The sequence below is a fragment of the Zosterops lateralis genome, assembly GCF_965231275.1.
Source record: "Zosterops lateralis genome assembly, chromosome: 7".
Lineage (NCBI taxonomy): Eukaryota > Metazoa > Chordata > Aves > Passeriformes > Zosteropidae > Zosterops > Zosterops lateralis.
In genome coordinates this window covers 16580031-16719289 of record NC_139767.1, presented here as the reverse complement: position 1 = coordinate 16719289, position 139259 = coordinate 16580031, and the positions used below count along the sequence as shown (strand labels likewise).

General features: G+C 47.9%; 10 protein-coding genes across 23 annotated transcripts; 9 read left to right on the top strand and 1 right to left on the bottom strand.

Moving 5' to 3' along the window:
• Window positions 1–591: 591 nt before the first annotated feature.
• Window positions 592–3621, bottom strand: EVX2 (even-skipped homeobox 2; the record flags this gene model as incomplete). The annotated part of the gene is made up of 3 exons (XM_083865835.1): window positions 592–1242; window positions 1764–1999; window positions 3198–3621. The coding sequence occupies 3 exons, from the start codon at window positions 3619–3621 to the stop codon at window positions 592–594; spliced, it is 1311 nt and encodes a 436-aa protein (XP_083721961.1).
• An 8684-nt stretch (window positions 3622–12305) lies between these two features.
• Window positions 12306–13981, top strand: HOXD13 (homeobox D13; the record flags this gene model as incomplete). The annotated part of the gene is made up of 2 exons (XM_083865695.1): window positions 12306–12975; window positions 13731–13981. 2 exons carry the CDS (start codon window positions 12306–12308, stop codon window positions 13979–13981), a joined length of 921 nt encoding a protein of 306 aa, XP_083721821.1.
• A 5068-nt stretch (window positions 13982–19049) lies between these two features.
• HOXD12 (homeobox D12) lies at window positions 19050–20526 on the top strand (the record flags this gene model as incomplete). Its single annotated transcript, XM_083865479.1, has 2 exons — window positions 19050–19960; window positions 20288–20526. Exons 1-2 carry the CDS (start codon window positions 19399–19401, stop codon window positions 20524–20526), a joined length of 801 nt encoding a protein of 266 aa, XP_083721605.1. The 5' UTR covers window positions 19050–19398.
• A 6168-nt stretch (window positions 20527–26694) lies between these two features.
• HOXD11 (homeobox D11) lies at window positions 26695–28260 on the top strand. Its single transcript, XM_083865639.1, has 2 exons — window positions 26695–27332; window positions 27905–28260. Exons 1-2 carry the CDS (start codon window positions 26726–26728, stop codon window positions 28138–28140), a joined length of 843 nt encoding a protein of 280 aa, XP_083721765.1. The 5' UTR covers window positions 26695–26725; the 3' UTR covers window positions 28141–28260.
• A 7644-nt stretch (window positions 28261–35904) lies between these two features.
• HOXD10 (homeobox D10) lies at window positions 35905–39543 on the top strand. The gene is made up of 2 exons (XM_083865637.1): window positions 35905–36791; window positions 38222–39543. The coding sequence occupies exons 1-2, from the start codon at window positions 36050–36052 to the stop codon at window positions 38497–38499; spliced, it is 1020 nt and encodes a 339-aa protein (XP_083721763.1). The 5' UTR covers window positions 35905–36049; the 3' UTR covers window positions 38500–39543.
• A 2513-nt stretch (window positions 39544–42056) lies between these two features.
• On the top strand, window positions 42057–44759 carry HOXD9 (homeobox D9). The gene is made up of 3 exons (XM_083865638.1): window positions 42057–42165; window positions 42478–43304; window positions 43896–44759. Exons 2-3 carry the CDS (start codon window positions 42650–42652, stop codon window positions 44135–44137), a joined length of 897 nt encoding a protein of 298 aa, XP_083721764.1. The 5' UTR covers window positions 42057–42165; window positions 42478–42649; the 3' UTR covers window positions 44138–44759.
• A 3945-nt stretch (window positions 44760–48704) lies between these two features.
• HOXD8 (homeobox D8) lies at window positions 48705–50945 on the top strand. 2 transcript variants are annotated; one of them, XM_083865802.1, is made up of 2 exons: window positions 48705–49534; window positions 50106–50945. In XM_083865802.1, exons 1-2 carry the CDS (start codon window positions 48742–48744, stop codon window positions 50396–50398), a joined length of 1086 nt encoding a protein of 361 aa, XP_083721928.1. In that variant the 5' UTR covers window positions 48705–48741; the 3' UTR covers window positions 50399–50945. The 2 variants fall into 2 exon arrangements, with proteins under 2 accessions (XP_083721928.1, XP_083721927.1); XM_083865801.1 differs by having other exon boundaries at window positions 48713–49534; window positions 50103–50945.
• A 3661-nt stretch (window positions 50946–54606) lies between these two features.
• HOXD3 (homeobox D3) lies at window positions 54607–85701 on the top strand. Of its 13 annotated transcripts, none has more exons than XM_083864642.1 (5): window positions 54638–54704; window positions 62729–62755; window positions 78648–78731; window positions 81864–82409; window positions 82844–85701. In XM_083864642.1, exons 4-5 carry the CDS (start codon window positions 81914–81916, stop codon window positions 83593–83595), a joined length of 1248 nt encoding a protein of 415 aa, XP_083720768.1. In that variant the 5' UTR covers window positions 54638–54704; window positions 62729–62755; window positions 78648–78731; window positions 81864–81913; the 3' UTR covers window positions 83596–85701. The 13 variants fall into 13 exon arrangements, with proteins under 13 accessions (XP_083720769.1, XP_083720777.1, XP_083720768.1 ...); XM_083864650.1 differs by lacking the exon at window positions 54638–54704 and adding an exon at window positions 60742–61418; XM_083864643.1 differs by lacking the exon at window positions 62729–62755 and having other exon boundaries at window positions 54607–54704; window positions 78648–78722.
• On the top strand, window positions 65548–69282 carry HOXD4 (homeobox D4). Its single transcript, XM_083864653.1, has 2 exons — window positions 65548–67232; window positions 67640–69282. The coding sequence occupies exons 1-2, from the start codon at window positions 66824–66826 to the stop codon at window positions 67942–67944; spliced, it is 714 nt and encodes a 237-aa protein (XP_083720779.1). The 5' UTR covers window positions 65548–66823; the 3' UTR covers window positions 67945–69282.
• Window positions 85702–106172: 20471 nt separating the features above from the next.
• MTX2 (metaxin 2) lies at window positions 106173–137921 on the top strand. Its single transcript, XM_083865108.1, has 10 exons — window positions 106173–106293; window positions 119166–119213; window positions 120204–120250; window positions 131296–131368; window positions 132667–132743; window positions 133487–133579; window positions 134280–134318; window positions 134720–134845; window positions 135443–135519; window positions 137433–137921. Exons 1-10 carry the CDS (start codon window positions 106254–106256, stop codon window positions 137638–137640), a joined length of 828 nt encoding a protein of 275 aa, XP_083721234.1. The 5' UTR covers window positions 106173–106253; the 3' UTR covers window positions 137641–137921.
• Window positions 137922–139259: the final 1338 nt, after the last annotated feature.

Here is a 139259-nt window from a genome sequence, read left to right as displayed (position 1 = left end):
AAATTTAGAAAAGTGTCTGGAAGGTAAATGCTTCAGGACAACAGCCTACACCTAGAGAGATTCAAGTATTTCCCAGACAGCGTGGAACATGGTACTTAGAAAGCGTGATGTTAAAAACGCCTCTCCCCGCCCTGACAATGTCACACTTCCCTTCCCGTTACCGGCCCGGGCGCGGCTCCTCATCAGCTCCCGCTCGTCGTGCGGAAACACTCGAGACATTTCCCATTTACTCCAACTCAAACCGAAATAATAATAATAATAATAATAATAATTTTTTAAAAATTAAATAAGGCCAGAAACACATTCCCTTCCGCCGGCTGCCCCTTCCCTACCCCAGGCCCGGTGGCCCGCACCCCGCGCATCCCGGCAGCGAGCAGAGCAGAGCAGAGCAGAGCACGGCGGGGCCGCCTCCGCGGGGGCGCAGGAGCCGCGGAGCGCCCTCCCCGCCGGTCCCGCGCCCCACCGCGGCGGGGCGGGCAGCGATAAAAAAATAGACACAACTTTTTGGCCGGGCGCGGGGGCGCCCCCCGCCCCGACCCCCCCGACCCCCCCGTGCCCCCGTACAAAGCAGCCCCGGGCCGGGCGGGGTAGTTATCTGGTGAGCGGCGCCTCCTCCCGCTGGTCCGGCGAGGCCACGGCGGCCTTGCTGAGCACGGCGGCCGAGTAGGGCAGGAAGCCGCTCTCGGAGCGCTGCCCCGCCGCCGTGCACGGGAACTCGGCGGCCGCGCCGCCCCGCGAGCCCAGCGCCGAGGCCGCCGCCGCCGCCGCCGCCGCCGTCTGGCTGCTGTGGCAGCTGAGGCAGGAGCAGGGCGCCGATCCCCCCGGCGGCCCCGAGCCCGCCGCCGCCGCCGCCGCTGCCGCCGCCGCCGCCGCCGAGGCGGCCGCGCTGCTGTTGAGGCCGGCGGCGGCCGGCGCCTGGTAGAGGCCGGGGTGTCGGAAACCGCAGAGCAGCTCCGGGCGGGAGTAGGGGTGCGACAGGGCGCGGAAAGTGTCCAGCGGGCGGATGGAGGTGGCGAAGGGCGCGGCGGCGGCCCCCGAGGCGGCGGCGGCGGCGGCGGCGGCCGTGACCCCGACGTGCGGGTAATAGTGCAGCGGGACGTGGGAGTGGAAAGGGTAGGGCAGGCTGCCCGTGGCCGCCGCGTGGGTCATCATGTAGGTGTAGAAGCTGGGGTCGGCCGGGTGGGGCCAGGACATGGCCAGGCGCTGCCGCTTGTCCTTCATCCGCCGGTTCTGGAACCACACCTGCGGGGACACAAGCACAGCGCGGCCTCAGCTCCGCCGCACTCCGCGCCCCGCCGCGCCCGTTCCCGCGGCCACCGGCGGGCAGCCGGTGACACACACTGCCAGCGCTTCCAGGCGACCCCTCTCCCTCCCGCGGCCATCTCCCGTGGCCCTGCCCGAGAGAGGGGATGGGTACGGCCCTCCCTCTGCTCGAGAGGGACCCCTTCGATCCAAATAAATGTTTTCCCTTCCAATCGTCCCCTCCTCCCTACTCAGGGCTCTGTCTTCACCGTACTGACGCTCGTTCATTCCCCCTACGTCTATTCTCTCCCCTCTTCACTTTAGGAAACAGGCTAACGCGATAAAAACAGACGAGGAAAATAAAAACAACAGTAATAACAACTTTTCAAAAAGCGAATGAAAAGTGTGGGATGCAGAGAAGCAAAGGAGCCCGAGTGGCGCTCACGGCTGCGGCCCTGCGAGCCCTGCAGCCGGAGATCCCGGGCGGGCCGGGGCTCGGCGGGGCGCGGAGCGCGGCGTACCTTGATGGTGGTCTCGGGGAGGTTGAGGGCGGCGGCCAGCTCGCAGCGCCGCGGCCGCGACACGTAGTTCTCGCGGTAGAACTCCTTCTCCAGGCGGGCGATCTGCTCGCGGGTGAAGGCGGTGCGGTAGCGGCGCACCTGGTCGGCCCCCGCCGCCGAGCCGTGCAGGCTGCCCATGCCCGCGGGGGCGGCGGCGGCGGCGGGGGCGCTGGGCGTGGGGCTGCTCTCCGCGTAGCCTGCGGGCCGAGGGCACGGGGGTCAGTGCCGGGGACTCGCTGGCCCCCCAATCCTCCCGGCCAGGCCGGACCGGGCCCGCTACACCCGCGCCCAAGGCCAGCTGTCATCCTTACAAATCCCTGCCGCTAACGGAATCGAGAAATTTGGATCTGGGGGTTGTTTGTTGGTTATTGTTTGTTTGGTCGGTGGGGTTGGGGTTTTTTATTCCTTCGTTACAGGTTTATTTTCAGATAGGGCGGGCTTGAAGGCTGCGGGGCAGCCGAGCTCGGGGGAGAGCGGGCGAGGGCGCCGGCCGTGCCTCGGGGCCCGGGCTCGGGCCAGCCTGCTCCCCTGCCACTGCCGTTCTTTGCTTTCGTTTGAGACATACAAAATAAAAGCAGCCATAAAGCCCCCCTTTTCTCTCTCTCTCTCTTTTTTTTTTTTTTTTTTTTTTTTTTTTTTTTTTTTCCTCTCTCTCTCTCTCTAGGGTTACGTCGAGCATCCCTTCCTTTCTCTGGCACATTTGACGAAAAAGGCATGCACTGTGGCCCCCAGGAAATCCACCGTTCAGCTGCCTCCACCTCCCCAATAATAGCAACCTCCACCTCCAGCAATAGCAACAACCACCGTCCGTCACCGTGCCCCGCGCAGAACGGGGAAGGAGAGGCTTTTTTAAAACGCCTCTCACAAGCAGAGGAAAAGTGAACAATGCCAAATTAGCCCGAGGTGGACACAGACAGCACGTTGCATATACACAGAGAAGGACACACACAGTCAATTGCGGGCAATTTCCTCGCATTCCCCCCTCTCTCTCCCTGTCTCTAATTTAATCTATGTATATACACTCATATAGAGCTCAGGAGGCGCCGGGAGCTCCAAGAGCGCGGGGAAATACACGGAGAAAGCTTTGCCTAAATATAGGTGGGTGGATATTTGTGCCCACATATATTCTGGATATATATCTACATATCAATGGCTTTGGGCATGCACACACACACCGAAGGCACGGGCACAGGAGCTGCCCGGACAGTGTATCGGCTGTTGGGGTAGCGCGGTAATTGCAATAATATTTTACAGCCTGGAGCTCTGTCTTCGCAGAAGAGAGAGCGCCGATGCAGAGGCCAGAAACTTTGGCGCTGGCGGTGGGTTTTTCCTCTGGTTTTTAAAGCCGGTTGGCAAAGTGCGGGGCTTAGATGAAGATGATAAAGGAAGAGTTACCTTTGTTACTGTTTTCCTTCAGCTGGGAGGAAGTCAGGCTGGCCGGGGAGCGGAGCGCGGAGCAGCCCACCTCCACATCACTGTTCATATCTGCCTCTTGAGCAACTTCGGAATAAAGGCTGATTTTCTTCCTGCTTTCCGACGGCGGGATTTCGGAGGAGACGGTGCTTTCGCTGCTCGGATGCTGGAGGTTGAATAAAGTGTCTATTTCAAATTTGCCTTTGGCGGAGATGTCCCCTATAGCGCTGTGCAGGGAGGCGGCAGTCAGTCTCGGGCTGAGGCGACCACTGTGCGGAGAATTTTCAAGGGCCTCCAACACCGCATTTCCAGCTGAGTCTGACAAATTCGAGAGCCTTTTGCCAGCTGTAGGGCTGTGCAGCCCTCTCTCCATCAGGATCATCTCTTTTCTTATTCTTTCCATCATCTCAGCTTTATAAAAAATGTCAAAGTTGCAGGGCTGGTCCTGTACTAATGATGAGCTGCAGCAGGGGCTAATTCACATTCAGCCCGGCAAGTGTCTCTAAATATTATTATCTGTTTTTGAGGGAGGTGTAAAAATTGTGGGATGCCAAAGCGAGGGAATGACTGGTCAAAATGACCCATACATCCTTTCTAGCCCGAAATGTCATTCATCAAAAAGTGGTGCTCGTCATTAAGGTACGAATGACGCTGTTCGAATAATCATTTATTGTAACAGGTTTATAAGCAAATAAATACAAGCTCCTGTCAGTGGATAATGAAGGCGGCTTCAGAGCAGACAAATATATCCAGGTGGAAAGAAAGAAAGACAAGAAGTGAGGAGTAAAGCTCCTGTCCTTAGCTTGATCAGATCCTGCTTGAATTGCTCTGGGGTTTGGCCTCTGGGGTGGAATTGACAGTCTGATTAATAAAATGAGCTGTGCAACATTTCCCCCTTCATTTAGGTGCATCATTATGCTCTGATTTTTGTTTTGTTGCCTTTTAGGTCCTAATGATGCAGCTTCTTTCTCATTTGTCCTCGGACAAAACTACATGCTAAATATTAGATAATGCTTTTCTTTATTATTATTTCTGAGGCGAATTTTAGATCACAACGCAAGAAAATGCTGGAAGAGGACCAGACGATCCAGAACCTCCTGCCGCTGATATCTCTTTACTTTTCCCTCCCATTTCCAGACCACATTAGTACTTTTATTTAGGAATTTACAGTGACACCCCCGCACACCCCCTCACAGGCGCCAACCTTATGCCCAGATTTTATAACTCTGCTGCCCAGGTTCAAATGCACCTACAGTAGTTACCTGGAGACTAAAATATTTGCTACAATATAGTTTATTACAACTCTGTTATCTTTGTCTTCGTTGCATCCTAAATATGATCTCATTTTTACTTTCTATAATCCTGTTTATCGACGAAGCTACCCCGGGATTTTTCTTCCCTCTGGGAAAACACTGACTGTTGTACGGTGTGCTAGGGGAAGGAAATAACTGGAGAACATTAAACGCATTCGTGATTTAAAACACTCCGTGGGCGTCCATTTCATTCTCCCGGCAGGTTTCACTCCAACCCTCTGCTCCTTTCCTCCCCATCACCAATAAAACCTAAGCATTTGAAAATTTAAAAATAATCATAGAATTAAATGATGGACGGGGGGTTATTGCCTACAGGCTCCGACCTATCAGGAACATCACGTTAAAGCCTCTCTCCGAAGTTACCTGTGGCTCAGTTGTGCCATCCCTCCGCTGTGTGCCGGTGCCGGGCCCTCCGGCGCTGCTGGAGACACGGGCTGCGCGCCCGGCACTGACAGCCGGAAAGTCTCCCTTCAGCGGCAACTTTGCTACTAATAATGACGCTGATGGCAACCATTTAAACGAAGATAAATCCTTTGTCGTTAGCATCTCTGGAGTGCGCTCTGGTAGCTGCCCAACCTTTTTTTACTCCCCGTGATTTTTTTTTTCACCCACATCATCTAGTGTTTAGACCCTGGGAATACGAGTTTCATCTCCCGGAGAAACACCCGAATGTTTCCTGTGATTAAACGGGGGTTTGATTTTTTTTTTTTTTTTTTTTTTTTTTTTAAATGAGGAGAGCTGTTTCCTGCTAATCTTGGTCACACGCATCTCCTAAGTTCTTGTGCTCTTGCGCATGATTCATAGTTCAAAAATGGGATACTTGTCAGATTTTTTTCAATAACACGTTAAAGTCTCCCTAAACATTACACCAAACATTTAAGAAACATTCTAGGCGTCGTTTGCAAAATCCAGCCGTCTGTTAATAAGAGTTTTATACCAGCCCTTTGAAATGTGAATTTAGCCTGCAGTGTGGTGTCCTGCGTTTTACAGCCCCCAAACCAGACAAGAGTAAATATCAACTTTTCCCTGCCCGCGGGCGCGGCGGAGGAGCGGCCCAGGGAGAGGGGAGAGGAGCGGGCCCTGGAGAGGGGAGAGGAGCGGGCCATGGAGAGGGGAGAGGAGCGGGCCCTGGAGAGGGGAGAGGAGCGGGCCATGGACAGGGGAGAGGAGCGGGCCCTGGAGAGGGGAGAGGAGCGGGCCCATGGACAGGGGAGAGGAGCGGGCCATGGAGAGGAGCGGCCCATGGAGAGGGGAGAGGAGCGGGCCCATGGACAGGGGAGAGGAGCGGGCCATGGAGAGGAGCGGCCCATGGAGAGGGGAGAGGAGCGGGCCCATGGACAGGGGAGAGGAGCGGGCCCTGGAGAGGAGCGGCCCATGGAGAGGGGAGAGGAGCGGGCCCTGGAGAGGGGAGAGGAGCGGCCCAGGGAGAGGGGAGAGGAGCGGCCCATGGAGAGGGGAGAGGAGCGGCCCATGGAGAGGGGAGAGGAGCGGGCCATGGACAAGGGAGAGGAGCGGGCCCATGGAGAGGAGCGGGCCCATGGAGAGGAGCGGGCCCGTGGACAGGGGAGAGGAGCGGGCCATGGACAAGGGAGAGGAGCGGGCCCGTGGACAGGGGAGAGGAGCGGGCCCTGGAGAGGGGAGAGGAGCGGGCCATGGACAGGGGAGAGGAGCGGGCCCGTGGACAGGGGAGAGGAGCGGGCCCGTGGACAGGGGAGAGGAGCGGGCCCGTGGACAGGGGAGAGGAGCGCTGCGCTCGCCCCGGGGCCGCAGATACCCCGCGGGGTCCCCGGCCGGGCCGGAGGTGCGGGGCGCTCCCGGGGGCCGGAGCGTGTTCCCGGGCTGCCCCCGCGGAGCCCGGCCGAGCAGGCGCCCTGGCGGCCGCAGCTGCAGCGCCCCGCCCGGGGGATGCGGCCCCGCGCTCCCCGCCGTGCCCGCTCCGCAGCCGCCGACGGCCCGGCCGGCGCTCCCCGCGGGGCGGAGGAGGAGCGGAAGCCTGCGGCCGGGTTTATTGCTGTCGTTTGGCGCCCTCGTCTGTTTTCTTACACGCTGTAACGCGGCGAGCATCTTTCCCCCCGCTCTCTGGAAAACCGCAGCCGAGATACCACGTCTCGGAGGCGATCCTGTGTGCACACCACCAGAACCGGCACAGAGTTAGACTCAAAAAATGTTACTGCACCACTAAAAAGGAGAGAACGGGTTTTATGTTATTTGGAGCGGATGAAAAAGACTATGTGAAAAGCCCCAATGTGAGAAAAATAAGTTACACTCAAGCGCGGCTGTGAATGATCTTTACTAGGGTCGTATTTTGCACCTTTTAAATAATACTGATACCTTAGGTTATGTGTAGAGTATCTTAAAATACAGCTAGATTCCTATGCAAGGGTTATAAAATGTTATACAAGACGTTAATAATCTTTCACTAGGTAGAGGTGAGGTTGCAAAACTGTTCCCTGCAATGCAGTTAATCAGTTCACCCCAAACCGTCAACCCCCAATAAACTAGTTGTCTGTTGTTTATATTCCCAGAAAACTGGAGATATTTACTGCACTGATGTTTATCTCTTGGGGCGTTGTTTGTGTGCGTCTGTTGCTATGGAGTTTGTATTATGGGGTTGTTGTTTTATTTATCTAATTTTTTTAATTGTTGCTTTTCTTTTGTGGTTGGGGTTTTTGGTTTTCTTTTTCCGTTGGGGTTTTTGTTGAGTTGGGATTTTTTCCAAAAAAGAGTCTCACGGTCTACAAAATCTTCCCGAATATGTTTGTAGTTGTTCAAAACCACCAGCTAAGCCTGAAGAACCACGGACACTGAGGCCGCATTAGTGGGCCAAGAGGGAGGAAGTTACAGAGACCGCCGAGGAACTGCCGAAATACGTGAGCTTTTGTTGGACTCTGTTTACTCAGTTGTTCTTGTAAGTTTAAATAGCTGCTTAGGCCTTTGGCCAGATTTTTACCTTGAAAGTTATTGCTAGAGGCATCAAAGAATATTTCGGTACTCATTTATTAAATCTTACCGGGGGAAAAGGGTCACGTAGGTTAATTGAAATGAAGTTCGTATTAAATGAGATAAACATCTCGGGCAGCTTTTCGCCAGTCAAGAGCCTTCCTGGGGAGACGGGCGGAATATGCCTCCTATCCCGCAGCGGGGCAGGCCGCCAGCAGGCCCAGGGCGGCGCGCAGAGACACCCGCGGGAGCGCAGGAGGAGGCGGGGGGTGCGGGGGCCGGGGGGTGCGGTGGGGGTGGGGAGTGCGGGACGCGGGGAGTGCGGGCAATGCGGGACACGGGCATTGCGGGGCGCGGGGGCCGGGCCCGGCGGGGCCGCTCCGGGGACCGGCGGCGCGGGGGGCGCGCTCCGCTCGCGGCGGCACCGGCGGCAGGCACGGCGGCGCCACCTGGCGGCGCTTCGGCGGCACTGCCCGTCCTGCCCCCAACTCTGCCCTGCCCGTTCTGACCCCAGCCCCGCCAGTCCTTCCAGCCCTGCCCTCCCCGTCCTGTCCGTCCTGCCCCCAGCCCTGCCAGCCCTGCCAGCACTGCCAGCCCCGCCCTACCAGTTCTGCTCCCAGCCCTGCCCATCCTGCCAGTCCTGCCCTGCCCGTCCTGCCTCCAGTCCTGCCAGCCCTGCCAGCCTCGCCCTGCCCCGTCCTGCCCGTCCTGCCAGCCCTGCCTTCCCCGTCCTGCCCATCCTGCTCCCGGCTCTGCCAGCCCTGCCCTGTCCGTCCTGCCCCCAGCCCTGCTCGTCCTGCCAGCCCTGCCCTGCCCGTCCTGCCCGTCCTGCCCTGCCCATCCTGCCATTCCTGTCCTGCCCTGCCCATCCTGCCATTCCTGTCCTGTCCTGGCCATGCCGGCCTCTCCTGCCTGTCGCACCCGCCGGCCCTCCCCGCCAGCCCTACCTGATCTGCCCGCCGGCCCTGCCCTCCCTGTCCGCCGGTCCTGATGGCAAGTGCCGCTACCCTGTCGCCCAGCCCTGCCCGCCCCCTCCCACCGGCCGGAGGCGGCCTGGCAGCTCCGCGCCCGCGCAGCGCCTGCACCGCGTGTCCGAGCGCGCAGCGCGCTCCTGCTCAGCCCCGAGTCTCCGCTCTGCCTCAGGCCGCCATATCAGCACAGGGCCGGTCCTGGGGCGGGTTCAGTCCGTATTGTCTGTGAAATGTCACTCGCGAGTGAAGGACAGGAGCCCCGCGGTGGCGGCACACCGAAATCCACGGGAGCTCCAGTTACAGGGTGTCTTCTGAGGGTGCCTTTGCACACAGACGGGGTTAATTCAAACGATAAAGCGAGTGGCAACGATAACGCGATAATGGCAAAGGATAAATGCGGTGGCGAAGGACTCGGTTCAGTTTAGGTTCAGCGGGCTGGCCCAAGGTCAGGGGCCCGAGGTCCCCGCGCTGCCCCAGAGCGGCGGGGCCGTGAGGAGCCCGCACCCGCCCTGACCCCGGAGATCAAGTTCAAGCCCGCAGTGCTCGGCCGCCCGTGGCCGCTGCGCCGAGAAAACTTTCTCCGTCTCGAAACGGATTATTTAAGGCCGAAGTAACTAAAGAAGTGAGAAGCTGTGACACAGATCTGGAGGGGGAAATAGTTTAACAATTCTCCACGTGTTGCTATTCGATCTATTCGTTATCATAACTGGCTATTTTTTAAGGCATAGAGAAAAATGAAAGTTCTTCTGTTCTGTTTACCTATTAAAAGTTCATACGAGTTAAAAGGTAACGACGGAAGGCAGTGGACACGGGGTGAGGTTTGGGAGACGTATAAATCGAGTGGTTTTGTTTGCGTTCTCTGCTTGTCCTGGACGAGAATTTTTTTCCTAGAGCAAACACTAACCTGAGAAGCGACTTCTTATAGACAAAAATGACAAAAATAGACAAAAATAGACAAAAATAGACAAAATGACCATCGGCAAATTCTGGCAAGGCAAAAGAAAAAAAAATCGGGGGGGAGGGGGTGTTCCTGTAAGAATGGATACTAGGCAGATACTAAAAGCCTGAGCTAAAAGTTTGAGTGGAATCCTACCTGTATTAAATAATAGTAAACACATTTGAGTAAATGAGAAAATTTCCGGACAGTGAAAATTAATTAAAAATAATAATAAAAAAAAGCCCACAACCTTTTCTTCCGGGGAGGCACAATCAGCCTGCAGCGTTGCTCTCTAGCTCGTATATTCTGCAGATTCCCGTGCAATGTGTCAATGGAAAACGCGCCGCGACCCCGCGGGGCGCTGCCCACCCGCGGAAAGGCTGCCCAGAGGAGACAAGGCTGGCCTGGCAGGGAGAGAGGCCCTGGCAGCAGCACGGCAGGTCCTCCTGCCCTGCCCGACCAGAGCTGAGCCTCCATGGGAGCTGTTCTCCCTGGCAAAGGACGCGCTGGGTGCTCGGGGCCTCTGCCAGAGCTCCGCACGGCCCCCGGGCTGGGCTGGGGGACCGTCCTGCTCCTTGGAAACTGGGTGGGTGCGCTCAAAGAACCGACCTTTGCTCATGAGATCATTTATTCCTGTGCATAATATCCTGCCACGCGAGGCAATGCTGGTTTCTACACCCTGCACAAAGCAGCTCATTACAGAGTTGAAGTTGTTGGTCATGAACCCGCCCAAAGAGTTTTTTGGTGCAGCGAGGTGCTCCTGTTGGAGCAGAGGTCCCGGCAGGGCTGAACGCCTCTGCGGGAGTCGCTTTGCTTTGATGCGACCGACCTCAAAAAGCTCCAAACCCCTGCTCCTTAGGTGTGCCTTTCTTTCGCGGCCTTATTTAAAGGTCTTGACATGAGAGAAATTTTCACTGCATTTATTGAAAGAGGGAACACAGCAGGACGTGGGAATACGCATAGAAAGATGTTCGGAGAGATAAAGTCCTTCATTTCTCTGGACTTCTTTATTTATAGCAATGTTTTCGCTAGAAAGTTGTTTGCAGGGACATAAAAGAGTGAGAAAATGGTTCTTCGACAAAACTTCCTTCTAATTGCGCAGGGTTTAATGTCCTGAGAGTAAATACTGATTCGGCTTATAATCGAAAGAAACACGTAATCACGCCTGGCTCACTCTTAGCTGATTATGAAAGATTAACAGCAATTATGCGGTCACAGCTAATGAACATTAACTCGGCTATGCCATCCGGTTGTTGCCGTAATTCCAGGCCCCCGTTTGTCATTCCAAACCCGCTCCCAGATCCCGCCGACGATTATTAGACCGACTCCAAAGCGGGGCTGCGGGACCTGCAGCTGTCCCGGGACAGCCCAGAGCCCGGGGAGCCCCCCAGCACTGCCCGGCCTGCTCGGCAAGGGCACCCCAGAGCCCGGGGAGCCCCCCAGCACTGCCCGGCCTGCTCGGCAAGGGCACCCCAGAGCCCGGGGAGCCCCCCAGCACTGCCCGGCCTGCTCGGCAAGGGCACCCCAGAGCCCGGGGAGCCCCCAGCACTGCCCGGCCTGCTCGGCAAGGGCACCCCAGAGCCCGGGGAGCCCCCCAGCACTGCCCGGCCTGCTCGGCAAGGGCACCCCAGAGCCCCGAAATGGTGCTGGCACAGAACTTCACCTCCGTGGCGGCTGCCCCTCTTCTCTCGTGCGCCGGAGCCTTCATTAGGGACAGTAAACACGGCCCCGGCTGTATTTGCAGTGGCGCGGAGTTTCCCTGCCCCTCTCCGCCAAGCTGACACTTCTCCCAGTAACTTCTTGCCCTCCGCGCCCAGGAGAGAGCCAAGTGTGCAATACCCAAGTGCGGAGCGCCTGGACTCGGTCCAGAGGGGTAGGGATTGGGGTTGTGGTTGAGGCTGCGGTTGGGGCTGGAGTTGGGAGTCGTCTTTGGAGCTTTCTCCACTTCCAGCACTTCGCGCTCCTGCATTTCCATCCCGACTCAGTGTGAGAGCCAAGAGAGACGACAGAAGGATTTGCCACCGTCCTGGGGAGTCACCGCGGGAACAGCCGTCAGCGTAAGCAAACTCTGCCTTTTAACCAGGCTGCCTTACCGCGACATGGGCTGACACTGCGCGGGGAAAAGCCACATCTAATGAGTGCCAGGTTTACCATCCCGCCCTGCGCACAGCCCCTGCGTTTTCCTGGCCGGCAGCGATACCGGGGGCGGGGGAGGGGGTGAAGGGAGGGTTCTCCCGGGGACCGACAGGTCAGTGAAGCCAGGGGACCCCTTTTTCCCATATAACAAACCCCTTCTACTCCATATTTCGCCGGGAAGAAGGGAGGTGGAGAGGATGGGATACAAAGACCGTGTTGGGGTTTTCCCCCTCCTGCAGACGCGACAATGAACTGGAGAAGGGCTCACTGCGGATCCGGTGAGACCCCTGTCCAGGGATGTAAAATGGGCCCCTGCCCGCGGCCACAAAATGTCCAGTGGTACCCGGCTGGCCTTTTTGAAGCCGCGGGCAGGAGAAAGGGGGGAGATGAAGGCAACGGGGGCCTAGGCTGGTCCGGAGGGGCATCACCGCCTCTCTCCCGCCCAATCTCCCCCCGCTGGAGCGGCGGGGCCGCGGCGGGGCGGGAGAGCGGCGGGGCGGGGGTGGGAGCGGAGGGTGGGGGCGCCGTCGGTGCCGCCCGGGGGCTGCGAGGGGAAAGGGGCAGTGCGGGCGGCGGGAGGGTCACATGTTCGCACGGCAGCCTATAGCAGCCCCCCGGGCTGAGGGAAACTCATCTGGGGCCGGCCGCCCCCACCCCGCTCCCCCCTCCCAACCTGGACTTCGTTTTTATAAACGTACCGCCAGGATCCAACCTGTTGGAGGCAAATAACCGTCCGCACCATGCCCGGCCGGGGACCGAGCCGCCGCCGCCGCCGCCCGCGATGTGCAAGGCCATGAGCAAAGCAGCGAGCTGGGAGATGGACGGACTGCGCGGCGACAGCAGCGGCGGCGGCGGCGGCGGCGGAGCCCCCGGGCAGTGCCGTAACTTTCTCTCCTCGCCCGTTTTCGGGGCGGCGCACACGGGCCGAGCGGCCGCCGCTGCCGCCGCCTCGGGTTTCGCCTACGCCGGCGGAGGGGAGCGCTCGGGGGCGGCGGCCAGGCCCGACCCCCCGGCCAAGGACTGCCCGGGCTCCACCGCGCCCGCCGCCCCCGCGCTGGGCTATGGGTATCACTTTGGCAATGGATACTATAGCTGCAGGATGTCCCACGGGGTCGGGATACAGCAAAACGCCCTGAAGTCTCCCCCACACGCCTCCATTGGCGGCTTTCCCGTGGAAAAGTACATGGACGTCTCCAGCTTGACCAGCACGAGTGTCCCCGCCAATGAAGTCTCCTCCAGGGCGAAGGAAGTGTCCTTCTACCAGGGCTATACAACCCCTTACCAGCACGTTCCTGGGTACATAGACATGGTCTCAACGTTTGGCTCTGGGGAACCGAGACACGAAACATACATATCCATGGAGGGCTATCAGTCTTGGACTCTGGCTAATGGCTGGAATAGTCAGGTTTACTGTGCCAAAGATCAGACACAGAGCTCGCACTTCTGGAAATCGTCCTTTCCAGGTACGAGAGGGGGAGAAATGGTCCGAGCAGAACTCCCCCGCGCCTCCTCCGCCTTCCCGTCCCCTCCCCCGCCCCCCGGGCTGCAGGGGCGGCCTGCCGGGCCGGACACGCTGCACAGACACGCATAGAGCAGGGTGGGGGCGGTGGATAGTCTCTTTTTCTCACTCCCCCCTCGGCCGTCTACCCCCGAGCAAATCCTCACCCTGTGCTTTCCATCCCCGCGGGACCGAGCCCAGCCCCTCCCCGGCAGCAGCGCAGGGCAGCGGAGCGCCCCGGGCTCCTTCCCCCGCCGCTTCCCCCAGTGCCCGGGTTGTAGGCGCGTTTGGAGTTTGCAGGACGGTGTCTGCAAAGCCTGCTCCCCTCCGCCTCCCCGGCGGACCGATCCCGCGGGCCCCGAGCACTTCAGAGACTGCGAGCGGTGAGGGCACAGAGGCACAAACCACATGCAAACAAAGACGGGAAAGCCTGAGCAAAGCGATTTGTGTGTGCGCTGCCAGCAGCGGGCCGCTCTGAGCCCCCCGGCAATGCCCTGCACGCTCGGTTAGCCATGCATGCCTCAAATGTGATGACAGTCCATCACAGCTTTGGTGCTGCTTTACTAGAGTGCAAATAATGTGACAGTGTAAATAATAATAAACTGTAAACAACCCGGCATTATTTATTTGCCCCTGAAAATCAGTGCCCAACAAGTATCGGTTAAGCTTCAAACGCCTGTAATAAAATTCTGATTTTTCACGTAATGTCTTTTACAATAGGGGACGTTGCACTAAACCAGCCCGATATGTGTGTCTACCGGCGGGGGAGGAAGAAGAGAGTGCCCTACACAAAACTGCAGCTTAAAGAACTCGAGAATGAATATGCCATTAACAAGTTCATTAACAAGGACAAGAGGCGAAGGATATCCGCAGCCACAAACCTGTCTGAGAGACAAGTTACCATTTGGTTTCAGAACAGGAGGGTGAAGGACAAGAAAATAGTCTCCAAACTGAAAGACAACGTATCCTGATACATTAGTTGCGGACAGTGATGAAAATACAAACTCGATTTACAACCAGCTAAAGACTTTTGGAAAGACTTGAAAATATATTTAATTTTTTTTTTGTCCTTCTAGCGGTGGCGAAATTTCGGGAATTGTTTTCCGTGAAAGTCAGCGTTTTTCTCTCAGTGTAAGGGAGTGTTGACGAGTCTTGAATCGAATAATAGTTTCTTCTTTTTGAAAATAATATTATTAATAATAATAATTATATTTTCTGTTCTTCCCTCTAGGCCAGTATAAACGAATTTAAATATGTTGAACACTAACGGTTATAATTTTTTTAATGTTTAAGTCTTTGGGGGGTATTCTGTGATTTATTTTTTTTTTCTCTGAGCAACAGCCAGTGCCAAAAAGTGTCGGTTTTGATTTGGTATCGTAAACTTCAAAACATGCCGAGTGAAAAAAAAAAAAAAAAAAATCAACGGGAAATACAGGAAAGCCGAAATCCGGAGCCGTGGCAGCACCCGGCTCCTGCCAAACCTGCCTGGTCCGCTGGGGCCAGGGGAGAATTGCGTGGAGGGTTGGTGGCTGCAGCAGAATTTGAGTTATTTTTCCGAGGAAGGGAGAACCTCTCCGGGCGGCTGCAGGCGCACAACCGCAGGCACGTCCCGCCGCGCTCCCGCCTCCGGCAGCTTTGGGCTTCAGCTTGGGGTTTTGAGCTTCTTCCGCCGCAGTTTCGTTTTCGGTGCAAGGAGTCCGTAGTGCCCGGCTGAGAAAGGAGCCCCGGCTAAAAAAAGGGAAGATTTGTGTCGCGGGCGGGCGCTGCGAGGCTGAGCGCCCCGCGGAGAGCGGCCCCCGGGCAGCGCTTTGGGCAGGAGGGATTGGCCAGCCCGTCCTGCAGCCACAGCAGAGGCTCCCCTGAGGTGTGTATGGACCTGCAAGGACCTGGCGGCAAATCTCCGCTCTGCCCCGTTTGTCCGGACCGGCCCGAGACTCTTCTCCTTCCTCCCGCCCAGAAAATCCTTGTCGGACAAGCGAAGGTCACTGCTAGCTTTTAATTTACAAAACTAAACGGGTGTTAATGACAGAAGCAATAAATAAGGAAATCCAAGAGATGCCATGATTTATATGGGCCGAAAGGCTAAGATTTCGCCGATTGTTTTATTCTTTTAAACCTAGTGTGCATGTTATGATATACACAGGGTGATCAGACACGCTAATCCACAACTAGGAGAGAGAAGCCTTATCCTCTCTGTTAATGTGCCTCGTCTAATTATTAAAATGTGTTCCAAACTAGTATTATTTATTATAATATCCTATTGCTCTAAACATTTTGATTACCCTTGTATGTGGTAAGACATACCATAAACCTATTTCTCCATAAACCCTTTTTAAAAATTTTGTCTTAAAGCCAGCTTTTACGTTGTGTTGGAAATACAATCTGAACTACCAAACTGTTAACGATGTTGCAAATCTTTTCCTGAACCGTCTTTAATAAAATGATATCTTTTCGCTATATATAAAAATAGAGACAGAAATTCTCCTTCTTTTGCCGCATGGGGTTTCACGGGCTCCAGGTTTGTCTGGGATCCTCTCGGGGACCTTACAGGACGCCGTTCCTGGAAAATGAGAGGTGGATACAGTGAGAGGCGCATTAGAGGATGAGAAACAGCATCCGAAAGTGCCTTGTCGATAGGCAAGGGCTTTAACGAGAAAGAAATGTTGCCGGCGAGAAGCACAGGGCGTGGGAAGCAGGGGAAAATCTGTGTGTCCCCTCTCCCCCCGAGCCCCGCTGTGTGTGCCCGGTGTCCGGCCCTTTGTTCTGCATCTCCAAACGTCCCGGCACTTGCGGGTTCCCCCGGCCCGGAGCGATCCCCCCCGTTCTGTCTGCCGGCTCCATCGGGTGTTACCTTCCGCCTCCTGCGCCTCTTCCTGCCCCTTTCCACTCCGCTTGCACCTTCATGGCGTTTGTTTTCCCTGAACGGACGAAAAAAAGTCCGTTTCGGAGCAGTTCAGATTTTATCGCAAAGCGCATTTTTGTTTAATTCTGGTATAAAAGGACACTTGTGCTGCTCATCGTTTACGTGCCTGGAGCGGCCCTCTCTGCTGATGCAACCTTGTTTTCTCCGAATGTTTTGAATTCTTGTGTTCTCCCCCTTGGCACCCCCACTCACCCACACATAGTGCCATTAATTCTACAGAGCTTTTCCTCCCACCGCCTCTCCCTGCAGAGCGCGGCCGGGCACTGCCAGCGCTGTTTTGTTTCCCGGCCGCGGAGCCATCGCGGCCTGATCTCTTCCTCCTTCCCGGCTTAACCTTTGGCTTTGACGGGCTCCGTGCTTTCAGAAGGCGCAGTTTGCCGAGCCAAAGCCTTCCCCGGGCAGAAGGAAACCCGAACTGTCTGGCAAATCGGTACCAGATGGACAGGATCGCCCTTTAGTTCCATGAGAACGTGCAGAATCATTAAGAAGTCAGCAGCTACAGGCGGGAGGAGGGTGAGGCGCACATCTGCCCCTCTACCTACCGGCGGGGGTTAAAAGGGTTTTCTGAGCCTGGAGCTGGGGCGTTGATGAGCCTTGTTCAAAACCTCCCGGCCACAGCTTGGGCTCCTCAGGACATGAGTTGCCCGTGGCCCCGGGGCCGGGCTGCAGCCGCCCACAGCCGCCCGTGTTTAGAGAGAAGGGAATGAACGATCCGCCTGAAATGCAGCGCACGTTATTGCGGACAATTAACGCGTACCTCGGCAAAGGAATGGCGAATGCACAGCGGCGCAGTGATGCGTTGCCGAGCCGCCGTCAGGAGCGCTTTCCCAGCCATGTCTGAGGCAATCCTGCCATCTCCTGGACAACCCCCGGCATAGGCGGGGAGCCGCCTGGCCTCGGGAGCCGCGCTCCCCGGTGATGAATGGGCGAGGGAGGCTGCTCGCTCACACGCAGAGCACCCTTCGTCTGTAAACTGGAAGACCATGCCAGTGAAATCACAGCGTGTGCTCAGCTCTGATGTCCAGGCCATTCCGGACGCCTACTTAAAAACCAGAAAAAAAAAAAAAAAAAAAAAAAAAAAAAAAAAAAAAAAAAAAAAAAAAAAGGCAGGCGGAAAGGAGCGTGTGAAAGCAGGCCTCCGGGTCGCCCTGTTCCTCAGTGGTGATATTTCCTGTACAGACACAGGCGGGGGACACCCGCGGCATTAACACGCCGCCCCCAAAGCAGCAGCCGGCTGTGGCTGGAAAAGGCAGCACAAGGCCGTACGAGGCTCCCCCTGCTCAGCCCGCTCCCCTCGGCTCCCCGGCCAGCCGCCTCTGCAACAAGACCTTGCTGTAAATGTTTTTGTATATAGATTTAAACATTTTCCCTAACCGTGAGTGTCTCCAGCTCTTTCAGGGTTTTATTATTTTCTCTCTTTTTTTCTTTTTTCTTTTTTTTTTCTTTTTTCCCCCCCTTTTTTGTATTAATTAGCAATTACAAATGAGTTGAATATTAATTGAAAGCTCTGTTTTCTCTAACCCCATAAAAGTTAGTTTGAAGTGTCACCTTTCTTTCCGGTAACTGGGAACTCACATCCATTCCTTGTGTTTATTGCAGACAAAAATATAGCCTTTGAACTGAATGTTCCTTTTCTCTTCCAAGAACCGAAAATCAGAGTCAGCTCTTCGGTAAAAGGCGATTATGAAAAAACAATATTGCCCATCTTCTTAGGGAACGCAAAGTTAGAATACAAGTCAGCTAATAAGAGAGAGGCTCAATTGGTAGACATAATTCAAACAATAAAAATTAAAGGCGGTGGTCAGCAATATCCTCCAGCGGTGCTTGTGTGGTCCTGTGTGGTCTAGGAGAGAGCAATAATTTAAAGATTTTTTTTCCAGGGCAATGAAATTACTGCAGAATTTCCCTCAATTTCCCATTAAACAGAAAGATGAATTTGATTAGGAGAATGTCAAGAAGGGCAGCGTCTCTGATCTCGCCTTAGAAATAAAACCAAGATTAAAACTGTGATTGAGAGGATAATAACAGGGAAAATTAACCCTGCATGCAAACTAGGTTCAAGTTTTTACCCGAGCTAATGAAAGTGGGAAACTCTGGGCATTAAGGCTTCTCCTGACGCCGGCCCGCACACACCAGGGGAGATGTTCTTGGGAAGGAGGCCGGGGACAGACAGGCCCGGTGCGGGGCTCGGCCCCCAGAGTGTCCCGGGGACACGGGGGGCGGCGGGGCCGGGAGCGCCGAGCCCGGGGGTGCCCCAGCCCTTCCCCAGCCCCCAGCCCCTGCCAGGGCCCTGCATCTTCGCGGGGGGAACAGCAGTCCCCTGAACAGCACGGTTTGGGGAAGGACACCAGTGATCTCCTGGGAGGGTTCCCTCAGACACGATATTAATAACTCTGGGGCTGTGGGGAAATGAGAGAGATAACGGAATAAATGGACTCTTGTTTGATCAATCAAAAATGTAAGAATATGTGTAAGTCCCCAAAATAACACAAGGGATAATTTTCTTCTCATGAGAGAGAAATTCCCCACACACGACCTGGGAGATGAGGCGGACTCTCCCCTCCGCCCGCGGCTGCATTCACACCCTCTCTGCTGAAGGGCAGACCCTGGCATTTTCTTTCTTGAAATCTGCCTATTTAATTTATTTGTTTGTTTGTTTAATCTCGGGGGCTTGCTCAAGTAATTCTGTGTCCTTGCTGTTGTTATTCCCTGTTTGTTGACGTTTGTTTGACTGTATTTTAAAGGCAGAACAGACTCTGAGTTTTCGAAGCGTTCGCCTAGAAGCGCTTCCAAGTGAAGAGGAAAGGCAAAAGGGGGGAAAAGGGGCAGACGTGCAGTCCTAAGAGAATACGGGTCATTAGTGTGCCAGAATGACGGTCCCGGTGATATCCGATCGATGAGGACTTTATTTGCCCGCATATGCGGATGCACATCATGCAGTTAGGGGCAGAGGTACAGCCGTGCGCCCTGAACAGGCACAGCTCACAGCCATCAGCAGTTATTGCAGTTCTCTGTGCTCTCTCTCACCGCGGGCAGGGCTGTGGCCGGGCGGGCACTGCCAGCCGGGGACACACCGGGGCTGCCCCATCCCCTCGGCAAATGTTTGTTTTGTCTCATCTCTCCTCTGGCGCCGCAGCTCTGCCAATCCGTCCGGCCACTTTTATACAAGCGGAGACCATGGTTTCCCCTCCCTCTTGCGAGCTCGATATTTTCATATTTCGAGTGTTATCATAAGACTTTTATAAAGTAGGGGTGAAGAGAAAGAAAAAAAAAAAAAAAGGAAAAAAAAAAAAAAAAAGGAGGTGGTGGGGGGGGTCTCCGTGGCTCGGTCGCTGGAGGCGGTGCTGAAATTACCGGCTTTGAAGAACCTGTCTGCAAAGTTTCGTCCAATCGTTTCAGGCTTTCCGCTTATTCCCTGTTGTAACTAAATACCGCTGTAAGAACAGCTGAAGTCCTTTGTTGGAAATGTGTGATCGCAGTCTCTACAGATCCGGCTACGTTGGTTCTCTCTTGAATTTGCAATCTCCAGATTCCTTTTATTTTCCCAATTTGCGGGCCAATGGCAGTCAATTGGCGGCTCTGCCCACCATTTCCTACCCGCGGAGCTCCATCCCCTGGACTTGCTCAAGTTCGTGCTCGGCCCAGCCGCAGGGCCACGCGTTCGGCGGCGCGGCGCAGCCTTACCTCCCCGGCTCCGTCCCCATCAACATCGCCTCCACCGGCAACAAGGACTGCCTGGAAGACAACAGTAAATATTACGCCCACGATACGAGCTCCAAACAAGAGGAGAGATGCAGGCAGAGGCAATCTTTCGCAAATGACCCAACTGTTACTCACACAACCAACCTAAAGCCCGTAAAGTATGACCACTCGAGCCTGCAGAGAAGTTTGCATGGCTCGGCTGCTCTTTTTGAAGTGAATTCCTGCAATTCGAGCTTAAAGGAGGACATCAAGAATCCCGTCAACTTGAACCTGACAGTTCAGCCCGCAGCAGTCCAGTCATGCCTCAGACCTTCAGTGCAGGATGGTATGCCTTAAATATCTCGCTTTAGTTAGAGGGGACCTAGCCATAGGTTCTTTCTAAGAGATGTCTGTAATTACTTTATCACCCTCCCTGAAACTCTTTCGGAGCAAAAATCGCTTAACCTGACTCGGAGGTTAGATAGAAATTGTGCTGTCAGACGTGCTTTGCCCCGTTTTCCGACCTAGTTTAGCTCTGAGATCCTGCGGGTTTGGTTTTTTGGTGGTTTGGTTTTTGTTTTGGGTTTTTTGGTTTTTTGTGGGTTTTTTTTTTATATTACTAAATTTGCCTACCCAGAGTTGATCCACTAAATTCTCGACGTGTTTGTTGTAGGTTTGCCTTGGTGTCCCACCCAGGGGAGATCAAGAAAGAAACGGAAACCATACACGAAACAACAAATTGCTGAATTGGAAAACGAGTTTCTCCTCAATGAGTTCATTAACCGACAGAAGAGGAAAGAACTATCAAACAGACTGAATTTAAGCGATCAGCAAGTTAAAATTTGGTTTCAGAACCGGAGGATGAAAAAGAAAAGAGTAGTAATGCGAGAGCAGGCTCTTTCCATGTACTAGAGCAGAGTCCGCCCGTTCGTGCATGAACTTGTGCCCGGAGTGTTCACCCCTAGATTAGAGCGTGCGCGCCGCTGAAACGCGGGGAGCGTGTCTTTCTATCATTTAAACCGAGTTCCTGAAACGTGTGCGATCCCTGCGTAAATAGGCAACGCTGAGTTCTTAGCCGAGATGAAGAAGACGAGCCGGACCAGCACGGAAACATGTATTATCAGCTTTTTACCTTTCCTTCTCCATTTATATAGATTTTCTCCCGCATCCTTACCCTCTCTTTCCCTGGAGAACAAGCGGTGCTAAACTAGGATCGATTTCTTTTATCTGTATGTAAACACCATTTTGCAGCAAAATAAAGGAATAACGCCTTGTAAAGCCGTCAGCTCTGTGAGCTCCCTTCATCTGCTGCCCGGCACGGCGGGCGAGCCTGCGGCGCCGGCTTCTTTTGTGGTTTGGAGTAACCTGCTCGAGCAGCGATGGGGAAAGTGCTTAGCAAATAAACCTTTCTCTTTAGGATTTTTCTTTCCCCCTTTCCACCCACCCTCCCCCCGCGGGCCCCGGAGCCCAGACCCGACCGCAGCCCCGCGGGGCGCGCACGTGACCCGCGCAAGGCCCGCGGGACTGAGCGCGGCTCAGCGCGCCCGCTCCGCTCCTCCGCCCGCCCCGACGGCACGGCACGGCACGGCACGGCCCGGGGCCGCCCTCCCGGCTGCTCCACGGGCACGGCCGAGAGGATTCTCTCTCGGGAAAAAGCCCCCCCGTGCCCTCGCCGTGCGCCGGCCGCCCCCGGGGCAGCGCGGGGTCCCGCGGGGCGCCGGTGGCTCCCCAGGTGGCCGGGCCGGGCCCTGCCCTCCCGGCGCTCCTGACTTTGGCCTTGTCCAGGCGCTGCCCCCACAGGCGGCGGGCGGCGGGCGGTGCCGGGGCAGAGGCCCGGGCTCGGCGCGGCTGGCGGGAGGTTTGGGGCCCAGGGCTCACCCCGAGGTGCTGCGGCCACGGGAGTCGGGACAACATGGAGGGTTTGGGGGGACTGATGTTTCATCACTCGGTCCCCATGGCCGTTTCTGAACAGATTTTTATGAGGGAAAGGGGAGAACCGGTTCAGGGTTTTGCCCAGATATGAACCTCAGAGATAACCCAACCAGCGGGGCGGGTAGCAGTGCCTAAGCCTTTCGATCACTGTTTTGGGACGAGAATGAGATCGATTTTTCCCGCATCTTGATGAGAGGTTTCTCTGCCGAGGGCTGCCGGCCTCTGCAGCACCAGAGCCCTCAGACGGGCCGGAGCTCCGGGCCTGGGGAGGCTGCACACTGCCCTTGGTCTGATACCTCACAATACGAACTCCAAAAGAAAAATCTCACCGTTTTTTAGGTCCGTATTAAAATGCCTTTTGGCTTCAATTTCCACCTAAGTCTTCGTTTCTCAAAGAAGAGCATTTCCACGCCTCCCAACAGTAATAATGATGAGGCGGGCAGAGGCTGCCTTCTCCTCTGGCGTGTAAAACAGGCTCAGAGATGGCTGTTAGTGGCGTACACAAAAGTCTAAACAATCGCAAGGAAAGGCACAAAGCTGCTACCTACTTACACGGGGCTACAGCCTTCCCGAAGACAATAAACTCATTATTTCATAAAGAACCATATTTGAACGTCCCTCCTACTCACTCCTTTGCTCGCAAGTACTGCTCGAGAGGGCACGGTAGTCCAGATGAATTTGGAGATAAATCCCGGATTCCTAGGCGGGCAGACATGTAGCCATTTTCCCGAAAGCTTTCCAGAGAGCCCCAAAGGTAATGCTTGGGTGGTGTTTCGGGGGGAGAAGGAAAACCAACCCAAAGCATTTGTCGCCACTCTTGCCGCCCGCATTGCCCACTGCAGACAAAACCCTACCTCGCCCATGGCGGGGTGGCTGCCAGGGGGAAAGCGGGGACCAAGCCCCGCCGGTGACAGCTCCCGGGGGCAAGGGATGCACACCTAGTCATCCACAGCCACAGGAACCACTCCTGCCTCCCTCCAAATCTTTGATACGTTCAGCCTCTGTGCTGCGACTTGACGCATTGCGGACAATGAGGGGCTCTTCATCCAGTGGCATTTCCTAATTAAAAAAACTAGGAGCAACCCCAACGATGCAAGCCAGGAGAAAAGGAAAAACCAGATAAAGCCCCTTTTCTTACTTTCTCCTGGAATACTACTCAGACGGCTACAGTCCATGAGAAATTGACCCCTTAAGCTGTTCTTTCCTATCCTAGTCCTCCCCAGTACTACCCGTCCCTTTATTACATGGATGATGTGAAATCCGAAGAGGAACCTCGGGTGAAAATACGTGAAAGGCAATATATTATTTATTAAACGCATCTGATCCACGATGATGGCTTATTGTGAAGCTCTTAGTCTAAATCGCCTACGGAAAGAGAAAAGACAGAGGAGGTAGGATCTAAATTGAGATTTGTTGAGAAAGTCTGTGTGTTATGTATCTCTGTACGTGCCTGTGTGTCCATGGGTGCGCCCATTTCAGCAGTGCCCGTTGTGTGTAACCGTGTGTGCCCCCTCAGACGTGTTTGTGGGCTCACACTGCGCACAGACACACGGGCGGTAGAAAATGGTGCATGATTTCACGCGTGCCCACAGCCCAGGTTGGGTCTCTGGCTCTGGAGCAGTGGGCGAGGGCAGTGGCTCGGGCGTGGGGAGGCACACACACACACACACACACACACGCGTGGCAGAGCTGCAGGCGCGGGGCGCGCCCCGCCTGTGCACACCCACCCGAGCTGTCCCCTGGGCACATGTGTGCACAAGCGTGTGCGACACGCCGGCCGGGCGCCTAGGGGATGCGCCCGAGTGAGGTGGATGTACTCCACGCCCTCCGGCAGGATTATTTCGGGTGTCTTGTCAGGTGCCCCCTGTAGCGGCTGTGCGGGTGGATGCGGGGCGGGATGGAGCAGCGGGCACCCCAGGGCTGCGCCCACGCCCGCGTCTCTCCGCAGCATCCCTTCATTTTCTCAAACATAAACATCTTTGCATTCCCACCGCAGCCTAAACGTGATAAAGCCCTTCCAGGAGGCTCTCCGTTCCTCCTCTTTTGATAAGGCTGCAAACGCAACTTGGTTTGTTGGGAATGGCTCTGGATGCCTTTGTGCTTCCTAAAAGAGCATAAATAATTAAAGTTTGGCAGAGAGGAAAAGCTTTCTTGCAGAACTGTAGTGGCAATAAATGAAATGACTCAGAATCTCTTCTCCAGTCGGTTTTTACGAGAGCTGCCAGACAGTGTCTGTTCACGTTCTCCAGATACTAGGGGCGCCATAACAAAGTTAAGGTCAAGTTAGTGTCTTATCTTGGGTGGCACAAAAATACTGCATCTTCTCCAGCCGGACCGGGTGTATTTTTAAGCCCAAACGTTACGCAAGTCGCCTTAATTTCCACGGAGAGCATTTGGAAATGTCTCTTGGACCTGAATACTTGGTGATTCCAGGCAACGATTGCAGATGTTTCAAGACGCCTAACGGTAAAGTATTCGCCTGACCGTGTACATGATGTGCATTTATGTTTCGATGCTATTGAATCTGCGTAAGGGGAAAAAAAAAAGAGAGGAAAAAAAAGGGGGGAAGGTGGGGGGTGTTATTGTAATGTTCAGAGCTGGGCTAGGACGGACCCCAGGGTGAAAACGTTCTGGCAGGCGGGGACCTCCAGCTCTGCCTTATTCTAGCGGGGTCTCTGCTCTAGTATTGGTCTCACATTTCCCAAATTAGATCGTTTCTTAAAGGACTGTTTGCTAAAAGGGCTTTCGTACTAACAAATCGTCGCCATGTCTTTGAACTTGAATTAGTTGGAACCGGTTGGCTCCTGCGCCAAAATTTAATTGATGCTAGGCTCGCTGCATCGAAAAGAAGGTGAAAGATTCTGGCTAAGGCGCACTCAGTTGTTCGAACGGTAAAGAAAAGGGAGCTCCATAGGTTTCCAGAACCATCTCTCTTGACGAGATAGGCGATGAGAAACCTTGGGGGGAGCGCCGTCCAAACGGAGCCCTGCCCTGCTTTGCTGCAAGGTCCGGGTAATTAGGGCACAGGAGCCATTTTAACTGCGCACACATCATTTTTGGGAGGTTGTTTTTCTTGTTGCGGCAGAACCGAGAGGGTTCGAAAGCCCATTAAGGGAGGGAATGGTGGTTCTGTGCTTTGATTTCTAGTGATAACTTGCAACTTGCAAGAGTCTATCTGTTGGGAGCAATGTGTGGCGTTTGAGGTGTTTTGCGACTGAGGCATCAAAGAAAAAAAAAAGGAAAAAAAAAAAAAAGAAAAAAGAGAAAAAAACCAACAACAAAACCCCACCAAAACCCCCACCCCAAGTGTACAAAGAGAAGAGAAAGGGAAAGAAAGAGGCGGCGGTGGGGGTGTGTTAAGAATGAGCTCCATGATATGTGCCTGGCTTTGGTGCTGTTATTTTCAGACAGGGCTGGGCAGACTGCGGCACGGCAGCCCCCGGGGTAGCCCCGCAGTGCCCTGGGGAGCCCGGGGATGCGGGAGGGGCCGTGCCGGTGCCGGTGGCGGTGCCGGTGGCGGTGGCTGAGCGGGGCGGGGGGCAGTGCGGGGCGAGCCCGGGCTGCGGGGCTCCCGCCCACGGAGCCGCTCCTCATCGCCTGCCCGGGGGCGAGCAGGAGCCTCCTGGAGCAGCCGAGCCGAGCCCTCAGCGGGCACGGCCCCCCCGAGGAGCCGGGGAGCCCACGGGCCTTCTCCCCGCCGGCCCGGAGCGCTGCGGGGCCGCTTCCCCACCTGCCGGGCTCTCCGCCGGCTGTGGGACCCGGAGCCTGCCTTTGTGGAGGTGATGTGGGGCCTGTGGACCTGCCGGAGCCTCCGCCCGGGGAGTGCCGGGCTGTCCGGAGGCGGCCGGGCTCGGCCTGGGGAGCTCGCCCAGATACCGGGTTTATTTGGAGAGAGACATGTGGTGGAGCTAACCTGGCTGTGCTGTGCAGTGCCGGAAAAACCCCATTCCCATAGAGAGCTGGCAAGGGTTTCTGGAATGAGGAATCGGTCGAGTACAGGGCTATTGCTGGCGCGTATTCTTTATTCTCCTCTCTTTTAAACCTTTGCGGCCCTGTTTGTGCTTGTCTGTATAAAATCATATTTCAAGGAAAAAAGGAAAATTGGCAAAAATGAGCCCTCGAAGGCAGGGCGGGAGCGGGGCTGGCGGCTGCTGTGCGTGTCGCCCGCTCCCAAGACTTGCTTTTCCCTTCCAATGAAAATGAACATTTTGGTGGGAGTTGGAGCAGGGGAACAGAGGTCACTTTGTCTGCTGCTCTGCTTCCCAAGGAAACCGTGCTTGGTGGACTTCTTTTTCCTGCCATAGCCCTCTGCCTTACGGGGAGCTCCAAAGTATCTCCCTTTCGTAAATCCGGCAGCTGAGAGATGTTCTGTTTGCGTGTTTCTCATTTCAGTTTGGCGCCCTGACACAAGCGCGCAGTGTTTGGGCTTATAAGCCAGGGAAAACGAGGTGATCGAAACTCGGGCTTTGAATTTCGTGACCGGTTTTGATGCCAACTGTGGATTGCAGGAGCCGGGCGGGCAGATCCGGCCGTACACTCGAGTGTGTGAATGGGACTTGGCTTTCCTGAGTGAACCCTCACCCTCCCGCTCATCATCTGCCTGAGCGGCGGCCGGAGGGTATCGCTCCCTCTCAGGAGGAAGCGATCACGTTTCCGAGCCGGGGGTGCCCGTCCGTGAGCCCCCAGCCCTCTCTCGGGGGGCCGCCTTCCCCGAGGGCGGCAGCTCCCCCCCGGCTGCCCGGGGAGGCCGGGCGGGATGCGGGCGGGGGGCTGCGCTCCGCGGGGCTCCGCGCCGGGCTCCGGCGGTGGGCAGGCGCCCGCCCGGGCGGCGCGGCCCCAGGTGATCCGCACCACCTACGTGTGTCTCGCATCGCCCGGTGAAAGGATGAGACTTAACGGCGGCTGTATTTGTACAAACGGCGCGCTCGCCTCCCCGCGCTGGGAGGGCTCTTTGCAGAGATCTTAGGAGCCTTTCCGAGGGGCTGATATAGATATAAGGACATTTCTACATCGCGTCACGTGACATAATTACCACTAGAATCAATCAAGATGAATTGCACGTCAGCACACGGTGGGGATTTTTTCTTAGTTGATCCTGTCCAAACCCTCTTGTGCAATAGATGGATCTCGTTCAATGCATTGAAGCCTCCTGGTCGCCTGCAATCGCAAAAAGGAAGACATGACTGAGTTTGACGATTGCAGTCACGGCGCATCCAATATGTATCTGCCAGGGTGCGCCTATTACGTCTCACCCTCAGATTTCTCGACGAAACCCTCTTTTTTGTCTCAATCGTCGTCCTGTCAAATGACTTTTCCTTATTCTTCTAATTTACCTCACGTTCAACCTGTGCGCGAAGTAGCATTCAGGGAATACGGATTAGAGCGCAGCAAATGGCAGTATAGGGGCAGTTATGCTCCTTATTACTCGGCTGAAGAGGTGATGCACAGAGACTTTCTGCAGCCCGCGAACAGGAGGACGGAAATGTTGTTCAAAACGGACCCTGTCTGCGGCCACCACGGACCGTCTCCCGCCGCCTCCAACTTCTACAGCTCGGTGGGGAGGAACGGCATCCTGCCGCAAGGCTTCGACCAGTTTTACGAGACAGCCCCCGGACCCCCGTACCAGCAGCACTCCGAGAGCGAGGGGGACGCGGACAAGGGCGACTTGAAAGCCCAGAACAGCACTTGCAGTAAAACACCTTCCAGCCAGGAGAAGAAAGTGACACCAGCAAACAGCGCCGATTCCCCTTCTGGTGAGGCTGTTGCAGAGAAGAGCAACAGTTCAGGTAGGTATCAGTAGTAAATTGGGGGCAAGAGTACAAGGCCAACACTTTGTCAAGCCGCATTTTATGTGCAATTTTATAAGCATCCAAAGGATTTTATATATCCTATAAGATTTCCTTTACCGTTGTAAAGCGTGTTTACGATAGGAAACCAATTTAGGTGGGCTTAAGGTATTCTTGGAAGAGGATATTAATTGTTATTAAATTGTTGATTCGTCGTGGGGAGACGGAGAGATTTCACAGGTAGTGCTCAGAGCCGCCTTCGGTTTAGAGCTTAAGATCTTCATTTGTTTGGGGCGGGGGGTGTGTGTGAGAGGAGTTTGAGAAACTTGGAATTTTTCCAGCCCATTTAAATATCTCTCTGTATTGCTCGAAGAGCTCTCTTTTAAGGAGAAGTTGGGAAATATTCGCTTTTTTTGCTAAGTCATGCGGAGATTATAAGCGTCAGGAATATTTTTGAAGTGCTAGAGGGCTGCTTTCCAGGCAATGGGATATTGTCAAAGTCTCTGACCAAATCTTAGCTGAGCATGTTCATAGCAACAGCGTAAACCAGTTTCTTCTCTCTTGAATTTCAGCAATTCCCCAGCGATCAAGGAAAAAGAGGTGCCCTTATACCAAATATCAGATAAGAGAACTGGAACGGGAATTTTTCTTCAACGTGTACATAAACAAAGAGAAGAGACTGCAGCTGTCCAGAATGCTCAACCTCACTGACCGGCAAGTTAAAATCTGGTTCCAGAATCGAAGGATGAAAGAAAAGAAACTGAACAGAGATCGACTCCAGTATTTCACAGGGAATCCCTTGTTTTGAAAAAAAAAAAAAAAAAGAAAAAAAAAAAAGAAAAAAAAGGAAAAAAAAAGAGAAAAATATAAAAAAAAAAAAAAAAAGGAAAAAGGAGAAAAAATTAAAAATAAAAAGAAAGCAAGAAAACAGGAAGAAAGAAGAAAAACAAAGAATATTTCGGTCTCTCTGACCTACCATCTGAATGCAAAAGTTAATTTGTTTACTTGACACATCCACCCTGCGGAAAAGTTTCATTTTCATGTGCAACTCCCCACACTGAATGGCCACTGGAGATTTCGGGGCTTGCGGAGCAGATTCCTGATAAGGGGAAACTAGGGTAAATCCAGCTGTTCACTCTCGAGGGTTTTTCGCCAAAGGTGCTTTTTTTTTTCCTCTCCCACAGTGCCAGCAATGGACCTGCAGTGTGTCTGGTAGTTGTTGCTTACAATTCATTGAGTTCGGGGGGGGCTCTGTTGTTGCTGTTGAGCTAGGATAACACTTTCCTCCCTTTAAGTGAATGCGGTTTATTTAAGAGATGGTAAATGTACGCTCGCTATATACAATATATATATATATATGTTTCTATTGTCATCCAAAAGCATGGGCCACTGTCTTTTTCATGTGAATAAATGGTTTCTAGTAAAGTTAAGGTTATAACTTCCGTGCACTGTATGGATTTCCATCTCCGAAGGATCCTAGCGTTTTCCGGGCTAGAGCCAAGTTCAGTTAAATAATAACGTGAGGAAGCCTAGTCGGGTTATTTAAAAAGCATTTTAATGCAGTAAGAGTTGAGCTGTGTGCCTCTCCCTTTGTAGGTATGCGTACCTTCCCGCTGGCTGTGAGACAGAGCCAACATGGCTGTCTGCACACCATCACCTCTGATGGTGCTACATTACTGTAAACAACGAAAAAGCCTTTTCGTTTAGCGGCTCAGGCTCCAAATAAGCCCAGAATCCCCAACGCCAATGACTGTTTACTCGTTAGTGAAGAGCAAGGCAGAAAGACCGAGAGCTCCAAACGAGTCAGGCAAGAGGGAGCTATAAACAATTGGCATTAGTTGGGGGAAGGAAAAAAAAAAAGAAAAAAAAATAGAAAAAAAAAAAAAGGAAAAAAAAAAAGGGAAAAACCCCACCCCACTCTAAACCAAAACCACAAAGCCACCCCCAGCAGTTTCGGGAGCAGAGGGGTGGTTCTGTGGCTGGGATTGCCGGGCAGGGCGAGCGCGGCGCGGCCGGGCGGGAGCGGAGCCGGCGCTGTGGCCGCTCGGGGCCCGCCGGGGGCCGCACCCGCAGGAGATCCGCTCCGTCCTCGCCGCTTTATCTTGCGTGACCTGCCCGGGCTGTTTACAAAACCTTGAACTGTCTAGACAACACCATAAAACCCGAGGTTCTAAACAGCTTAATTGGGTTATATTATACACCTTCTGGTGGGCGAAAAAGAGATTTCCGCAATGTGCAATAAAGGCGACGAGTGAGAAAAGAATTTGCCTTTTTTGAATAGGACGAGGTGGCTCTCGCTACTCTCGCGGGCAGGGAAGGCAAAAGTGCCAACTAAGTCAGGAAAAGAAGGAGAATTCGAAAAATAGAGAAATAGAAGAGGAGGGAGGCATGACTAAAAAAAAATTTTTTTAAAAACACTTTAGCAAGAAAAACATAAGTGTATGCCTTTGAACTTCCAAAATGTCAAGGTCATCACCTTTAACCTTTCTGAATAATTAGGCGCCTTAAGGTTCCTCTGTTATTTTCAACCACCACCCACTCTCTCTCTGTCTCACTCTCTCCCTCCCTCCCTCGCTCTCTCTCACACACACGCACAGCCACACACACACTTTTTACCGCATAGCTGGCCATATTAGCAAATGCATCATAACGCAAAGAAAATCCCGGCTGGGTCGAGGTGAGCTCTCGGCGTCGTGCAGTGAGCGTGCCCTGCTCCAGTCCCTGCCAGCTGGAGCACAGGGGGCTCCTCACTTCCCTCTCTTTCTCCTCCGCGCCCTGGGAATTCCACCCAAAAATATTTTTCCTTTTTCTCTCCTTCTCTCTCTCCCTTTTTTTTTTTTTTTTAATTTTTTTTTAAAATTTTTTTTTTTAATTTTTTTTTTAGCTCATAAGAAAAAGAAGGGTTTGGTTAGAATAATAATAATAATAATAAAAGAGGTAGGAAATGTCTCGTAATTTAGGGAGAAAGATGGTATTTCTATGCAGTTTCCCCACAAAGCCCATTAATTAGAAATCAAGGGGATTTCCTCACGGCAATTTCCCTGACCTTCTAGCAAAATTCTCGCGTGTCTCCCGATCCTTAATCCACACGGCGAGAAGGAGTCGTTTGGCTTTTCTGTTCCCTGCAGTGTTTAACAGGCTATCTCAGAGCATTAATGCGCCTTCCGAATGCCAAGACACCGCAAAAGCGGGCCGCGGGAACCGAAACACCGTGGCACTAATCTTACATAAATGCTCAGTGATAGCGGTGTTGAGTTTCTATTTAAAAAGCAAGGGAGAAACCAGGGCTGAGGGCAAACCGAGCAGAGGAGAAAGAGCCGGAGAGGAGGAGGAGAATTGCCGGTGCTTGGCGGGCAGCGGCCACACGAGGGCGCGCCCGGGCGCTGCAATGCCGCAGCCTCCGCTGCTCCAGCCCCTGCTCCCCCTAATAATAATTCCACTGCTAATAAAATATCTAATATATAAGTAACGATAAGATTTCAGGGCCTTCCAAATGAGAAAATAAAGCATCAAAAAGATTTATTAAACAAATAACCCATAACCGTGACGTGCTGGAGAAATATGCCACTTTAAAAGAATTTTTTTTTTGGTCGTAATCTTTTATAATGCATCCGAGCTTTAAAAAAAAAAATCCCATAATTTTAAGAAAGAAAAAAAAATCAAACCCCAAAGATATTCAGAATTCGTTCCCTAGAACGAAAATCTATCTACTCCTTTAAGGATAACCTTAACGCGGGTGGAACATAAGTAATGTAAAAAACATGCATTTTCCACAATTTATCTTAGATTCTTACTCGAGGATTTTCTTAGATAAACCTCTAGGTACAGAAAACAGAATGTTAAAAATGTAGTTTATTTAAAGGCGAGATTAACATTAGCTCCCGAGAGTGCTTATTTTTTAAAAGAAAGACAGAGAGACGAAGGAGAAAAGAAGATATTTTTAATATCCTAACATCACCTTGCCAAGGCATTGCTGAATGAAGTCCCTCTCTTTAAAAGTGCTATGGAGATCTATTAAAATGAAAGTAGAGCTTACAGAATTAAAATGAATCTTATGAATTTCTTGGACGTTCTCCAGCAACCGAGCATGTTCTGTCTTTCTGACATTTTTTTGTTTTGTTTTATCCTTTTTTTTTTCCTTCCAGTGTGCCCTTCTGGTCAGACCTGAGGAAATAAAGGGTTTCTCTGCTTTCTACTTATTTGCAGAATTCACAGAAACCTATTTCATGTTGGCTTAGCAATATTCCGCATTTTTTAAAGCCCAGTCTCTCGTGAGCACATTTGTTGGCACTATGTCTGCTGGATTGTTGGTGTGTGGTTTATTTTTCTTTCTTGTGTTTCTTTTTTTTTTTAGCTTTTTTTTTTTTTTTTTTTTTTTTTTTTTTTTTTTTTTAGAAGTTCATTGTTAACACTTTCCTAGAAATAGCCTTTCCGTCGGTAATAAATGGCATTGTACAATCCCAAATCCTTGGGATCCCTGATGGCAGAGGTAGCCCTTGCAGACAGAGCCGTGTCCCGGAGGAAAATGCCCTGGTCTCTCGGTGGACATACCCTTTCCATGGGGAAAATGTTTAGCGAAGTTTTTGCGTTTGTTTTTGTTGGCATGAGAGGGCTCCTTGCGAGAGCCCACACCGACCTCGAGCCCATCGGGCTTCATACGAGGGGCTTTAACCCCTCGCAATTACAGTGAGGCCGAACTCAGAGAAAGCGGACGGGTGATGGGAGCCAGGCTGTGCGGGTAATTGTGGAAAATTATATCTATATGCCAGAACATGGAAAGAAATACCGCTTTCTTTAATTTTTTAAATTTTTTTCCTTTTATTTTTTTTCTTTAACCATTGTGTACATGTGCTGATTCTGTGCGGGTCTGTAACCTCTTCTATTTTTCCTTTTTACCCCTTTCTCAGTTAAATTTCTCTAGACAGAAAAGATTATGAGATATTTCCAAATGTCTCTGGGCTTGTCCTTTACCCAGAACGAAAAGGGCATTTGCTTATTTTCTGATTAAAACATAAATGCGGCAGGAATCTGCCGTAAGATAAACGTGCCGCACCAATACCGAGGCTGAAGGCTGCACCGGCTACCAATATACGCGCTAAAATCTCCTCACACTCAGGCACTTCTGTGTCCACAAAAATATGGAAATACAACAGGATAAGGGCTGGGGTTTAGGGCGAAATTGAGCGTACGGTCAGTGCTACTGTACCATCCATATGCTCAAAAATAACACCTTTGAAGAAAAGACCAGGGTGCTATTTTGTTTATTTGATAGGCTTTCATATTTGGGAAAAAGCATAATGTCATCAGTATGTCGTGTCTGTCCCCTAACCTTGGTCAAAAAAATCTGGAGAATCTGAGCCCTCAGCCCAGGCGCCGACTCTTTCCATGAAAATACGGCACATAGAAATCTGGGCAACGTGACAATTGCTTTATTAAAAGAAGAAAGGACACAATATCGTAGCCAATTTTTTTTTTTTCTTAAATAAAACTATTCTTCAATGTCTCTGCAATATAACAGCGTGGCATAAAATATACAGTCCGCGCCTTTAAAGACACCCTAAATAAAACGGTGAAATCAAGTAAATCAAAGGAAATTTGCTAAAAGCTTCCTGGGTTCCAGCCTATTTTAAAAATGAGGCATTTCTCGCAATACCTTTGCTACTGAAGGCATCTGCAAAATATCCAGCTTCTCTCGTACCCCTCTCCCATCCCCCTCACATAATGAGACACAAACACAGCAAATTGCAACTATGAGAATGCTCGGCACAGCCGAGACAAAAACATAATCATATCAGCAGTAATAAGGTTCAGGGAGATAAGGCAGTGAAAATTAAGCCCTGCTGCCACGTCTGGTCACCTCCAGTTTTTAGCCCTGACATTTGCTAGAGGAGAAAACTGTAATGTCCACCTATGCTTTATTACAAACAGTAATTTACATCTGCATGGACCCATTGGTTGGGGCATTTTTTCAACCTCGTTCGGAAAAATATGGGGCTCTGAGAGCAAAACCTTTATATTAATGTAGATTGTATATCTCATTTATTGCACAATATTGATTTATTTATTAATGTTAATTACTTTATTCCATTTTAATATGATTTAAAACAATAGTGACATTAAATGCCCAGAGCCTAAGTCCCCAGTTCCCCAATGACTCTCGCATGTTTATTCAACTTCTATTTACATCAAACTTAAACTTTCTACTGTTCATTTTCAATAAAAAATCGCTGCCCGTTTTTAAACCCCTCATGATTTACCGTGAGCGGAGGGTCTTATGGAGCCGTTTGCCAGTCCTGAGCGCAATATTTAAATTATTACAGTCACAACAGTCATCTGAGTTTCCGTGTAGTGACATGCATGAAATTAATATTTTCAATTACAAAAAATCAAAGAGCCCTCATGTCTAATCAGGAGCCCAGAATTCAGCTCCTCCAGCAGCAGCAGCAGCAGCAGCAGCACAGCGAGGCCGGCGTGGAAAGCAGCTCAGCATTTGCTTATTGTTTTAACTTTACTGTTGGGCGAAACCCGCCGCAAACCTCTGGGCCGATACTTTCGGCCGGGATATTTCTGGGACCCCTTTTCTTACAGTGTAAATAAAGATTATGAAAGAACCATTTGATGGGCATAAAATTCCTGATTAGATTTAACAGTCGAAGCCTTAAAATGCGTCAAGAAAAATAGTATTTTGTTTCTTTAAACTCTGTGGGTCGCCCGGGCTGTTGTTGAAGAGGAGGAAATTGCTAGAAGTCGAGGAGGAGGGGGGAACGCTCGGAGGGAGCGTCGCGGGCTCCTCGGCGGCTTCTCCCCGGCGCAGGCGAGTGTTAGCCATGGCTCTGATCATGATCTTACAGCGCCCGGCGCTCGGCTCAGCCCGGCTCGGCTCGGCGTGCCCGGGGAGCGCAGCGGCCGCGCAGGGCGCAGGGGAGCCTGCCCCACAGCCTGCGAGCCCAGAATATTACCAAGGTAATATTTAAACTCTCCGGCAAGCCAGGAGCCGGAGAACCGCAGCTATAAAAGGCGCTGGCTCTTAACCTGACAATGATGTTGTATTTGAACAGCTGCGATAAGGTTTTAAAAGGTCTGTCTCATTGCCACCGCGAAATTTTAAATGGGGTTATTGTTTCCAGCGGTCTAAAGTGGACGGTAAAGTACAAAAGCCTCCAAATGTCAGGAAGCAGAGGAAAATTCAAATCCACGCTGGTGGAAAAGGCACGTTTGTGAGTGTGCGAAAGGCGCATTTCAATTTTTGTAAATCCTTTCACGAGCTGCCTGCTCTGGGTGATCTGAAGGGGTGTTTTGGTGGTAGAAAGGCCCAAAATAAACAGGCGAAGGAGCCCCAAACAAAAAATTATCAACAAGTTCATTTTGTGTGGGTGAGGGTCCTTGACAACATTAGTCCCAGATAAGAAATACTCCAGTCTGAAAAAAAAAAAAAAAAGAAAAAAAAAAGAAAAAAAAAATAATGAGAGAGAGAGGAAAGTAAAACGATAAAGAGTAATAAACAGTTTCTACCGCCACTATTTAAAATGTAGTAGCTGCGGGTGCAAATACGGGTAAGGAGTGGGAGGAAAAACAATAAAACATGTTTTAAATGTTGGGACGGAAAACTCTGATCTGCCATGTAGACAGTTACTGTTGCCTTCTGTTGCTTGCTTTCTTTGCTGTTTGTTTTATAATACAGATGCATTTATCATTCTTATTTTTTAAAAAAGACAGAAAAAGTTGCTTAAAGGAGTTAAAGGAGTGGCAGTGAGCATGGGAGTTTCTGTATGTTTTTTGACGAGCAATACTACAGAAGGAGAAATCACCTTTTTGATGCTTTCGGTTTGCTGGGCAAGTGAAAAAACCACTTTTTTTTTCTTTTTTACTTTTTTTTTTCCTTTTTTTTTTTTTTTTTTCTCTCTCCTCAGGCGGTCGGGAGAGAGCATTGTAAAATAATTTTAGGAATGTAGCTTCCCTATAAAATTCGAGTTATGACAAAAGTCCACCTTTTAATATTTGACGATTTGTGTTAAAACAAAAATTGACCTTCTCGGTTAGCAGCTAGAAAAAAAATCAATAGTATAATTTTCAATAATTCATAACGCGAACGCCATTATGCTAAATCTTAACTATTAATCTTATCCTTTACAAAGTCTCGATTGATTTGTTAATAAAATATCTTCCCGTGCGCGGCAACAGAGGGTATAACTCTTGAAAAAGCTTCAGAAGCAAGAAAATTACCGGGGAGCCCGAGAATGTAGATGAGGCTTTTATTGATCGCCCCTGATTCTCCTTAATACGCATTAATAAATCCCGCAACCTTTTGTCCCCGCGCTCGTGGTGGCGGGGCCGTTCCGGGAGCCGTGGCGGGCGGTTCCGCGCGGTTCCGCGCTCCCGCCGGGCGCCGCGGGGGTTCCGCGGGCGCGGAGGTTGCGCGGCGCGGGCCGGGGGGGGGGCGCGGGCCGGGCCGGTGCCGCAGCGCGGGGCGGCGGGCGCGGTGCGGTGCGGTGCCCGCGCGGCGGCGCAGGGGGCGCTGTTGACCGCGGCGGGGCGCGGCGGGGCGGCGCGGCGGGGCGCGTCAGCGGCGGGGCGCGTCAGCGGCGGGGCGGCGGGCCCTGCCATTGGCCCGCCTGTCATGTGGTCGCGCGGAGGCATCCGCAATTACACGGGAATGTTTTCCTAGAGATGTCAGCCTACAAAGGACACAATCTCTCTTCCTCAAATTCCGCCCCAAAATGTCCTTTCCCAACAGCTCTCCTGCCGCTAATACTTTTTTAGTAGATTCTCTCATCAGTGCGTGCAGGAGTGACAGTTTCTACTCCAACAGCGCCAGCATGTATATGCCACCTAGCACAGACATTGGGACGTACGGGATGCAAACCTGTGGACTGCTTCCGTCTCTGGCTAAGAGAGAAGTTAATCACCAAAATATGGGTATGAATGTACATCCTTATATACCTCAAGTAGACACTTGGACAGACCCGAACAGATCTTGTCGAATAGAGCAACCTGTTACACAGCAGGTCCCCACTTGTTCCTTCACTACAAATATTAAAGAAGAAAGCAATTGCTGCATGTATTCCGATAAGAGATCCAAACTCATTTCTGCAGACGTACCTTCCTACCAGAGGCTGGTGTCTGAATCATGCCCCATTGAGAACCCCGAGGTTCCCGTCCCAGGATATTTTAGACTGAGCCAGACCTACGCCACTGGGAAAACCCAAGAGTACAATAATAGCCCTGAAACGAGTTCAACTGTAATGTTACAGTTAAACCCTCGCGGCAGCTCCAAACCGCAGATATCTGCTCAACTTCAGCTGGAAAAGAAAATGAATGAAAGCCCGAACAACCAAGACAGCACCGCTAAAGTCTCTCAAGTGGAAAGTCCCGAGCCCAAGTCCACGTTGCAAGAGGAGCGGAGCTGTCTGCCCGAAGGCTCCGTGTCCAGCCCAGAAGTCCAGGAGAAGGAGAGTAAAGGTCTGTATTACCGAGTTTAAGCCGTGCCGTGGTGTAACTCCAACACGCCAGCACCATAAAGCACGCTCGAATATACTAACGAGCATCACAGCCATCACATTTAATGCTAAGGAGTATCGGGCTGCAGGTGCTGTCTCTGAAGATTTTGGCAGGCAAAAATGCCACACAAAACGGTCCAAAGATTTTCCGTAGAGATGTGCCTCTCCCGAGCACGCAGACAGGCTCTGTGATGCGGGGAATGGAGCCGTGTGCTCCGTAATGCGCTGCAGCAGCCAAAAGCAGCCCCATACCTCTAAAAAAAGCAGGTCTGGAGGTTGTAAAATACGAGCAGCTCAACTTTTCTCTCGTAGTATTTCGCCTTTCTTTTTTTTTTTTTTTTTCCTTTTTTTTTTTTTTTTTTTTTTTTTTTTTTTTTCCACTGAGCTTTACTGCGGTTTGATTGCATTTAAAGTTAATTACGATCCTCTTAAAATAGGTGAGGAGTAGGTGCTACCAGGCTGGGTAAAGTTGGAAAGAAATGCACAATGAAAGCAGCAGCCCGCTATCTGCCTGGTCCAGGGGTAGAATATTTCAATGTGGTGCTTTAGATTACCTTGGATTGGTCTCCAAAAGTGCACCAGTATTTTGAAATGCTTTTGAAAGCTGTAAGTGGTGGCAATTTGATTTTATTTTCCCTTTTAAAGCGCACTAGCGCCTTTCTTTCGAATGGCGTGTATCGAAGAATCCCAAAACGAGAATTTTTCTGCTATCAAAATGTACTTTGCAACCTCTAGGTCGATTTTTACCCTCTGTGTGCATTGAGATTTTCTTTATCTGAATTATATTTGGTAGCCCAGGTCTAGCTCCACATGAGATAGATTTCTTTCTGGTGGGGAAAAGAAAACCTTAAAGGAAAAAAAAACCAACCAAAAAAAAACAACAAGACAGGATGTCGTAATTTCTTGTATATAATTTTGTCTGGGAAATGTCTATATGTGTTTATAGGTGTGCTTGCGTGATTCAGCTGATGTGTGTGGGGATGCTGCTTCAAAATACAGGGCGAGTTCTATTTTGTATTTGGAGTATTTTCGTGGCAATTGTGGTGGGAGCCCGAGTCGGCCATGGCGAGGCTAGACCCGTTAAGATGTGGCCATGGGGCGGATGGCAGGTTAAATATTGTTGAAATGTTAAACGCCGGCCGAAAACTTGAGAGAGCCTTGCTGGCAGGAGCAGGAGAGCGGGGTGGCCGCAGGGCAGGGCCGGGCCGGGGACAGGCGAGCCCAGCCTGGCTGCAGGTCCCCTCACCGAGCCCACACCTCACCCGAGCGCTGTTTAATGCCCACATCCACCATATCTGCCAGACACTGCAGAGGAGGGGTCATGGCCAAGGGTACACTCTAACAGTCTGAGGTATTTTTGATTTTTTTTTTCTTCTTCTTTGATTTTGATAGAGGAAATCAAGTCTGATACTCCAACAAGCAATTGGCTAACTGCAAAGAGTGGCAGAAAGAAGAGGTGTCCTTATACTAAACACCAAACACTGGAATTAGAGAAAGAGTTCTTATTCAATATGTATCTCACTCGAGAGCGCCGTCTAGAGATCAGTAAGAGCGTAAACCTCACTGACAGGCAGGTCAAGATTTGGTTTCAAAACCGCAGAATGAAGCTCAAGAAGATGAGCAGGGAGAACCGAATCCGGGAACTGACCGCTAATCTGACCTTCTCTTAAACCTTAACCCCGGGGGGGGCACCAGTGAGGAATGGGCACAGCACCACCACTTGATAAAGGCAGGAGAGACTCTGGCAAAGCCCGGCATTTTCCAGTTTTGTTTTGTTTTGTTTTGTTTTTCTGATAGAATGTGACTCTTCGTCCTTCTTTTAGCGCTGCAAGTGAATATGTATTACTATGATGAGTATATATAAAACCTAGCACGTGTAATTTATTTTTGTTCTCATCGTAATGCAGGGTAACTATTATTGAATATTATCATTTGGTCTTAACTTATTGGAACTGTCGAACATCCAAGCAATGTGACTTTTTCATGTTTTTACTAACAAAATGGTATTTATGTGGGGCTGTTACACGGGCCATAACATTTTGAGTACATTCAATACTTTCAGAAAAAGAGTGGGGGGAAACTGTGGGGGCGGGGGGAAAGAGAAGCACATTATAATGTAACTATCCTCTCAAATGAACTTAGAGATTGTCCTTCGTAAAATGGAATATCTCCTTCTTCTCCATTGTAGACATTTCCTTGTGGTGCATATGTGGAATAGTAGTCGTTCAGCAGCAAATTGTCCTTCTTGTGCATGTTCTGTTTGCATGTATAATGCAATAAACTCTGTAAACTACTGCGGTTCCTTTGGTTTTCTACAAATGTTCAAAGCACGGATGCAGGTTGGTCTCCTGATCTTTCTCTATCAGCAACTTTTTGGACTGGTGTACCTTTTTTTACCATATTCTGGTCTTTGTGTGTGTCTGCCTGGCATTCTTTCTTTCTTTCTTTTCCTCCATTTTTTCCCCCTTCCTTTTTTTTTTTTTTTTTCTCCTTCTCCTAAGGGGTGGGGTGGAGACTGGGCCGGGAAATGATGTAAACCTAATTAATTTATAAATGTGTCTGTAAGCAACTGATTAATTGATAAAATGTTGTGTGATGTTCGTAGTCTGACAAACTAAATGAAAGAAAAAAACAAAAACAAACACACCAAAACCAAACTAAAAAAAAAAAATTAAAAAAGAAAAAAGAAAAAAAAAAGAAAAAAAAAATAAAAAGAGAACGGATAAAATAAGTTGTAAAATATTATGACCTTAACTGGACATCCTCATCCAATCAACTCGTACAACTCGTAAATGGTAAGTGATAAAAATATCTTTCTACTACGAGCTGTCAGGAATATGTGTGTCATTTTATTTGACGTTCATACGTTGATGTAAAAAATATCACTCACTGCCTGCTTACAATGTGCAGACTTTGATTTCGTGTCTTTGCTCGCTAAAATAAAGAAGGAAAAAACAACAAAACCCCTCCATAATAAATGCAAAGCTGGGCATAAGCAAATGTTAAGGAGCTCGGTTCTCGGTCGGCTCAACAGCTTTCACAAGACTGTGGATGGAAAAAAATATTCCCTCAAAATATTCCCTCAAAATATTCCCAGCATCTGGAGAGGTTGGCTTTTTTTTTTTTTTTTTTTGGGCAGCAACCCTCCCAGGCGTGCTTACAAAAGCACACCAGTCTCTTCAGACCTACTTTTGTCACCCTGCACGGTTTCTGTTTGCTCAGAGATGGTTTTATTTCGCGCAATTCCATTTTAGTAGCACACATCCAGCTAATGACGTTCACGACTCTTAACCCTTTCTGTACGTAGCTGAAAAATGGTATTCCAGGGCTCTGTGCTGGGGGCTGAGGAAGGGCATGTGTGCTGAGGGCGGGTGAGTGCCCTGTGAGCAGATATACTCAGCACAACTGCAAATAGCCTGCAAATGAACATGACTTCAAATTGAAGTGCAAATGCTTGGGCATACTTTCACCTTCAAACGGGTACTGGAAAAGTAGCGTGGCTGCTGTTAGCGCTGGGAAAGCAGCCTGCTCACAATCAACGCCCATTTCTCCCCTAAGCTCTTTCTAAATCAAGAAATTAAACTCAAGATAGTGCCAATATTGTGCGACTTGGTGACAGATACTGCTCATAATGCTGTTGGTGGCGTTCTGTTTGCTCTTTCGTCGCTGATATTTAATTTAAGCCAGCACTTCCTCATGTGCACATTTCCTCATAGGGAAGAGGCTGTGTATTCCTCAAACCAAGGCATCAGCATTTTGGAGCTGCGAGAGCCGCAAGCACCCAGGTATTTGGTGCTTGTTCCCGTTTCGAAAACAAGCAGCAAAACGACACTCAAAAAAACCCTCCAAAAAACCAAAAAAACCCCACAAAAATCCAAAAAACCCCACAAACCCCCCAAAACCCCAAACCATCAAAAGAACCCCATCTCCTTAAATATTATATACATCCACACGGCCTTTTCTTTTCCTTTAAAGATACTCGCTACACGAGCAAAGGAGTTTCGGCAGTGGGAAGTGAATAACTGGCTCCATACTAAGAGTTTAACGTCTGTAAAAAGGGGGCTCACTCTAATGTGCCTGCTTTACCAATTTATATCTGTTTGAAGTGAGGGGCAATTGTTCGCCATAGCACGAGCCCTGCTTCTAGAGAACAATGTAACAGAAATTATAAAATCGCAGAAGAAAATGCTGAAGTCAAATGAAAAAAAAAAAAAAAAAAAAAAGGATAAAGGAAAAGGAAAAGATAAAAAAAAATTTAAAAAGGGGAAAAAGGAAGAAAACAACCTAGGAGAGCAATAAATCATTAAATAAACAGGAATTTCAGTCCCTTCCTCATAAGGGCCGGGAGTAGGAAGTGTTTTCCCAGCGCTGCTGTCCGTGCCCCCGGCGGGCTGTGCTGCGGGCTCGCACTAACTCTCTGCGTTTCCTCCAGATCCCGGCACAGGCAGCGGCCCTCGCCCGGGGAAGCAGGCGTGGGCAGAAGACCATGGGTAATCCACTTTTCGATACTAACGGGGCATCCTTTCGCTTGGGCAGGAAAAACTAGGCCGGGAGGGGAAGGGTGGGGAGGGCAGGCATGGAAAAGAAAGCAAAGCGGAAAAAAAAAAAAAAAAAAAAAAAAAAAAAAATCTCACGTAGGCATTGAACGTGGCTCCCCCTGAACTAGGGGCGGAGGAGACAGCTCTGCCGGCGAGCCGGGGTCAGGCACAGCCCCGGGCCCGCAGCCCGCCCGCCCGAGCGGGGCCCGCCGCCTCTGCCCGCGCCTCTCCCGGCCCGCTCCGGACACCTTCACCGGGCCTGGCTTAGGGCTGTGCAGCCCCAAAGCTCCGCAGATAGAGGAGGATGTGTTCAGCCGCACGTCAGTTGTGCTCGGAGACACAGGCTTTGCTGTTTCCATCCGTCCATTTTATTAGGGACACATTAATCTATAATCAAATACACCTCATAAAATTTTTATTGAAAGGCATAAAATCATTACAGAGGTCTTCCACCTGTTTTAAAACAACACAATAGGCATCTTTTTTTTTTTTTTTGAAAGTGTATCCTTTCCATGGAAACTTTCTGTCCGGGGGTGGGGGGAGCGGATAATAATACCCGCACATGCTCTGAAATATGGAAGTACCGCAATGTGCTTTTACTGTAACATTTTCCTGTTTTATGAGAAGTCGTTACAGTCCCAGCTTGCGATGGTTTGTTTTTACAGGCAAGAATCCCCCTTTCCCAGCGGGTTCCCTCAGCAGCTTGGAGTGTGATTAGCAAGCCAAGGCTGTTGGATTTATTTAAACACCCTGCCTCTCATTGATTAAGAAATGAATGGCAGAAATCGCTCAAAGAAGGTGAAGAAATAGTCCGCACCCGCCGCGACCGTGGGCAGCCAGCGCGGCCACGCCCGCCGCGCCCCGGGCAGGCAGGACAGGCGGGCGGGCAAGTGGGGCAGGGAGGAGAGCCGGGAGGGCAGGGCAGGGCAGGGCGGGCAGGGGGCACCCAGGGCGGCAGGGCAGGCAGAGGGGCACCGGGGCACCCGGGGCGGGCAGGGGACACCCGGGGCGGGCACCCAGGGCGGGCAGCGCGGGCGCGGAGCGGGGGCGCGGGCGGCACGGCGCGCCGTGCGGGGCCCTTGTTGATGATGATTTTTTTTTTAATCACAGCAGCCCCAGTTTAGCGGATTGATTTACTCGCAGTATTGGTAAATATGATCACGTGGGCTCCGCAACCAATGGTTGAGGGTTGCAGTCTGCAAAATACTACGATTGTTCTCCGGGAGGGTATCATATACAGTTAACAGTGTAACCTTTTATATGACTAAGACGGGAGCCTAAAATGTCGTCTAGTGGCACCATAAGTAACTATTATGTCGATTCTCTCATAGGCCATGAAAGCGAAGAAGTTTATGGGAGTAGATTCGTCCAGGGAGGTCACAGTGCGACCTCCAGGCCATCAGGTGTTGCAGAGAGTTCAGATTTTTCCTCTTGTAGCTTTGCACCAAAATCCACCGTGTTTTCCACCTCCTGGTCCGCGGTTCACCACCAGCCGTCTGCGGCAATGACCGGGATCTACCACCCCTACATGCACCAGCCGCCCTTAGGGGCAGCCGACGCCGGCCGCTACGTGCGCTCCTGGATCGAGCCCTTCCCGGGCTTCCCGGGCGGCGGCGGCGGCGGCGGCGGCAGCAGCGGTGGCGGCTCCGCGTCCAGCTCCGGCTCCTCCAACGGGCGCCACTACGGGATAAAGCCGGAGACGGGAGCAGCCGCCTCCTCGTCTTCCTCCTCCTCTTCCTCCTCCTCCAAAAGGACTGAGTGCTCCTCGTCCCGGGAGTCCCAAGGGATCGGTGTGCCCGAGTACACGTGCAGCTCCTTCCTGCAGGAGTCCCGGGAGAAAGCGCCCGCCGGCAGCGCCAAGGACCCCGCCGCCTGCAGCCACAACCCCAGCCCGAGCAGCGAGCTCAAAGAGGAGAAGCAGCAGCAACTTGACCCAAGTAAGTAATAAAAAAAAAAAAAAAAAAAAAAAAAAAAAGGAAAAAAAAAAAAAAAAGAAAAAGAAAAAATAAAGGAAGAAAGAAAGACAAGAAAAAGAAAATAAAAGAAAAAGATAATAAAAACAAAATGGGGAATAGGGGAGATGGAGAGGAATAGAGACAGGAATAGGGGCACAGAGAGAGGGAGAAAAAGAAAGAAAGACAGAAGGAGAGAAGGAAGGAAGGAAAGTAAGAAAGGAAGCAGCAAGGAAGGAAGGAAGGAAGAAAGAAAGCGAGAGAGAAAGAAAGAAATTGCCCCTTTGATTTATTGCCGAAACCTGTAAGGCTCGAATGTGCAAAACTGATAGTTTTACTAACCTATAAAAACGTCTAGACGCCTACCCCAGCGCAAGCAGCAACAAGCACCCATAAAAGACTCCACATAACCACCTACCATCAAGACATCATTTGTACAGTAAACAGACTGGGGCATTAAGGCTTTTATGATAATTCCTCCAAAGTTGTGAAAACAGTCCATCCTTCGTTAAATTAATTTAACGACCTTTCTCTCCCCCCCCCCTCCTCGTTCCCTATATACCTCCCTTCTTCCAGATAACCCTGCAGCAAACTGGATCCACGCTCGTTCAACGAGGAAAAAGCGTTGTCCCTACACAAAGTATCAAACTCTGGAACTGGAAAAGGAATTTCTCTTTAACATGTACCTCACCCGAGACCGCCGTTACGAAGTAGCTAGGATTTTAAATCTCACAGAGAGACAGGTCAAAATCTGGTTTCAGAACAGAAGAATGAAAATGAAAAAGATGAACAAGGAGAAAGGCAATAAAGGAGACTAACGCTGGGGTGGAAACGTAGTTGGGGACTATTGATTTAGTTTTGAGTCTGGATTTTTATCGGAGGAGTGTGTTTTTGGTTGTTGGGGTGTTTTCTTTTGGTTTTGGTTTGTGAATGTTTGTTTTTGTTTGGTTGTGTGGGGGGGTTGGTTCTGATGGTTTTTTTTGGTGGTTTTTTTTTTTTTTTTTTCTATTTCCCAGTTAGTTTGGTTTTATTCTTCCTCTGCACCCTTAGTCCCTCTATAGGTTCCTCCTCCTGCGCCACTCCACCCCAGGGACTTTAAATCAATTGCCTTTTTTTTTTTTTTCTTTTTTTTTTTTTTTCTTTTTTTTTTTTTTCTTTTTTCTTTTTTTTGGTAGAAGTGAAACGTGGTCTGTGTCAGGTATTTCGGGAAATTTTGTCTTGCTCGACAACGTGTTTTTCAGAGTCTCTCGATCCTCCCCTCCTCCCTCCCAGACCATTTAGATGACAATATTGTGAGTGCACGTTAGCTTTGGAAACTCTATCTGATGTTAAATGTTCGACATGTTTCTTAAAAGTGATGTAGACTAGATAGTTATTTTGCCAAAATAAAGGTAAGAAAATCAATTATAATTACGGTAATAAAATATATATTAAATTACAGTCGCTTAAATCAATGGGGGTTGCTGTGCTGTCCACGACATACTCAGAGGAGATCTTTCCCCAAACTTCTGCTTTCTAGGTTGAATCCTCCGCAGTAGATGGCACAGAAAGGCCCCGAGCTGTTCCCTGCCCCGGTTAGGGCACTGTTAGGGGCTGTCTCAGCCCCGGAGCCGCAGGGCCCAGGCCCCGCTCCCGCCGGCCCTGCCCCGGTGACTGCTGTACCGATTACCGCTCCGCGCCCCGGCCTGCGGACCTGCTGTAACTGTTGTCACTTATTACACAATAAAGTCTGCCGTGACCCAACCACAGCGCTGCGGTGAGAGCAGAACTCTGTGCGCCCCTCGCCATGCCCCGCGGAGATCCCCGAGCTGCGGGCCCGGGGAAAGGCGGGCGGGGGGAAAGACGGGCCGGGGACTCCCGGGGGAAAGGCGGGCCGGGGGCTCCCGGGGGAAAGGCGGGCCGGGGGCTCCCGGGGGAAAGGCGGGCCGGGCTGCGGGCCGGGGGCTCCCCGGGCACCTTCCCCGCCTCCTGGGCCGCGTTTGCTGCGGAGGTCAGCGCGGAGAGGCCGGGGAGGCGCGCCCGCCGACCGGGCCTCAGGTACCGGCCTCTTTCCAGCACCGGCCATCCCTTGGGATGGGTTGGGAAACGCTTCCACAGCAGCCCTCGGCGGGCAAGGAAACGCCATGGTGCCTATTCGGTTAAACACGGGGGTTATTCCTATATTTTTTCCCCTGGTGTGTCGGTTCTAAGCTCTGCTTTCCTCAGCTGGAGGCTGGAAGCTCCGGAGGGGACACGGCCCTGCCAAAGGCCCGGCTTTGTTGGCCAGAGCTCATTGAGCAGCGCGCCTCATGCCCGCTGCACTTATAAACACACATGACTTTATCAAGATAATTGAGATGAAGTTCATTGTAAAAAATGCTTTGTTTAAAGAGCAACCATTAAAATGAAGGACCCGTAAATATTTACGAGCAGTTCGGTTAATTCAAGATTAAGGGGAGCGCTGAGGGACCTGGGGTTGAACGTTTTTCCACAAAAAAAAAAAAAAAAAAAAAAAAAAAAAAAAAAAAAAAAAAAAAAAAGAAAGCAAAAGCATGCACTGTCAGGAAAAGGTGTTGCATTGCTTCCCATCCATTGTGGAGAAGATACCTACAATTCTTTTTAAACAGGAAGAACCGTGGTATAATAAAACCATTGAGATGGCTAGACGTCTGGACCTAATGAGTTTACGATATGCTATGGCACTTTTCTTTGAAAGCACCTTATTTTGATGTTTGTGTTTGTTAGGGGGGGAAAAAGGCCAAAAAATCCAGACAAACCAGGTCTTAAAACCTTGGACTATAAATTTCAGTATGTCAGCATTAGGCCAAGGCAACAGACCCAAAAAAGACCTGAAGGTCACGAAACAGAGATTTTGCAAAGTCCGCTTATTTGTTGGGATGTATTTTATTGGATATTCTACTGCAGCGTGATGCCAAACTCGATATTTTCACAAATACCCACAGAGGGGAGATGGTCTGCAACAACACGTAAACAATATTGTTTTACACAAATCTGCATTGTGTAGTTTCCAGCAGAGGCTCTGCTAAGAAATTTTCACCAAGCCCACGCCATCTTTTGAGTATTTTATATCGGACAGATTGACACATTTTACTTCGTGTATTTTTCCCTTTTGTTTACCTGCTTTTAATATTGCGTGCATTTATTTCAAAATGGCAGAAAGAAAACCAAACATCCGCATCGACAAAACGCAGCTCATCCATGGAAATTACTTTTAGTGTCAAAGAGAATAATTTAATTCCTACCCGTTGGTTGTGTTAATATACATTTCCACATATGCACAGTCTCGTGCACAGGCGTTATACCGAATAATTCACGGGCATGTGTGGTGAAGGAGGGGGCGAACAAAGATTCATCTTTACTTTCGTTTGCATAAATCAATCCGTAAATACATAAAAGCGCGGGCAAACAAAATAACATCTTCAATACAAAAACATATAACTCTGGAACTACCACACATGGAGATTTCGTGGTGTAATATGTGGGGAAACATGATCGAAAACGCGATAGCAGCCGTCTTCAAAGCTCAGGCGTCTCTCCTGGCTGCCATGTGTAAACGAGGCACATTCTTTGTATGCAGTTAATTATAGCTCTGGCAAAATAATAAAAGAGGGTCACTGAAATGTGCTAAGAAAATGGCACTGTAAACTTAACGGGAAAAGAAAAAAAAAGGAAAAAAAAAAAGAAAAAAAAAGAAAAAAAGAAAAAAGAAAAAAGAAAAAAAAAGAAAAAAAAAGAAAAAAGAAAAAAGAAAAAAAAAAAAAAAAAGAAAAAAAAAAGGGAAAAAAAAGGGGAAAAAAAAAACCCCAAGAAAAAAAATTTAAAAGGAAGAAACGCAACCCCAAACCAGAAAGCAAAGAAGACTGGGCCATCAGTGTGGCGGGCCGTGTTCCGCAGGCTGATGTGAGTCCCTGGCGGGGCCGAGGGGCCGCGGGCAGCTCCGAGCGGATCTGTGGGCGCCGCCTGCCGCGGCCGCCGCGCACCGCCAGAGGGCGCCCGCGCTCCACCCTTCTGCGGCCGCCGCGCCCCGCTCCGCGCGGCCCCGGGCACCGCACCCTCGGGGGAACGCGCCCGCCGCCCGCGGGATTAGCGCCCGGGGGGAGCCGCGGGAGGAGGGGCCAGGGTGTCTGGCACCGCCACCGTGCCCCTCCACAGGGCCGGGCAGTGTCTCTGTGCTGCCGCTCACCCCCTGCCAGGCCCGGCCTCCTGCCTTCCTGGTCTCTGGCGAAGGGCTTTTGCTGCTGTCTGTCCGTGTGTGTGTCCCCGGGCCTTTCCTGCCTTTGCCACCTCCCCTCCCCGTCTTTCCTTGGGCTGCACGGGGGTCCCTAAGGCTCCGCGAGTTCCCAAAGGCGTGCGATGGGCGCCCGCCCGGGCTGGAGGTCCCTGCGGGCACAGGGCCCGTGGGGTGCTCACACCAGGGCTGGTCAGCGAGACAAAGCGGGTTACTCGGCGTGGAGCCGTGGGGGTGGTGGAAGAGCGGGGTGCGATGGGGAAGGAGCCCGAGATGCCTTTTATGTAACCACAAGTATTTTTTTGTCAGTTCACATCAGACGGTCACACGTGGCTCTGGCTGGGCCCGTATTATATTTCACCTACATTTTTCGTCTCTCTCCGAAAAAGGGCGGACTCGAGCTCCTGAGGGTTTCTCTCCGAAAAGCTGATTCCCACTGCAGGACGAAGAGGGAGGACTGGAGACGGCGCTTCTCGGGGCGCGGGGGCCGGCGGGGGCGGCCGGCCCGAGCGGGGGCAGCGCCGAGCCCGCTGGGCACCGCTTTTCTTCCTTCCTTCCTCCCGGAGAACAGGAGACACTTATTTCGGAGCGAGTCCCCGAGCGGTGCTAACCGTTCACCCACACATTTTTATTTTTTCTCCCCCTCCCTCTCTTTGCCTCGGTAATGACGTCCACCAAGGGTGAAATGATGGAAAGTATATTCATAGGCATGATTTCCATTAAGTATCAATTAACCTGGAGCCTCAGCCATGCGTGCAAGGCGTCAAGGGTAAATGTGCATCTCATTTCCCAGAGCTCTGCTGGCCTGGAGGGCCGGTTGGCAGGGGGGCCCGGCCCCGCCGCCCCACGGGCACCCCGCTGCCCTGCCTGCACCCCGGGGACCCCGCCATGGGCCCCGGCTCCCCCTGAGTGAGGGGCTGTGGCCGTGCGGGCGGTGCAGGCCGCGCTCCGGCCGCTCAGCCCGGGAGAGGCGGGCGGGGTCCCCTCGGGCAGCGCGCCCGCGGTTATCGCGCGGGATCTGCGGGGCCGGCCCGGCCCTGCGCGCCGGGGGTTCCTGCGGCCGCGGCCAGCGCACACCGGCGGGGGGAGCGGGGGTGCCGCGGCCGGGGTGGATCCGGGCAGGGCTGGGCCGGGTTGTTTTCTTGCCCGAGGAGCGGCACATGTAAACTGAAGCCAAAAGTCCCCCCTGAGCTCATGAGCGTGTGCGTGTGTGTGTGTGTGTGTGTGCGTGCGCGGGCTGCTGTGTGCCTAATAGGAAATAGTAAAAGCAGTGAGGCAGGTCATTTTGGGAGCGATTATAATCCAGTCCTGGTCACCACATACACGGAGAGCAGGAGCGGGGAGCGCACGGGCCGGCGGCGGCGGCGGCATGAGCGCGGCGTAGAGACACCGGCGGCGGCGGCGAGAGCGGCCCCCGAGCCCCCGCCCGCCGCTGCCCCCTCCCCGATGAGCTCCTACTTTGTCAACCCGCTCTACTCCAAGTACAAGGTGGCGGCGGCCGCGGCGGCGGCGGCGGCGGCGGCGGGGGAAGCCATCAATTCCCCGTACTACGACTGTCACTTCGCGCCCGAGGTGAGCGGCCGGCACGCCGCCGCCGCCGCCGCCGCCGCTCTGCTCTACGGGAACGGCGCGGCCGCCGCCGGCTTCCCGCACCCCGGGCCCGGCGGGGCGGGGGGCGGCGGCGCGGCCGCGGACTTTTACCACCCGGCCGGGGGGAGCCCCACGGCCGCCTACCAGCCGCCTCCTCCTCCCCCCGCCGCGCCTCCGCCTCCTGCCCCCTGCAGCGGGGTTACCTGTCACGGGGAGCCCGCTAAATTTTACGGATACGATAACTTACAGAGACAGCAGATTTTTACGACACAGCAAGAGGCCGAGCTGGTACAATATCCTGACTGTAAATCGTCCAGTGCTAATATTGGCGAGGAACCAGACCACTTAAATCAGAGCTCGTCTCCTGCTCAAATGTTTCCCTGGATGAGACCACAAGGTTGGACGCAGTCAAAAATTTGCTTCCATCTCACGTCTGAGTTTGAAACTTTCTTTTCCTCCTCCTGCTTCTTTCTCGCTGACTCTCGGTCCCTGCCTCTGTCTCCCCCACTCCCTGCCTCTCTCACCGCGATTCCTATCACCGCCGCGCCTTGCGATAATAAAGGGATGCGGTGAGCGAGCGGCAACCTCTGCAGCAGGCAGCTGTCAGCCCAAGAGGAGGCTTTGGGCCGCCTCTGGGACTCGGAGGCGCAGCCGACACGCTGCCTGTCTCCCGTGGGCGCTGCCTGAAGGGGAAGGGTGCGGGCTGGGGCAGGGGGTGCGATACCAGATCATACAGTGACCCCGCAACGTTCCAAGCTGAGGGGCTCCGTGCATTTACTGTCGCTGTGCTCCTCTCACCCGTGTGTAAAACTCTACACTCCTCTGTGCCCTCTGCTCTCTCTCCCTGCGGCTCTGTGGGGCTTCTCTCGAGGGATTCCGGAGGGGCCGGAGCCCTTGCTGCTGCCTGCGCCTTGTTTTGAGCGGCCACACCAACCTCCAAACCCCTGTGTTTTTGTTTTAAACAGCAGCGCCGGGTAGGAGGAGAGGAAGACAAACATACAGCCGATTCCAGACTCTAGAGCTGGAAAAGGAGTTCCTATTTAACCCCTATCTGACCAGAAAGAGAAGGATCGAGGTGTCCCACGCACTAGGACTCACCGAGAGGCAGGTAAAGATCTGGTTTCAGAACAGGAGGATGAAATGGAAAAAAGAGAACAACAAGGACAAATTCCCCGCTTCCAGACAGGAGGGAAAGGAAGGGGAGGCCAAAAAGGAAGCACATGATCTGGAAGAAGACAGAGCTGAAGGCCAGACGAATTAATTTTTGCCCCAAGTGTCTTTGTGAAAGTCAATCAAAAATCACCAGGGCTAAAGGCCGACATGTGGGCTCACCACCCCTCTACACGATCTTACCATGGGACCAGTGGAGCCATGTCCCTCCGTTTGACATTTCCCCGCTTCGGGTGCTTTACTTCTTTGTGCTTTTATTTTGTTTATAAGCGTATCCAGAACGATCTCGAGATTTAACATTTCATCTACTTTTTTTTTTTTTTCCAAATTTGATACAGAGTTTGTAGCAGTAAATTTCTAATGATATATAAATATATATATATATTTGCAATCTTAAACGACGGTGATTGTGGGAAACGACATAGACTTTCTAATAGTAAATATCGATAACTAAGGCATTCAAAGCGCTTTATTAATCAAGACAAGTGCACTTGTACTATTTCAATTCTTGTTCTTATCTCACGTTGAATAAATTAAATAAATTTATTAATCTTGAAGAAAATATCATAGGAATATATTTAACCTTCTTCTATAATATTTGATTAAAATAAACCGATTTTATTCGATTATAAAATGTATCGGCATCCCTGTATCCCTTTTGTAATCCACTCCTCAAGAAACCTTCAGAGTTTCCACTGGTCCGGGCTGACTTTCCTGTGCGCTCTCTCCTGCGGTTCTGGGTGTTTCTGTGGGCTCTGGGAGCAGCACATCGCCTACAAAACCTGCGTGTTGCTCCCTGCCCCGAGGGCTGCGGGGCCGTGCTCCGAGCAGCGGCCATCGGGACTGCGGCTCCACCTGCCAGCGGCTCCGGGCTGCGGGCCGGCCCGGGGAGCCCCGGGATCTGCTCCTGTGCCTCCCTTTCCCCTTTTCCTGCCCGCACCCCGGGCTGCAGGGTATCTGCTCCTGTGCCTCGCTTTCCCCATTTCCTGCCCGCACCCCGGGCTGCAGGGTATCTGCTCCTGTGCCTCGCTTTCCCCATTTCCTGCCCGCACCCCGGGCTGCGGGGGGCCTCGGCGGGGCCCGCTGCCGGCAGACACGGCCTTACCCCGGGGAGACCCTTGCTGCCCCCCGGCTGAGGGAGACAGCCCGGGCAGCGCTGGGGCCCCGCGCCTTCCCCAGGGGCCGCTCCAGCCCCTGCGGGCCCTCCAGCCCCGCCACACAAACCGCGGCCAGAACGGGCCCTCCAGCCCCGCCACACAAACCGCGGCCAGAACGGGCCCCGCCACACAAACCGCGGCCAGAACGGGCCCTCCAGCCCCGCCACACAAACCGCGGCCAGAACGGGCCCCGCCACACAAACCGCGGCCAGAACGGGCCCTCCAGCCCCGCCACACAAACCGCGGCCAGAACGGGCCCCGCTTCCCCCAGGATGGCTGACAAGCAGAGAAATACAAAGGTTTGGCCACCTTGTGTGGGGGGTTCTCGAGGGATGTTATTCTTAGGAGTCCCAAACCGTGCGTAGACCGAGGGAAAGACGTTTGTACCCCTAAATATTATCATATGATGCGTGTCCCGGCGGAGGCCGCAGCTGGTGGCAGAGCCCGCCTCAGGGTTCCCGCAGCCGCGGGAGGAGAGCTCCGCTCTGATTAGCAGAACTATTTTTCTCTCGCTCTCCCCTCCGTGCCCTTGCTCCCGCTCCCCGGCGGGGTCCCGCACAGCGCGGTGTAGAACAGGACCGAGAGCAGTCCTTTTTAGGAGCAGCAAGCACAGGGATGAGGTATAAATCCCTATCGAGATTTTTGCGTCATTTTTTTTTCCTACCGCCTGACGCTCCCCTGAGTAATGGCTCCGTGAAGGAAATCGAGTGGACGCGCCAGAAACTGCGACAAACACGACATGTAATTCTATTATCGGCCCAGAACCGAGCGGGATCCCAGCCAGGCCGGGGCTGAGCGAGGCCTTGCTCGGAAGATCAGAGCGGAGTTCCCGAGGAGGTGCCGCCCGCCGCTGGGCCCTTCTCTCATCCACCGCTTCGCTCCCGAGACCCGCCATCCCCGGGGATGGCACTTGTATGAGGGTTTGGTTAATCTCGTTTCCCTTCCTCTTCCCCGCTCCCCGCCATCGAGGCAGGCGCGTTTCCACTGCTGCAAAGCGCCAGCTCTGGTGGGAGGCACGAGCGAGAGGAGCTATTGTTCTTGGTTTTATTTTAATTGCCTAGTTGGCTAAAGGTTGTAAACAAGGGGAAGCTGCAACAGAGCAGTGAAGTAAACACTTTTGCCGCACGGATTTGCATAAATACACCGCTATCCCTGGTATCGAGGGAGGACGTGGGGCTGGTGGCTGCGGGTTTAGAGTAACCCGGTGGCCCGACGCGCAAAACCCCCTCGCTTTTCAAAACAATACTCGTGCTAGTGGCACCGACATGTTTGGTCTCCGGGCAGGAAAAGGCTCTGGCTTGTGCTGCGCTGGCGGAGGCTGGACACAGCTCTGCTCTGCCCTGCCCCGCTGCGGGACAGCCGTGCCCGAGCCGCGCTGCCCCCCGACAGGCCAGGGCACGGCCAGGACCTTCACACACCAGCGGAGCGCTCCTTAGGCCAGGGTTTGTCCGGAAAAGAGCTGCTGCCGTAGTTGTTTTTAATTATCAGACAAAGAATAAAATTAAAATATTCCTGAAGAAGTTTCCGTTAGCGTCGCTCTCCCAGGACCGACTGGGAACGCGGCCACGCAGGCAAAATCTGACTGCCCTGGGCGGGCGTTATTGGCCAAGGCCTAGTGCTGACTGCAATCGCCCCTGAATTACTCACCAAGAAAAACAAAACCTCGCTGTAGTTATTAAGGTATTACCCTCGTAGCCTGGCATATGAATTTCTCCCTCGGTCTCACTTGGAAATTTGCTAAGAAAAAAATAACGGAGTCAGAAATTGACCCAGGCGGCCCCCGAGTCCCCCGTAAAACCGGAGCCATCGGAGTTTGGGCAAGGATAAGCCGTGGCCGCGCGGGTTGCGCGGGAGCGGCGGCGAGAGGCCGCGGAGTGGATGCACCGCGCCTTTGGCTCCCGCGGAATTTCCCCGTTCCCTCGAGGAGCAGCTCAGCGCGGCCGTGAGCGCTGCAGAGACACCACCAATGTTGCCACAGCCTCCGCCGAAACAATATTTAAAGGTGTGCAACTGCCTGAAGCAGCGTGTTTAAAAGATCCAACACCGATCTTACATCTTCAGGCGTGTTTACTTTTGTTAGCAGCTACAACCCGCACGGAGCTCAGGGACTGAGGGCTCGGGCTATTCCCTGAAACAAAACTTGAGCAAGAAACATCCACAGTACTCCGTCTCCGAGCCGAGTATTCCTTGTGGACACACACCCATTTAATTTATTTTAATTGGGTTTTTTTTAGAATACTTTCTAGGAATGGGATTTCGCTGTCGGTGCCCCGGGCAGGTTTTCCCGGGGGCGGAGGAGCCTGCCCTGGGCGCGGTGACGGTGCCAGCGCAACCTGCGGGAACCGCGCGCTGCGGGCTGGGGAAGAGGCTCGGGCTATTTTTATGTCGGCGGCGGCTTCCGCTTCAGTAGTGGGCGCTAAAGCAGATGTGGTTTCTTTTTGCGCCCGGGGGAGCGCTGGGGAGGGGTGGGGGAAGAGGGTGGGGATGCGGGTTAAGCCCCTTTCGTTTGGCAAGAAACGGATCCTTCGGCCCCGCTCCTCTTTTTGCGGTTCCGGCACCGCTGGTCCCTCTGTCCGCGGCCCGCGCGGATCTCCCGCGCCCCGGCCGCGCCCGCGGGCTCCGCACCAGCCCCTGCGCGCAGGCCGGGGCGGGCGGCATCCAGCCCCAGTGAAAACGCAGCGCGCAGGCGAAAGAAACATGGCGCTGGGAAGCAGTATGTGCAAAATCCGCAAGGAATTGCAGTAAATTCCTTTTTGTTTGAAGAAAATTTACAACTTGGTAATAGACCTTTTTATGACCTATTTGGGCTCGTCATTGGCTGCGGCTGGTCATGTGCAGGCAGCGAGCGCTTTCATGGCCTTTTCCTGATTTCCCTGGCGAATTTCCCCCTGCATTCTGCCTTCAGAGAGCCTCAGCCCCTCTTTTTCTAACCTTTGTCTAGGCTGAGGTGTATGGCAGTCGCCCTCATGTTTGTGCCCCGCTCCCCAAACCCCGCGGCCGGTCCCGCCGCCGCCGCGCTGACACGGCCCCGGCCCCGCGCCGCCTCCTCTCCCGCGCCCACGGAGGGATGCGCGGAGACCCGCGCCCGCCTCCGCGCCGCCCGCAGCCCCTCGCTCTTCTCCCAGCGCTCGATGCCCCCGCTGCCGCTACGTCCTCCGGCACACGGATTGCTACGCGGGTGGAAAATGGATTACAGCGACCGTCCCGGGCTCCTCCGCAGGCGGGCAGTGCCGCGAACCGGTAAGCGTTCAGTTCCCCTCGGGCTGCTCGCCCTGCTCCGCGACACGCGGGACGGCACCGGCTTCCCTGTCCTCCTGTGCCTCTCGGTCACCTGTCCCGAGAAAACTCTTCTTCCTTTCAGTACTGCTATTACCATTTTTACCGCTGCGATTGCTGTTGTTGTCATTGCTGTTGCAATTATCGGTGCTGTTATTATTATGAGATGGTGGTTGCGGGCACGCCGCAGACGCGGGCGGCTGTTGCGCGCGGTCTCTCCCGGCAAACGCGCCGCGGGCCGTGAGATCTCTGCGCGCTCCTCGGCGAGGGGCGGAAGGCTGGGGCGCGGGGCGCGCAGGCAGCGCCTCGCCTGCCGCTGGGGCTTTTTCCGATATAAAGCCCTCTGCTTTTGGGATATTTTTTCCCCTGCCAGCCTGAAGGGTGCTGTGGTGATGCTGTAGATTGTTTCCCCGCGGAGGAAGGGCGGTCGAGTAACTTTAAAGCTTAACAGGTGTTTTCGCAGGAGAATCGGGGTCAGCGCTGCCGCGGGGGCGGAGGGCGCGGGGCGGCTCCGCCGGGCCGGTCCAACCGGGGGCTGTGCCCGGGAGCAGCCCCGGGAGCCCTCACCGCCCCGCCGGGGTGTTTTCTCACATCCTTGTCCCGCTGCAGCGCCGAGCCAGGGCCGAGGCGGCAGCGCGGGGACACGGCCAGGAGCGCAGGTCGGGCACGTGGAGACCATCGGGGCTGAATGGGGGACAAGTTCTCCAAAATGAACCAACAACAAATCCTTGGGTTTATTTTGAAATATGTCGAGGAGGTTAACTATAGTTAACTATTCCTGCGTTACCTATATATGTATATACATCCATATTCGCATTATCTATATACATATATATCGTATCCACACATCTACTTCTCTCTGTAGAACACACATTCTTTGGAAGCACGTTGTTGTGAACGTTTATATGCTTTACTAATTTCATTTTCAAACTGTTCGTGCCCGGCAGAAAACCCGCCGTTCGGTATTTAGGGCTCACAGGGATGGTCGGTGCTCTCAGTGCACTGTGCTGCTGCACTGCAGGAATTTACCCGCTCTCCATTTCCCCCGGCAGCAGCCAGTTAATTAACGGGAAAGCAAAGCCTCTGACTAAACCATACACAGCGAGGGTGGAACGGTGCGAGTCATGCCCCGAGTACATATTTGGAACCCACAGAAGAAATTGTTCTTTAATCCAGCCCCGAGCACCCCCCCAGCCTGCTGAGCCCCAGCCGCACTGCAGTCAGCGATAAGAGCCCTGTCCCCCACGCTTTGCCTGTGTGCACTAGCCCTGCAGGACTTGAGAATTATTTAGGACGAATCGTTTCCAACATAGCAACAGTTTTCAAGAGTAACGTGGAAAATATGCACCGCGTTAGGTTTCCTCCTCAGAATCCCTCCTAGGTGACAGTAATTATAGATACTTGACTGTAAATCTCTCCAAAAACTTCGGAAAATCTCGTCCTTGAGCTGTTTTGAAATTATTCGTAGCCTGGGGAAAAAGAAGAAAACAAAAGCAGGATGTTCTAACGAATTCTAATGTGCATGTGTGTGTCTGCGGGTCCATCTGCTGACACACACGGATACACATATGCATTTATGATTCTACTGGTTTATGTGGGAGTTCGGCTTTTTTTTCGAAATGGTTTCCTTCCTGGCTTGCTTTTGCTCTCATTCTTTTTCTTATCGGATCTATGTGTGTATTTATTTTTTATTTATTATTAACATTCAAGTACACATAGGTCTGTTTATGTTCTTAAACATACCTATGGAATTGTAAGTATTCAGAACAAATAAATATGTGTTTATATATATGGCACATATATATATTCACATGTACGTGTTTTTATATATATGGCACATATGATGACTACATTTTCATATCTATTTATACACCTATAAAACCTGGTATGACTATGGATGTGGTGGTGTGCTGAAGTTTTTGGAAATACAAGATTCACAGTCAGATTTCTCGCATTTGCTTTGTTTCCCAATGTGTTGGACAGAATTTATGACTTTTTTTTTTTTTTTTTTTTTTTTTTGGTGTGAGTTGAAAGGAAACAGTCGATTCCCAGTGCACCCTGTACTGACGCACGGGCAGTATAAAAACATCATCACGAGGCAGCTGCAGGAAGCGGCACCTTCTCTCCCTGGCAGTGCCGGGTACCTCTGGCACCGGCTGCCATTTGGGAAGTCAGACTGGCTCCCGCTGGGCTGCTGCAGGTTGCCTGGAAGAGAAGCGCAGCCTCTGCTCCCCGAGTCCGGCAGGGCTTTGCTGTGAGGGTGCCGGGGGCGCGATGGGAACTGCGGACCCGGGAAACCTGATAAGACTGGGCAAAGAGATGGTTTTGGTTTCTTAAGGACTGAAAATCCCTCCCATTAATTTTCTCGTTCCCCCCAAAAAATATAATCCCCACGAGGTGTTTTATTAGTGCTTGGGACAGAAAAAAAAAAGTGGAACAAAGCCGGTATTTCACCCCTCGGTTGGCAGGCAGCTGTTAAAGGTATTTACTGCTCTACTGCAGTGCGGCACTCAATGCTGCTGGAGCGGGAGAGGAAAAAACAGGAAGCGAAAGGAAAAGATGAGGCGCAATAAACATTGCAGCAGGTCGCGGGGGCCGGGCGGGGCGCCGAGGAAGGGTTTCTGCGAGAGACAAGAGGCAATAAAAGCGCATTCAGCGGCAGCAGGCTCTGCCCAAAGCCAGCGCTCGCCTCCCACGGCCCGCGGGGGAGGGGGCGGCCAGAGGGGAGGCAGCCTCAGTGCCCGCCCGGTGCCCCAGGGCGGGAGCCCTCCCGGCCGGAGCCTGCGGGACTGCGGGCCGAGGCTCCCTCAGCCGCCCGCCCGTCCCCGCCGTCCTGGCCGGGCCCCGCCGCGTGTGGGCGCACGCCCGACGGGCCGGCAGCGCTCACCTGCCCTCGGGGCCGCCGGGCCGGGCCGTGCAGCCACCGCCGGGGGCGCGACAGGCCCCGGCCGCCGCCGCCAGCCGTTGTGTCTCCACGGCCTCTTCCAGGAGAAGGCGCTGTAGGACAAGCCTGGCCGCTCTCCCCTCCGCGGGGCGAGGGCCCACCGCCCCTCCGCCGGCCTCGGGACCCGTACCCTGCCGCCCGCCTGCCCGCGGCAGAGCCCCACCGGCGGGCGGGGGACGTGGGAGGGGCTCCACCGCCCTCCTCGGGCGTCCCAAGCCGCGCCCCGGTTGTCCCGCTCCCTCCAGCGCCGCCATCTCCCGTCTCGGCCGGGTCCGCGCTCCGGTGCGCGCCCCCGCGCTCTCCCTGCCTCACCCGCCGTGCTCGGGGCTCCCCTCCTGTGCCCCGCTGCCCTCCCGGTCATCAGCCCGCGCTTTGATGTCGGGCACCCGCCTCTTCCCTCCCCGTTCCTTTGATGCGGGTGCCAGAGCACCCTCCCTGCCGCCAGCTCCCTTCCCCGGGGCAGCGCCCCCGGCCCCCGCACATCCTCCCTTGCCTCCTGCAAGCCGGGGCCCGGCAGAGCTCCCTGCCTCCGCCTCACCTGTTGCCTGCGGGCCTCACCTTCCCCAGCCGTGCCCGGACACGACCCTGGCGGCGCCCACCCCCACGGGCCGTGCCTTCCCCGGCGAGACGCTCCCACGGCCCCCGGCCTCCCCTCCCTGCCCCGCACTCCTCGCCCTCTTCCCCCGCGGACCCGAGGTGTCGCCGCCGCTGCCCCCGTTTGATGTTGAGGCGCGGCCCGACGCCGCCCTGCCCGCCCCGGGCCTCTGCTGCCACCGGATCTGCCTGCGGGCGTGGGCTGCTGCGGGCAGGGGCCTTTGCATGCCCACATCCTGCTCTGCGAGGGCATGGGCGACGAGGTGACTCTGGAAAAGTCGGGGTTGTGATAAATGCAGAGGGGCAAAATGCGTTGGACGTTATCAAGGTGCTTAGTAGGTCTTCAAAGTCAGGGATGGAGCCTGTAATTTTCTGGAAGTGTGTTCCTCGGGGTAAGATGCCGGCCGTCGTGTCTCTCAAGTTGCATTGAAAGCTATGGCATACACATGTGATTCAATTCCCCCGACATCTTTATCACAATTAGCAGAGGGAAACCAATTGTTACTGTGATATCTCATTACACCTCTTATCTGTCTTCAGATCATCAGCCCCAAATATGAAAACTTGCATAAAAGCCTAGAGAATGAACTGGCCAGAGCTTCAAAGTCAACTTTCCCATCTGCATTTTAGAATAGGAAATGTGAAAATCGTTCTAATTCCCACTTCAAAAATCTCATGGCTAGAATTAATCAGTTACTGAAACATTCGTCTTGTCCATAAATGAGAGGGAGCTGTATCTCAATCATCAGCTCATGACTCTCAGAGCCTCACCTTTCACAGCCCCAGTGTCCTGGACACGTGTGCCTGGAGCACATGGGCCGCCCTGTTTGCCAGGGGCTGACACTCCTGCAGCCTGAGTGCCACACCACCTGCCTGAGCACGGCTCCTCTCCTCCTGCACACGCCAGGCAGCTCTCATCTCCAAACTATGGCCTTCTCCTGCCCACGAGACAGGCCCAGGGAGCTGAAGCGATTACAGACACTTAGGGAGGGATGTGATGTTCCCTGTACTAGCACAGGGCCTGGAGCTCACCCACGGGCCCCTCTGCCTGGGACCTGACCTTTGCCACACCCAGCACTCAGTGCCGGGCCTGGGGCAAACACTCCTGACTCTGCATCGTAGTTCTTGTCCCAGACTTTTTTCCCCACATTTTATTTCTCATTGCACCCTACCCCTCATGTCCCAGTACAAAGCCTTTTCTTGCCCCTTTCCAGGAATGGCCACTTTGGCTCCCTGTAACTGCCTGCTGCTGAAACCCTTCTTCCAGGGGTCAGTGAGGTGATGTGTTTGGGGAGGAGGGTAGCTGGAGGCTACCACAAAGCCTGATCCAGAGCCCACTGTGGCCAGGCCCAGGTGCCTGAGCAAGGCTCAGGGATCTCCAAGGAGCTTGTCCCTCTGCCTGCCCAGGACTGGAGCACAGGCCATATACCAGCTGAAAGAGACCCTGAAGTCAGCCCCATGGAAGGCAGCCCACTGCTCTCTCTGGGATGGCTGGCTGGAGCCCCTGGGCCTGATGAAGCTTCTCAGACCATGCACAGTGTCTGAAATGCCACCTTATGCACTGTCCCTGCCAGCTGTCCTGGGCAGGGAAGGGGGAAAGTGTTGTTCCACAGCTCAGGCCACTAAAAAGGCACAAAGTTAATGTGAGTAAGGCCTTGCAAAGAGCATGAAAAATAGTGGAATGCAAAGCCACTCTGGGTCATGAAGAAGGAGAAGGGAAGGACCTTGGGATGCCTCTTGTCTGAAGGACAACGATTTGTTTAGCTGTGGCTGGGGCCATCTAAAGAGCATAGCGAGAGCTGAGCTGGCCGTTTTGGGTGACTTCATGCTTGTGTGGCTAGATTCATTAGGAAACGGCCGAGTAAGAGCAGAGTCTGGTGTTAAACAGGCACCACCCAGTTGGTGCCATCGCCCAGCAAGGAGTTGCATTTGGCTGGTTTTGCAGAGCTGAGCCCCCGGGCGGAGGCGCACTCTCCACCCGCGGGCCGGGTGAGTGGCCGTGCCCCTCTGCACGCCGCCGCTTCCCGCCGGGGCTGCAACAGCTCCCCGCCCTCTGGCCAAGGTACGAGCCCTTCCTGGGATGCGCCAGGAGCTGCTGGACGCTCCGACGTCCTCATCTTAGCCATGATAGATTGGGAGCTGATGCCCGGGTTTCTTCACGCTGTGTGACTGCCAGGGACATTTGACTTCCTGTGCTCGGGCTCCTTGAAATTCTCATTTGCGAACTCACACCCTGCTCCCTTCACACCAGGGCTCTTTTATTGCTTTATAACCGTCCTTAAACTTCCAGTCCTCAAAGATCTCATTGTGGCGGGCTTCACACTTTCTCCCTTTCCGAAGCCCCGTGCCCTCACGTTAGCAGCAGTTTGGTCACTTACAAAGATCCCTCTGGTGCCCAGCGGCCCCTGGCACAGCTCTCCCAAGTTTTGAGATGAATGACTCAAAACCATTTTGCAGGGGAGCCTCACCAAAATGCCATAAACACCCAGGGAAGGGAGAAAAGGTTCCATCTTTCAGTAGGTTTGGTTTTTGTTGGGTTTTTTTGTGGAGTTTTTTGTTTGTTTGTTTTGGTGGGGTTTTTTTGTTTTGTTTTGGTGGGACTTTTTTTCTTTCCTCCTAAAGATAGCCTTCCTTGTACCCTAAGAGCTCTAAGGAAAGATTTGAACGAGTACCCACAGAAAACACCCTCGGCTCCTTTCCCAAGAGCACTTTGGGAGTGCTAAGTCCCCTTTGCATCTTTTCCTAAAGCACGCTCCTCAAAAAAGGCCGGCACAACGCCGTGCAGCTGAACTTCCACCCATCCCCGCTATTTCGACCCGGTCCCGTTTTATAGGACAGATTCAGAGAAGCTTTATTTAGCGAATAAAAGTTTAAAGCTGAAGGTTATTTATGGCTCCACAGAGATAAGTCCTGAGTGGCTATTTAGAAGCACGTGATTCCAATAAACTTTGTTTTATGGCTTCAGAGTTGACAAGCCAAAATATAATTCCCACCATAAATTAGTTTAAGAGCATACAAGTGCAGATGCTTTCGTTCCTGGAAGCAGTAATCGGGAAAGTGTTAGCAGGGAACCGTCGGCGGAATGCGACCGTGCAGGCACCTCTGCTCCCGGGTCCCCCAGGCCGCGGGGGGAGCGCACAGTAAGTCCCTTATCGGCCTCCCCTCCGCCGCCGCCGCCGCGCTCGGGCGGCCGGGACCCGAGAGCTCGGGGGAGCAGCTCTGCTGGGAACGGGCAGGTACAGCTCAGGTGGCTGCGGCTGGCCGGGATCAGCCGCCTGCTCTCGCTCCCATTCTGAGATTTCTGAATTTTATGGGATTTCTTAAATGGAGATAAGCGTGGTTGTTTTGTGTTTTTTTTTTTGGTTTTTTTTTTTTTTTTTTTTTTTTTTTTTAATATATATACATATATAATAATAAACACTTACTTTAATAAAAATTGAAGATTAAAGGAAAGGCTCGGTGAGGGAGGGCTTAGTGCCAAAATGCTGATATTAATCCACTCTCCTCGCAGGCTATTAATGTTATCCAGAGCGGGCAGAACTTGAAAACAAACAAAAAAAAATTGGAAATTAACAAGGAAGGTCCTGGAAAGCTCTATGCAGTGAACTATTGATACCGAGGCAATTGCTCTGTGTTTAATACAATAACTTGCCAAGATATTGTAGGAAGGCAATACAGGAGATGAAAAGTCCCTTATAGAAAAAAACCCCAGCCCAGTAGTATTTACTTTTAAATATATGACGCGTTTCAGGAGCATTAGACTAAGCGTGTGGATTTGTTTCCCTTATGTGATCTTCGGATATGTTTAATAAAATGTTTGAAGGAAAGTTCAAGTCAAATCTATCCTTCTACATGCAAACAAAGATGCATGTCTCGTGGTTACGGATAGGTTAATTAGGTGATCTTAAAAGAGATCTATCTTGGAGTAATCCGATATTTATTCTAATAAAATTGTTGGTCTTTCTGTATTTAGCACGGTATAATGCTGCATGGGGTGTTTTGTGGGTGATGGTTTGCCAAAGGTGAACTGAATGTGACTGGATTCCCACAGAACAAAAAAAGGAAAAAAAAGGAAAAAAAAAAAAAAAAAAAAAAAAAAAGAAAGAAAAAGAAAAAAGGCCTTTGTTGTTCTTTTCCATTAGTGGAAGAGAGAGGTCTGGCTTCTAATTTCTTTAGAAATTATCCGGTATAAAATTTAGACTATGAATATTTAAAGTGAAAGATCACACCCCAGGCACAGGGACACAGGGAAAGGGTGTATTCATAAAAAACTGTCTGAATGCAACGTGGTCCTCATTTGGAAGGGGCTTCCATCCCACCACTCCTCTGCTTGCGGGATTTACCACCAGCTCCTCTCTGCCTTCATCTATCAAACGTGGTTTGTAACTGTTCTCCAGAAATATCACCCGTATGTGGAATACAACAGTAACAAACGTTTTTATTGCAACAGGTTCTGCAGCATGGAAGAGCATCCACAGTAAGTAACCTTTTATTTCTTGTAGAGTTTGCGTTATTCGAAAATCCTGGTTCCTCCCTTCAGACCGAAAAAAACCCCGAACTATGATTCTGATGAATATTTCTTCCCTCCCCTCCCCCCCAAGAAAAAGAAAAAAAGAGAGAAAGGACTATGTCAGCATGTGAAGGTTCTTGTGGAGTCAGTTTGTGGTACCATGTCATAATCCTGGCTGGCATCAAAAGCAGAGGTGCAGCCTCCTGGGGGTTTATTACAGGGCTGTACAGGTGTCGTCCTGCTTTTAAGCGCTCCAAAGCAATTAGCAACGTTTCCATTTTGGCTCGGCGGGACTGTACAGCGCCTCCCCGTGCAGAACCCGAACGGCTCACGTTATATCCCAGCACCTCATAACCTTGGCTACTCCCACTCTTTTCTCCAGACGGGATCCCAGGCAGAGCTGTGCCTGCGTTCTGATGTTCCCCCCGTTTGGCACAGGCTGGTGGCAGGAGCTGGGGGCGGTCAGCCCTGGCCAGCCCAGCTCAGCCTGGTTCTGCGGGCAGGAGGGCTGGTCTGCTGCTGCGAGGTGTCTCGGGGCGAGGGAGACTCTAACGTGGATTTAAATGCTGTGAAGGCACGGAATGGAATGGTATCAGAGCTTAGGAGGACAATCTTTCACTGTAGGGCTTTTCGCACCCCGGATGGTCCTGCCTGAGCTGCGCCAGGGGGGACCGAGGGGAGGGCAGAAGACCAGTGTGCATCAGGAAATGCTGTTGGACCTTTCTGGCTCCAGTGAGGAGCTAAGTGCACTGGTCCTGGTCCTCCAGGTCCTGAGACCGGCTTGTCCCTCAGAGAGGGGTAGAAAGCCTGAGATATTTTGAGATTCATTGGGTTGTACATTGCCCTTCCCGCTCCTGCCAGCCCCGCTGTGACCCGGAGCCTGTACAGGAGAGGAGTTGTTTGCGTGTGTGTTTGTTTGCGTTTCCTCCGCTTCCTCTCCCTGTTTCCTGATAAATAATCTATTTTACTATATGTGCCATGCTTCTCCTGGTCTTTTTGTCTTCCGTTGCAATATTGGTTTTCGAGTCCTGTAAATACGAATTAAAGAATCGCCTCCAGCGTTGCAATTTTAATTGTGTTCCATAGGTAACTTTCCTCCCCCACAGCTCAGTCCTGTGCTACATAGACATCCTTGGCATTTTTTTACAGGGTCGGCCCTAAATGTATGGATTACTTGTTTTCTGCCAACGTACATTTAGCATACTGATTATGAACCAGAATACAAAAAGCCTGATAGATCAAAAGTATTTTGTATGGGCAGTTGAACAGGAGGTGAATATATAACGCTTTTGTTCATCAATAACTCTTTGGCTTTGACCTGTCTGAGCAAGTCGTGCAATAAGGTGAATCGCAGGTCACAGCGTCTAACAAATATGAAAATGTGTAGTATTAGGCAGAACGGGGAGCTGCTGCTTGCCCAGCTCCATCGCTGCTCCCTGGGCAGCCCTGGGCGGGTTTGTCCGCTCCCGGGGGCTGCCCCACACCGCAGCTCGCTTTGGGGGGCGGAGGGGAGTTACCCTGCCACTTCAGCCGGGTGCTCCATAACCCCCGAGAGGGCGGAGGGGTGTCCCCCCTCCCCTCAGAGAAAGGAACAGAAAGAGGGGAGAGACGCTGAAAATAGCTGGGTGGCGATTTGAAGAATCCAGGGGGAGATTAGGGACATAAAGTCGTTTTGAGTTGCACTTGCTGTGAAGAAGGCACCACCGCAGTGGTAAAAAAAGCAGACGTTTAAAAACTTCTCCCAGCTCAGGCGGTTGGGATTTGGAGCCAGGCAAACAACCCAGTACACATCGCTCGGATAAGCACAACACCCCCAAATCTGCCCTCCGCAGTGGTTGGATGTATCACACCCGCACCATTATTTGTCCTTATGGTGCCTGTTTTAAATAGTGGAAGGAGAAGAGGTTGACCGCAGGACAGCAGTGAGGAGCTGGGTCAGACACAATTCATGAACTTTTGTACTCCTGTGTGCCGCTGTCGACAAAGTAAAAATAATGAAACTTTGTGATATGTTTGTAAATGATTTCGGCTGACCTCTCGCCCTGCCCTTCACCATAAACGCTACAGCAGGGAAAACCTGGGAGGGTGCAAGGCTGAGGCTCGCAGGCAGATCGCGGGGATAATAGCTAGACCAGCATAATAGGATGAAGGTAAATTTGGAAATCCTCTTTTTCCCGAGAGCAACTAACTCCAGCTTTTAATCTCATCTTTTTCACCAACCGCTGTTTCTGTTGTCGGCTGTTTTACTTCTGTTTCGATTTTTTAGAAATTCTTTTTTTTTTATTTTTTGGGGGAGGGGGGATTTCTAATTATGGAGAATCTCTTCAGATTCGTGTTAGCCTAAATATTTAAAGACTCCTTACTAAATTACTTTAACCATTATTATCCTAAATAGCGCAATTTGACCGACCACGTCCATTTTCCATAGCGAGGACGTAAAAGGCAGAGAATTTAAAGAAAGCGGCAGGTCTTTCTGAGAATTTGGTAGGCGAAATCCGTCGCTATCAATTGGTGAAGGGTCGTATAGCTCTATTGCAGCAATAATAATTAGCGTGAATCTTTTCTGAAATCCCACCTTCTTGCAAATCTGTATCTCAGAACTGAGTCCCAGCAGAATAGTTTACATTCCTCAGAAGACAGTAAGACATTAAGAGAATTGCAAAGACCTGCTATATTGTAGATGAAAACAGAATGTTATTACGTTGTCTATATATACCCTGTAGAACCGAATTTGTGTGATATTCATATAGTCACAGATTCGATTCTAGGGGAATATATGGTCGATGCAAAAACTTCACCTTTCTGCAAATGGTTAGAGGTTAAAATAGTGGCGGAATCAAGAGGCGTGTGCCTGCTGAACACTCAGAAATTATAAAAGTTTTGCTGCCTCCCTTCTATTCGCTAGGTTTTAGGACGTTTCTTTAAAACTTCAGTTGTCGTTCAGTCCTAACTCTCACTGACAATCTCTGAATTTAAACAGTTAAACTCTCCAGAAGTTGCAAATTTTCTGGGAAAAAACCCCAAAACAACAAACTACCAATCAGTGAATGAGTCTTTTATAAGATACTCGTAAATTAGCTAGATATGTCAGACGTTAGCAAAAATTCCCTGTCAAGGGTCCAGATCGCATCAAAATATTTACGACAGCAGCAAAAGCAGCATTCGCCTCACTGGAATGTGTTTACTTGTGCTCCAGGAATGATATTGATGAATGAAGACCGAATTTATCTCATTAAACCCGTGATATTTTTAACCTAATTAAATGACGTCTCCAGTTCAATTGATTGAACTTTAGTGGTTAAAAGTGAACTCTTTTTCTTGCCATCTGTATGATTTTACATGCATGCATGTGTAGATCTATAAATATACGTTGGCGTTGGCGTCTGTGCACGCACACGTATGCACACGTTTATATTGGGGCTTGAAAGTGAATGAGAAGTTACTGATTGCCTAATTTTATTCAGCAGAACTAAATTCTGGTAACTTTTGGATGACCTCTGCTAGACAAAGACAGGACAGATCTATTGTACATCATATTACCCTCTTCTTTGATGGCTTTTCTTTTCCTCGCCTGCTTATCAGTTTCTTCCCTTTTAACCCCGCTTCAGCTCATCGCTCTGTATATTCCTTTCGATTCTTTTTCTTATTTTATTTAAATCGAGGTAGCGAGCCCCGGTGGCGATCCCGGCTGGCAGATCAGGCGGCAGGGCAGCATCCCCCGGGGCGGGGGGAGCCGGCTCAGACAAAAGGCTGTGGGCAGGGCAGCGGCCGCCGCCCCGGGGTACCCCCACACCTCCGGTACCTGGTTTGCGGGTGCGGCCCGCCGGAGAGGGGGGTCACTCGGTTAGAGGGATGTTATTGAGCGGAATCGCTGGAAATGCGGGGAAATGCGGCGGTGGGCGCCCGGCTCCCCATTGGCCGGGCCGGTCACATGCCCGCCTAACTTTATTCAGTTGACAGCAAGTAGGAGGGCTCTATGGCAGGGGGAAAAAAGACAACACGAGAAAAATTAGTATTTTCTACCTTCAGAAATTAATGGCCATGAGTTCGTATATGGTGAACTCTAAGTATGTGGATCCCAAATTTCCTCCTTGCGAGGAATATTTGCAGAATAGCTACTTAGGCGAGCAGGAGGCCGAGTACTACAGTGCCTCGCAGGGCTCTGATTTCCAGCACCAGGGACTCTACCCACGGTCAAACTACAGCGAGCAGCCCTATAGCTGTAGCAATGCCCAGGGCTCTGCCGGGCAGCCGCGGGGTCACGGACAGGAGCAATCCGGCCCGGCGAGCCACTTCCCCGGCCCAGCAGAGCATTGTCCACCGCCTCCAATGTCCAACTCGCGAGCCTGCAGCCAGCAGCCGGCCCTCAAACCCCCAAACGGCTCCGCAGTTAAGCAGCCGGCAGTAGTTTATCCCTGGATGAAGAAAGTCCATGTTAACTCGGGTAAGGATCCTCTTCTTACTTTGCTCTTCTACCCTGCTTCCGATCGTCCTCAGCGGCGCTCTCCCGAGTCCCCGCCAGGCTCGTGGGCGAGCTTTTTAAACCGAGGTGGCCAATTACACTCGCCATAAATTTTTATTGCTGAGGAAATAGGCCGTTGGCCATGCGGGGCTTTGCCGTGCAGGATTAAAACTCCATTTTAGGAGCCTTCTAGAGGCTCCCAGCCTACTCAGTGCTGCGTGTGCCCGCAGTGCCTGCCTCAGTCGAGGGGGAAAGCGGCCCGGCCATTGTAAGCCACTGGGACGAGTCCAGCTCGGCCACATGCTCGCAGCTCGTAAGGTTTTCTTTTGTAAAGTCGGACCGGCAAGTCAAGATTAGCTTTGTAAAAGTTCTCCGTATTTTTTTCCCAGTGAATCCCAATTACAACGGAGGGGAACCTAAACGCTCCCGCACAGCTTACACCAGACAGCAAGTCCTAGAACTGGAAAAAGAATTTCATTTTAACAGGTACCTGACCAGGCGCCGCCGTATCGAGATAGCCCACACTTTGTGTCTCTCTGAGCGCCAGATCAAGATCTGGTTTCAGAACAGAAGAATGAAGTGGAAAAAAGATCACAAACTGCCCAACACGAAGGGCAGATCTTCCTCCTCTGGTTCAAACCCCCATTTACAAACTGGTTCCAAGGACCATCAGACTGACTTGACAACTTTGTAGAAGAGGTGAAATTTTCCATTTCATCCTTCGCTTCTGACCAGTACTGTACATAAGTGACACTGCCCAAGCAGAACCTGCATGTAGCAGCTAAGGACACGAGAAACTGTCATCTTTCTTTAAGGTACTGTTGTACAAAGGAGACAAAATGACGCTACTTCGGACTTTATTTTATTTGCCTCTGCTAGCACAACCTAAAAAAAGGAAAAGAAAAAAAAAAGGGAAAGAAAGAGAGAGGGAAAAACAAACAAACAAACCATCATGCAGGCAGTGGGAATTGGGAAAATATTAAATGAGATCTTCTGTCCTTAAAAAATAATAAATCATTGAAAATGAAACTGTCCTGTGTTTCAGTTTTGAATTCTAAAGTGAAGATTGGATGCTTTATTCTGGGATTTATAGTTTTGATTGTCTTTTTATCCCATACAATTTCGGGAGGATGCATTTTGGGCAAGTTGAGGACAGGAAATTCATAGCATAGTCTTTTATTCCAACATAAAGACTAGCAATTGTGATTTTTTTTTTTGTGGTGCTGCTTTACCTTTCTCGATGTAATGAAAATTCTTGCTCATTTCCATAATGTCTCAGAAAGTGTGCATAGAAATGAAGTGAAAACGGGTTATTTTATGTTCTGCTAATGTTAGTGTATTTATTTATTTGTTACATAGAAGAAGGAAGACAAAAAGAAAAATAGTCAAACCAAAAACGAGGAAGGGGAGCTGAAATACAGTATTTTTCCTTCCAAGTCTCATGAACACATATGTAATGTTTACTTGTCTTGAACGTACACAACTTTCTTGTCCCCCTCCCCTTTTTTTTAAAATTTCCTTCTTTGTGAATAGGAAAAGCGTCCCTGCTCCTTACCGTGTGCCATCCAGAGCTAACAGGCTTGAAATCTGTTTCCAAAGTCTGCTCTGTTCAGCGCTGTGCTTTAAACCATCGATACCTCATTTAAAAATGGAAGAAAAAAAAAAAAAAAAAAGAAAGAAAGTAAAAGGAGACCACAAAAAACAACCCCACAGAAAACAACAGCAACCCAGATTGAAAAATTAATGCAATTTCTGATATAAACTGAGCCATTCAAAGCTAAAGCTGAACACATTATTTCAATCAGATTTTAAATTTCTTTTCTGCTAGAGAGAGATGGTCCATGTGGGTTGCTGCTTTGTTTTGTTTTGGGTTTATTTTGGGTTTTTGTGGCTTTGGTTTGTTTAATTTTTAGGTTTGGGTGGGTTTTTTAAGATTGGGTGGGTTTTCTGTTTTGGTGGGGTTTTTTTCCTTTTTTTTTTTTTTTTTTTTTTTTTTTTTTTTTTTTTTTTTTTTTTAACAGTGATTGTTTTTAAGCAGACCATGACACATGGCTGCAATGGCTGGAAATCTCAGCAAGTTGCTTTCAGGAAAGACGAAAGGCTTGGATGGGAGCAGAGCTGGTCTAATACCCACGAATTTGCCCCTGACTGCTGGTTGCCAAAGTTTTAGTGCGCTGTAACTACGAAAGCAAACCAAACCAGCTCCCTGAGCCACTTCCATCTCCGCTCAGGCGGTTTTAAAGCTCAGCCCTTATCTCCTGTACCCTCAGGGCAGCCTAGGAGAGGGAGCACATAGCCAAAATTGTAACGACGTGATCCCTTTATTGAAAAGTGGCGAAGAAGGAAACTCATAGCAAACCCTGAAGGGAGGTGGAAGGAGCAGGGGGTGAGTTAACGTGCCCTTCTCCAGGCTGGATGCTTCCCACTGAGAACTCACGGCTCTCTGGGCTCGCTCGGGAAAACACTGGCCAAAACGGGCTTGAATTAATTCGAAAATAAAAGGCGAGCTTTTCAACAAGAGTGTATTCGGCAACGTTAACTGTGGCCAGCAGTTAATTTCTGCCCTTTTCTCATCCCTTGAAGTCCGCAAAGTGTCTTTAAGACTTGGTCTTTTGTTTTAGAGCCTGGAGAAAACTCTTTGTTCTTCCTTAGGGTTAGCCCAGTTCTCAGACTTGCACATGGCAATACTTGAATATCTCCACGTCGTGATATTAAAGATGGATATTCCCGCATTATTCGCATCATTGTTTCTATGACAAAAAGCACCGAGTTCATACATAGTAAAGACGTCTTTTTTCTGACGCCTTCACGTTGAGAAGCTGAAAAGGTATTTTACTGAAGTTCGGCTAAATTGCAGGAACAGGTTCACCCAGAGGACAAATTTTCTATTCGATTAGTTGTATTTCAGCCGGGAAGAGTGACCTCTAAACCCTTAACCTTTTGGACCCAAACTACCCTTCCCTTTCTCTAGCATGGAGAGCAGCTAGCAGCAGCGCTTGAGGAGGGAATTCCTGAGACAAGTTTGCAAGTTTTGTTACACCAGGTTCCTGCAGTAGTGGCCTTTCCTCTCCAGAGCTGCTCAAAGCCATCCTTTTGCTCTTCATACGTATCTATTAAAATAAAGAAGAAAAAAAGGCTGTGGGGAAGTAAAACCCCTCTGGCTGCCCTCCTTGAAAATCCCCCGCCCGGACTCCTGCTGTTTTCTTAAAGTCTGATAAGTTGGCTGCGAGCAGGGCAAAAATGTTACTCGAGAGAGAGCTACCAACTTTGGCATCTGTGGTACAGTTCTGGAAAATAATGGCCTTGGATAAGCAAATCCTTGCTTTGTGCTTCTAATCAACCGAGATGGCTCCCGAAGTTAAAGGACCAACTTCTGCTCCCAGATTTCCTTCCCCCGCCCACTGAAGTCAAACAGGCATGTAGCTGCGAGCAGAATTTGTCTCATTGTCTTTTGAAATGTTAATAACTCCAGGACGAGTGTTGGCTTCAGCAGGCACAGCTCCTCCAACCCTGTTTGCAAGTCCCCTTTGAGCGAGGCTGGAGCACCATCGGTTTGCATAGGTGTAATTGCACCGTAAGACCGAAGAATATGTGAAGTGGACGCAGAGAGGACCAAACAGAAATAGTTTCCAGCTGCCAATGCTCTGAATGGTCAGGAATGTCTGTAATAATGACCAGGAGCACCCACTGGTCGTTATCTCCTGTGAAAACAGAACCTGAGATTTTTTTTTTTTTTTTTTAATGGTTGTAAACGTCCTCCAGAGTTATTTTTTTTGTATGAAGGGAAGCTGGTTATTTTTGTGTATCACGGGTGAACGTTGTGCATTGGAGCCTTTGTTAAGTGGTCTCATTGTCCAGCACTACTCTCATCTCTGTTAAAGTGTGACGCTTTTTATAGACTTTGCTGATGTTTTGCTGCCATTAATTAAAGCGTTATTTATACTAACTGTCGCCTGTAGTTTTGATGTAAGCCCTCCACATACTTTTGAAATAATAAAAGGTGTAGCGAAATAGATTCTGGTTTGTACCTTGAACAAGCAGTCCTTACAAGGTGGGTCTCTCTCCTGTGAAAATGCTGGTCCCTCCCATCATTACAGTGTTAAAAGATGAGTGACTCTGCATAGCATCCTTCCAAATGTCCCTTTGAACAGGTTTGCTGTTTGCCTCAGCCATAATGGTGTGACTCTAGGCCAAGCTGGAGTCTGTATTTACTTTTGGGCTGCAGTTAAAAGTGCCTGTCATCCATTTGCTGCTGCTTTGCATTTAACAAGCCCTCCTAGAATGACTCCTGGATTTGTGCATGTGTGGTAGGAGGCAAGGAGCCACACCTGAAGTCACCTCGATGCCCACACAGATGTGTGTCTTTTAGGTGAGTCCTGGAAAGAATCAATTAAATAAAGAAATGGAAATTTGAAATTGCAACGCAGAGAGTAGCTTTTCCTGAGCAGTAACTCTAACTTTGACAGCAGATACAAAAGAAAGATCACAAGAAAACACAACTTGGAGGCTTTAAACTTTGTCATGCACCCATGGCAAGTATATTTTTTTTCCTTCCCAGCGTGAGCATCTCAGACAATAACACATACAGCAAGCCAGGAGAAGTCGATTGCACTCTTTTTGTCATAAGTACTTGTCAGTGAGGGCTTATCCTCTCCTGGAGCGTGGTCAAGGCACGAGTCCAAAAATACAGTCGGTGGCTCAGGGCGGGCAGGGAGCGGGATGCCCAGCAGAAAACATGTGCCCTCAGTGCCCAAGTGCGCCGAGGGGAGCCCGGGCTCGCCTTTCTAAGCACACACTCGCTAAGTTTAAATATTGAGGCACATCTCGTGATTATACTTTCTCTCTCTGCTGTTTAATGGCTCCTCCTGTTACTCCCGATACATCAATACAGTTCTGTATATTATATCACCACTAGTCGTTAAGGTAAGAATGAAGAGGAAAGGCAGAGTCAATAGCAAACCCCACTCACTGTACAGTACAGTAAATAGGGACCTCTCGGTGCAGAGCCACACCGCTTCCAACGGCCATGTTTGTTAGCCCTTTCCCCTGATTCTTTTTTCCTTTTTTTTTTTTTTTTTTTTTTTTTTTTTTTTTTTTTTTTCTTCTTCTTTTCCCTCCTTCCCCCCAAGCCTAGAGACCAAAATAATCTTGCTAGGAACAGTCATAACAGGCAGAATTTCAAAGTGCAAGGAAGATGATAAGAATAGATTTCTACAAGTCCTGACCACGTGATTTGCGAAATAATTAATTCAGCACGTCCCTTAAGAAACACGGAGTCGTCATTAATCTGCCAAGCAAAGGACTCTATCAGACTTGAAAACTGAAGAGATCCCAAGAATATAATATACAAAGGGTGCCGTCCCTCTCCCTGCACACCTAGCTCTTTGGTAGCTGCTGAGAAAGAGACGCCCGGTACGTAAATATTTTTTACTTTTATTCCTCCTTATTTAAGCCTTAATGAACTCAGCTGTCAAACACTTGACAAATAGGGCACGCCGCTTCCTGATTTCCAGCGCGGCAGCGGCCGGGAACCGGACCGGGCGCGAGCGATGACCTTTGCTTCCCAGGGAGCGGGGGAAGAGGACGGGCGCGGAGCGGCGCGGAGCAGGGAGGCGATGGGATGGCCACAGCGCCTTGGGAGCGGCGGCTCCGGCCGCGGCCGCCCGCGCGGGGAGGCGCGGAGCGCAGCGCAGGAGACAATGAGGCTGTCAGGGCAGCGCTGCCCGCTCCCCCGGCGGGGAAAGGCCCTCAGCTCCTCCGCCAGCGGGGTCGTAAATTTTGCCCGCGCGTCTTTGACAGCGGGGCCGGAGCAGCGCCGGGCGCGCCTTTCCCCCGCCGCCCGCACAAAGGCCAGCCCCGGCCCCGCTCCCCGGCCCCGCTCCCCGGCCCCGCTCCGGCCCCGCTCCCCGGCCCCGCTCCGGCCCCGCTCCCCGGCCCCGCTCCGGCCCCGCTCCCCGGCCGCCCTGCCCGCTCCCCGGCCCCGCTCCAGCCCGCTCCTGCCCGCTCCGGCCCCGGCCGCCCTGCCCGCCCTGCCCGCTGTGCCCCGGCCCCGGCGCGGAGCTGGGGGAGCCGAGCCCGGCCGCACGCAGCCCCCGGAGCGGAGCGGGCACACCGGCTCGCAGGTCCCCCATCAATAGCCCGGACCGGGGAAAAATAGCAGTTTTGTTTTTATGCAAAACCACTCTCTATAAACTCCATAGAATACGGACGAGTGTGAGATTTCTCTGTGGAATCCCAGTCGGCTGGAAATACCTTCTGCAAACAGGATATTCTTTATTGTCCCTTGCTGGAGTAATTTCTAAAAACCCCTAGATTGTAGCTTTTTATTGCTTCCGTTTCGGTGGCAGGACAGAGACAAAGTTTCCTATGTTATGAATTATACATTCAAACAATAACACATTAATTCAATTATTCAAAAATGACAAATGTTTATGTGCTGTGGTTGTGACTAAGGAACAGATTTCCTACTTCACGAGGACTCCTACGTTTTTATCAATGAAGTTTTATATTATCCTGTTGGGCCGGGAAAGAAACCAAACTCCACCAAGACACTCAGTAAAATGGACCTGAACATAAATCGCAACCCTTTCATAAGAGCGTTTATTCTCGCATATAGCCCGGGCTATTTTATCAGTTTGACAATTGCCGGAGCTGTTGTTATAAATCATCATAAGTAATTCCTGAAAGGGTGCGAGGCTGCTGGGGGGCGGGCGGAGACTGTAAATCTTTCTGTTTTATTGCTCTATGAACATATGCTCCGATTGAAGAAGTCTTAGATCCTTTACTGGAGACAAATTCGCGCAAAGCTGGAGTCCCACCAGCCAAAGGATTAACATTTCCTTAATACTTTTTCAGTCCCCTTTACGATATCTTCATTCTGGCGGTGGTGGCGAAGGTGATCCTTTCTTTCCGCCGTCCTCCATTTTCACGTTAAATTTGCTGTTTTGTTTTGGGTTTTTTTTTTTCTTTTTTCTTTCTTCCCTCCCCCTCCCCCCACCACCCCGTGTTTTTATTTTTCTTTTCTTTCTTTATTTATTTTTATTTTATTTATTTATTTTTTATTTTTAAAGCACTAGTCTCTCAAAAGACACCAAAGGGCTGTGAGGCTTTGAGGCTTTCTCCGGGGGGTTCCGAAGTGCCCCCCAAAAAGGCATTTTCTTCTGAATCCTCTCCGTGTTCTTTGCTCGTGTCCAGCTTTCCCCTTCGCACTTTTGTGTAGGAAGCTAAAGACCTCTCCGTCATCCAAAATGTCTAAAGAGCGGCCAGAATTACGTTGGGCTTTGTGTGCCTGTACACAAGTATGCCGGACACGCTGTGTGTGCAGGGTTTGCTGTATGTACACACAGACACGCGAGCGCGGGGGGCTCGGCAAAACTACCCAGACACCAGAATATATGGCTGACTGAAAAGGATATAAAGAACCATTACCTCTTACTTGAGGCGAGATTTAAGTGCATCATTTCGAAGAAATATAGGATTATAAATCCGAAGCCATACACAATAATTTACATTGAACTTATGTTTCCATCACCGGACTCCAATCTTTTTATAACTGGTTTGCAAAGTCAGGAAAAGCAATGTAATTTAGATAAATGTTACAATGCACTTACGGTTAGTATTGTAAGGTAATATGTTACTGTCACATCCCCATGCTTTGGATGGTAATGAAATCATAGCAGATGTTAGATTAGGTGTGGTGTATTTATAGCTACAGATATGTTATAAAAAAATCAAACAGAGAAGCTAATATATATATATATATATATATATATTTCTTTTGCCTAACTGGTATTGTTGGGGAGCTTTGTGGGCACACATGACAGATGTACACAGGCTTTACTCCATGTCTCTTCACACACACAGAGCAGGGAGGCAGGCTCAGGGCAGACACACACACGCACAAATGTCATGAGGGTTTTTTTCCCCAGCGCTTGTTTAGCCTCCAGACAGGGGCAGTCCCCGCTGCCCCGCATCTTCCCGGTCCGGAGAAGGAGAAAGTCAAAAGTGGCGCAGGCCGGTGGGCCCCAGCGCCCGCCCGCCAGAGCAGCGCGGCCGCGGAGCTGCCCCCGGCACGGGCTCCCCGCCGCAGCCGGTTCCAAATACCTCCTGTCTCCGCCGGGAATTTCTGCCCGCTGGGATCGTCCCGCGGAATTCACCTTTTCCCCCGCTCCGCCGGCCCCGCGCGGCGCGTAAGTGCGGGGGCGGCGGGCGCGGAGCGGGGCGCGGGCGGGCGCGCAGGGATGCGGGGGCCGCCCGCCCCACGGGGCCCGGCGCTGCGCGGGGGCGCGGGGAGCGCCAGCCCCGGCCCCGGCCCCGGCGCGCTGCTCGGCGATCACGTGGGCCCATATGCCTGGATTTTAAGGCAGTGCCTATATTTCTGATTATAAAGGGGTTTCTCCTGCTCGCCCCCAAAATTCATCAATGGCCGCACGATTTAAAACCAAAACAAAACAAGACCCGGCCAATTGCTGTCCTTGGTTCCAGGAGGCTGATGGCTAAAGGTTGTGTGTTGATTTTTTTTTTTTTTTTGAGCCCAACTAATTCCGATTTCCACTCGCTCTCTTTTATTGGTAGTTGAGCCTGAGCCTGTTTTCGTTCTATCGGGAATTCTGGTGTATGGAAATATTTGTAAAACCGCAAGATCAGGTTTAGGAGAGTATTGTCTGCAGACAAAGGGTGAAGGATATATTCTAAGAACTGCAAGCGCAGATCCTGAAAAGTGAGGAACCCAGGTTTATGATAAATTGATACACAGGTAAGCAACTGCATGACAAAATGGGACGTTTAACCGCAGGGGCTGTATTATCTCCTTTGCTCAGAAACGGTCTGGAATTTGTTTGCACTCTCTGCCCATAGTGGCTGCAAATGTATGGAGTGTTCTCCACCTATTTGAGCGTTTTAAGCCGTATTTTCTTTTTATTCTGTTCTTTAAATAAAAAGTGAAGTCATTTCCAAAAGCTAGGGGAATACGTTTAAGCCTATCCTTTCCCCAGTTTGCGGTGGTTTCAGGAAGGGAATTACCAATACTCAAACAAGCGAGGGAGAGAACTTTGCTAGATGCTCCCATTGCCAAAGTGAGATTGAGCATCACGTTAATGCGTTGCCGTGGTTAGCCGGGCAGGGGGTAGCCGTGTTGATTTGTAAAGGGCGATTTAAAATAGGCTCATCGGTAATGTAGCCCCGACATAGGATCTCTCAAATGTTCGTGCCAAGTGTCCTCCCGAACCTTTTTCCCTGGCAGCGCATTCGTGTTCCCTCAGTGGCTGTTGTTTTCCTTCCGCAGTTGTTTTAGTGCTGCTGTAACCGGTGTGCTCATGTCTTCGAGTTACACACGCTATTTGAAGCACGGCTTGATATTTATCTACCGAGAAGTTTCTTGCCCTGCATTTGTGTGGTTTGATCAATAAGGCGGTGGGAAGATGCCTGGGGGGGACCGGTGCCTCTCTGGGCGGACTGGGGCTCTGGAGGCGGCCACACAACCTCCCCGCAGACACAGCTCGGCTCCCGCCTGGGCTGCTGCAACCGGCCCGGCTCTCCCAGGAGCGCCTGTTTTTACTGACTGGGGCTTGCCTGGAGCCGGGTGAGCTCTCGCTTATGTCTCTTGTAAAGCCCCTGCGTGAAGCCCGGCGTTGTGCTGTCGAACAAAGTGTGTGTAAGCTTGGGACGGACCCTGCCCTCCCCGAGTCACCAGGCGAGCCCTCGGCGGGGGTCGGAGTGCCCCGAAGGAAATAGAGTGGGAGGCCAGGGGAGAAGGAGAAAGTTAGGGTGTTTGTTTATTTGTTTATTATTTTCTGTTGCGTGTTGCTCTGCTCGATGAGAAGTTAAAAGCACGGAACATTTTTCTTAGCAGTATGCCTCCAAGCTGCTGGCCTGCCAAGTTAGTCAGCTGAATCCAATTACTGCGAGCAGCATTTCATTTGGCTCGATGGAAGCACTCACTTATAACTTCACCTAAAATTTCAATAATACCTATATTGGTCCCACGCCTGAATAATTCTAAAGATTTCCCCGTGTTCAGCTCTGGCAAGGTCTTCTCCGAGCCCTGGGAGACGAGCACAACCCCAGCGTGCCCAGACTCCTCTCTCCGCAGCACAAACTTTGGGGGTTATTCCTGTGGCCGTGCAAGTCTTGGTACTTGGCCAAGCTCTGGCTAAATAAAGCATGTCTAGAGCTAGAAGGCTATCGCTTGTGAGGCTGAGAAGCCACTTCGGAAAGGGATGAGAAGTCGATAATTAATTAGGCACAAAATGAAAACTTACCGTGTTAATCAACAGCGGCTAACAATGACTCGGTTTGCAATATTATGATCTCTCCGCTCAGGGGCTAAGGTGCAGCCCACTTTGGGTTGCCTTCATACACCTTGTAAAGTGCTATTTCTAATGAATTCCCTTTAAAAAAATAAAGCACTTAAAGTTGACATACGCCCACGTGAATACATTATATAAGACGTTACCGGGACAGGCCCGGGCCAGGAACCTGAGCGAGCATCATGTGTAATCATGAAGCTCCACTTCCCTAACTCCAGTTTGCCAGCATAAATTAAGGTGATTTGGAAGGGGAATGTAGCATCCTACTGAGTTTGGTTAGGGAGAGAGGAGACTTGGTGGAAAGTTGTAAGGTCTGTTGTGTTGGGAGCTATCGGAGGCGCTTCCGTTGGTTGTTCATTAAGTGGTGAGTTATTGCTATACGAGCCAAAGGTCATTTCAAAGGCTTATGGTGGCTAGATATCGTCTTTATAATGACCCGGGCTTCTTTGTGGGGGATTTTCTGGCACTCTTAAGTTCTTAAAGTCCTCAATCGACACATCGCACAGGCAAAGGCAAAATACTAATTTCGAGACGCAAATGTTTGCAGAGCCTTTTCAATGCTGGGGCTTCTTCGCTTATCTTTCTCTCTGTCTTATTCGGTATCTGGGGGGAGAAATGGAGAGAGGCCCGCGCTAGCTCCGTGTCCGCGGAGCTCCTGGCGGGCCGTGGCTGCGGGCGGCGGGAGAGGGGCTTGTGGCCCTGGAAGGTGCCGCAGCTCCCCGGCAAAGGCGCTTCCTCACCCTGTGCGAGCCTGCCCGCGGCCCGGGCCGGGCTGGGCTGCACCGGGGGCCCGGGAAGGCAGGCACGGCTCCGCCGCCGGGGCCCGGGCCCGTCCAGCGGCCGCCACAGGCCGCCCTGCCCGGCTCCCACCCGCGGCCGCGTGTTCGGCACCTTTGCTCGCTCACCGCCTCTCTCAGAGCGCTATTAATAAATGAAGAGAAACATCCACCCTTTGTCTGGTAAAAGATCTGACACGGACGGAGAGACACGGTGAGGGGCTGCGGACGAGATGTGCATTTATTAACAACGTCCTACGGAAGAAAGTCCAAAACAAAGCAGTTTCCGCTGAGAGTTATCACTTCTGTTGCAGGTCCGTGCCCACGGATTATCCAAAGGAACCTGAAGATCCTACTCACACAGTTAAAGTCAAAAATCAAGAGAAAACGTAAGTTTGGTGAGTTCTCTAAATTTCCTTTTCCGTCCATGTCTCGCTTTCCCCATGGCCACGGGCCCGTGGCGGGAGCACAGCCCGGCCCGGCCCGGCCGAGCGGGGAGAGCTGCCCGGTCACAGCCGCCGGCGGCACCGGGGCCGGCCTGATGGCCCCAACAGACCGAGCACAGCCCGCAGAGAGCCCCGCTGCAAACCGCCCTGCCCTGCTCCGCGGGGCCGGGCCCGGCCGGGAGCACCAGGGCCTGCTGCGGGCGCGGGGAGCGGGCTGTCCCCGCGGGGGCTCCGGGCCGGGGTGAGAGGCCCCAGGGCGGCCCCGCTCCGTGTCCCGCAGGGCCCTTCCCGCTGCCCCGTGCTCTCAGTGCCCCAAAGGCGAGACGTGCCCGGCCCGGCGCGGCCCCGGCGGTGGGTGCCCGGCTGCTCTGCTCGCGGCCGGGGCCGGCGGCGGCTCCAGCGCTTTCCTTATATACAGGGCAGCCCCGGGCCGGCGGCCGGGAAACGTGCCGAGCGGGGGATTCTTTTGCCGGGCTCCCTCCTACGCGCCGGCTGCTTTGCACTTCTGAAAGTGCCGGGGCTTGGGAAGTGTTTTCCTTTTCATTCCTGGCCGGAGCGTTTACTGCCACGGCGCTAGCAGTCATAAATTTTGCTACAACCGCAATGACAGGTGCATTGATATGCACCCTGAGAGCTCCGGCTGCTTTAATAACCGCTTCGCTGGCCGCTCTCACCGCCTCTTATTTATTCGGTATCATATTAGATATTGATCCGAAGCAGAATTAAGTGTAGTGGAAGTTTTAGTAGAGAACTGCTTAATATGAAGGTGTCGGGAGGCAGGAGAGCGGCAGTGCGGGCCGGGCCGGCCGGGCCCTGCGCACACGAGCGGGGGACGCTGGGCTCCAGCTGCTCCCCAGGCACGGCCGGGACAGGGGTCGGCATCCCCAAAAAGCGCAGGGACCAGGGGCAGAACAAAAAGCCCCATTATCATGTGCAACGCCTAACAGTTCAGATGAGGTTAACCTTTCTGGAGAGGAGGAAGGGAAATCTGAAACACAGACATGGATACTTTGCGGTTTCCTACCCTCGGTGCCTGCAAGCCTACCTCCCACGGCTCGGGCTCACCATTTGGATGTCACTTTTTTTTTTTTTTTTCCCTTTTTCCTTTTTTTTTTTTTTTTTTTTTTTCTTTCTTCCCTGGAGGCTGTTTCTGGCCAAACCACCAAGTGTTGAGCCCCCACTTTGGTGTTACCTATAAAAACATCACCCCGGGCCTTTCACTCGTGGAAAATCAAACCCTGGATAGGTCTCCCTCTTTCTCTCCCTCTCTCTCTTTTTAAGATCTAAAGATGAGCCACCAAACAGTTGAGCATTGTCCATGTGATTTATGGCCCATAGCCTCCTTTTTAGGTTCAAGCAGAGTTCACAAGCAGTTGGTATTTCAGAAAAGAAATAAGGCTTTTAACAGCTTAACAGCAATATTCTTTCTTAAGATTCTGTGTATTCTTTTGAGAACTATATTTCACAAGGCCTATAAAAGCCTATGCTTAAGGCAGTGTTGTGCTAACAAAAGTCCTCAGTCCAGACCGGTCCCGAAAATGTAGATGATAGAAGTGAGAAAAGAGCGACAGAGTTATTTGGACAAAAATACTTCCAAGACTTGTCAAAATTATCACATCGTATTAAAACCCATCTGTTTCGCCACTGTCCATTTCTGCAGACTTTTTAAGCTAAAATTTTCCAGGAGAGAAAAATAGTTCCCGTTTCCGTCAGTTCCACAGATCATCTCAAGCTTTTGTTTAGGAAAGAAAGGGACCCCGGCGGTTTGTCATACGGGATAAACCGCCGAGAGCGGCCGTGGATCGCAGCTCGCTGAGGTTATTTCGACTTAAAGAGATGTGTTTCCCGGTAATTTTCAGAGAACAGGTCAAGGATATTTGGCGGGACCAGCGGTACTTGCGAGAGAAAGACGAGTACTCTCCTAGTATCGCTTAAGTATAGGCAGGAGAACTGTAATTGTCGGACACCTTTCAAAGATTTCTAGCTACTTTTCTCTGGTATCTTAGTAGGCTTAAATCCTGCAGAAATACAAGGAAGTCTTGATTTACAGACTTACATTGTCAGGTGAAGTATGTGCTAATTTACAGAATTACCAAAGGTGTCAGAGAAAACCTCTATCCCACAAGAAAAATAAGAGCAGGGAATATTAAAAAGCCGAAATTACACAACCAAAACTGCAGAACAGTTTCTATCTTGTAGTAAGCGCAGAGAAGTTTTGGGAGCAGCAAGGAGAAAGGTAACAGCACCCTGCCTCAAAACATCTGCCCTAAGGGGACCGTGCGTTTTCGGTGGGAGCAGCCTCATGTGGGAGCCGGGGGGCGGGGAAGGGAGAACAGTAAGTTTGCAGGCTGAGAAAGAATCCTCTAAAAATTATCTCAAATGTCTCAGGTTCTTTCTGCTGGGTACAAATAAAAGGGACGAGAATCGTTGGGTGAGGGAATTTAATTCATCACAGAATTAAAATAGGGGAGCTGACCTGCGACTTCCTTTATAGTGCAAAGTAAAGGGAGTGAATGGCGCCGGTTATACTTTAACTCTGGAGGAATCCGGGGAAAGAAGAAGGGCGGGTTTACAAAGGGGATGGGATTTTTCTGCCTCTGCCCGGCCGCAGCCCGGGCTCCATCCATCATGTCAGCCGAGCCGGGCCGTGCGCACGCGTGCCGGGCGGGGGGCGCGGGTGCTCTCGGCCCAAATGGGCCGGTGGCTCTTTGGGGACACCAGCCAGCACAGTTGCTCACTGAGAGCTCTTGCCTACAACCGCAGGGCCCGACCCAGCCCAACTCGAGCGGGAACGGTCCAAAGGCAACACAAAGCAAATAAAACATCCCCCCAAATGGTTCAAAAGGTGGCTCGTAGGAAGCCCCGCCAATGTGTTCCCGCTCCCCCTGCACCATGGCTCTGCAGTGGCTCTTTCCCTGCCGTGCCCCTGGTCCTCCCGTGGTGTTCTTCCTCGATGTCTCCCAGCCCTCCCCGGGATGGGCGCTGAGGCCGAGGCTGCCGGGGTGCGAGGGTGCCGCGCCAGCCGCTCCCAGCCGGTTTCCCCCTCTAAAGTCTCCTTTGTGTCCCTGCTGTTTCCCTCCCCAGGTGGCGGCGAGTGGCCCGGGCCGAGGACGTGAGGCGCGGGGCGGCGGTCAATGTTATTTGAGCGGGGGCCGCGGGCCTCGGCGATCGCAGAGCAGAGGATGCAGAAAGCCGCCTACTACGACAACGCGGGGCTCTTCGGGGGCTACACCTACGGCAAGGCCGACGCCTACCCCTACGGCGCGGCCCACCAGCCCTACGGGCAGGCCGGCCTGGATGGCGAGTACCCCGGCTCCGCCTGCTCCGTGCAGGGCTCGGCGCCCGGCCGCGCTCCGGCCCACAAGGGCAGCGAGCTGAGCGGGAGCTGCATGCGGCCGGGCGGGGGCGGCCCCGGGGGCAGCCAGCCCCCCGGGATCGGCGAGCATCAGCCCCCGGCCCTGCCGCCCTCCTCCCCGCCCAACCCCCCTCCCAGTGTGCCCCCTCCGAAAAAAGCCAAGGGAGGCCCCAACTCCTCCGGCTCGGCCAGCGCCACCCTCAGCAAGCAGATATTCCCTTGGATGAAGGAGTCCCGGCAGAACTCCAAGCAGAAAAGCACCTGCGCCCCCCCAGGTAGCCCAACACCCCCGCCCGGACCCACTGCTACCCCCGGGGAGCCGGGCTGAGCCCCTCGGCCTGACCCCTGGGCCCGAGCCCCTGGCTCCGCGCCTTGTCTCCTGCTCCTCCAGCTGCCATGGCCCTCCTGTCCCCCCGCCCCGCCGAGGGGTCCCAGCGCTGCCTGCCGGGCGCTGCAGGTGGGACAGGCCGGGGGCGGGGTCCGGGGACGCCCGGACGGGGGGCCGCCGGTGGTCTCGGGGGGAGGCAGCTGCGGGAGGGTGTGTATGCCGGGCAGGGAGGAGCGGGAGGCCCCCCCTGGGCCCTCGGCACCCCCTCTCCGGGCGCCGACAGAGCGAGAGGGTACAGCAGGTTTCTGAGGGACTCGGCAGGAAGGGTGGGGGGTGTCTTTCATTGGGGAACCAATGTCTCTTTGTGCCTCTTCCCTGCAGGAGAGAGCTGCGAGGACAAGAGCCCCCCCGGGCCGGCCTCCAAGAGGGTGCGCACAGCCTACACCAGCGCGCAGCTGGTGGAGCTGGAGAAGGAGTTTCACTTCAACCGCTACCTGTGCCGGCCGCGCCGCGTGGAGATGGCCAACCTACTGAACCTGACCGAGCGGCAGATCAAGATCTGGTTCCAGAACCGCCGGATGAAGTACAAAAAGGACCAAAAAGCCAAAGGCATCATGCACTCCCCCGTCGGACAGTCCCCGGACCGCAGCCCCCCTCTGAGCGGCCCGAACCACGTCGGCTACTCCAGCCAGCTCCCCGGCGTCAACAGCCTCAACTACGACGCGCCCTCGCCCACCTCCTTCGCCAAGTCCCAGCAGAGCATGTACGGGCTGGCCGCCTACACGGCGCCGCTGAGCAGCTGCCTGCCGCAGCAGAAGCGCTACGCGGGCGCGGAGTACGACCCCCACCCCATGCAGAGCGGCGGCGGCGGCTTCGCCAACCCCAGCCTGCAGGGCAGCCCCGTCTACGTGGGGGGCAACTTCGTGGACTCGATGCCGGCCTCGGGCCCCATGTTCAACCTGGGGCACCTGCAGCACCCCTCCTCCGCCAGCGTGGACTACAGCTGCGCCGCCCAGATCCCCGGCGGCCACCACCACGGACCTTGCGACCCCCACCCCACCTACACGGACCTTTCCTCTCACCACTCCTCTCAGGGACGGATGCAGGAGGCGCCCAAGCTCACGCATCTGTAGCGGGGCGGCGGCCAGCGGGCCCCGCTCCCCTCTCCATTACCTCACTTTTCTGACGGGACAGTGTTACTGTGCTCTCTAGTGCCAACAGTATCAGTGGATTTGTCTCCCTTAGCAGCTCCCTTCTTTCCTCCGCAGCCCCGAGTAGGTCCGTGAGCAGGAGCCTTTCTCTTAGAGCTGTTTTAAGCATGACAGTGCAATATACTGCCAACCGAGGGACTGATAAGCTGGTAATGATGTACTTGAAGGTAAGTCTTAGAGATGCTGTAGTGTTAGCAGCGCGTCATGCTGAGGTGTTTTAGACCAGTCGTGAGCCGTCGGAACTGGCCCGCGCGTAAGCTTATTTCAGAGAAGTTAATTTATGAGTTCTTCCGTAACGTAAGGATCGCATTGGACTAAATGATATGTATTTATTATTTTAAGCGAGACATTTTTTGTATCACTGATTATTTATCCTCGTCTTAATGTATTTATGTGGGTATTTGTAGAGTTTCTTCACCAATACTTCGGGAGAGGGATTCAGGTCCGTGGTGACTTACATTTCACCTATTTAGTATAATCGGTCTGAGCTAGTTGAGAGAGTAGTCTTGAACAGTTGTAACAGTGGCTGGTGTTTGTAGTTTATGTAAGGATTAATTAAGACAGCAAGTCGTAAATCATTAATAGAGTAAAACAAACCGTGGCATCACACAAAGAGCCGTTACACTTAAAAAAAAATTGAAAGTATTTTTAAAGTATTTATTTCTAATCGGCTGGCCCCACTGGAGCGCCTCGGTGGCTTGGCTGGCAGCTGGCTCGGCCGGGTGAAGCCACCTTGAGCTGTGGAAGCGCAGCTGCTTTGAGGAGGCGACCTACAAAGAGGGGCTCTTGGCCATCTTGTTTCAGATCAAATCCTGCATATAAACCTCGGTGAGGTTAACATTTATTTATTGGCTGGGTATCTATCGCGCATATTATTTCGGTGGGCTTTTTTTTTTTTTTTTTTTTTTTTTAATTACACTCTGGCTATCCAAAATAGAAAAGAAAATAGAAGCTTAGAAGGCAAAAAAAAAAAAAAATTAGAAACCCTCTGATAGTGCTAATTTCATTAGGGTCTCCATAGCAATCCGCGCAGCAGCTGCCGCCTCCTTTGTTATTTTTATACTGTTGTCTTTATACTAACCATAAATCAATTTTTAGACATCTTTGGAAGCCCGAGCTTTTCCTCCTTTTTTTTTTTTTTTTTTTTTTTTTTTTTTTTTTTTTTTTTTTTTTTTTCTTTTTCATAAATATAAACTTTGAAAGAAAATTGACAATCAGATCCACACAGCCGAGGGGAGACGCTGAGCCGGGGTGCGGGCAGTGTCTGGGCGGTGCCGCCACACTCCCCGGTGCCTGGCAAGGACAGTCCCATCCCGCCTGACCGTGGCAGAGGGGCACCGCCACCTCTTCCTGCCACAAACAGGACAGTTAACATGGGGAAGAAAAAAAAATAAAGTAACAAGAAGATTAAAAAATAGGAAAAAGAAAGGGAACGATGCTCTGAACCCTCGTGTTTCCTCCTCTCTAGTTACACGGCTGTATCGAACTCCTCGCTGGATTTACAGAGATATTTCTTTTGTAAACGCTGTGATTAAAGTCTCTTCCTGACAGTACATATCTCTCTGAGAAGACTATTCTTATCTCTTCCTAAAAGTGTCGAGTTAAATATTAATCCAAACTTCTGTATTCCCCACCAAAACGTCTGATGCATCACTTTCCACTTTGACAAACACTGCAGCTCCTACTCCATCCTCTAATGACAGACCTGGCATTCCTATTGTGAGAAATATTTTGCCACTTCCCATCCTGGTCAATACAGACAACTTATCTTTTATTTATTCTTCTTTTCTTTCCCATCCTTGCTTTCTTTCTCGCCGTTTGGTATCTATGTTCAGCTGAGCACTAATGATTCAAAATATTACTTAGGGTTTTGTTTTCCCCTCTGTGAGATTTCAGCAATGCTGTGCTACAGTGGAAAGTGTATATTTTGTTAAATTTCACTTTTAACCAAGCAAATTTGGATATATGTGTTACAGATCTGTAAACAAAACAGAACAGAATAAACTGCCTTGTTTGGAGACATTTTAACCCTTTTAAGCCCTAAAATTGTATTCTATGGAAGCTTCCACACAAATCGTTTCTTATAAGCACCACCCAGGTGTAAACAAAACATACAAACAACACAAAAAGTAATGCTAGACACGACTTGTGATTTATACTTCTATAATATGCCATAAATATACAGACATGTTTGTCTCTCCAACAATTTCTGCAATCAATGTGCTCACAAACGAAATTGTCCATGTAGGATTTTTGTGTGTTCTTGAAACACAATATATTTTGCATCACCTGCTACTATCTGCAAAACAGCAAGGCACCACCATTACTGCAAGACAACCAGTGTCCTTTTCCCTTTTGTTTTGTGCTCTGCAGGCTGTTAGTCAAACACCGTCTGCCTCGACTTACACTTAGTTCTTCATTAAATCTGTTAAGAAAGAAAAGGCTGTTTAGAGATCTGGGGAAGGAAGGGAGTTCAGAGGAACCCTGACCACAAACACAGTGTTACTGAGGCCCACTGCCCTGAATTATTTTCATATTGCTGAAGGATGGGGTCAGCAGACATGGTTTCCAGTGGGGGAGGAGGAGCCTGTGTGAGGGAGAATCTTCTTGTAAATAAATTCACTTTCTTCTCCATGACTCTGGCAGAGGCGTCTTGTTTGTAATGCAATAGAAGTCCATGATGATAACCTAATTATTAGAAGTAATGTAACTTTAGCAAGATCGCTGGCATTTTTACAATGTTTGTACAAGCATCAGCAATCTAGAGGAGAGATACACTTTAGCACAAGCCAGACTTTTTCTTGGCCCATCATTTAAAACCCATAAATTATAAACAACCCCTTTCACACTCAACAGGGACTCAGCTCCTTTGCAACAGCATCTGATGTGATGAACTCCAGTCACCTATTTAAAACACAACTAGTCAGCCAAGGCCAGGCCTGGGGCTGATCTTAGCCTTCCCTCCTTTACAAATAGGAGGCATAGCACCTCTTCCTCTCCTTCCCTGCTCCCTCTATCTGCTCCAGACCCATAAAAGGGTCAATGAGCCAGGGCCCCTAAATGCCAGCAGTGATGTTGCACTATTTGGGATAGAGAGCTGCTGACAGCACTGGTTGAGAGGTGTCAGGGGTGCATCAAGCTTCAGTGAGGCCATGCAAGTTCTTCTGTTCAGATCAGCAGAGTTTGGGTCTCCACTTTATGGTTTGGCCCTTACCATTTAATGGTGTTCCAGCAGCTTCCCTGGTGCAAAAAGGAGCTGGGGCTTTGTGTTACCTCCATGCAGTCAGTGCAGGGCTGAGCTACCCCTTTGCATCCTGTTTCTTTTTGAGGGGGTGATGATCAGTGTCCCACTGTACATGGCCTGGTGAGCAGCACCAGGGCAGGGGAACCTAGACAGGCACAGCCAGGGGCTTCCAGGGATGCCACAGTTTTGTAGGTGCCACTTCTGTTTGGCTGGAAAAACAAAGCCAAACGCCTCCTGCTCCATTAGCAAGAACTTCCTGAGCAGACACTGCAGTCTCACAGCCCTGGTCCCTGGGCAGGACAGGAAGGACTCAGGAGCACCCCCATGGCTTCCACTATGAGACCACACCAGAGTCATCCAGGGCTGCAGGCAACCTTGTCCAAAGATGAAGAGGATGTGCCTGGCTGCACATCCAGGCGGCAGTGGCACGCAGGGAGGAGGCTGGCTTAGAAAGAGGGAGCCCACTAGCATCAATTACAAGTCCCATGACTTTCTTGAGGGCCAGCTGGGTTTTTGGGCTCCATGGCAAAAAGTCTGAAGGCAGGATCCACAGCTGGGGTGTCTGCATCCCCCCGGCCCCATGGGAAGCCCTTTGAAACAGCCTGCAGAGACATCCAGGCACTAAAAGGACTACTTGTCTAGGGGAAAAAACAGGGTGAAGGGGATGGGGCTGCTGGTCTACCACTGAGAGGGTGCCTTGTTGACAGCTATCAGCTGAGGAGAGAGGAAAGGAGCTGCAGGTTGTGATGCCATCCTTCTACATGGCAGCCTGCTGTGAATGCCCAGCGACCACACACAATGGCAGCCTGGGAAAGACACAGCGTGCTGCACAGTGGACAGGCCCAGATGTCCAGCACTCCACTGCAGACCTGCCTGGGAACAAAAGCTAGAGTTGGGCAGCACAAAGGGGCTGGTGCTGCCAGGGCAGTTAGGGCCATGGAGGTTGGCTGGGTGTCATGTGGTGCTATACATTGATAAGACACCTCTGCTTTTAAAAAGTGCAAGATAAGCTGGACCAGAGTTCTGCTGGATGCAGTCACTTTCCAGGAATTGAGTGGCAAGTTAATCCCTGAAGGGGCAATGTCTCTCTGCTTCCATGTGAGAGGCAGCAGTGGGTACTCCATGGTCCTTGCTTGGAGTGGGGCTGCCAGAGGAGTGAGAGAGCTGGCTCTATTAAGGGTCATCAATCACACAAAAAGCACTTTTTACTCGACAGTGGTTCCTCCTACTTCTGCTTGGAACTGAGCCAGCTGGGACCTGGGCAGAAACCCCATCCAGCAGAAGCAGAATGCAGTCCCAGAGCCTGAGAGCCACGGAGTAACAGGGCAGGACTGAACACCTTTGGTCACATAGGCTGAGATACACAATGGGACACAGTGAGGTATCTGTGCCTGCACATTCCTAGGCCTCTGCAGATGCTGCTCAGGAGCAGAGGTGAGTCTTTGTCCCTCCTTTTGGAGCCCAGGGTCCTGAAGCTTTCCAAACTTTCTGGGATGAATTACAGAAAGGCTCAGCTACAGTGACAATAAGCACAAAGCAGAGTGAGAACAGCAAGGAATTTGTACTAGACAGGATGGACATCCTCTGGGTAAAAATACTCATGAATGGAGGATTTGAACAGTAGAGTTCATTTTTTCATTTGCTGACATGCAGTTTTTCTTGCAACAGCTGAAGTTTTGGGAGCAGTAGGCAATCCCATTGAGGTACACAACCTCAATCTTTCCTCCAAAAACCTGGTCCACATTTTAGAATCTTTGGGAGCAAGAAAGACTAAACAAGCCAGAAATCTTGGCTGCAAACTCACTGACACCTCTGTTTTGCACACAGCAGCATGGTTTACCATGACACCTCTGGGTTATCAATATGTGTAATATTTCTGTCCCACCAAATTCACAGCCATGGGACAGGAAACATAGCTTTACATGGCAAGGAGCCAATGTGGAATCACTCTTCAGAGGAAATCTTTACTGAAGAAGGGATAGACTTTCCTCTTCTCCGTGTCCACACAGAGGATCTTTGTCCTTAATCCCACATACTGGGAGAACTGGGAGAAGAGGTTCCCACCCCAGGGGTCATCTGTGAAAGGGAACTTGTGGCAGGGAAATATTGATGGCAGAGAGAAACACCCCTTCCTGAGGATTGCTGCGACTGCCTGAAAGGGCTGTGCTAGTGCAGGAGCTGAGGATGACTCCCCTGGGGTGCCAGAACAACTCCCCATCTCTGCCCTGGAATCTCTCTTCATCTTTTATTCACATTTTACAAAATAAACTCCCAAGAGCTTCCCCTCCTTCTGTAATAGCCTTTCTTCTAGGAGCCTTTGGAGGTTAGTTTGTGGTAACAGGGCCACTGCTTAAATACCCAGAGTTTGCTTACTTCCCTTCAGAGCGCCCACCCACACCCCAGCTGCCTCCACACCGTGAATGTACATCCCCACTTACCACTGAGAGCCAGCTTTGCCCAGCTGGCAGTGTTGTAGCAGCAGAGGGGCAAGGACAAGGTAATGCTTGAACCTCATCTTTTAGGTCTGGGGGCTGGGGAGGGATCTGTTTGATCTCCTGTCTGTTAGTTATTGTGACAAGCGCAGAACTCTTTTTCTAGGGAGAAAGGCCACATGTCCCAGCCTCAAAGCAGTGTCTGTGGCTCAGGGCTGCCATTGCCTTTGACACACACACTGCTCCTTAAGGTGAGTTGCTGGTGTCTGCAACCACCAGTCCTCAGGGCTTTTTGGCCAGACCTTTTCCTACATGGTGTCTTGGCTCTGCAGTGGCTTTCCCAGGCTTTGTAGAGGTCCACATATTTCCAGAAGCATGGTGACACATGGTGACAAGGACTCATTTGGTTCATTGCTCTCACAGAGGTTTTTGCCCCAGCAGCTCACCTGTCTCACCATCATTTGGCTATTCACACAGTCATCCCTAAACCACCCAGGCATTCTCAAACCATCTCTGACAGCATCATGTTCTTCATCTGTTTTTTCCCCCACTTTTCTTCTTTCTTATTTTGGCTTCCAAGGACTCCTTCATCTTTCCTATTAGAGTCCTTGTAAAAAACCATCTGCGGTCACTCTATTCTCTATCACTGGAACTTAACTATTTAAATCTGAACACTGAAATTCCTGCATGTAGAAAAAGCCCTCCCTCAAAAGCCAGAGGATCAAAAAGAGATGTTTTGTGTGTATTTAGCCAGCAATTTCTGCTTTTGTCACCCTTGAACAGTCCTGCCAAAACAAACAGGTAATGAACAGGAAACTTGTAACAGCATCCAGCTGGGTAAATGGAAAGATCGGATGTCGGTGTGAACACAGACAGCTTTTCTAGCATTTAAAACAGTCCTAGGTGTAATTAAACCAGTTGCATTCTGCAAACACAAGACTCAAGTAAAGCAGCAGCCCTGCTCTAGAGCCAATTTTCTTTCCTTCACTGCAGGCAGGAATTTTTACAGCAGGCGAGACTGAAGAGCACAGATGCTCTCCTGTATGGACAGCCATTCTCTGCTAAAGAGAAAACCTGGTGTGCCCAGGCTTCTGATTTTTCAGAAGATAACACTTTCCAAACTGCTCGGATTGCCATGGGAGTGCTGAGAAAATTTACATCATCTGGAATTTGACCCCTTCCTCAAATAGTATGTTTCCTTACAAAGTGTATTTGATTTAAACTGTTCTTCTAATTTATATCCACATCCCCTGAAAACAGAAATTTAGGTCACACTCCATTATTAGTGTATCAGGGCAGCACAGCCCATCAGACTGTGTCAGTCTGTGCCAGGAGAACACTGAGCTTCAGGGCTCTGAGATTTCAGTGACTGCTTTGTCTGCAGACTTGAAGGTCAAGCGCCCTTAAGACATAATCTGTACAGCCAGCCTTTGCTCTGTAAGAGTTGTTTTATAGTAGATGAACAATATTAGCTGGGGAGGAAGTGGGGCTGATAGGAGGCCATGTCGCTGATCAGAGCTCCCTGTGCAGGGAGCTTTGCAGGCTTATGTATACCTGTTGCAGCAATGTGTCCTCTCAGGGCCCCTGCAGGAAAAAACCCCAAAGAGATCTGCTCTGAATTCATCAGCTGCATATAACGCTGGAGCTGAGCTGCAGAACACAAATTTCCATGGGAAAGAGTTGATACTGAGTCAGTGAAATGGTCTGATTACGTCTCCCCATTATATCCTTTTCCTGTCACCAGTCTGGACCTCTGAGATCCACAGGAGATCCAGTGGAATGTTTCCTTCTCTGGGGATTCTGGTTGCTTTCATGAGGCTGGCACCATGCTTGGTCCTTGCAAAATGTGTGGCCTCTTCCTGACCACAGCAAATGGCACTTTGGCCAAGAGCTTGTAGAGTTCCTTGAGCTGTTGAGTGGAAGGCACTGGATGATGGATGAAGGCATATAAATTTCATGCTTTTATTTAGAAATAAAAAATATTTTTAAATAAAGTGCAACCCTTGCATTTCCCAGCTGACTCTACATCCACCTCCTAAGAATTAGAAGGTTGCAAGTCTAATTCAAAGCAGCATGATGTAGTCCTTCTTTGTGTTCCTTGTATGTCCAGTCCCAAGTCCCCAAAGCCCAGGTGTACTCTGCCCAGCACAGCCTTCTCCTGTTCTGAACTGCACTGGCACGTGGCTATCAGCTGAGGCATTGGATGAAACCCATCATTATCCAAACCAAACATCAGCGTGCCTGGATGGTCAAGCATCACTTGGAGACATTTAGGGAAAGATGATCACTTCGGGAGTCCAGATTTCACCTCCTTCACCTTGAGGCTGTGTCCTGCTATTCTGAGGGATTGAAAACCAACAGAGTTGGACGATTTGTCTGGGTAGAGCAACTTGGTATTATTTGCCAGCTGCAAACACTCAGTAAAAAATGCCGAATCGCCAAGGGAAAAATAAAAGTCCATTAACGGTGTGAGCCTGCTAACGGTGAGCACTTATCTGATGGAACGAGACCATTAAGTGCCATGAGGTGCAGTAGCAGCCCGCCCCTCGCCCCAGCCCCCGGGTGTGGAGACCTGGGTGTGCCCGCCTGGGCTCCCGCGGGGGCCTGGCCGGCTGCAGGGCGAGGGAGAGCACAGAGCTGTACCCGGACGGGAGCCCGGATAACGGGAAAGCGCCAGCTCACTCACCTTCCAAACGCCCGGGAAACGTCCCAAGTGTGCGGCGACTCCGTCAAGTCCAGGGGGAGCGGCCCGTCCCGGGGTAATCCCGGCGCGGCGCGGAGGGACTGCCCCCCGCAGCCCCGGGCGTGGGCAGGGGTGTCCGGGACCCCCAGAGCGGGCTCGCCCCTCCGGGCTCCCATTGGCCGCGGGGCGGGCCGTGCCGCCCTGCTCCAGGGCCTATATTAGGGCGATATTGCCCCGGCGGGGCGCGGCATTGCCCCGCGGGTCATGGACCTGGGGTACCTCGCTCTCGCCCTCCCGCAGGGGCTGTGCCGGGGGGCCCCGCGGACCCCGTACCCCCGACGAGGGGACGGCGCTTTCCTGCCGCTGGGCACCACGGCCAGCGCCGCGCCGCCCCCGCGGGCTCTGGGGTACGTGCCCGCTGCCCCCGCGGCGCCGGGCCCCGGCTACGGGCCGTCCAGGGGAGCCGGACCGCCGGGCCGCGCCACGTCCATCCCTCCCGGGAGCGGCCCCCCGCCGCCGCCGGGCCCCGACCGCCCCTGCCCCTGCCTCGGGGGGCTGCGGCACCTCTCGCCCTGCCCCGGGGCCGCCCCCGAACCCCCGGCCCCCGCGGCGGCCCCGGCGGCGCCCCGCACCTTCGAGTGGATGCAAGCGAAGCGGAGCCCGCCCGGGAGAAGTGAGTGGGGCGGCGGGGAGCGGGCGGGGGCTGCTCCCATCCCGGCTCCCCTCTGCCCCTCTTCCCCCCCCAGCCTTTGCCCCCGCTGAAGCGCGGTGTTTTTCGGCGTTGCAGGCGGTGCGGCGCCGTGCGGGGGGGAGCCTCCCGCCTGCTCCGCACGCACCAGCTTCAGCACCCGGCAGCTCACGGAGCTGGAGAAGGAGTTTCACTTCAGCCGGTACCTGTCGCGGGCCCGCCGCCTCGAGGTGGCCCGCTCGCTGCGCCTCCGCGACGCCCAGGTGAAGGTGTGGTTCCAGAACCGGCGCATGAAGCAGAAGAAGCGGGAGCGGGAGGCGCGGGCCGCCCCCGCCGCTGCCCCCGCGGGGGTCCCGGGCGGCCCCGCCTGAGGCTCCGCTCCCCGCGGAGGGGCCGCGCTGGAGCCGCGGGCGGCGGGGCACCCGTTGTCCCTTCACGCGGGACCGCGGCCGTGCCGTTCCGCTGCTTTTTCTCTTGCAACTTTATGTACAGTTTTATTTATGAGGATTCAGGGAGCACCGCCGGGCCGGAGCGCCGCTGGTCGGTGTCGGGCCGGGCCGAGGCAGGAGTTAGCGGAGAGCGCTGCTCCCCCGAGGCAGGGCAGTGGCACTGAGCGGCTCTCTCAACTCCCCTGCCTTCGGGGGGACGTGCTGCGTGGAGTCCCCACGCTTCCGACCCTTTCTTCATTTTGCATTTAAAAAAACAGTTCCATGGGCTCAGGCAGAGTTGGTGCAGAAGGGGAGAAATCCTGAGAAGGCAGGGCAGGGGAGAGCAGGGAAAGTTCCTCTTGCAGGAAGGGCCAGGGATGGTCATGGCATGAGACCAAGATCTCGTTTTGAAAGAAATGTCCTTGTCTTTTGCCCTGCCCTTTGCCAAATTGCTGCAAAAATGAGGCTGGTTTTGCTTGTATTCATTCATTCATTCATTCATTAACTCCCATTATTTTTCCTGATGTGGCTGATTTAGTTGAAAACCTGATTTTGAAAGAATAAACTGTGAGGTAAAATTTAAAAAGAAACTCTTAATCCCTTTTGAACTGCAGAGGTGCTGGGATTTCCCTTGCAGAGGCTCTGGGCAGCCCAGGACTGGCCAGCAGCCAACTCTGTTGACTCCCAGCTCCCCTCACATATCCACAGACAATATAAAGCCTCTTACAGCATCCAGGGCCAGACTCAGTTCATCTAGCTCTCTCAGTCTTCATTGGATCTTATGGTTAAAAAAATTGCATCATTATAAATCTGTTTGCAACGAATCTCACCACATGCAAAACTTCAAGACCTGTTGAAGCTCAGAAAGATGCTTGGGTTTGACCAAAGACAAATGCTGGCAAAAGGATAAGAGGATTCCTGGGTCTTTTACTTGGATACTTGCACAAAAATAACTGGCAATGTTCCCATAGATAAAATAATGGTATCAAAGTGGACCAAGGAACCAAGTTTAGATTTTTTTCCTATTTGTGCCTGGGAAACTGTAACAGCAACGTGGAGAGGAATGATTTACGTGAAGATAATTTTATTTATTTGCGGACAGGGCTTTTATTATGGACAAAAGAAAGTCTCTTTTTGCCCTGGATTTCTGCTGAGTGTTGGACTTTGGGGTGAAGAATCAGTTATGGGACCAGGAGAGACAGACCTCAAGGGGACCTGTAAAATGCACTGGATCCCTGTCTGGAAGCAGCCCCAGGCACCAACAACGGTTTGACTTTGCTGACTGCTTGCTGGGTAAAATGAACACAGAGAGAAGATGAAGATGGTTGTCTCAAGTCTGCAACAAAGAAGATTCTTACTCTCTGTAATACTTTCCTTCCCTCCAGGTGCCCTTCTGTTTAAGGCTGTCTTCTGAAGACTTCTTCTGAGGGACTGGGAAGTCACTGCTGATGGAAGCTTCAGCAGAGGTTGGTGGGAACCCTGGGAAACTACTCCCAAAAGCTGGGCAGGCAAGTTGTGATGATGTTGTGGCAACAAGTCCACAGCTAAACAGGGGCAGGAGCCTCCTTGGCAAGGAGATGGGTGTTCACCCAATGAACATCCAAAGGAAGAGACTTCTCAAGACAGAAGGGTTTGGTCACACATCATATCCTGACTGTGCTGGCAAAGGACAGTAATGCTAGAGGCTCATGGTTGTGCATGCACACAGCCACATTTATGTTCTGTATATAGAGTTATGGTTCATGTCCCTTGGGCTGGTTCACTTCATGGGATAGCCCTAAAAATTCCCACGGCTGAAGTACTCGTGTAAAACTAGCTGCAACCAAAATATGTGGTTTGCAATTCTTCATTAAAGTAATGACACCAAACAAGCATTTATACTGCAGGCTGATCATTCATTAAAAACCAGGAAATAATATTTCTGCTACTTTTTTTTTTTTTTTTAAGGAACTATTTAAAACAGAATAAAGCAAAATCTGGTAAAATTAATAAAAATTTGAATAAATCAACTTTTTTTTAATGCAAGCTGAGTTTTAAAGGCAAGTAAACTACTAACCAGCTCTTTTCTCCAGCTTTTTAAGGTCCATTTTTATGGACCTTTTTAGGGACCTCCTCTGTTACTACTCTTTCATTTTTTTTAATATACTACAAATGAGCATAGACATACAGCAGGAATAACCCATCTTTCTCAGAACATATGTTTCACATACAAACTTTAGAAAACAGCTGTATTTTCAGTTGCCTCCACATTTATCACACGTCTATGGGGTTGCTTGTTTGTCAGCCTTTTATTTTCCTAATGATTTTGACATTTGTGCCAGGCACTTTAGGCCAGAGGAATGCTTTCTGTACTGCTGGCACACTCCTCCTGCACTACCAACATGGAAAGAAAGATTCTCATTGATTTCAGTGGTGCTGGATCAGACCATTAGAGCACACTAAGTCTTTTACAATGAATGTTTTTGTGACATATATTTTCCTGAATAAATAAATACATGTCCCGGCCTTGTAGCAGTGCACAGTTCTGTATCCATCAAAATGACACAGACCAAATGCACAGAGATTTACTCCGGAATTAAGATGAAACCTTACAACTCTTTTATGGCTATCTGAATCAATTTGGTGGTATAAGCACAACTATATTCTGTCTTAAGAACCAGTACTTAGTATTAAGTGTAATTTCTGCTCACATGACAGGGCCAGTTTAAGAGGATCTTTCTCTTCACAAACAGTTGTAGCTGTAGGAGGATTAGATATTGCTTCTTTGCACTATTCTGTCAGCAAGATACCCAAAGGAAGGAGCTAATGCAAGTCATGTGCCAATTCTTAAATAATTAAATAAAAATGCCTGTGATATCCATGGGTGCACACATGAGACAAATAAATGATAGATAAAGTCTAAGATTCACTCATTTAACATTAATCCCAAGAGCTGTGTCTCACACATGCTCAATTTGATGCCTAGCAGTTGGAAACAAGTTTTAGATTTGGCAGCTAGAGGTAAGAGCACAAGCTGCAGTTTTCACTGCTATCAGAATAAAATATTCCAGACTGGACTCAGTAGATACCCAGCATCATATAATTTATCACAGATTATGAAACTACTATTTCCTGGCCTTATTTTTCCTCAGCCATCATCAGAAACCTCAGAAAGACCATTCTCTTTTGGTCCTATATTAATTTTTGCCTACTGACTGTGGCTCAAAGGGCCCCAGGCTACAAAGGGATATGAAAAAAGTAAGTTTTTATGTGTTCTCATTTTGCTTGAAACAGAACAAAAATATTGATTTGGAAGGCTTCAAAGAGGAAAAAAAGTTGTAAAATTATTGTTTCTAAGTGGTATATGTGAATATAGAGATTTCATATCTTTTGGATAGGTAAATGATAACAGAAGATTGCACCTCTTTGAAAACTATGCTTAGGCAAGAACCCAGGCTTGCCTGCGTATGTGTCTTGCTAAGCAGATCAGATTTATTATGTTACTACTTGGAATTACAGCACAGGGAACACTTTGAGGAGGGTCAAACACACAACTCTGTTTTATGCTATGAGCTGCATATCCAGGTTTATTTTGACCATGCAGGTAGCCTTCAGTAAGCTAGAAAATAAAATTACGTAACCCAATCCCCACATTTTAATCTCCTTTTAAAAATGTCCCTCTCCATTATTTAGTGGTACAACCTGTAACTGGTTTATGCAAATAATGGTGCAGATTGCTAGCAGAGGAGAACAGACTATTACTTCTTTGAAGAAAAATCTTTGCAGACGCAATTACAAATTGCAAACAGCTCCTCGGAGTTCCAAGAACTTGTCTCTGGCACCTAAGAAATCGTACTTACGATTTGTCCTGCACTGTTCTGTTAGCTTAAGTGCCAAGGAACCCGCAAGAACACTTGCAAATCCCTGATGACTGAAGAGAAATAGGTATGGAGAGAAATCCCAGATGAGACATGGCTGTTACCAGTTTATCATTAAGAGGTGACTGAAGTTTAGGGGACACACATACTATTCTATTTGCAATATATGGCTACATACAGCTATGTGTTTATGTGATTCACTCAATCTCAGCCATTGTTTTTTGATGATTTTTCTTAATATTAGTGAACTAAGGATCCTTTGGCCAAGGAAAGTCACCCTGATAAAGAAAGGTGAACCAAATGACAAATCATTCTTCTCCCTATCATAACAATATCTGTTATTTATACATCTATTTAACCACATGCCCCCCAGATAATTCTGGGAAATATACAGGGAAAAGATGCTTCACAGAGCCAATGTCTTACTGTAGCTCAGCTTTATCTGGAAGTTTTTTGCTGTTCTTGATCATCAGCCAAGTGAAGAAAATAACCCTCAGCTGTAAATCTTCCTTGGCTGTTTAAGCCAATTTATTCTTACATAGAGTGTTTAAATCTCAGCTGGAGATACGGTCCTGAGACCTTTTTGTAAACTGGACAAAGCTTCCTTTATACTGAAAAAGATTAGACCAGTGGTCCACAAAAGAGCTTTTCATAAACAATTTTGGTACTCTTGTGTTCTTGTTTCCTCAAAAGACAACAGCCACTGGTAATTAGCAGATTGAAAACCAGCAGTTTAAGTAAACAAACAAGCACAGGCACAAATCCAGTCAATTTTTTTTTCCACTAGCCTAGCAGACTTCCCAGCACCTGGAAGATAGATCTTTTTTTACTACACTTCATCAGAAAGCATAGTGTTGCAAATAATAACTCACAAAATTTCATTTTATTCTGAAAAACGTGGCATTTTCAACCAGCATGGCATACCATGTCTTATGGAAGTGTTTAACAGGTCTAACTCAGTCTGGCCCGTGGCCCTGACCTTAGAGTGAGACCCCTACACAGACCAGCATGAGGGACACACCTAACCTGGGTGCTTGAGCCCTTACATGGAGAACAAAGACCTTTGCAATGCATCAATTCATGCTGCTGTGGATGAGCATAAAATGCCACCGATGTGTGAATTCAGTGGATCAGGAAACTGGCTTCTGTGGGGCAAAAAGAACAATTCCTTCTGCCTATACAGCCAATGAGAAACACCTGTAACCCAGTAATATGATTTTGGTGACATTAGTATAGATGAGAATCTGAGAGCTAAGGCTTTCCTGCCATTACTCTTCATCTTAATGGCTGTGCTACACTAAATCTACATTCCTAGTGCCTCTTTTTATGTTCCTTTAACAAGTAAGCTAGATTAAACACTATAAAGTTTAGAGTGGTATTTGAAAATAGATAAAAATATCACTAAATTTTTTAATGACTACTCAGATCCGATTTTGCCCAGTTACTGTTCAGATAATGGAAACAGTTTCTAATCCTGGCAACCTCTAGTATTTGATCCATATCTTAAGCATAGATATTGGTATAATTATTTTTAATCCGCAGACATTTATGGATTTATAAATTACACAATTTATGTGGAGTGACATTTTCTTCAACATCCAAGTGTATCAAAACCAATGACAATTATCAAACTTTGTTAAAAGCCTATCAATAAAATAAATAAAGTCTATCAATAAGATCTTTCACCTTCAGAAATCCCGCTGAGTAAATGTATAGTAGTTACATGGCATCAATGAGCAGTCAAACCCATTTTCTCATGCTGGAGAGACTAGACCCCCAAGAGTGCACATAACAGGGGGACATCTTCTAATATGTCTAAGATTTTGTAAAATTTTGTAATTTTAAACAGCACTGTGATCTCTGTGACTTTCATTTCAATGTGAATAGGCAGAATGCTCAAAAAAAAATAGGACAGGACTGGCTGAACACTCTTAATGTTACATCTCTCTTAAGAAATGGACCATCTGGTGCTTCTGGTTGCTTTTCAAATGTAGTACTAAATCAAATAGGTTTGTCAATCTGATTTGGGACTTCACATGGGTGAATTGTTGCAACAAGAGTTATAGAAGAAAATGGCTCTCACAAGTCTGGTGTAAGAATAACTTTGAAAGAAAAAAATAAAGATACACCCAAACAAGAATAAAAACATTACATCCTGTCTGCAAGTTGTCAGTGTCATTCATCTATGATGCTGTTGTGTCCATTACCAGTGATCTAAGGCCTGCAATAGAGCTCACCCATCCCAGAGGCAAATGACCATGCTTTCAAGAAGTGGAAGAATATGGTTTTGGCCTGTTTTTCTGAAGAAAAATTTCCTAAATTTGCATTTCATTGTATTTCATAAAAAGATGGCATATGATGGCATATCTAGATGTTGTTGGCATCAGTCACATCTAGACAGGGATACCCAGATCTGCGGTCACTGCCAGCCCACAATTTTTGTCCCAAAGTCTTCATCAGCTGCAGCCTGAGCCTCACCAGTGGCCACATGATGTACAAGCAGTGTCACCATTCATTCACATTTGCTGGATTTGTCAGTCTAAGGGCTTGTTCTGCACTGGTCCTCTTTGCATCCAACTCTGCTGATAGTTCAGGCAGACTGGCCATGATCACTGCAAGTCTTCTATACCAGCATTAATTTAATTTAACACATTCAGTTCTAAACATTTGACTAAGAAGACTTTCAGATCCTAGCAACATTACTCTTGTAACTTTTGTCAGCCTCCAGGGAACTGAGAGGAATAAAGGGATTTGGAACATCATGCATACACATGGCTGTTAGCTGGACTAGGCTGGAATTTAGCTGCATTAAGTTGAAATTTAGCTAGCCTGTGCTCTCTGCACACTTATGTAAACTGAATATGGCTCATGTGGCTCAAAATATTTCTCAATCAGGCATTCCTTTTCCATGTCCCAGTGTTCAAAAAGATTAAAAGTGCATCTTATTTGCAAAATGTTCTGAAATCATTGCTGCACAACTTTTTATTTCTGCTTGCTGTCTCTACAAAAACAAAACAAAAAAAAACCAACCACCTGGTGCTTTTCTCACGTCCTTCTCCTGGTGCCAGGAAAAGGATCCATCTGATCTGCCACATCTTCTCACAAATCTCAGGAGGTACCCAGCCTCATCAACTCATACCTACAACCAAAAAGACCATGTGTTTTTAATGTATATACATTCAAGTTATTTCAGTCAGCATAATTTTTTTTACCACAGTTGTACCCTGGGGAGAAACTATGTCAAGTATGAACTTCTACAGCTGTAATGAAGATATGGCAAAGCTTTTCTTGTTCCTTTTATGGAACAAGGCAATGATTTTTAGATGGAATAGATTCAACTTCTGAAGTTTCTGCTATGTCGTATCTCCTGAATCAGTTCACAGCCTTCCTTAAAAATATAGAATGGCACTCTGATGATCAGGGTATGTGTCTAAACTGGAGGTGCTGGAAAGAAAAAACCAACCCCACCAGAGAAAACTTATTTATGAGATGCATGGGGGAAATGATTCAGAAAACAAAGCCACTTCCATGTAAGCTTTTAAAAAGAGATTTCCCATCTAGAGGTACATTCAGTTCTGCAGCATTTAGCTGTATAAATGGAAAAGTCAGTATGAACAATGGGTTGCTTCTACGAGGACTAAGAAATCAGGTAGAACCAGCCGCAACTCTTTTGCTGAGGTGAAATGAACAGCATGAAAAACCAAGACCTAAGCCCCATCCTGGCTCAGCAGGGATGGCATTCGCACAAGAGCAACAAGGCTCATGTCCCTGCTCCTGCATGTCGGTCTTCCTAAAGCACTCCCCAGGGATGTGGAGGTTGAATGGGATGGCTTGGATCTGATGAATTCTCTACCAAACTTTCTTCTCAGGTGTTCTACGAGTTCTACACATATGACTGATGAGAGGGGTTTGTAGGTGGGTCTTGCCCCCTCTCCCTTTCTTAGATCTTGTGAAGGGTTTTGGTTTTATCCTGGTGTGGAGTAGGAACACATTCTTAATCGCAAAAATCTTTTGGGACAAGGAAACCATTTCCTGCCCAGCTCTACAATAATTCACAGCACATCCCTCTTACAGTGTGTTGCAGATAAATAATTCATTACAGCTGCCTCTTCCTTCCATGCAGGGTAGGCAGTTTTGATAATTTCTACAGGAAGAAGGAGAAAGTGCTTTCTATGCTGGCCTCCAGAAAAGGATTTAGACCTTCTCACAAGGAGCTTTGATGAATTAATAAACTGCCTCAGTATTTACCATGCTTGTCCAGAAACTAAATTAAATTGCGGCTCCCTAATTTTCCAGATAACATCTGTAGAGTTTGAGAAGACTTGCCTAACCAGTGCCTACAGTCAAACTGGGAATCATTATTCTTATTTTCATTAACAAGGTAGATCTGGATTTTGCCACAGTATGAGCTACACAAATATCAGGATGAACCTTTACAGACATTGCTACTGCAAGCTGGAGTCATGACTGCTGCTTTGACATTTGTGCCATTTTGACAAGGCAGTCCAGATCCATGCTTTAAAAAACTGGACTTGTTGGTGTCTGGTCAACTAGGGATTAAAAAAGGATAGACAAGTATGGAAGCAGCCTGTTAACACAGGTTGGATCCAAGGAAACCAAAGGCTGAGTTTGGTAGGAAGAGTGGAGGAAGGCAGTGTGTACTGTGCAGTAGCACAGGCAGGGAAACCAGGACAAAGCTGTTGTCTCCCTCCTGGAAGCTCCTGCTTGCAGGTTCCTCTGATCTGAGATTTTGTTTAATAGCCAAATCCCGATCCCATAAAGCATAAACTGTGTGAAACTTGTTGCTCTGAATCCACCACTTCGTGGAGAAATAAGCTTCATAGGCAGCTAAGACACTGTCATGGTCCTGGGCCCCAGTTGGGGCACCCTCTCCTCTGGTGGCCTGGTGGATCTATTCAAAGCTCAGTCCAGGTCATTGCCCTCTTTGCCTACCCATGGCTCCTCCTTATGTGGACTCTGATCTATGAGCTGATGTCCCTGTCCTCGTGGAAGTGCCTGATGCCCTGGGCTGAGAGCACTGGGATGGGCTGTAGAGGCTGTGCCCTGCCTACCTGCAGAGCTCTTCTGGGAAAGTGCCAGGTAAAGCTGGGAGGATAAAGGTCTGACTTCAAGATCTCAGTTATTTCAGAGCACAGAGCAAGCTTCCTCAGCAGCTGCTGGGAATGACAGGGATATGCAAGACCCTGGGGGTTGGTAACACCTTCAGTGAATAAAATAGTGAAGTTTGGGTTTCTGCACAGCTGCTTTGATGTCTGCTAAGTGCAGCTGCAGGAATGACAGATGTGCTAAAGTAGGCCTGGCACCCCTGAAAATCTCACCCCGATGAATAAAAGAATGCAGAAAGGGAGGTGAGAAAAGGAGAAGAAAATGATTAATCAAATGACTTTCATACAGTTTGTGATTCCCTGTTTGCTTTCAGAAATGCTATTCCTGTATCTCTTAAAACTCTAATAAGCCCTTTCTATCTCCATGTAGGTTGCTGGAAAATGCTTCAGCATTATTTAGTTTGTCAATTAAGTATGCAGTATCTTCCTTAAGTGTGAAGTGATTAATGTTAATACTCTGACTATTGCTTTTTTTATAGACCTATGTTCCTAGAAATCATACCTTATCTTGTTTACACAACAATTACACCCTTTTGAGCCTACTTGATTATGAAAACAAGAGAATACTGTCAGCAGTATGAAATTAATTTTATTAGTATGAAAATCTATAGTAAGGTACATCTGAACTGTCAAAAACCCAACTTTATTTCTTACTCCATCAGGGACACTGCCATAAAACATACAAGCCAACTTCCTAAGGAAGTGCATTGGAGCTAAAGGTATGAGTTTGGCCTCAGTTTTGAATTAGGTTCCATATAAAATGGTATCTCCTTAGTAAACTCACAGAACTGTGTGTGTTACTGAAAAAATTGCAACTTGGCTCATGCTTGAGTAGTTTTGGCACCATGCCTCATACTGAACAGTGGATTGCATGAAATGGCTGATAGGCAAACACTTGCCTTAAAAGTATACCAAATGCACTATTAGATCCCTTTGATCATGCTAGTCCAGATTCATCTGTTTGTGTTGGTCTATGTACTTTGCCAGACAGTTTAGTGTACAGAGAACCTCTGGCATGAAGTCATGCTAAAAACACCCTCCTGCTGCTGCCTGGCACTGGATGTGTTGGCAGGGAAGGACTTACTCGAGTCTTCCTTCATTGTAGAGATTTCCAGCAGCCATAATAGCTCTTTAAAGACACTGACAGGCAGCATAATGCTGAGCAGCCCCCAGGATGCCCTAAGTTACACCAGAGGGACAGCCTGGCTGTGGGCCAGGCAAGGAGAAGGCATTTCAGTGCTGCTTTTCCCCCCCATGTTGCTCTACTGCTTGGCCTTTTCTCAAAACCCCAGCTGTACCACACAAGCAGTCTTCAGACAATTCACCCATACACAAAATTTCTGCACAGTTCTCTTTGACAGAACCATTGCTAATTGAATCTATGACTGTCGGCACTCCTCCTGTGTCTTGGAAAGGCCTGGCTTGTTCGAGACCTGCTCTCTGGAAATGCAGAGCAGTGTTTTGGGCAGACATCCCCAGTTGTGCATTGAGAAAGTTCTCTGATGAGGTCTGTTGAGCAGCATGTGGCCCAAGCTTGTTGTCTTGGGATGAAGAAAGGTTATACTGCAACACAGATCAACTCTGCAGTGTCCTCTACCACCTCAAGTCCTCAAGAAGAGGACTATTTGCTATCAGTGTTGGGCTGATACAATACTCTTGTATCCACCTTAAACAGGACTTAGCCCATAATGTACTGCATGTGACACCTACCAGTGTTCTCAGTTTTGGAGAAACTAATTTAAATGTCTTCATTTTCTGGTGATTTGTTTAATCTTACCTACTGTTATCCATGTGGCTAGCTAGGCTGTAATTTGAATGGCCAACAATAGTGTTACAAAGGAAACAGCTTGAAAAAATGCTCAAGACCAAAAGTCTTTCATCGTTGTCTCACAATTCCTTTTGTAAAATATTCCTAACAATTGTATCTGCAAAGGACTCATACTGAAAATAAAGGTATGCACTATTGTTAGCCATACATTTTGTAAAATATTAACAGAGAAAAAGAGATGTTAAAAGTAGTCTAAATAATATTAAGAACAGTTGCTTTTTCCTAGGCAGAATATTAATCCTATCCAAGTTCCATTCTATTTAAAATGTAATGTAGGTATATGTGTCCTAGTCCTGTTTCATTTGTGGACAGTTTAATCCTAGCAATTAATACCTTACAGGGTAAAGGCAGCCCAGTGGAGAGATGGGCTGTGAGAAAACTGAACTCCATCTTTTTGCCATGCCCCTGTAAGCATCCCTCATTAAGGGCTGACCTGAAATGCAAAGCCCAAGGGACAGTGTAATTCTGCTTTAAGTTTCCCTTGAAAACCCATGTGAAAGCGCATCCTTCTCTGCACTAAAATCAGAGGGACCAGCGCCTTGAGATCCGATGTGAAGCCTTTAAAATCTATGGAAGCTAGGGAGCTTTCCGTGGCATGGAGCAAGAATTACCAGAAAGAAGCTTGTTAATGGTGAGGTCATCTGAAGAAACAATTCACATACAGATCATGCAGGAAGTCGGGCTCACCAGAATGATGCATTTCCTTGAAAAGCTGGAGGAGAGAGGCGATTGAATAAAGTTGAAGGTGGGGATGCAGTCAGTTTCATTGCTCCCATCTATTGTCCCTGGAGATCTCCCTGGAGGATTTCCTACAAGGTACTCTGCTAAAACAGTCCCTTCAGTGGGAGCAGGGAGGAGGACTGGGAATGCAGAAACAAATCTCCTGCCCCAATCTCCTGTCCCAGAGACAGAAGCCTGAGCATCTGTGTTCTGCCACTTTTTGGAGGCATGGCCTGAGCACCACTCAGTTTTCCTCCTGTTTTGGCTAATTGTTTGGATTTGGCAGCAGATTTCTGTTGGTATTTATTTGTTCATACTTAGTAGATTACTTCCTGATTTTTATTCCCTGTTTTAGTTTGCATCACTCATCTCCATTTCTGCAGATGACTTTTGTATCAAACTGAGATCTACAAAGAAACATTATTCTTTAATTGGCTGCTAATATATGGATTTGGCCTAGCTTATCCCCAGTTCAAGCTCGGCATTTTGCCCCATGGCTTGTGTTTTTAACCTTCTAAGGACTGCTGATGATGAAAGGACTCAAATAGCACAAACCAGCTTATTTAGACTCTTGCAATCTCTTAATACAAAGCCACTCAGCTTCTCAAGACTGCTCAGAGTTTCTGTAATTTCAATGCCATTCAACTTACAGCTGTAATTAGAAATAAATCATTCATCAGCATTTAAAAATAATCAGTTGTATTCCACATCACTGTTTTAAGTCCTCAGTCCATTTTTCCAATGTATCTACTGGCTCTTCTGCTTTTGCTACTGCTCTAATAGCATGTTTCCACTATCATGTGAAGAATGATTCAATAGTATCACCAGAGGAGTTTCACATACTTTACAAACATTAATATGTTTATATCCCTTGTCTTTTGTACATAAAATATTTAAGATTTTACAAGACTGCAATGTCGTGCTATCTGTTCTTCACAGCAGAGTGAGTCACACTTGATAAAAGAAGATATTCTAATTCTTATTAAAGTGTGGTTAAAGAAATGAGGATCAAGAGGGACTGCAAGATAATGGATCAAGTAATTCACATACCCTTTATCTTCTCTGCAATCAACATACTGGTATGTATGTAATTTTACAGCATTTTCCAACACTTAAGTCTTTCTATTATAGAATTAAGAAAGAAATTTATGATTGCTTAAAGGCAAGGTGCACATTCCAAAAAGCAGAGTTTGTCTTCTGAAATTAAGAATCCCAATTTGGGACGAAGAAAAGGCAGGTGTACCCTTCAGTTCTAACCCATTGTCCCCGAGACGCTTGGGGAAGCATTTCAGAGCTGCCATGTCCAAGCTGAGGGCGCACAGGCTGCTCGGGCACGCCCCGCTGGGAGCTCCCGGGGGCTCGCCCTCAGGCCGGGATAACAGAGGGGAGTGACTGTCGCTCCCAGGCGGGGTGCTCGGACATTCCCCCCGGAGCATCCCCGCCCCGGCCCCGCCGTACGCGCCGCGGGCGGAGGAGCCGCGGGCCCCGCCCCGGCCCCGGATGCAGTCTCGGCCCTGCCGGCGGCGCGGGGCCCAGTTCCTGTGCGTGCCCTCGGCCCGCCCGCCCTCCGCGACATGTCGCTGGTGGCCGAGGCCTTCGTGACTCAGCTGGCCGGTGAGGGGCGGGGGGGCGGGACGCCGGGGCCGCGCTCCGGGCCGCGGGTTGAGGGCGGCGGCGGCGGCCCCGAACCCCCGCGGCCCCAGTGGCCGGGGTGACCCCTGGGGATGGGGCTGCGGGGTGACCCCTGGGGATGGGGCTGCGGCGAGGGGGCCGTGCTGGGCTGGCGGGTCCGCGGGGCCGTACGGAGCCCGGGCCCGGAGGACGGACGGGGACAGTCACTCGGCACAGCCCCGCGGGAGCGCAGAGCCGTGCGCGGCCACCAACCAGGTCCCTCCTCATGGGCTCCCTAACCCGCTGTGCCGCGCCAGATCGCTACTTTCATTAATAACTTCTTTGCAACTACTTGATTTTCCTCAGTGGTCCGAAAACCGCGTCACGTTTATAATGGTGGCGGCCGGCGTTGAGGCCGCTGTGGGAGGGCTGGTGGGCCCGTGCCCGGCCCGCGGCCCGCGCTGTGTGCCCCAGGCCCCGCGGGGAGCCCCAGGCGTGCGGGGACCCTCGGGCCCTGTCCTGGGGCCGCCGCCGTGCTGTGCCCTCTCCGCTGGGCGTGACCTTGAGGTGAAACACAACTGTGCGTCACTGTGGAGTTATTTAGCTAAAGATGGTAATAGTATGCTCTTAAGGAAAGAACCAAAACATGAACCTTAGGTAATGCCTGGCTAGGAGGTTCAAAACACAGTTAGTGCGGTGCATGCTTAAAATAAGTGCATTGGTCAGTTTCTCCTTTCTTCTTATTCCCTGTTCTTGACTGTTTTGCTGCTATGCAAACTCCCAGACAATAAATACTGCACGGAACAGCATGTTGAGTAATGCTGACCTGTTGAAGAGGATGCTGGAGTTTTGTTTCAGGAGCTGGGTCTTCTGCCACTTGGTAGGGGCCTCAGTGTAAGAATCTGAGTTGGATTCTCTTACTATGAATGTACCCTGACTTGTAGGTCGTGTGAAGGTGATGGGTCATCAGTCTGGGTCTGTAGAGGTACCCACAGACAAACCTGAAAGTTGTGCTGGCCTCTTGACTTGGCAGTTGCTAATACATAGATGTTAGCACAAGCCTTGCTTATGTGCTGAGGGCCAGAGCCCTGGATCTCTGGGATATGGAGAACATTTCCTTGCCTTTATGAGCTCTTTAGTATATTTTATTTATATTGTGAAGTACAAGGATAATGACATTCATGAGTAGATCTTGATTCTCCTGTCTGCTGTGTAACCTTTATGAATATTATAGAGTCACAGCTTGCTAATAATTATTTTTTCTGGAATTAAAAATACAAACTCAAGAATATACTGTATGTAGGCATCTCACTGCTCTCTTATTCAAAAAGCTGTTGTTTCACGGTTTTGAAAGCAGTTATCTCCCTTAAAAATAAAAGATACTTTTGCCAGCAGGTCATGGCCTTTGTAGCTTGTCTGTATTAAGCGCCAGGTCCAGATTGAAAGTAAGTAATGGCAAAATTGCTCAATTTGTTCGTGTGAAAGATTTTTCAAATTTAAAGAAGGTTAACCAGGGTCTAGGCCAATACCCACCACACATCTGGATTTCCTGAGACCAAGGGAGTAGTTCATTCTGGTACTAAGAAGATATAAGTATCCCCCAAATACAGGAATATTTGCGAGGAAGAAAAATGGTGTACCTCAAGGAAAAAATGCTGCTTAACAATGACACTTGTTTTAATGGCATCTTATCCCATATCTGTGTGTGGGAATGATTGAGATTTTTTTCCATGTTCCTAAAAGTGAAATTTCATTGGCTTTTCATTGGGGATCCTGTTCATGAAGGTGTCCCTTTGTCATAGCAGTTGCAATGAGCTGCTGCTGCTGTTAACATATAACAGCTATAATGCATGGGTCCTTACATATTAGAATTTAAGACAATCACCATAATTTGTTTTCTAGAAATGTTTTAAAAGCTGAGGAGAGGATTTTAGTAGAGAAGGGGATCATAACTTTCTTTTACACACCAACTTTTTGTGTATATGTTTGAATATATTTTTTTAAACTACTACCTATCTTCACCTTGCCCGTGCATTCACTTTCACAGTCTCAGCACAAACTGAAACACAGAAAACACCATCTGAATGTAAGAAGAACTTTGTTTCAATGTGAGGATGATTTGGCACTGGAGCAGGTTGCTCGGTGCAGTTGAGCAGGTTGGTCACTCCAGTTGCGGAGTCTCCGTCCCTGGAGGAGAGTGGAGATGGGCAGCCCTCTGTGCCTTACTGTGGGCATCCCAGAAGTGCCTTCCAGCCTCAGTGGTTCTGTGCCCTTCAGTTCTCAGCCTGCTTGCAGTGCTGCAGTAATTCAGTGTCCTCCCTGAGCAACATGCATTCACCTGACTCTGCTGGGCACAGCCTGCTGCTCTAAGGCATCAATGGTTAAATACAAAGTGATGATTGAATCACCTGCATGGAGTGTGATGCTTGCATTAGTGGTATTCAGCCATTTGCTCATTCGGAAATATAAAGAGGTTAATATTACGTCTCAAGGAATAATAAACAAGTATTTCCATAGCTTTGTGAGTTGCAAGCATTCATGAAAAAGAAGCATCACAGTTTAAATCATCCATTTCTAAACTGTAGGAAATATTAATTGAATAATATGGTGGAGAATTTATTTAGAGTAGCTCAGCATTAATCACATATTAACAGGATAGGAAATGAATGTTTATACTGTAAGAAGAATTAGAGTGCCAGCTTTCAAGTGGTCTACAACATTAATCTTTCTAACTCTAGTAGTTTTGAGAAGCTAACTGCTCAAATAATCTTTAAATGATTGTTGAAAATACATTTAATTGATCACTGAATTTCTCAATGTGCTTTATTTTTCCCCCCAAAATACATTAGTTTTAGGTCAGTGATCAAAAGAAAGAAAATAATAATTCTTGTTTGTCCTTTGATCTCTGGAAAACTACTTCTGTTTATTTCTGTTATGTCCAAGGGTCTTAGGCTGATTTTAATACTAAGGGAAATGAATGCAGTGTGAAAAGCAGGTACCCGTCTGCCTGGAGGTATTTTATGTTCATAGTGAGTCTGCCTCCAGTGTGGCATGCCAGACTACAAATAAATCTTTGACATGCATGTTTTATGTATTGAGACAAGCTTCAATCTGGCTGTGAAAAAAATCATAGGGAACAAAACCTGACCTAAATTGTTCCCACACATAAAGACACGATATGTAAACTGAGTGTGCATTTTGTGCATCAAAATGTGCATAGGTAAATGTTAGCACTTCCTCCATGTGTAAGGTGAAAAAAAAATAGTTATTCTTGCTTAAAATAGATTGTTGGCAGCAGAGATTGTTTAAGCCTACTGCAGAATGTAGTGTAGTGGAAAAGTTTGTGTTTATTTGAAAATACCAAATTTGTCAGGCTACACGGTTTTATCTTACAGTGTTTTTTACATGTGTGCTTTTCATTTGGTAATCAAGCTGTGAGGAATGCCTTTTAACTCCTGCTCAGTTTCAATAAGCAAGTTTCTTACGTTGCTCCTGCACATTTATGCTCAGACATGTTTCATGACTTGATTTGGACCAGTTCTTTGAGTGGACTGCTTATCCAATCTATTTTTTTAGGTCTGGGAACACATTACTTTCACAATTATTGTAATACAGTACATATTTCATTTTGAAATACTGTTATTTCTTGTTTTTAAGCAGCAGCATAATTACAGTTTATAATAGAGCATGCTTCTGTAATTGTTTCTGTCTCCATTAAGACTGAGCAGTCTTTCTCTAATCAGCATTTTATTGTTACATGTTTTCTGCTAAAGTGATGTCTTCTTTTCTCATTCCAGAAATGAGATTGCTCTAGAAATAGCGGTAACAAAATTAGTGAACCAAATGTAGCACCTGTTTTGATGTTGTCCAGTTTGAATTTCAAGTACACTTTCATTGGCTGATAAAACCATGACAAGTGGTTTGGATGAGAGTGCTGTTTTGGAGCCTCAGCTCAAGAGGTCATAGAAAAAACCAGCAAATCATGAGAACAACTTTGGAGGGGAATCAGATTTTTCTTCTCTTTCTCACTCCTTGGTCCTTGGATGCTCTGTTCTCTGACTGTCCTCAGGCATTAACATGGTCTGTTCCTGTAGGTTTGGACCAGGTGAGTCTTGTGTTTTCCAAAACAGGAATTAAATGAAAGAGCTCGGTTGCTGTTCTTTGCTCTAGTTGAACCAGCATCACATGTTGTAAACTGCTGGGCATTTTCAGCTGTCTCATGAAAGTTAGTGAGAAACTGCATCTGCATGCAAGCCATGGTGGAGACAGGGAGAAAGTACACTCCATGGTCTCAAATTTTTATTATTATTACCCTTAAATTCTGGTCTCTAGTTATGAAGAAAATGACACAGATAGCACATGAACATGGATGTTTTAATACGAACTGGAAGAAGTTATGCATAGCAATAAAACCCATGGAATATTGTCAGGAAGTATTGGAAACATCAAAGGAAAAAATTCCAATGATGCTGCAAAGAATGCAGGAGAAGTCTCATTGGGGAGGATGGGAGCTCAACTAAAAAAAATGGTTTGTGCATAGTGAATTAGAAAGTAAAAATGCTGAGAGATGGGAATTTTTAACAGTTCTGCCTTCTAGCTGTGGTGTAATGACAGTGAAGCCAATGTAACATTTGCATTCCTAGCAAGAACTTTCAAAGCTCAGTTGCATGTGTGTTTCTTTTTGCATTTGAATGCCATGTTGGAGAAACTCTGGATGCATTGGACTGTTCTCACTGAAGGCCTTTGAAAAGAAAGGAGGGAGACTGTGAGGGTATGATTCAGAGAACAGAATAAATGTTTTAAGGTTTTGAAGCAGGGAGTCTGCAGTGTTTCCCAGAGGTGAGGGAGGTCATGAGAGGTGCTGTGGCAAGTACCACAGTCTGGTTTAGGCTGACTTAAAGGCTCAGAGCCCTGAAGCAGCATCTTCCTCCTTGCTAGCAGCAGCACTTAGCAGTGCTAACTGCTGCATTTCTACCCTGCAGAGCTCTCCTGCCTAGAGATCTCAGCTCATCTTGCACCTTTGCAAGACTGTGCTTAGGGCTATGGGCAGCACTGGGAATGAGACAGTGAAAGGGAGTCTTAATGAAAGGCCAGAGGAGCCAGGGCTGGATGAGCCAGAATTGTGTGTGGGAAGCAGCTTTTGGGGCAGGTATGGGTCCTGTATGAGGTCCTGTCTGCTGGGACAGATGTGTAGGATCTCTGTTGTGGACCAGAGCAGGGGTGCTGTGGATGAGAAAGCAGGGAACTCCTCGGGGCACTCTGCTGTGCTGGTCACACAGCCTGCCAAGCATCTTTAGGGGTGGGAGAGTTCAGACTACCACAGAAAAGAGGGGTCCCAATCTAAGAGAGCTTTCAAAGGACTGATTTAAAAATGTACATATCTACAAATGTAGATATCATGGCTAAGAAATGTCCCAGTCCAATAAGACATTAATAATATCATACCTCCTCTGTCCTGCTCTGCACAGCTCCTGTGCTTGAAGTTTGACTTCTTGGGTTGGGGCCAAAGAGGAGCAAGGGAGTTAAGTAGCACAAAGGGAAGGGATTGATTTAGAGATCTATAAAAAGCTAATTTTAAGAATTACAAAGCTTCTTGGAGATGGAGCATTTATGCTGAATATCATAAAAAAATAAAATAACTCCAGCTTGTCAGGACTTTATAAATAAATCTTTTGAGATCATTTAGCTGGCATGCTCTCTGATTTTTCTGAAGTAATCCAGATGTTGATTTAGGAACAACTTTTATTTATGGATTTGATTTTCTTGAGACTTTTTTGGCCTTGTCTCCTGACAGGACCTCCCTCCTGTGGCCTGCCCTAGCAGCAAGAGTGCTAAGTACCCTAGAGAGTTGAACCACAGATGTGTACACTCTTGAAAGTCAACTTAAAGACAGTAACAGAATTGAACTAATGCTTAAATACATGCAATTAATAGCTTTCTTGGAAGGTGAAGAAGCAGATTATGTCATGTAAAATGGCTGCTGCAGTAATGTTGCATGCTGACTCTCATAGTGGTACAGCTACAGGAAACTCAAGTTTGAGAATTGCTGCTGAGATTGAGTCTTTACACTGACTATCTGCTCAATCAATAATTACTGAACAGTCATGTTTTATCTGAATTGTGATGTCTCTACAAAGGAGGCCAGGGACAGATTTAAGTAAATGATGTAATTATTTGATACATGATTTAATGCATAGTGTTTAACTAGTGTGAAAGTTGGTTTTCATTTGGCAAGACACTATGAAATGTGTTTTGGTCCTTTGTCAGCAGAGCCAGGGAGTTGCTGATGCTTTCATTTTTTCTTGGCCTTTTTTAGTTTACAGGATCAGGCAATTACATGAAATTGATGTGTACTCAGTGTGGGTGGGTTGAACTGGTGGGTCTTAAGGAAGCTAATTCACAACTTTCTCATACTTCCTTTATTGATCACTCTTAATGTATGAGATACAGACGTTTAACTGCTTTGGTTCCAACGTGGCTACAGCTTCACTGTATTAGTCAAAATGTACCCCTCCACTTATTTCCTGAATACTAGAAACGCATCAGTTCCTGGCATTTTCTTTTTAAACAGTGTATTGCTGCTTGAAAATACAGATTTGTATTTTTTTGTTAAGAGTGTGAACTGATTCTTCTTTCATGCATTTTAACATCAAGTGTCTTATAATCCTCCTTCCTTCTGCAGTCTGGGGAATAGCTTTCCATGTGTTTTTCTTTTGGTTACTACATTTAGGACACTGTGGTCCCTTCCAGCTCAGAATATTCTGTGGTTCTTTGACACTGAGCAGCAGGTCCCCACCATATCACCAGTCTTCGGAAATCACAAAGGGGTAACTTTTCCTGCTGATTGTTGTGATGTTTGCTTCATGACATTCAGAGACTTGTAAGGAATATTGCTGGATATAGATGTTGCTCAGATGTAAGACTGAATTTCTTTTTAGTGTTTACCCTTGTGAAAAAAGCAGTTTTAAGAATCCTCATTATATTTTAATCAAATCTGTACCTAGGGAGAGGCTAAAGGAAACTATGTGAAAATAATGTGTAAGTTAATCTCTCCAGCTGTAATACTGCAATCAGTGATTCAGATTAATGCCAAGTATTTTTGTTTGCTTGTTTTTAATAGAGGATATATTGCCTCTTGGCTCTTTTAGCAGGCCTTTAATGCCATGTGAACCAAACTGGTAAATACAGATGTTTTAGCTTTCCTCCTTTTTAATGTAAGTTTAATATCAAAGTGTTTAAGAAAAATGTAACAAAAAGGAAAGTGATCCATGCAAATGTGGTGATTTTAGAGAAGGAGTAGTCTTTATTTTTATATGATCCATAACAACTTCATAACATTTAATGAAATTGCTGTGTCAAAGAAGGTCGAATATTCCCAGGCCAGGTCCTAGCCTTGCCTACACAACACCACACAGTGAAGTGTATGGAAGAGATTGTTGGTCAACTCAATACTGCATTTGCAGAAACAGAAGGTATGAAAGAATAAATTGATGGCAAACTGAGAATATAGTGAATTTTAGTTTAGAGGAGATTTGGGGCAGAAATTATCTTGATTTACTGATTAGTAGCCTTAGGCATAGGCTACTTTTGTAACAGAAAAACACTTCTATTTGCATTGCCTTCCAAAAATACTCTTGTCCCAACAGTCTTTGGTATTGCTGAGAGCTGGGAACAGCCTTATTTCAAGTTGGGTGTTTTTTTAAGAAACTTTTAACTTGATGACTTCATTTCTCATTCAGGAGGGAACATCTTGATGCCTGGATCTAGAGGTCTCTGGCTTTTGTCTGTGACTGGTATTCAAGAATGCCACAAGCTACACTAGTGGCAGACTACAGGAGAAATCACACTGCCTGTCCTACTGCTGAAACTGGCTATTCATACTAGACCACTGAAATTGCTAAATTGTTGTTTAGCATATTCCACAATTTAACATGCAAAGTATTTTGTCTTCTCATTCTCACAGTCAGCGTCTTATTTTTTAAGTAAGAGGATTAAAGGCATAACTGTAAACCATTTATTTCATTACATCTCTTTCATCATCATGAAGCTGCTCAGGGAAGGTGGATAAAAATGTTTGTTTCCCCGGTACATCCTGGCAGCACTGGCACAGGATGAAGAGTTTCCCAGTAATTCAGAGTGTAGAAGCTGAAACCAAGTGTTGTGCACTCATAAACAGATTCTAAACAGCCCAGACAAAGAATTGGTGGGTCTGAGGCACTGTAGAACGTCTTGGTGATGTGATGCTTCCTCTTGAACAGACTTCACTGAGGAAATGTTAGTGCAGCCTCTCATTCTTTGAATTAAAATTCACCGCTGTGCAAGTGTAGCATGTCCTGAGAGCTTTTGTTGGAGCTGAGATGTGTAGGCTTCAGGTGAGCTGCTGATCCCCTGCTGATAGTGGGGTTTAATGCTCTTGAGTATGTCTTCTTACAGCATGTATGTATTCTTTTCTCTTACTGGCCCAAAAGTATTTGGGTAAATAAAGCCTTATTATTGAAATGTCAGTCTGAAAACATCTGGAAACATTGGAATTAAATTGCTATTTGAATGTCTCTCTCTGGTCTTAATATTGCTCAAGTAAAACCTTTCACACAATGTGAAAACCTGAAAAGGGCACCTAGTGCAATATACCTTTAGTGGCAAAGAATTTGATGTGACTGTCATGACTCATTCTGTGCTTTGAAAGATTTTTTCGAAGAGCAAAAATTACGTTTTTTCTAAGTCATTCTCTGATATGACAGGTGAGGAGTTAGGAATCTGTTTTAATAGTTACAAACCTGAGTACTTAAAACCACTGGGAACATCCAACACACCAGTTCACAGAATTTTCTTCTAATTTGACAACTAAGGACGCTGTTATCACTTTGAAATCTTTAGCATTTTCTATGCTAAGCTGTTAATAAGTAAAACACTTAGACTAACAAATACATTGAGCTTAGTGAAATTTTCATGCATTTTTAGTCATCTACAAAACCAAAGAAGATTTGGTGTAGGTTTGCTTGCACAGTATGACTTCCCCACTTGTTGGGGTGCTGTGTCTGCTGAATTCTCAGCACCCAGGATAAACAAGGCTTATGTAGTGATGTTTTCTGTGTCCATGTCCTTTTAATTCTCATTTCCCTGTTACTTTTGAACTCAAGCCCTTTTCAAACAATGTTAAGGGGGGGCAGGGGGCAGTGGAGGAGGGGAATAATCCCACAGATTGATTCCCATAAGCTGTTTCCTATAACTGGCATTATTGTTTTAATCAACAAGCAGTGTGGTAGAGGAAAAGTAGGGAAAGACAATAGTATGAGATTTGATTGTCCTGAACAGCAGACAATCCACATGAAAGACTAAACATTTGAATTTGTTAATCATGGGAAAAGTTTCAGTAGGGTGGGAAAGCAATTTTTACTAAAGACTGCAAGCCTGAGAGACAGACCCATTGAAAACCACACAATAGTAATTCCTCTGATTATGGAGGCAGAAGGAAGAACGAAATAGTTCCTTATTCCTAAGAAATGTAGAGAAGCTGTTCCTGTAAGGCATGCTTCCAGGCAGTTATTTCATCCTGTGAGCAGCTAATGATAAAAATGTCTGTTGCGTAGGATCTAACACATAAATGTGATTCTGTGTTGAAAGCTTCTGAAGTCGAATTGACATCACATTTGTTAATTTTCTCTTTATATACTGGGTGCCACAGTAGCCGTGGTTAGCAGGGAAATGAACATCTACAGACCAGAAGATTATAGTTGCCGAAGGATAAACTGGATTTGACTTCATTAGTGCACAAATGATAAGTTTGTGAGGAGTTATTATAGCATTAATCAACTTGATGGATTGGAAATATGACAGAACTGAAGCAGCGTGTAATATTAGTGCCTATTATTCTACAAATTATGTCTTCACCTACATTCATAAGGCAAGAGTCATTGCCACACATTAAAGATGTTACACACTTTCTCCTCTTGTGGAGACATGTGACAACCCTTCAGTGATTCCTCCTCCTCTCTTCCCCAGCAGGGCTCTGGTCTCCCTTAGCGGCCTGTTTGCACCTTGGAACTAATCAAAGGCAGCATGGAAGCTTGGACTTTAATTTAGATTGTACCTTATGAACCTGGACCTCTTATGTAGCAGGGTGTATTTAAACTTCTTGCTTCATCAGAAATAAATGTTTCATATTTTGACATCTTGGATGAGGGAGAATGTGTAGAAATTGTAAGGTATGGGACAGATAGTGAATAGGTATTTAATTATTTGATTTCCAGAGTATTACACAGGTATTTGTACCTCTGGTATTGCTGAACATGATCTGCATGCAATTCTGAATGCATACTGCAGAATTTGTTTATTTTCTAGGATAGTTTTAAAATCCAGTCTGTATAGAAATAGTGGAATCCTTGATCTGCTTTGCACACAGGGAACTGAAGACTTTGGTTCAAGGCTTGGGAGCATGAATGTCTACCTCATCCAAACATGGTCAGAACTGTGACCACTCTCTGGAGACAGTCAGGTGCCAGGTGCAGGGTGTATTACTCATTTTCTTACAACTGCTGAAATTTGGAGTTTAAGGTGTACTCATAATGAAGGCTGAGATTTTAATTTGGCTGTTTGTCCTTGTTTTGTTTACTCATCAGAAACATATATTGGTGCACAACTAAACTGTGAATGAGTGAATGAAAGGCTTTAAACTACCCTTGTCCTTGCTTTCCCTCAAGCTGGGTGTCTGCTCTTGTATACTAGCGCTGTGGGATAAAGACTTCATATCATCACTAATAAAATTAGGGTCAGCAGATATGGTTCATGAAAATATGTGTGTGATCAGTAGATTGTGGAAGTAAGATTTAAGCTGAAAAGGGCAAAAAAAGATAAAAAGAATCTTCTACTTGTATTTTAGTTCATAGCATGGATATGGCATGCCTTAGCAGCAGTGTGGTTTTAGATTGTGTGCCAAGAAGCTGGGGTGTGTGTGTGTATTATATCTCTGTATCTCCATGGCTGCATATAGTTTAGTGCCAAAATCACACTGGAATTAGAATCTGAATTTCTTGAAATGTACCTGGCTCTTTTGTTGGAGAAGGAAAAGTTTGCTTGATTTCTTGTGCTCCAAAAATATTTCAGCCATGTGCTTGCATGAAAAATAGGTGACTTCCAGTTTAGGCTGGAATCCAAGATTTAGTTATAAATCTGACATTTCAGTCAGAGGAGGATTAGGCAAAAAAGTTTCAGTAGGAATGGGCTCATGCAGTTGAAGCTCTCTGTACCCTTTTGGACATGTAAAAAGGATGTTTTCACTTTTTGGCTGGAGCATTCACAAATCATTGTAACTTTGTCACTTAGTTATTTCTGTAAGTATCTCAGAGTCCAGAACTTACAAGTTTGCTAAAATACAGTACTGACATTCTTAATTTCCTCATTCTATTTGCTCCTGCAAGACTTCAGTGGACTTGAAGAAATGTATATTAGATGAATTATTTTAAATGCCTAAGTTGTAGTACTGCAGACACTATCTTAGTTTCTTTTTATTTAAAGATGTAAGTGTACTTCCACCTCAAGAATTTTTACTCCAGGGCAAAACTTTAATGATGGGTGTAAAACCAATAGCTGCTACAATAAAACATAAAACATTTTTTCATGACACTTAAATGTGATTAGTTGCTTTCTCATGCCCATACTAGTATCACTCTGATAGGCTCTATGCCTTAATGTTAGAAGCAGTGACCTTCACTAAACTGTGTACAGTGTTTTAAGCTTTACATTCTGTGTGATTTCCATAAAGTTGATACTTCATGAGTATCCAAAAGGAATGATAGTTAGAAAATTGTGGATTTTTTTTAGTTTCAGTTCTAAAGGCAAAGATACACAGCCTTACTTAAGCCAGTGACACATTTATGCTTGATCCACACATAGCTATTTATAGATACTATTGCTTTAAAATAATTTACATGATCAGAGCATAAATTTTGTTTACAAATGGCTATTTTAGGTAGAATGCAAGGTTTGAACTGATATTTAAAAACAGATTTTTAATCAGACATTAACAGGGAATGTCATGGATACAAAAAATGTGATGAACTGTTACCTTACTGCTACCATTAACAGTAAATTGGTGCTGATTATTATTTTTGCCTTCCCTTACATTCAAATAGTGTATGATTGATTACATGCAATGGTTTTCAACTGGCGGATGTGATTGTCTTTTATTTCCTAGCCTCATTTCTTAACAACTGCTCCACTGTTTTGAACAGATGATTCAGTTTCTTGAATGTGTATTGACATTCCCATTTTAGGGTTGAGCAGTACATAACTTAAAGCAATAGGCAGCTCTGGTCATCCTGGTGGGGAGAGTTTTGGCATGCCCGGGCTCCTGGCTCTGTGAGTATTGCATAGGACCATGAGGACACAATTTTAAAAGGCAGAAAGCTTTTTCATTTCCCCAAAGCATTCTTCACACTTTGTTTGGAGGCTTGTGCCTCTCTCCTCTGTGTCTTGTTCTGTTCTCTCCAGAATTCTTGGTTTAGTACCTTAATAAGTACTTGCTCTTGGGAGTGGCCAGAATTAGGATGGGAATGTGCACAAGGATATCTTTATGGTGGTGGGAAAATATCTGCATCAGTTGCTTCAGAATTACAAGGCCATTCTGTAACATAGCTTGAATTTTAGCTCATCTTGCAACATTACATTCTGGGGCTTTCTTCTCTGTGATGTCCCTCTGTGAGCAGGAGAAAAGTACAAGAGAAGAGAGTGCCAGTGGGACATTTTTGGGGCAGGTTAAATATTGCATCAGCATCTTTGCAGTCTGAGTTCTTTCTCTGGGTAACATTCGTGTTCAGTTAGCAATTGCAAGCACATTGATATTCAGCTTGCTTAATTAATTTCTTCTCTTTCCACAGCCGCAGAGCCTTGGCCTGAAAATGCTGCGTTGTATCAGCAACTGAAGGGTAGGTACACTGGTTTTGGCAATTAATAATTACTTTATTTTTAGAAAACACATTAAATATGCACTAAGATAATTAACTGCAAGGAAGCACAGAAACTGTCAAAATAGTCCTTTGTGTTTTTTGTTTGGTCAGAGGTTTTAGTTATACTTGCATCTGCCAATATAAACCAGCTATTCATGGCCTATAAGGTCCTTGGTTTATTATTGACTCATTATATTGGTTGCTGTAGCCAGTGTAAAATGATGTGGTTGCAGGCACAATTGGCAGATTTACTGCACCAATAGCTGAGGCAGCAGATTTTTGAAGTCTTGTGGTAAAGTGGGCTCTCAGTAAAAAGGAACTGTTAAAATGTATAGGCTAGGATGGTTCACTCTCCCTTTAGCAGCTCTTCATATATCATCAGATCACATTATGGCCCCCATTTGGGGCTCAGCAGCCTGCTACAGTTGTCAGAAGACTGCAAAGTAATGAAGACTAATAGGTAGCAGCTCTAGTCTTCTAAGCATGGAATTTTTATTGCAGTGAACTTGTCATCTTTCTTTTGTGTGACAGACCTAGACACAGTGTGCAATATTAGCTGCAAGCTGCTTTTATAGGTTTCTGAATACTTTTACTTTTTAGCCAGAGGAGGTATGAAGATGCGATTTTATTTAACTTTGATTAGAAGGAGAGTAATTGGCATAAAAGTCAGGCACTTGTTTTTTTTTTTCTTGTAGTGTTTTTTATTGAACATTGGTGGTAATATATGGTAAGTGCAATTGCATTTACAGGAGAAAAAAATTGTGTTTTTTTTTTTTTCCTGTTTTTTAATATTCATGTAATAGATTTTTTAGTTCAGCTGCATAGTAATTATATATGTGCTACTTGTTTTATGCATAAGAAATACAACCCAGAATGGTTTACAGTTACAGGTCAGTAGCTAAATGGGCACTGTTTTTTTGTAATTGTGTGATTTATTTTTTGCTTCTTCTTTATTTTTTCTTTCAACAGAGGAACAAATTTTGCTGTCTGATAATGCATCTTCCCTTGCTGTTCAGGTAAAATGTCATATTTTCTAAACTAAAGATGTTAATGCAATTTTTAAAAAAATTATTATCTAGCTAACGTAACTGTATTGAGCTAAAAGATGAATTTAAGAATTATTTCTGCCAAAACCAATTACTTACGTCCTGCCTCTGCTTTGCTTTACATTGTTATTGAAGTGCCAGAGCCTAAAGGATTTGAGGATTTTGAAAGTCTTATGTAGAGTGCTGCTCCTTCTATTCCTGTTTATGTTGGTCTCTGTACAGTATTTACTTGCCTGCCTACTGTGGGAACTGTGCAAGGTTCATGAACTTTTGTCACTTGCTATGCATGTTTGTCTTGTAGCATCTTGCATGATATTTACCAGTCATTTAATTCTCATAGCTGGTACTGCCCCAAACTCAGGGCATGTTTGCTTCATGCTGTGAGCATCACCTCTTTCTATGTCTCTGGTAGGTTTTTTTCAATTTCATCATTGTGTTGAGACTGGAGCTCCAATGTGGTTTTTAGAAATAGTCCATATAATTGACAAACTTGCACCTCTAATTGACTTAATAGCACCTCTGTGGCTGTGAAGTCCATGTAATCTCCATTAACCTGTTAGGTTCAGTAACCCCCAAATCTCAAGGGGACGTTTTCCCCATTAGTAGCAAAGGCCTGGCTGTCAGAGTGGTGGGGATCAGGATGTCTGTAAGGTTCTTGTCCTTCAAAGCAATTTTGTGGCTGCTTTGCTTAGCGGGGGGTTGCACTGTTCTCCTGCTTCTTGCTTTTTGTGTGTGGTCTAGCTCAGAGGAGCTTCAGCAAGCAGTCTCTGAGAGCTGTCCAAAGAGGCCACATCTCATTCACCAAAAATGGGAAACTTGGAGATTGTAACTGGTGTTACTGGTAAAAAGGTTAGGATCATTTGATCATGGTAGTTACTTCCAGGATCTCTTAACTTTTTTCCTTCCTGTCTGGCACTCTAGGAGATAGTTCTAAGAATAAATACAATCACAGTAAGAAGATAGCTTTATCCTTTGCTGGAAAGAGGAATCATCTCTGTACACCTAATAAATGGGGCGGTGTTTATTTGTTTGAGTAGTATGTTTTATATTGTGCTTCACAGTAATATTTTTTTCTGTTGCTTACTTGATCTCAGTGTTCCTTTTTACCTGAGCAACTGTATTTTTGGGGGTTCTTGTGAATTTTCTTCCTGTCTGATGATATGTGTATGTGTGGCTTGTAGTTAAAAGACAGCCCCTCCCTCCCCAATTCACCAATAAAATAACCCTAAAATTTCCTTTTCTAATGCATCATTTTTCTTTACTGTTTCTAGTACATTGTTATCCTACACATGTCACTTAGATGATAAATTAACTATAATATATTAAAAATCCTTGTTTTTCTTCAATATTCTCTAGCTGGACAGCTGATAGTAGCCATGACTATAAATATGGCTCTGGTAGATATCTGATCTTAAACTTTATAGAATAATTCTGTATTGGGGAATTGTATCAGTTTTTAAGAATCTGTGTAACATGGTTGTGACAGAGAAAGAATAACTATTTTTGGTGTCTCTGATCCATTTTGAAATGATATGTAGTGATCAGAGAGGTTTAAATACATCAGTGTGTTTTGCATAAGGAATTTGCTTTTTATTTTGATGAGAGCCTGTTTGTCTGTTTGCTTTTTTTTTTTTTTTTGTTTTGTTTTGTTTTGTTTTGTTTTGTTTTTTTTGTTTTTTTTTGTTTTTTTGAGGGGGTGGTAGGAGTTGGGGGTTATGTGTCTTTCTCAAAGGAAAATTTGGGAATGGGGAATAGGAGGAGAAATAGAACCTGGTACCTGGGACTTTTTTCCTACTACTGTCATTCTTTTTCCCCCTGTTACTGGTTTGGGGCACATCAATATCACCACAGCAGAAATATAGCTTGTTTATGGCTGTTGAACTTTCATGGTGTGAAAACATGAGAAATTTGAGTCAAAAGAGCATGTGGAATCAGCCACCATCAAATCTTTAAGAAACATGGTTTAACAGCACGACTGAATGTGCTGCAGCCAATCTTTCAGGTATTTTATAAAATCTCCTTGTAGCACCCCTTTGTAAAGCTGATCTCAGAGGGACATACTGATATCTACACATAAAATAATGCATACAATCCAGTGCCATAGTGAGTAATTAGTCAGAGTAAAACTTGACTGTTTTAAAGTTGCCAACCCTGTGACGCAGATGGCATTTCATGTACTTCTTGTTAACGGAGCAGATCAAGCAGACAGCAGAGCAAGCTACTCTCACTGCAGATGTAATTAATGAGTAGAGAGGGCTGCAGGTTGAATATAGAAAGTTGGTTGAGTCTTGCTGTTTTAATAATGATTAGTCTTACAACTTCTCATTGTGCAATAAAATCTGGACTCTTAATAGCCACATGTCAGATGAGAGAAGGGATGACAGAGTCTTCTGGGAATTGCTGAGTAACTGTGCTGGTGCCTTTAGTAGTTAAAAGCCAACCAAACACAAAAATCCTTCTCATCTTGTGGAACTTCTCTGTTAATTCTGGTAGGGTTGTTTATTTTTGTTTGGTTGGTGTGGTGTTTTTTTTTTTTTTTTTTTTTTTTTTTTTAAATTTCTCTTCTGCTCATTGTTTATTTTGGAAACAGACTAATTTAGCAATTTCTTTGTCTTTTGCTGGGTTCAGATTCTTTGTATTCTCTGAAATTACAACATAACTTCAAGTAGCAAGTACATTATCTCTGGTACCTCTTGGATTTGCACTCCTTGTTTGTTAACTTGAAGTAGTGTATTATACAGCCAAGTCCACTTGATCTTGGGCTGCAAAGCCTTGATATTGAATGAAATTTTATTTTCACTGCAGATTAATTAAAGTCAAGGGAAAATACTAATCAGTAATAATTATCCAGCTATTGAAAGGAGATGGTAACAGAATGAAGTCTCTGTTCTTGTGGGACACTCAGCTCTCTTCCCATCAATGCTAATGAAACCACACCTCCTGAGCAGCATGCCTCGTGGTTAAAACCATTCTCCATGTATTTATTGTACAGCTACCATGATACAGCATTTCTGCTTATCAGGCTTATCACAGCAAAAAAAAAGCCACCAAAACCAGTACACAAATATATCTCAATAGCAAAACAATGCCACAGCTTTAAGGAGAGGAAAATGGAGTTAGAAGTAGATTAAAACTGAATTACCATAGGAGAGTATATTTCAGTTTGAAGCAGAGGGTCTGTCCAGGCTCTGTCTCCTTAGTGATACCTGGTGCAGGAAAAGCCATTTTGTTTAGTGCCTGGGTGCAAGTAATGTGGCCAAGTAGGAGGGAGGGGGTTAATTCAGCTCACTCTGCCAGGCCTCTTGCCTCAAATGGCAGCTCAAAGCATCTCTTGCACTGTTCCAACTTGTCAGGAAGAGGAATGTGGATGTTGAGACTGCCTCTTTTATGACAGGTTCTTCTGGAATCTTTATGCAGTTAGTCTCATAGTCTTGCTCAAAAGGCTGTCTAAAATGTTCAGAAATATGGAAATTCTAACAGCTGTCCTGAGGTTAGAGAGCCTGCAGCTCATTTTGTTAAAATAGGTATTAATTGCTTGTGCAGTCAATGTACTTGTAAGTGGTCTTAACATATTCCAGGGAAGTGCTTTTAGAATTGTCTGTTCTTAGCCCTGAATGACAGAAGGAAGTTTGGGCAATTTAAAATTGTGCTACACAGACCAATTGCTTATTTACTTCAACAAGTAATCAAATAAATGTGTAAATCATACATGATTAATTGCCCTTGACAGACTTGTGATTTTTTTCTTTGTGTGTGTGTGTATGAATTGTGGTTTGGTTTTTCTCTAGACAAAACATTAGCAGAAATTTGAACTTGTTGCTGAGTCTTAAACAAAAGCTTGGTACTGAAATGAAAATCTGCCAATCCCTTTTTTAAAAAAGAGAATAAAAGCTGGAATTCTTCATGATGAGAAATGCAGTATCAACATAATCAATCTAGCAGCATTGTGTTGTTGCTGAAAACATGCTTAAATCTCAAGCTATACAGGTACTGTTTGTGAGTGAAACATCTTTCATGTAGTTCTAAGATGAAATTACCTCTGAATGAATAGAATCTTCATTTATCTTCAAAACCTCTGTGCTACCAGTGAATCCCCTCTTTCTACATTCTACAACAAGAATTACATTATACCATTAGAGCAGTGCCATGATGCAGTATAAAATAGATTGTTTTGGAGAATGAACGTGGCTTTGCTATAAATTACATTCACAGGTACAGAGGAATTTGTTATTTTGTTTAAAATAGTCACAAATATAATTAAGATCTTAATTTATGTTAAACTACACATGTGGCCATTACCATAACTGGATTAGGAATTTAATCTGTCACTCAAGCAATGATACTGAACAGTTTTCATTTATAACCTTAGACACACTATTTCAGTTACAGGGACTGCAGCTGTTTGATATGAAAACTGAATTATTCTGTAGATTTGCTCATGGGTTTTAATTTTAAAATGTGTTCCTGCAATAAAGTAGAGAATAACTCTTAGTTGTCATCACATACTGTCCATTGTATGCTCATGAAATAACATAAAAATGAAATCAGAAAATGCATTTCACTCTTTCACTCTTTTCTTCCTAGCAGCATGTTGTGTAAGTGCCTTTAGAAGTGCTGCTGAATAAGAGATGGCTTGGAATGGCTCATTCTTTATTAAAAACTAATCATGAATATATCTTCTTCAAATGAAGCCTGGACTGTGCCATCTGAAAATAGTGTTCCTCATGTGGCGACGTAAATTGTGAACTATTTGAGTCTTGGCATAAGTAATTTCATTTTTGCCTCTGATCTCAGAAACTGCAATCTGGATATGATTTACTTGAAGTTGTAACTCATTTTTAATGAGTGTGTGTTTGCTCATATGTGTTTCTGTGGGAGGAAACTGTAGGAGAAGAGGAGGGCATTGTGATGGAGCTCTGACAGGATGATTTGCTGCCTGATGCATGTTGTGTGTCCAACTGATGGTGTCCTTAGCTGGGAAGGGCAAAGAGGAAGGGAGAGCAAGAGTAAAAATCATACCTAAACCAATTAACTCTAGGAATAAATAAAAAAATTCCTCTGTCCCTTCTCCTATGCCTTCCCATTGCATTTCATGCACGGTCACTTTCCATACTTGTCATCAGAAGAAGACACAGTGGTGCCCCATTCTTGCATTGTTCTGGGGGTGGCAGCAGCAGAGATGGGAATGTCACTCGTGTGAGAAGAGGAGGGTGGGGAGGGAGGAGAAAGGGAAGGGTGGGGTGAGTTGTCCTGTGTCTGGCTGTAGTTTCTGGGCTCTGGGCTTTTGAACTATGCCAAATCATCACAAAGGTGATTGCTCTGATTGTTTTTTTAGGTAATTGAAATCCAACATCCTACTTTTGAATTTTAAAGTAGGTGGGCTGTAAGAAGAAGCAGGCCTTACATGGATTGTGTCCTGTTGTAAATATACTCCGTAATTCTGGCTGGAGGTGTCACCTGCCATGATTGAAATGAATGATAGGCATAAGATACTTGATTAATTTTGTTACAAGTGTCACCTCAAACCTTCCTATCAGCCCTGTTCACATAGTTACCAATACCTCATTCTCACACAGCAAAAATATGAACTTGCTTGTTCCACCTGATTTTGAAAACAGAGTGGCTCACGCTGTTCTCTGCGAGTATAAGGCACTGCAATACAAGCTGTAGTCCTGTGTGGATCAGTGTGCAGTGGGGCAGAAAAGGCACTGAGAGGCTTCCCCCATACTTCAATTCATTGTCCACAACTCTTTCTTCCCTACTTTATAACAGCAAGTATTGGGAAGGTAGGGAAGGACACGCATTATTCATCTTGTTGCATCTGTTTGCCTCCCTCTTACCCCTTTCTCCTCATGGGTGTGTAGAAACCTTCCATTTCTATCTACATTTAGAGTCTCCCATTAAAAACAAGGTGCATAGGGGGAATGGTAGCACTGTAGACTTACTGGTTTCAGTCTGGAAAAAGATAATTGCTAAAAATGTATTTTTCGCATTTCTTCCTTCACTTTCTGGGTGTTAGGTAATGCTACAGATAGAGAGGCTGAGAGGCTGTGAGACAGGAGACCGTTAGACTGCAGGAAAGAGTCAGAAAACACATGTGGGAGAGAAGCTGACAGACCCTATTAAGCCAAATCTTTATTTTTTAATGCCTTTATCTGTTTCTTACATTAACCTCATCCAAAGAAAGGACACACTTTGTTCTTCCAGTGCTGGAGAAGATCCAGATTGAGGCCTGTAGTGTCACCCTCTTCATTCCTTGGTAGTACACTTTTTTCCCCAGAGGAGAAGGGAGCTGGAAATTTAATGCTGTTACTTGGCACTACAGGCATCTTTGTGAGGTAGGACAGGCTGTGCTCAGTTAAATGTCCTTTTTCTAGTTTCACTGTTACTGTCTTGCTTGCCATTTTTGGGCGAATTTTCACAAGGGTGTCATTAACTAGCTTGTGTGTTACTTGGAATTCAGTTGGCCCCTTTCAGTCCTTTTTTACGTTGATCAGCCAAATTTATGATGTTAACAATAATCTCTGATGTACTAGAATAAGCCTGGGCCCTTGATGTTTCAGATTGCTCAGCTTTTGATGCTGTCACTTTGAAGGGGTGTTGATATCTTCATAAATCTCAATAAAACTGCACTGGGGTGGTTTCAGCCTTCAATCTCTTGCCCAAAAGCACTCAGAGGAGCTGAGCACACTCCCATTTGCTCACAGAAAAAGATTTCTCTCACAAGTAAAGCAAGGGTAACTTGCCTGCTCAGACTGTGTATGTGAGGTACCCAAAGGGAAACAAGATGTTCTGAGCTGAAGTAATCAGTGTTCCGTGGCATCTTTTATCAGAGTTGGAAGCCATGGTGGTCTCATACCATCTGCACACCAAATGTGCTGGTTCTTGACATTCTGCGTGAGTGGTCAGAAAGGGAACAAATCCTCCCTTGATCACAGGGCTAAAGTGTGTAATGAGATAAAGACTCAGAGAAACTGCTGCTTTGTCCTGTATTCTCTCTCTAGGATTTCTTTGATCTGTTCCAGTTTCAACTTTTTTGGTAATAGTTCATGGCACTTACTGTCTAACATCAGTTATTGTCTAATGTCTAGCATACCTTGTTGAATGCATCAGAAAAAAATTTCAAGATTTTCTGGCAATGGATATTTATAGGAATGCATTGGTCATGATCCTTGTCCATGTTTTTTTTTCTAAAAGAAACTCTTAATTTCTGTAAATATGGAATGCATTCACTGTGCTTGAAAAGTCAAACCCACCTGTCTTGTTAATGCTAATAATTTCCAAAGCCTGTCAGTTACATCAATGAAAGAATGTAAGTACTCATAGTAATGCAAATTGCAAGGCATATTTCTTAGGCCGAGCCCTCCTAATTGGGATAACACTATCTTCTTTTACTAATTCACATGAATTTTTTAGTTGACTTGAAGGGTGTCCAGTAGACCATTTGTTTTAGCTGAAGCAAGAAGTAGATACTGGCCTACTTCTCTAGTTAATGATTAGTTAAGCAGTTTAGATCCAATGAGGATTAAATTTGTCTTATACTATGGACCTTTCCTTTATTTTGCTGCAGAACATTATGTAAGGAGCACTTAAAGTTGAGCAGCTCATGCTTTGGGTACAAGTTACATCTCGTAATAGTCAGACCTACTGGTCTTTTTATTCCCTGTTCTGTCTTTTTAAAGATGTAATTGCAGGGTTTTTTAAAACATTCTTTTCTTAGGTTGACTGTATATTATATTTAGGTTATACTATTAAAATTACATACTACACTACATTTAGGATTATCATCACTAATCTTAAAGCCAATCCTAAATATACTGAATATGATGAAGTGGAATATATAGTAAATATAATGAAGTGGAACAGGTCATAGCATGGGGATGCTGAAGGGAGTTTCTGGAAGAAGCTTTGTAAAGCTGCTGAAGGGGCAGCTCCACTAGTCAATGGTCACTGTTTCAGAACCTCAAAGGAAGACTGATGTGTAAATTCAGTACTGCATGGGTTTATCCAGTTTTAAGCCTGAATCATTCTTCTCAGAGTCAGTTCTGGTCTCCCATTTAATGAAGCATTCATCAGAATTGAAGATGACTATTCCAATGAAGTTTTCTTAGGTTTTTGATTTGGTGTTTACTTTAGAGTCTTCTTAATTTTTTTTTAATTTTGATTTTTTTTAACTGAGGCTAGACTAAATGATTTCTAACATTATTAGAATCTGTGCTCTATAATGAAGAGTAGCAAACATTTTTATGCAGCTAATATTTATTTCCACTGTAGAGCTCAAATCTAGTTCATCCTTTTCTTTACAAAGTTCACAAAGGCACATGAACCCAGTTTATTTTTGAAATTACAAAATGTCAGCATATTCTCAATCCCCTTTTTACTAGGCCAGAGACTGAGGTGGAATTTCCCCTCCAGTGTAATAAGCGTTGATATTCCCTGGTCAGTGGACATTTATTGAAGAGAAAAAGAGAAAGAAAGGTCAGATGTGATGAAAACTAAACAAACGATTTTCAGAGTCACAAACAATTTTTTTTAGAAACCTTGTGTTACATAGGAGCTTATGTACAATACAGTGTACAGTTGGCAGTAATCTGAAGCAACTCGTGTAACCTAAGTGTTCTGCAAGCATGTCTAATTTTTGATAGGCTGATATGAAAAAGTAAAAATAGTTCTCTGATTCACCTTTCGTTGCTTAAATGTGTCTCTGCATTTGCAAACTTTTCACTTATTAATGTGTTGCCCTAACTACAGTGCAATTCAGACTTTCTTTTTCTTCTAAATTTGCAGCCTGAATAGTACATGGCAGTTACAAAATTCATCTCTGTAGAATTGCAGAGTTAATTTAGTGCCTTACTGTGAAAGAAATTAATTCAGCAAGCCTAGACCAGTGATGAAATTCTTTGGAGCTGTTGTTTGGTGCCATCTGTTCCACTGCAGCACAGCACTGTTGTGAATATGGTGTTAGCTACTGGTAGAGGTTTCAGAAGAGTGAAGGCTGTGTACCAGTTGAGTTGGTGTATATTTTTGGTGTCCTGCAGTGGTGCAGGATCATGTACGTGATCTAAACTAAAGTCTGCATTCTTGTCTCTTAACTCCTTCTGAAGAAGTTGCATATGAAGCCCCATTTGGGTAGAAGGCATGATACATGTAACAGCAGCTGGAGCAGCATGGACATTGCCAGGTCCTGCAGAGCTAGCAGGAAAAAGAAGAGATCTAGGACTTAGACCAATGCCTTAAATTACTGAATCCTTTGGGTATTCTTACTGTTTGCATGGAGTTTGTGGTGCCAGGGTAGCAAGATACTCAATTTTTGATGTATTCTGATGGGAGCACAGGCTTGGTAAGTGATGTGCTGTCAAATGTGGTCAGTGCCTTGTATTTTCTTTGTGATGGCTGCATCCTTAAGCAGTAATAGAGATTCAGTTTCAGATGAAACATTCTGGAGGCCAATTTCTTGTTTAATAGTGCAGGACTTGAATTATTTGGCTGATGTTGACCATGACTACTACTGTATGTATCTGTCTATGTCTCTGTCTGTATGTGTATATATAGTAATTGGCTCCCTTGCAGAGCTTTAAGTTAGCTAGGCTTAGTCAAAAGATGTAGAACTCTATGTTTCTGATGCATTTTGTAGAGCTATCACAATTCTGAAGCGGGCTCTTGTCACCTGTAATGAATGTCTTGTGTAGCAGTTTGTGACCATAATTGCTTTCTTTAAATTGAGATTCGGATTTGAGTCAGTTCATCTAAATGTGCAGGAGCCAAATATCATAATGGATTGGCAATTCTTGAGTTTGGTGGGAAAAAGACCAACATTTTTTTTTTCCCCTGGATTGGTTTAGAGTTTGGAAATAAAAGCCTTGAAGAGCACAGGTGAGAGGAGAGGAGCTGTTGGGGGTTATTTTTGTTTCCTTGATACTACAGAAACCACAAAGTTAGGAACAGGGCTGATGACAGAGTTAGTTCATGACTTAAGGTTTCATCTGGTGCAGAGATGAGCAAATGTTAAGGTTGCTTTCATGTGTGTGAATAGAGTCTAAGCAGCTGAAGCGGTGAGAGTGTGGTTTACTGCCAGATCCTGCAATCTGAAGAGCAGGGAGGTGGCTTGTGTAGAAGGTGCTGTGTTACAGCAGCATTTTTCTTCATGGTGGGAGCCTTATTGCTCTAGGCCTTTTTTACCTCAAGTCATGTTGTATAAATAGGCAATAGAATAATTTGGAATCTGGAATTGTGACCTGTCTAATTGCAGAGACAAAATGAATGATAGGACTGAGCTGAGTGAGTCTCTAGAGATTAAGAGATTCCTTGTTTGCCATATTCTTTGCAAGCTGCAAATATTTTTCTTGACGTTTTGGCATTTCAACAGAAACAGCCTATGGATTTTTGGTAGTGGAAGATGCTAAAGAAATTGTTATCCTTCTAAGAAAGCTTTGAATCTAAGAACACAGATAGAAGGAAATGGTAAATTGATCACTAATGCTCTCCATGAATCCCATAAATTAAAAATACTACTTTGTCCCAAACCAGACTTGTGCTTTGACAGTATCATGGAGCAAAGTTTCTGGCAGCTATTGTAATTATAATGTGGGAAGGTGCCATATGTGTTTGCCATGTTACACAACATTACCTTGACTAGCCGGCTTTAGCCAGGAGAGAAATGAGTACTCTGATTTTCAAACAGGGCAAAATGTCACTCAGTTTTGTACAGCCACAGCACTAATTGTGTTTGTCAGATGCTGCTTCTTTGGCCATCTTGAAAAAGCAGTAAAAATAGATGAAACTGCATTAGAAGGATTCCAGTCAGTGTTTGAATGATGAACAGTTGTCTAATGAAGTTAAAACACCTTTGTTTTTCTTTTACTTATCCTTCTTATTTCTTGCTAAAAACAGTATGGGAGGAACTATAGTTCATAAGTGTGTGCTAGGAACCAGCTAACACAGTCATATGTGTTGAGAACCACATTTGTTTGCCACTGGTGTATTAATGCTTTTCAAATGCGACTCTTTGTTTCCAGGCCTTTTTGCAAATGTGCAATCTGCCAATCCGGGTGATTTGCAGGGCAAACGCCGAGTACATGTCCCCATCTGGTAAGTGTGGCCTTCATTTAGATTACTGTGTTCCACCTCCGTTTTGATACCATGGCAACTACGCCTTGTCTCGCTGATAACAGGCGGGCAGTGCTACTGCGTGTGGGTTGCCTTTCCCCCTCCTCTCCAGTGCAGTTTCTCCTCTGCAAACAATCAAAACAGTGAAATGCAAAGTAACATTGGCACAATATGTAACAGTACCTGTATAAAGTGTTCACACAGTTCAGTGACTGGTGGAAACCTCTCAAATGTCCTCAAGCAGAAAGACATGTGTGTCCAAGAGTGGCTTTATTCTGCATCCAGGGAATGTTCCAGGAAATGCTGTTACATTTTCCTGTTGCTGGAGCAAAACAATACTGGAGAAAGGTTCTCTTTTGTTACTCTGTGTGAGAGTTGATGGCCAGGATACAGGAGACCAAAGGGTGCATTGTCACTGTTAAGGGTGACAGGTGATTTTAAATCTCCCTTGGATCCATAAGACTGTCTGGAATAAAATCCAAACCCACCATCAAAAAGTTAAATATTAGAAAGGTACACAGCCTATTTTTGTTGGACTGCCTAAAAATGCCCAGATGCCAGCTTCAGAATATTGCCTAAAAATCAGAAAAAATTACAGAATGCAGAGTGCCAAAGTCTGGCGATCCTCGCACTCAGTCCCAGATTTTTGTTGTGTGAGGAGCTCCATATTTACTGATTACCTGGCTCTGGCTGATGACAGCCATATGAGAGTGCCTGTCAGTATATGTCTGCCAGCTATATGGGTTCTACTGCTGGTACTGATATTTTTGGTTAAAGCAGTGAAATGAGGCTTTTAAAAAATACTCAAAACCAACAGTTGCCTGGCAGGAGTGAAAACCCAGCAAAATATGCAGGTATATTAATTATTTTTGGTAAACAGAGCTTTGAAATGCTGAATCCAGGCACACAGGAACGTCTTGCATGTGCAGGACTAGGGCTCGTGACAGCTACATGCTGTGGCTTCTCTGCTACTCACACCTCATGTCCACACTTTCTGGCATCTAATGTTGTGATTTAGGTCTGAACACTTCCTTCTTCTTCCAAAAACAAGTAGCACAAGAGGCAAAATGATACTGCTTCAATTTTAAATGTAGGCAGAATTACATGTATTCTTTTTGTCCTTACACCTGGAGTCCTTTGCTGTTTTTACTCACTTTTACTCACCTTGTTTCCTTTCTTTATACTGGTTTAATGATAATTCAGAGAAGGTTTGCATTTGTTCCCTTCTCTCTCCCCACCACCCTCTGTCTCATTACTACAATACATTTCTCCTTTTACAGGCAAAGTACCCTTTATTCATGTGGGAAATCAAGTAGTATCTGAACTTGGGCCCATAGTCCAGTTTGTAAAAGCCAAGGTAATAGTACATTGTTTTCACTCATTAGTGAATGTTAATCCTGCTTAGCATTGCACTGATTTAGTGTGCTTTTCTGGAGTTACTGAATTTGTTAAAACAATATAGGAATCTAGTGTTGTTTTAAAAGAAAGGTATCGTGGAACAGGAGTTTGTGAGGTGAAAATGTTTTTCTTTGTCATTTCCTCAAATCTACAAGTAAATTCTATGCAGAATAGCTGCATAGCAATGCCAGTTTCTGAGACTGTTTCTCTACGTGCTTTGTTTCTGGGTCTCAGAGGTCTTAAAACTCAGAATTGACTGTTTAAAATCCTGAAATGTCAGATACTATTCAAATTTGTCTTTATTCTCCCACCCCTCAGGCCTCTCCTCTATTTTTAAAAAATGCCATGTTTTCACTGAGAAGTTGAATCTCTATCACAGATGTAAATTTGTGTTTAGTTCTTGCCATAGAAATGCACTAACTAGGGGGTTGTGTGCTCAAAGTGTGTTCATCTATAAGTGATAATAGTCTAAAATTCTTGTAGATTAGCTTAGATGTCTTACAGATTAGTTACATTATGATGATTTGGTTTTAATAAAAAAGGATATTGTATGAAAAAATTTCATATGTAATTTGTTATTGAACTATGTAAGAGGTTAGGATCTGAGTCAGAGCTCACTGATGTTAAAGATCCTTGGGTCATATGTTGCTGAATATTCCAATACCCGTTCTTACATGTGTGTCTTTTTTCTTTTCCCATTAGGGCCATTCTCTCAGTGATGGATTGGATGAAGTCCAAAAAGCTGAGATGAAGGCCTACATGGAATTGGTCAATAATATGCTCTTGACAGCAGAGGTACAGCAAACCCTAGTTACTCCACACTCTTACATGAGTGACTTTAGGCAAGAAAGCTTTAGGATTTTTCCCTGTAGTGGAAATAATGCTGTTCTTAGATTAGGTCGTCAGCTTTTGAGGTGAAAGGAGGCAGGAATAAATGCTCTTACACTGTGGATTGCTTGCTGACCTGTTCCTGTAGCCATGTGTGATTCCCCTCACCTATGTCAAGTGTGTCACACAGCTGTAGAAGTAACTGACCAGAAAATGCCAGAAAGTGGTTCCTGGGGTCCTGCCACACCCCCTGGCTGGCCAGGCACACCATTGTCACACTGTGCAGAGTGGGAACCTGGGATCCTCTGTGCTGCATGCCTGTGGCCAGTTCAGGTGACTCAGTCCTGGTGTGGGAGCCGTGTTGGAAGCACTGGGAGGATGCAGTGACTGAGGAGCTGAGGGCTGGTCACCTGTGCCTTGAGCTGGCTCTGGTGTGGGCAACAGGAGCAGGCTTTTGGTCTCTGCATACTTCTAGTGCTGGGGAAGTAAGGACTAGAAACTGGGCTTTTGACTTCCAGTTTTAATTTCTTTTGTACATCAAAGGTCTAAGAGAAGAAATGGAAATTTTAATCTAATTTAGAAAAGAAAATACTACTAGTGAAAAATAATTGTCTCTCTGTATTTTCCTTTATTAGGAAGTTTTAGTAAGTGTTCTTTCTTTTCCTAGCTCTATCTCCAGTGGTGTGATGATGTTACAGTAGAGGAGGTGAGTGGTTCCACAGCATTTATCCTAATTAAAATTTAATGAGAAAACACTTTTGCTCACAACTGCAAGTCCCTACTCATAAATGAAACATGGGGGTTTATACCATTACTGATAAAGTCTTTTCACTTTAATTTCACTTGCATACGTGTTTTAGGGAAGCTGTGTTACTGGAGGGAGCTGACTGCAGAATAGATACAGGTTTTGTTTATGTTTCTGAAATAATAGCTTTAAATAGTTACACTGCAAATGGTGGATTCTGTACAAATAGTTACAGCATACACACAAATGCTTTTCTCTTCTACTCCTTTTCTGAGAGAAATGTTAAAATACTAGCTGTTTGTTCAAGAGGTATCTGTATTTTCCTGTATTGTAACACAGTACCTTTCTGTTTTTTAACAAAGATCACTCACCCAAGGTATGGCTCTCCTTACCCGTGGCCTCTAAACCGCATTCTGTCCTATCAGAAGCAGTGGGAGGTCAGGCGGAAGATGAAAGCCATCGGATGGGCTGGAAAGACACTTGAACAGGTAAGTGGGAAAAGTGAACCTCATTTTTTACCCTGTTTTCATTTTGATTTTTTTTTTAATCGGCATTGGAGAGTAGCATGTTCCTGAAACAAATGTATTGAAATGTACTTTAAGCATTCTATACTTTAAGCATTATCAGGAGTCAGGTATTTGCCTTCAACAGCAGTAAATCTTAAATTATGTGCAACCTGATGGGGTGGGAGGAAGGATGTTTTGCCATGAGTGTACAACTCTGTCAGTGTTAGTTTAGGCCATAGTCCTGAAAATAGGTTCTAAGTTCTGTGCCCTGTTTCCTGTATGATGCTGATAGGCACTCTTTGTGGGATTGTGGCAGGTTGTGAGGTTTAAGTCAGTACCTTTCATTAAGCTTAGTAATAAATGTTATGGGAAGCACTTAATCAGAATTGCCTTACATCAAATACTAGATTAAGTAACACTTTGCTACCTGCCTGCTGTGCAAGTTTGACTGACTTTTGATATTCTAACATGTTGTGTTCCTTGTTCCCACTGTCGGTGCAAACAGAGTAAGGAGTTTATTTCTTGCAATGGTGTTACTTCCTGACAATATGGATCTTTGTTTCTTGTGTGTTTTCATAGGTGCTTGAAGATGTAGATCAGTGCTGTCACGCTCTCTCCCAGAGATTAGGAACACAACCATATTTCTTCAATAAGCAGTAAGTTACTCTTCATTGAAATATTGCATCCAGCAATATGAGATATAGGTATATACCCACATACAAACAAATGTATTTATATAAAACCCCTATTTTATTTTAATGCAGTGTGATTAGTTGCAAAAATACAAATGTGTGACTGGAATCTAAGCATGAAATTTCAGAAATAAGTATTTAAAGGTTTTAAGGGAAAGCTTCTGTAAGTTTGTTGTATTTATGATTTTGTTTTACTCCTGCTTGTCTTCTCTACAGATTCTACCCCAACTTATGTAGGCTACAAATGTACATTTTTCTATAGTTAGTTTCTTATTAAAAATGATATGTTTAAAGCTTTACTTATATTTCTTGGGTAACATTCTCTGCTAGAGGAGTGAATATATGTTGTGCCAACCTGATCAGGACAGCTTGTCTTAACACCAGAAGCAGTTCTGAATGAACTGAATTAGCATGAAGGTGCCTGTGAGTTCTAAGAACTGGGGAAAAAGCTAGCTGGTCCACAAAGAACTAAATACAAAGTGAAAACCAAGATTCACATTGCCAGGAGAGAAAAAAGAAATGACCTGACCTCCATGGAATGTCCTCTGCTCTCACTGGTTTCTTTCAAATGCAATATACTCTTTAAATTTTTTTTTCTTTCCAATAATTCACTATTTTTGAAATGTTGCAGGCTTAAATCACATCACCTTAGCTCCCTTTTGTCTCCTGTGCATAGATCAGTATAGAAATGCTCAGGTCTGGATTTCAGTTTACTACATTTGAACAGGGAGATGTCTTCGAATGGCAGCATTTGGTTACTTTCCTGTTACTTGTCTTTTCTCTGCATTAATCTGTTCCAAGTTGAGACTAGTTGGATAGTGTTAGTTCAGAGGATACAGAAATATGCCTTATAGAAGACGATTTACAATTGCATCTTCTCCTCTGATTATTGAACATAGTACCTCTTAAATTTTCTTTCTATATTTCTAAAGAATTGTAACTTGGGGAATTGGTGTTGGTTGGTTGTTCACCAGGCTTTTTTGGTACAGTTTCAACCTTTAAATTTTTTAGCTGTCAGAAATATTACTAAAAAAGTATGTGTTTTTAGTCCAGTAGTTTTCAGTCTGTAACTTCTTTGAGTCTTTGGGAGGTAAATAAGAAAATCAGCCTGTTTCTGACAGATAAAAGTTTGTTGTGCAGGGGTCCATATCTCCACTGGAGAGTGCTTAGTGGTCCACAAGTAAAAAGACAGAAATTTAACCAGTTAGGAAAGCTTCATGAACTTAGTAAAGGGGGACTCTGAAGTTATTAATATATTAAAAACAAAAAATACTTTTACACAGACTACCTAAAGGTCCAAGGTGACAATTCAGAAGGGTCATACCTAAAACATTCCCAAAATATCTGTTTTCTTCTGTGTAATCTCCTTTCAGAAAAGAGATGTTGCCAGCTGCTGCTACCATGGAACTCCCTTTCTTGTTGGTTGAATAGTTCCAAACTCTTGCAGAGCACAAAAAAAAGGAATGGGAGTTGTTAGCTTCCGCTTGTCTCCTTTTCCCCCCCCCCCTTGTAATATAATAGTTGGATTTTTTTAATACACATTTGCAGAAGAAAAGGGAGAGCCACAAAACACCTGATAAGCATTTCCACTTGTTACTGGACTAAAAGGTGGAGCATGGTTTGAAACTAGATCAGTAAGTCTGCCTAAGACTTTATTTCTACATTTCCAAGCTTCCTAAAGCAAGAAAAATGCCATCCTGAGAACAAGCAGGGTTCTTAATATACCCTATACACAGATTTCATACATTTGGTTTAGTCTTGCTTGATTTCATCCCAATTCTTAGACTGCATGGCTACCTAAAGGTTACTCAGAACAGCATGGATTTTTTGACCAGGACTTGTCTTCCAAAATACCTGGTGTCTTTTGTTTTTTACAGACCAACTGAATTAGATGCTCTGGTGTTTGGACATCTGTTCACAATCCTTACTACTCAGCTAATCACTGACGAACTCTCAGAAAAGGTGAAGAACTACAGTAATCTCACAGCGTTTTGTCGGCGAATAGAGCAGCAGTACTTTGAGGGCCATGACAAAGACTGCTCTACCATTGCAGCCCGATCTTCCAAGAAGTCCTTGCTGAGATAAGCATGGTGCTTGGGATGGATCACGTTGCAGTTTTGGGTTTCTCATTGTTCAATAAATTGATTTTGAGAATGGAAATGTGTGTTAGCTTTTTGAAGCTGCCAAATCCTTCCGGAGTGAGAAAAAATGTTAAATACAGTTTTTGTGTTGTAGAATATTCTGTGCACATTTAAGCTGAAATGTCTATATGAGCGTTTCCATTTTAATAGCCTGTATGCCACTTACTGTTAAGTGACCTTGGAAAATTATTGTATCTTTCAAAAAAATAAAACACTGAAAGTTGATCTCTGATCTTTCTAAATGCCTTTTTTACTAAATTTAATGTCTGTGTAGTTAATGAGTGGGATCCTTTTGACAGGACACATGGAAGAAAGTTGTAAACCAGTTAGAATTATTAGGCTGGGAATGAAAGCACGCATTAGAGATCTTAAAGTTTGTCTGCCTCAGCTAAAACTTACTTAGAAGTTGGGTGAAAAAAATGTCTTGGAGCTCTCTAGCACCCAACTCATGTGATCTTAGTTCCCATTTTTGTGTCAAAATAGCTTCTGGCTGTCAGTCCTTCATCTTGTGTGTGTTGCCCCTGCTTTTATCTCTCATTCACCCTTGGTTTTTTGATTATAATTTTTTTTCTTCCTGTAGTTTCCCAGTTTTAATCCCCAGCTTGTCCTGCTATTTATTTAAGAAACTAATTTGCTAGATAAGTGTCTGCCTCACTGTTTCCACTTCCAGTATGTTAACATTGCTTCTGAACTTTGATCTACTGGATGTGGTTCTCATAGAAAAAGGACACTGGCAGCCTGTGGCTGGCGTGTCTTGGTGCTTCTGCCTCCACATTATTCTTAGTACATGTAGAGACAATGATACCAAAGTAAACAAATATCACCGTGGTGCTCCAAAAACTCTGGCAACATTGAACTTTTCAAGGGAGAGTTCCTGTGTGTAGGCAAGGACTGATCTGACTAGTATTACGTCAAGTGCATTAAATGGTACTGCTCTGTTCTGCTGTGTCAGTCGTACTTGATGCTTTTCCAAAAGTACTACCAGGAACATGCTGGTGGCAGAAACAAACTTTGTGCACTCAGGAAGTCATGGGCACAACTGGGAACCAGGTCATGCTGTTTGGCTAGTTGGAACCATTGTGTTCTTACTTTGAAATACGTTCTTTTGACTATGTATTTCAGTGTCGGAACACTGAATGGCTTGAACTGGTTATACAATGGTCATGAGGTTTTGGCTGCCATTTCCTTCTCTCTTAAAACTGAGCAGAAAGCAGCTGCATGCCTTGGACTGGCTGCATCTCCCATGACAGGTTCCTGAACCACTCCTGCTTACTCACTGCTCTTGTGGGGGACCACTCTTGCCAGCTGGACTGGAAAACAGAGCTGAATTCTTACTGCCTGTTCGTTGATATAACCGTCCTAAGTCCTACTGCAGTCAAATCCACTTAGTGCTTAGGGTTGTCTTGGTCTTTCATCAAGCCACTCTTGCCAGGAGAAGTTAACTGCCCTTGTCCTGCATTTCAGTCTTAAAATTTCACATCTCTCTGTTGAATACATTTTAAAACTAGACCCCATCAGCTCTTGACTGCTTAGTGACCATTTCTACTGTCAAAGCAGTTGTTA

Excerpts from the sequence above, each read along its gene's own strand:
- HOXD9 (XM_083865638.1), top strand. The coding sequence starts at position 42,650 with ATGTCGTCTAGTGGCACCATAAGTAACTATTATGTCGATTCTCTCATA. Across the intron at positions 43,305-43,895 it reads GCAGCAGCAACTTGACCCAA|ATAACCCTGCAGCAAACTGG; the intron begins GTAAGTAATAAA and ends CCCTTCTTCCAG.
- HOXD8 (XM_083865801.1), top strand. The coding sequence starts at position 48,742 with ATGAGCGTGTGCGTGTGTGTGTGTGTGTGTGTGCGTGCGCGGGCTGCT. Across the intron at positions 49,535-50,102 it reads TCCCTGGATGAGACCACAAG|CAGCGCCGGGTAGGAGGAGA; the intron begins GTTGGACGCAGT and ends TGTTTTAAACAG.
- HOXD11 (XM_083865639.1), top strand. The coding sequence starts at position 26,726 with ATGACTGAGTTTGACGATTGCAGTCACGGCGCATCCAATATGTATCTG. Across the intron at positions 27,333-27,904 it reads AGAGAAGAGCAACAGTTCAG|CAATTCCCCAGCGATCAAGG; the intron begins GTAGGTATCAGT and ends CTTGAATTTCAG.
- MTX2 (XM_083865108.1), top strand. The coding sequence starts at position 106,254 with ATGTCGCTGGTGGCCGAGGCCTTCGTGACTCAGCTGGCCG. Across the intron at positions 106,294-119,165 it reads CTTCGTGACTCAGCTGGCCG|CCGCAGAGCCTTGGCCTGAA; the intron begins GTGAGGGGCGGG and ends CTCTTTCCACAG. Across the intron at positions 120,251-131,295 it reads CATCTTCCCTTGCTGTTCAG|GCCTTTTTGCAAATGTGCAA; the intron begins GTAAAATGTCAT and ends CTTTGTTTCCAG.
- HOXD10 (XM_083865637.1), top strand. The coding sequence starts at position 36,050 with ATGTCCTTTCCCAACAGCTCTCCTGCCGCTAATACTTTTTTAGTAGAT. Across the intron at positions 36,792-38,221 it reads CCAGGAGAAGGAGAGTAAAG|AGGAAATCAAGTCTGATACT; the intron begins GTCTGTATTACC and ends TGATTTTGATAG.
- HOXD3 (XM_083864643.1), top strand. The coding sequence starts at position 81,914 with ATGTTATTTGAGCGGGGGCCGCGGGCCTCGGCGATCGCAGAGCAGAGG. Across the intron at positions 82,410-82,843 it reads AAGCACCTGCGCCCCCCCAG|GAGAGAGCTGCGAGGACAAG; the intron begins GTAGCCCAACAC and ends TCTTCCCTGCAG.
- HOXD4 (XM_083864653.1), top strand. The coding sequence starts at position 66,824 with ATGGCCATGAGTTCGTATATGGTGAACTCTAAGTATGTGGATCCCAAA. Across the intron at positions 67,233-67,639 it reads GAAAGTCCATGTTAACTCGG|TGAATCCCAATTACAACGGA; the intron begins GTAAGGATCCTC and ends TTTTTTTCCCAG.